The sequence below is a fragment of the Salminus brasiliensis genome, chromosome 4 (assembly GCF_030463535.1).
Source record: "Salminus brasiliensis chromosome 4, fSalBra1.hap2, whole genome shotgun sequence".
NCBI lineage: Eukaryota > Metazoa > Chordata > Actinopteri > Characiformes > Bryconidae > Salminus > Salminus brasiliensis.
The window spans coordinates 16,316,352-16,460,530 of NC_132881.1; positions in this window are offsets into that span (position 1 = coordinate 16,316,352).

Sequence of the window (144,179 nt, forward strand, 5' to 3'; positions counted from 1 at the left end):
TCTGCAAGTGTGTAATAGGTAGGTGATCATTCAGTTTCTATACATGTATTGACTTTCTTTTTTTGTCTTAAAGGTTTTTCGACCACATGAACCAAGGGTTTGTGCATCTGCAACTGTGTGTGACTCGCAACTATCTGTCTGCAAGTGTGTAACAGGTAGGTGATCATTCAGTTTGTATACATGTCTTGCCTTTTTGTTGTCTTACAGGCTTTCAGGACCAATGTCTCCCCCCTTCCTGATAGTGCATACAGCCAACAAGGGTCTTTCCATTGCCACTGTGTGTGTGGCTCGCTATCAATCTTTCTGCAAGTGTGTAACAGGTAGGTGATCATTCAGTTTCTATACATGTAATGACTTTCTTTTTTTGTCTTAAAGGTCTTGTTCATGTTCAGGGAATACTATGTGCAATATCCCACCCCCATGTGCAATTAAGAGTCTTTTACTGTAAATAATATTGTTTATTGCTTTTTTAAATCTTATCTATATTGTGTGTATATAGTGTAAATTATTTATTTATCTAAATTTTTGTAACTGAGTGTCCTGCTATCCCTTTCTGCGGTTACACTGTGAATTTCCCCACTGCGGGACTAATAAAGGACTATCTTATCTTATCTTATCTTATCTTATCTTTCGGACCTCATGAACCAAGGGTCTGTGCATCTGCAACTGTGTGTGACTCGCTACTATCTGTCTTCAAGTGTGTAACAGGTAGGTGATCATTCAGTTTCTATACATGTTTTGACTTTCTTTTTTTGTCTTACAGGTTTCTGGACCTCATGAACCAAGGGTCTGTGCATCTGCAACTGTGTGTGACTCACTACTATCTGTCTGCAAGTGTGTAACAGGTAGGTGATCATTCAGTTTCTATACATGTATTGCCTTTTCGTTGTCTTACAGGCTTTCAGTACCAATGGCTCCCCCCTCCCTGATAGTGCATACAGCCAACAAGGGTCTTTCCATTGCCACTGTGTGTGTGGCTTGCTATCAATCTGTGTGCAAGTGTGTAACAGGTAGGTGATCATTCAGTTTCTATACATGTATTGACCTTCTTTTTTTGTCTTACAGGTTTTTCGGTCCTCATGAACCAAGGGTCTGTGCATCTACAACTGTTGTGACTCGCTGCTATCTGTTTGCAAGTGTGTAACAGGTAGGTGATCATTCAGTTTCTATACATGTATTGACCTTCTTTTTTTGTCTTACAGGTTTTTCGGACCGCATGAACCAAGGGTCTTTCCATTGCCATTTTGTGTGTGGCTCACTATCAATCTTTCTGCAAGTGTGTAACAGGTAAGTGATCATTCAGTTTCTATACATGTATTGACCTTCTTTTTTTGTCTTACAGGTTTTTCGGACCGCATGAACCAAGGGTCTTTCCATTGCCATTTTGTGTGTGGCTCACTATCAATCTTTCTGCAAGTGTGTAACAGGTAAGTGATCATTCAGTTTCTATACATGTATTGACCTTCTTTTTTTGTCTTACAGGTTTTTCGGACCGCATGAACCAAGGGTCTTTCCATTGCCATTTTGTGTGTGGCTCACTATCAATCTGTCTGCAAGTGTGTAACAGGCAGGTGATCATTCAGTTTCTATACATGTATTGACTTTCTTTTTTTGTGTTACAGGTTTTTTGGACCTCATGAACCAAGGGTCTGTGCATCTGCAACTGTGTGTGATTCGCTACTATCTGTCTGCAAGAGTGTAATAGGTTGGTGATCATTCAGTTTTTATACATGTATTGACTTTCTATTATTGTCTTACAGGTTTTTTGAACCTCATGAACCAAGGGTCTGTGCATCTGCAACTGTGTGTGATTCGCTACTATCTGTCTGCAAGTGTGTAACAGGTAGGTGATCATTCAGTTTCTATACATGTATTGACTTTCTTTTTTTGTCTTACAAATTTTTCGGACCACATGTACCAGAGGTCTTTCAGTTGCCACTGTGTGTGTGGCTCGCTATCAATCTGTCTGCAAGTGTGTAACAGGTACGTGATCATTCAGTTTCTATACATGTTTTGACTTTCTTTTTTTGTCGTACAGGTTTTTCGGACCGCATGAACCAAGGGTCTGTGCATCTGCAACTGTGTGTGACTCGCTACTATCTGTCTGCAAGTGTGTAATGGGTAGGTCATCATTCAGTTTCTATACATGTTTTGACTTTCTTTTTTTGTCTTACAGGTTTTTTGGACCTCATGAACCAAGGGTCTGTGCATCTGCAACTAAAACGTTGGTGATCATTCAGTTTCTATACATGTATTGACTTTCTATTTTTGTCTTACAGGTTTTTCGGACCTCATGAACCAAGGGTCTGTGCATCTGCAACTGTGTGTGACTCGCTACTATCTGTCTGCAAGTGTGTAACAGGTAGGTGATCATTCAGTTTCTATACATGTATTGACTTTCTTTTTTTGTCTTACAGGTTTTTCGGACCGCATGAACCAAGGGTCTTTCCATTGCCACTGTGTGTGTGGCTCGCTATTAATCTGTCTGCAAGTGTGTAATAGGTAGGTGATCATTTCAGTTTCTATACATGTATTGACTTTCTTTTTTTGTCGTAAAGGTCTTTCGGAGCACATGAACCGAGGATCTGTGCATCTGCAACTGTGTGTGACTCGCTACTCTCTGTCTGCATGTGTGTAACAGGTTGGTGATCATTCAGTTTCTATACATGTATTGACTTTCTATTTTTGTCGTAAAGGTCTTTCGGACCGCATGAACCAAGGGCCTGTGCATCTGCAACTGTGTGTGACTCGCTACTATCTGTCTGCAAGTGTGTAACAGGTTGGTGATCATTCAGTTTCTATACATGTATTGACTTTCTTTTTTTGTCTTAAAGGTCTTTGGGACCACATGAACCAAGGGTCTTTGCATCTGCAACTGTGTGTGACTCGCTACTATCTGTTTGCAAGTGTGTGACAGGTAGGTGATCATTCAGTTTCTATACATGTATTGACTTTCTTTTTTTGTCTTACAGGTTTTTCGGACCTCATGAACCAAGGGTCTGTGCATCTGCAACTGTGTGTGACTCGCTACTATCTGTCTGCAAGTGTGTAATAGGTAGGTGATCATTCAGGTTCTATACATGTATTGACTCTTTTTTTTGTCTTACAGATTTTTCGGACCGCATGAACCAAGGGTCTTTGCATCTGCAACTGTGTATGACTCGCTACTATCTGTCTGCAAGTGTGTAACAGGTAGGTGATCATTCAGTTTCTATACATTTATTGACTTTCTTTTTTTTGTCTTACAGGTTTTTCGGACCTCATGAACCAAGGGTCTGTGCATCTGCAACTGTGTGTGACTCGCTACTATCTGTCTGCAAGTGTGTAACAGGTAGGTGATCATTCAGTTTCTATACATGTATTGACTTTCTTTTTTTGTCTTACAGGTTTTTCGGACCGCATGAACCAAGGGTCTTTCCATTGCCACTGTGTGTGTGGCTCGCTATTAATCTGTCTGCAAGTGTGTAATAGGTAGGTGATCATTTCAGTTTCTATACATGTATTGACTTTCTTTTTTTGTCGTAAAGGTCTTTCGGAGCACATGAACCGAGGATCTGTGCATCTGCAACTGTGTGTGACTCGCTACTCTCTGTCTGCATGTGTGTAACAGGTTGGTGATCATTCAGTTTCTATACATGTATTGACTTTCTATTTTTGTCGTAAAGGTCTTTCGGACCGCATGAACCAAGGGCCTGTGCATCTGCAACTGTGTGTGACTCGCTACTATCTGTCTGCAAGTGTGTAACAGGTTGGTGATCATTCAGTTTCTATACATGTATTGACTTTCTTTTTTTGTCTTAAAGGTCTTTGGGACCACATGAACCAAGGGTCTTTGCATCTGCAACTGTGTGTGACTCGCTACTATCTGTCTGCAAGTGTGTAATAGGTAGGTGATCATTCAGGTTCTATACATGTATTGACTCTTTTTTTTGTCTTACAGATTTTTCGGACCGCATGAACCAAGGGTCTTTGCATCTGCAACTGTGTATGACTTGCTACTATCTGTCTGCAAGTGTGTAACAGGTAGGTGATCATTCAGTTTCTATACATTTATTGACTTTCTTTTTTTTTCTTACAGGTTTTTCGGACCGCATGAACCAAGGGTCTTTCCATTGCCACTGTGTGTGTGGCTCGCTATTAATCTGTCTGCAAGTGTGTAACAGGTAGGTGATCATTCAGTTTCTATACATGTACTGACTTTCTTTTTTTGTCTTACACGTTTTTCGGACCACATAAACCAAGGTTCTGTGCATCTGCAAATGTGTGTGATTCGCTATTATCTGTCTGCAAGTGTGTAACAGGTAGGTGATCATTCAGTTTCTATACATGTATTGCCTTTTCGTTGTCTTACAGGCTGTCAGGACCAATGGCTCCCCCCTTCCTGATAGTGCATACAGCCAAGAAGGGTCTTTCCATTGCCACTGTGTGTGTGACTCGCTACTATCTGTCTGCAAGTGTGTAATAGGTAGGTGATCATTCAGGTTCTATACATGTATTGACTTTCTTTTTTTGTCTTACAGATTTTTCGGACCGCATGAACCAAGGGTCTTTGCATCTGCAACTGTGTATGACTCGCTACTATCTGTTTGCAGGTGTGTAACAGGTTGATGATCATTCAGTTTCTATACATGTATTGACTTTCTTTTTTTGTCTTACAAGTGTTTCGGACCGCATGAACCAAGGGTCTTTCCATTGCCACTGTGTGTGTGGCTCGCTATCAATCTTTCTGCAAGTGTGTAACAGGTAAGTGATCATTCAGTTTCTATACATGTATTGACCTTCTTTTTTTGTCTTACAGGTTTTTCGGACCGCATGAACCAAGGGTCTTTCCATTGCCATTGTGTGTGTGGCTCACTATCAATCTGTCTGCAAGTGTGTAACAGGTAGGTGATCATTCAGTTTCTATACATGTTTTGACTTTCTTTTTTTGTCTTACACGTTTTTCGGACCACATAAACCAAGGTTCTGTGCATCTGCAAATGTGTGTGATTCGCTATTATCTGTCTGCAAGTGTGTAACAGGTAGGTGATCATTCAGTTTCTATACATGTATTGCCTTTTCGTTGTCTTACAGGCTGTCAGGACCAATGGCTCCCCCCTTCCTGATAGTGCATACAGCCAAGAAGGGTCTTTCCATTGCCACTGTGTGTGTGACTCGCTACTATCTGTCTGCAAGTGTGTAACAGGTAGGTGATCATTCAGTTTCTATACATGTTTTGACTTTCTTTTTTTGTCTTACAGGTTTTTCGGACCACATGAACCAAGGGTCTGTACATCTGCAACTGTGTGTGACTCGCTACTATCTGTCTGCAAGTGTGTGTAACAGGTAAGTGATCATTCAGTTTCTATACATGTAATGACTTTCTTTTTTTGTCTTAAAGGTCTTGTTCATGTTCAGGGAATACTATGTGCAATATCCCACCCCCATGTGCAATTAAGAGTCTTTTACTGTAAATAATATTGTTTATTGCTTTTTTAATTCTTATCTATATTGTGTGTATATAGTGTAAATTATTTATTTATCTAAATTTTTGTAACTGAGTGTCCTGCTATCCCTTTCTGCTGTTACACTGTGCAATTTCCTCACTGCGGGACTAATAAAGGACTATCTTATCTTATCTTATCTTATCTTATCTTTCGGACCTCATGAACCAAGGGTCTGTGCATCTGCAACTGTGTGTGACTCGCTACTATCTGTCTTCAAGTGTGTAACAGGTAGGTGATCATTCAGTTTCTATACATGTTTTGACTTTCTTTTTTTGTCTTACAGGTTTCTGGACCTCATGAACCAAGGGTCTGTGCATCTGCAACTGTGTGTGACTCACTACTATCTGTCTGCAAGTGTGTAACAGGTAGGTGATCATTCAGTTTCTATACATGTATTGCCTTTTCGTTGTCTTACAGGCTTTCAGTACCAATGGCTCCCCCCGTCCTGATAGTGCATACAGCCAACAAGGGTCTTTCCATTGCCACTGTGTGTGTGGCTTGCTATCAATCTGTGTGCAAGTGTGTAACAGGTAGGTGATCATTCAGTTTCTATACATGTATTGACCTTCTTTTTTTGTCTTACAGGTTTTTCGGTCCTCATGAACCAAGGGTCTGTGCATCTACAACTGTTGTGACTCGCTGCTATCTGTTTGCAAGTGTGTAACAGGTAGGTGATCATTCAGTTTCTATACATGTATTGACTTTCTTTTTTTGTGTTACAGGTTTTTCGGACCGCATGAACCAAGGGCCTTTCCATTGCCATTTTGTGTGTGGCTCACTATCAATCTTTCTGCAAGTGTGTAACAGATATGTGATCATTCAGTTTGTATACATGTATTGCCTTTTTGTTGTCTTAAAGGCTTTCAGGACCAATGGCTTTCTCCTTCCTGATAGTGCATACAGCCAACAAGGGTCTTTTCATTGCCACTGTGTGTGTGGCTCGCTATCAATCTTTCTGCAAGTGTGTAACAGGCAGGTGATCATTCAGTTTCTATACATGTATTGACTTTCTTTTTTTGTGTTACAGGTTTTTCAGACCTCATGAACCAAGGGTCTGTGCATCTGCAACTGTGTGTGACTCGCTACTATCTGTTTGCAAGTGTGTAACAGGTAGGTGATCATTCAGTTTGTATACATGTATTGGCTTTCTATTTTTATCTGACAGGTTTTTCGGACCTCATGAACCAAGGGTCTGTGCATCTGCAACTGTGTGTGATTCGCTACTCTCTGTCTGCAAGTGTGTAACTGGTAGGTGATCATTCAGTTTCTATACATGTATAGACTTTCTTTTTTTGTCGTAAAGGTCTTTCGGACCACATGAACCGAGGATCTTTGCATCTGCACCTGTGTGTGACTCGCTACTATCTGTCTGCAAGTGTGTAACAGGTAGGTGATCATTCAGTTTCTTTAAATGTATTTACTTTCTTTTTTTGTCGTAAAGGTCTTTGGGACCACATGAACCAAGGGTCTGTGCATCTGCAACTGTGTGTGACTCGCTACTATCTGTCTGCAAGTGTGTAATGGGTAGGTGATCATTTAGTTTCTATACATGTTTTGACTTTCTTTTTTTTGTCTTAAAGGTCTTTTGGACCACATAAACCGAGGATCTGTGCATCTGCAACTGTGTGTGACTCGCTACTCTCTGTCTGCATGTGTGTAACAGGTTGGTGATCATTCAGTTTCTATACATGTATTGACTTTCTATTTTTGTCGTAAAGGTCTTTCGGACCGCATGAACCAAGGGCCTGTGCATCTGCAACTGTGTGTGACTCGCTACTATCTGTCTGCAAGTGTGTAACAGGTTGGTGATCATTCAGTTTCTATACATGTATTGACTTTCTTTTTTTGTCTTAAAGGTCTTTGGGACCACATGAACCAAGGGTCTTTGCATCTGCAACTGTGTGTGACTCGCTACTATCTGTTTGCAAGTGTGTGACAGGTAGGTGATCATTCAGTTTCTATACATGTATTGACTTTCTTTTTTTGTCTTACAGGTTTTTCGGACCTCATGAACCAAGGGTCTGTGCATCTGCAACTGTGTGTGACTCGCTACTATCTGTCTGCAAGTGTGTAATAGGTAGGTGATCATTCAGGTTCTATACATGTATTGACTCTTTTTTTTGTCTTACAGATTTTTCGGACCGCATGAACCAAGGGTCTTTGCATCTGCAACTGTGTATGACTCGCTACTATCTGTCTGCAAGTGTGTAACAGGTAGGTGATCATTCAGTTTCTATACATTTATTGACTTTCTTTTTTTGTCTTACAGGTTTTTCGGACCGCATGAACCAAGGGTCTTTCCATTGCCACTGTGTGTGTGGCTCGCTATTAATCTGTCTGCAAGTGTGTAACAGGTAGGTGATCATTCAGTTTCTATACATGTACTGACTTTCTTTTTCTGTCTTAAAGGTCTTTCGGACCACATGAACTAAGGGTCTGCATCTGCAACTGTGTGTGACTCGCTACTGTCTGTCTGCAAGTGTGTAATAGGTAGGTGATCATTCAGTTTCTATACATGTATTGATTTTCTTTTTTTGTCGTAAAGGTCTTTCGGAGCACATGAACCGAGGATCTGTGCATCTGCAACTGTGTGTGACTCGCTACTCTCTGTCTGCATGTGTGTAACAGGTTGGTGATCATTCAGTTTCTATACATGTATTGACATTCTATTTTTGTCGTAAAGGTCTTTCGGACCTCATGAACCAAGGGTCTGTTCATCTGCAACTGTGTGTGACTCGCCTCTCTCTGTCTGCAAGTGTATAACAAGTAGGTGATCATTCAGTTTCTATACATGTATTGACTTTCTTTTTTTGTCTTACAGGTTTTTCGGACCTCATGAACCAAGGGTCTGTGCATCTGCAACTGTGTGTGACTCGCTACTATCTGTCTGCAAGTGTGTAATAGGTAGGTGATCATTCAGGTTCTATACATGTATTGACTTTCTTTTTTTGTCTTACAGATTTTTCGGACCGCATGAACCAAGGGTCTTTGCATCTGCAACTGTGTATGACTCGCTACTATCTGTTTGCAAGTGTGTAACAGGTTGATGATCATTCAGTTTCTATACATGTATTGACTTTCTTTTTTTGTCTTACAAGTGTTTCGGACCGCATGAACCAAGGGTCTTTCCATTGCCACTGTGTGTGTGGCTCGCTATTAATCTGTCTGCAAGTGTGTAACAGGTAGGTGATCATTCAGTTTCTATACATGTATTGACTTTCTTTTTCTGTCTTAAAGGTCTTTCGGACCACATGAACCAAGGGTCTGTGCATCTGCAACTGTGTGTGACTTGCTACTATCTGTCTGCAAGTGTGTAAGAGGTAGGTGATCATTCAGTTTCTATACATGTATTGACTTTCTTTTTTTGTCTTAAAGGTTTTTCGGACCACATGAACCAAGGGTTTGTGCATCTGCAACTGTGTGTGACTCACAACTATCTGTCTGCAAGTGTGTAACAGGTAGGTGATCATTCAGTTTGTATACATGTCTTGCCTTTTTGTTGTCTTACAGGCTTTCAGGACCAATGTCTCCCCCCTTCCTGATAGTGCATACAGCCAACAAGGGTCTTTCCATTGCCACTGTGTGTGTGGCTCGCTATCAATCTTTCTGCAAGTGTGTAACAGGTAAGTGATCATTCAGTTTCTATACATGTATTGACCTTCTTTTTTTGTCTTACAGGTTTTTCGGACCGCATGAACCAAGGGTCTTTCCATTGCCATTGTGTGTGTGGCTCACTATCAATCTGTCTGCAAGTGTGTAACAGGTAGGTGATCATTCAGTTTCTATACATGTTTTGACTTTCTTTTTTTGTCTTACACGTTTTTCGGACCACATAAACCAAGGTTCTGTGCATCTGCAAATGTGTGTGATTCGCTATTATCTGTCTGCAAGTGTGTAACAGGTAGGTGATCATTCAGTTTCTATACATGTATTGCCTTTTCGTTGTCTTACAGGCTGTCAGGACCAATGGCTCCCCCCTTCCTGATAGTGCATACAGCCAAGAAGGGTCTTTCCATTGCCACTGTGTGTGTGACTCGCTACTATCTGTCTGCAAGTGTGTAACAGGTAGGTGATCATTCAGTTTCTATACATGTTTTGACTTTCTTTTTTTGTCTTACAGGTTTTTCGGACGTCATGAACCAAGGGTCTGTGCATCTGCAACTGTGTGTGACTCGCTACTATCTGTTTGCAAGTGTGTAATAGGTAGGTGATCATTCAGTTTGTATACATGTATTGACCTTCTTTTTTTGTGTTACAGGTTTTTCGGACCGCATGAACCAAGGGTCTGTGCATCTGCAACTGTGTGTGACTCGCTACTATCTGTCTGCAAGTGTGTAACAGGTAGGTGATCATTCAGTTTGTATACATGTATTGACTTTCTTTTTTTGTCTTAAAGGTCTTTCGGACGACATGAACCAAGAGTCTGTGCATCTGCAAACGTGTGTGACTCGCTACTATCTGTCTGCAAGTGTGTAACAGGTAAGTGATCATTCAGTTTCTATACATGTAATGACTTTCTTTTTTTGTCTTAAAGGTCTTTCGGACCTCATGAACCAAGGGTCTGTGCATCTGCAACTGTGTGTGACTCGCTACTATCTGTCTTCAAGTGTGTAACAGGTAGGTGATCATTCAGTTTCTATACATGTTTTGACTTTCTTTTTTTGTCTTACAGGTTTCTGGACCTCATGATCCAAGGGTCTGTGCATCTGCAAATGTGTGTGACTCACTACTATCTGTCTGCAAGTGTGTAACAGGTAGGTGATCATTCAGTTTCTATACATGTATTGCCTTTTCGTTGTCTTACAGGCTTTCAGTACCAATGGCTCCCCCCTTCCTGATAGTGCATACAGCCAACAAGGGTCTTTCCATTGCCACTGTGTGTGGCTTGCTATCAATCTGTGTGCAAGTGTGTAACAGGTAGGTGATCATTCAGTTTCTTTACATGTATTGACCTTCTTTTTTTGTGTTACAGGTTTTTCGGACCTCATGAACCAAGGGTCTGTGCATCTGCAACTGTGTGTGACTCACTATCAATCTGTCTGCAAGTGTGTAACAGGTAGGTGATCATTCAGTTTCTATACATGTATTGACCTTCTTTTTTTGTCTTACAGGTTTTTCGGACCGCACGAACCAAGGGTCTTTCCATTGCCATTGTGTGTGTGGCTCACTATCAGTCTGTCTGCAAGTGTGTAACAGGTTGGTGATCTTTCAGTTTCTATACATGTATTGACTTTCTTTTTTTGTCTTAAAGGTCTTTCGGACCACATGAACCAAGGGTCTGTGCATCTGCAACTGTGTGTGACTCGCTACTATCTGTCTGCAAGTGTGTAACAGATATGTGATCATTCAGTTTGTATACATGTATTGCCTTTTCGTTGTCTTACAGGCTTTCAGGACCAATGTTTCCCCCCTTCCTGATAGTGCATACAGCCAACAAGGGTCTTTCCATTGCCACTGTGTGTGTGGCTCGCCATCAATCTTTCTGCAAGTGTGTAACAGGTAAGTGATCATTCAGTTTCTTTATATGTTTTGACGTTCTTTTTTTGTCTTACTGGTTTTTCGGACCGCATGATCCAAGGGCCTGTGCATCTGCAACTGTGTTTGACTCGCTACTATCTGTCTGCAAGTGTGTAACAGGTAGGTGATCATTCAGTTTCTATACATGTATTGCCTTTTCTTTGTCTTACAGGCTTTCAGGACCAATGTCTCCCCCCCTTCCTGATAGTGCATACAGCCAACAAGGGTCTTTCCATTGCCACTGTGTGTGTGGCTCGCTATCAATCTTTCTGCAAGTGTGTAACAGGTAGGTGATCATTCAGTTTCTATACATGTATTGACCTTCTTTTTTGTCTTACAGGTTTTTCGGACCTCATGAACCACGGGTCTGTGCATCTGCAACTGTGTGTGACTCGCTACTATCTGTCTGCAAGTGTGTAACAGGTAGGTGATCATTCAGTTTCTATACATGTATTGACTTTCTTTTTTTGTCTTACAGGTTTTTCGGACCGCATGAACCAAGGGTCTGTGCATCTGCAACTGTGTGTGGCTCGCTACTATCTGTCTGCAAGTGTGTAACAGGTAGGTGATCATTCAGTTTCTATACATGTATTGGCTTTCTTTTTTGTGTTACAGGTTCTCAAGAAGTCCATCAACCTTTTCTTCTCCCTGAAGGTGTATCCTTCTAACAAATATATTTTCATCTGCAACTGTGTGTGGTTTGCTGTCCATCATTCTGCAACTCTGTAACAGGTAAGTGATCATTCAGTTTGTATACATGTATTGCCTTTGTCGTCTCTGTTCGTCTTCCTCTTGAGATGGACTTCTTTTTTAAAAAGGAGAGTCTGTAACCACTGTCTTTAGTTGTAACAATGAAATAATTTATTCCAATCAAAAGTACAGTGTTGAGAGTCTGCCAATTCTGAGTGCCCCTCGATCTCTTTCTTCGACATAGGAATACCTTGAGTTTTTATACCCTACTACACGTCATATTCTGTTGGATTGTTCCCATATGCAGAATCCTTGTATTTCATCCATAAGGAACACTCATCAGCCCCCACCATTACATACGTGGTCCACAGACACATCTGGACCACATTTAAATCTATGTCATGTACACCCAAAGGGATGTCTAAATCTAAACAGCATCTTATGTTCGTTGATTCATGTATAGTTTTCACATTTGGTCAGGAAACAGGACCCCCTTTCTTTTTCCACATCTACCCCGTGTGTCTTACCATATCATTCCTCAACTCCATACCATTCCTTCAGGCCTATGGACATCTGTATAGCCAATAAATACACTACATTTGCCCCCCTTTGAGCCTAATCAACGGCTCAATAAAATAAAAGAGCATCGCACACATGGTTACATGTGCTTCCAAAGAGCTATTTCTTCTATGAGTGCCTTCTTTAGCACTAATTTCACAGAGTGTGAGAGTGAAAACCTGCCAGGCAGCTATCTCACCTTTAATACCCCTTAATCACCCAAGACAGGTAAAACTCTCATGGTCCCTCTGCCCCAGGCGACCACATACTGTACTCCAGGCCAATGTAAAAAAGAAGGAATGTCTTACCAATATAGATATTGAATATGGAATCCTGCAAGTGTGAGTAAATACATGTGGAACCCCATTAAACCAAAAATAATGTGTACTTTCAGGCTGGTCGACCCATCGGACCTTCCAATACACCTGTCCCTGCCTACCATTACTGTCCCTAGTATCGAGAAAAGATCGAAACCTCTGAGTTCACACTGTGCTTACAACAAAATACATCATCTTACAACTTGTTTACAATATAATAACAATAGGTTATACATATCAGAACTAGTATTTGTACATGTAGTGTATTTAGAGTACAGACAGTAATAAATGACAAGTTTAAATGTGGCACATTGCAATTCATCACCATCGGTGTTCCTTGATGGTGAATCTGGATAGATGCCTTTACAATGTCCTTGTTCAAAAGGTCTTCAGATCTCCCGATTAGTAATGTCCATCAACGTCTGACCCCTTTTCTGCCTCTCGGGATCTCAGAATACCAGTCACCCCACAGTGGTACTCCCCACCGCTAGTCTGAAGGATAAGATAAAAAACAACAGCCAATATCTTTTCTTCAAAACATCAAATGCACATTACACAACAACAGTATTATACTGTCAAACTATTACTACTCATTAAATCATATTTTAAGCCACCCTTTTTAGCCATACTACAAAATACTACAATCCCCTTTACATAACATATGATAATGTAACATAGGTGTTATAACTTATGATAAAAAGACCAGATACTTTAAATGGGAGTAATAATCAGAGTAGATACTCAGAATGGATATTTATCCACCAAATCACCTTCTAACACTAATCCCTCATCTTCTTCCGAATCTGTCCTAGGTAACAATGGCAACAACTCCAACCCATCTTAAAATCATCGCCTTAGTAAAAGTCAATATGAATGTGCAACAACAGAACATCACACATAGCGACAAAAGCGCAGCACCGAACAACTGAGCCAACAATGTTCCCATTGGTCCTAATCTCTCCAGCAACCATGCATTCACAGACCATCCTGCTCCTTGGGATGGGCCAAATGCCTCTCTTATCTTTTTTAGTGCCCCTATTACATCAGTCATATTATCAGAATTATCAGGAATTAAAGTATAACAAGCATCTCCTGTTAAATTCAGAGCTACACATAAACCCCCTTGCTTAGCCAGAATGTAATCAAGAGCCATATCATGTTTCAACAACGTCAATCTGTGACTCTTCTGAGTACTTGATAAATATTCAAACCCTCTAATAGTCTAATTAGCAAATCCCTGTAAGGTATAAGTGATGTTATCAATATGGTCTGCTAGGAAGGTCACACCATACCATGGAAATAAGCCTATTCCCCATTTTTCTCCTATACTTATCCTCCAGTGATAGGCCTCTAAATTTGAAATTGTGCCATTTCACTTTTCTGTCTATATCCAGGAATTACCTTGGCTTGGGTGTCATCAGGTGCTTCACTTTTCTCAATGTTGTACACCTCATATGGCAATTTTAATGTTGCCAAGTAACAACATCCTGTCCACCCATATGGCAAAAATATATATGCCTTATCATCACAAACCCACCAAAGATCTTTAAAATTTCCTAGGGTCACATTACCTGGCAATGTTTCATGATGCACCATCACTATTTTATTCTGGCCACGTGGTAGCCGGAAAATCACTTCAAACAAACCATCCCTATTTTTATGTTTATTATCCAAATGTATCGTATAGCTGTCACAATCTGAAATTCCCATAAATGTTCCAGACCCACCATGAGTATTATTAGAAGAAAAACAACCTTTAGCCTTTACTGCCTTTACTTCCATTGAATCAGGGACTGTTGTCTGTACATGTTCATGCTGATCAATTATGTTTACATATGGTAATTGCCTCATCCAACTACACTTCTCTCCAGGTCTAAACAAACCCACTGATGTAGCCATCCATATATCATATGCTTTCTGTTTGTAGAACAGCCATGATAATGCATAATACTGAAATTCTGTACTTAAAGGTTCAGGAACGGTTTCCAAAATAGAAGGCCAAGTGCCTGGTGTCGGGACTTTCACCACACATGGACCACTAATTTGTTTGCTTGTTCTTACAGAATGTGTTATCTGCTGAAACCATAAGTTCCTGGCTGCCCAAGGGTCTGATATTTGCAACACAGATGAATCAAATCCATATGCCTTCCACTTAGCCTCTCTCTTTTTCAGTGCTCGATTCTGATCTATCACATCTCCTGGAATCCAGTCTAAATCCTGTAATACATTTGTCACCTTGGTAGAAGGCTCATGCATCATTACATCTCTACTTACTTCACTCTCTCCCACTCTATCTCCAACACTCTCATCATTATTGCTCTCACCCCGTTCTATGGTTACTAACAATTTCTCAGTTGTATTTAATTCATCTTGCAGTGTTACTAATGTCATATTAGATGGATGGGTCACTTTTGCTACTTCCATTACTGGTGTTGTTATCCCTATACCATTCACTGCAGTTGAGCTTGTTATATTTTCACTAGTTCTGTTCCCTAAAGTGACACCCACAGGCATTCTTGTCATCATTGTGGTTTTTACAGGTTCTGTATTATTTATGATTACAGTAGTAACCTGACCTGTAACATTAACACTTTTAGGTGTTTCTGGAGCTACAGTTGTAACCTGCCTTGGCACAGTTTTTATCCCTGAGATGGTTATTACAGGAAATTGTTCCTGGTCCCCTTTTATCTCCTGTGGAGCTCTCAGTTAAGCTTGAGTTTTTAATGTTAACTATCATCTTACATACTCCTGTTTCCACACTTTTTGCACTGGTACAAAGCCGAACTCTGGCTCAAAGTAAGTACATGTATACTCCCCTTGATCTTCCCATGTAACATTACGCATAAGAATTGAACAATCATATTTAACTCTGAACCACCTCATGTCATTGGACAAAACATACTTTCTTTGATTGTAAGGCACCATATCAACTGTAGGCCCTGCCAACACAATCTCTTCACCACGACTATTTCTCCACTCAGGGGGATCATTACCTCCAGTATTAAATATTCCACACCTACATGGAAGAAGAGCTGATCTGCCTGGTTTGACTGTAATTACCAACTGCACAGGAGTTACTGTTACTGGAATCACCTGAACAGCTGATTCTGGTGGATGTGACACATTTATGGTTTTAGTAATATTTAATGTTAATAAAGTGGAATTTCTCACTGATACATTTACCTCAATCTTCGTAACGTTTAGGTTTGACCCTTTTTCGAACTGGTCTTGGATGTCTATTTGACTCTCTGACTTCCCCATATATAGAGGAATCAGTGCCCTCAGCAGCCTTTGGTGCTTCACACTCCCCTGAAATGATTCCTGCTGTTTCTGGGACATCCCTAACCTCAATGTTCTCAAACCTTCTTTCCTGTTAATTAATTGCAGAGTCATTTCCGGCATCATCACCATTGTCCACATCATGGACAATCTCCTCTTCTGGAATTTGACCCTGGAGATCTTCCTGCTTTTCTCCTTCTGTATGTCCTGGTTCCCTTGAGCCTTCCACATCTCCTCCAAGCAAATGGGCTGCCTCTTCCCTAGGTGCTTTAACACAATGTGACAAATGATACCACGTTGGAGACCCTTTAACCTGGACTGCAGTTCCAGTACTACGCACAACCTCAAAAGGACCTTCACGGCGTTCGTTATACCATTTTCTTCTAAACACCTTCATAAACACCTTGTCCCCAGGTTGCACCACATTTCCTCTTTTGCTCATCCAGCCTCTCCTGTACCTCTTCTTTCTTTTGCCTGTCAGACACATACATGGATATTCTCTCATGTAGATTAGCCATGTATGTCACATACATTACTTTCACTGTCTTATCCACGAACTCCTTCCCATTATCTGAGGATATCCGATCTGAAAGTCCCTACCTGCTTATGACCTCTCTGCACAGAAACTTGGCAACGGACTGTGCATCTTTCCGTTTGGTTGGACAGGCCTCTGGCCACCTTGAAAAGCGGTCCACTACAACGAACATGTATCTCTTCCCTCCTATTGGTTTTATCATGTCAACAAAGTCCACTACTAACTCACGCATAGGACCCCTTGGAGTTGGGATGTGACCAGGTGGAACCATTACACCCCTTCGAACATTGTTTTTCAAGCAAATTGTGTCTATCTGCTCAAGCAAATATGGTGCCCAAAACCCATACTCCTTAATAATCTTCCTCCTTACCTCGCCCCTTGCCACATGGGCTAAACCATGCGCTTCTTGAATCATCAGACCCAACAGGTCAGGAGGTGCTACTACCAGCCCCTCATGATTCCTCCAAAGGCCAGTAGAGTCTTGAGTTGCTCCTCGATCTCGCCACAACTGTTTATCTATCTCAGGAACTGCTTCCTGCATTAAGGTCACATCCTTAATTGTTATTCTGTCTTCCATGTCTACCTCATGTGTAACCACATGGTGTTCACCCCATTTGTCTGCTCCTGTAACTGCCTTTGCAGCTTCATCAGCCGCTTTATTCCCCTGTGTGACCCTTGACATATCCCTTTTATGTGCTGCACATTTAGCAATAGAAATTTCTTTGGGTTTCATCATGGCATGTAACAATTTCATTATTTGCTCATGATCCTGTATAGGGGAACTATCTGTTTTCTTAAACCCTCGGTTCTTCCATACTGCCCCAAACAGGTGACACACTATGTGCATAGGCAGAATCAGTGTAGATAGTCACTCGCTTACCTTCTGCCAATAAACATGCTTCTGTCAACCCTACAAGTTCAGCAAGTTGTGCTGAAGCCGGCTGTGGTATGACTGCAGCCTTCTCAACCACAAAGTTTTCTCTTTGGGCTTTTACTACTGCCTAACCCGCACACAATTTGTCTCCTCTCCTATAGCAGGACCCATCAGTCCAATATTCCAGGTCTGCCTTCTCCAGTGGGAGGGCTTTTAAATCTGACCTAAGCCTTGAGTATTTCTCAGCTTCTTGCACACAATCATGTGGCTCACCATCTTTTGGAGTTGGCAAAGTTTCAGCTGGATTCACTGTGGCACACCTTACTAGGGTGACATCTTCCTGCTCTACAAGCCTATAATAATCTCTAAGCCTTGGCATAGTCAGTGTATATTTGCCATGGTTCAGTAGGTTTCTAAGGCTATGATGGGTAAGAATTGTTACTGGATAACCCATCGTGATTGCTGATGCTTTCTCATACATTAGATAAACTCCTACCATAGCTCTATAACACAATGGCAGTCCCAACTCAACTTCTGAATAAGCTGTGGAATAATAAGAAACAGGCTGTGGACTTGTTCCTGTACCTGTCGCTTGACAGAGGACTGCACATGCATATTTACCTCCAATAGAAGCAGACACATACAGTAAGAAACATAAAGCAGACACATACAGTAAGAAATTCTTGGAGTAATCTGGAAACGCCAATGCTGGAGCTTCTTGTAACCTCTGTTTCACCGTCTCAATGCTAAAAGACCCTCTTGTGTCCAGGAAAGATTACAGTGGAGTTTGGCATTTCCAGTATCTTTACTCATAGCCCTCAAAGGCCCCAATAAACTGGCATAGTCCTCTATCCATGCCGAAGAATAACCCGCAATACCTAAAAAGGTCATCTGTTCCCTGACTGTTCTAGGCTTGGGAGCGTAGCGAATAGCTTCCAACTGTTTGTCAGAAATACTTCTGTGTCCCTGCATTATAGTCTGACCCAAATAGACTACTTTCTTCTGACACTACTGCAACTTCTTCTGCGAGACCTTATGCCCTTTTTCTGCCAACATCTGTAGCAATTTAATTGAGTCTTTGTGACATGTCTCCTCATTTTGTGATGTAACAATTATATCAACATACTGAATTACAGTACTGTTTAATATCTGATCTATACCTGCCAAATCATCCTTCAATACTTTATTGAAGATGTGAGGACTATGCTTGAACCCTTGTGGCAATCTCATGTACTCATAGAACTGTCCATTATATGTAAACCCAAATAACCTTTGACTTTCTACACTCAGTGGAACACTAAAATAAGCCCCACATAAATCTAACACTGTAAAATGTGTTGCCTCTGGAGGAATTTGAGCTAATAGAGTATGGGGAGCTGGGACTTCTGCTGGAAAATCCGCTAGTACTTCATTCACCGCTCTCAGATCATGTACCAAATGATAGGAGTTATCAGGCTTCTTCACTGGCAACAAAGGTGTGTTGCTTTGAGGATTCTGGGTTAACTTCAACACATCTGCCTTGAACAGTCCTTCAATTTGTGGTCCGATCCCTAAGATGGCTCCTTCTTTCAAGGGATACTGTTTTTTCCACGGAAGTCTAACTTCAGGTTTGAGTTCAACTGTCACTGGTTGAGCTGATTTTACACGACCAATGTCAGTACTATGTTGAGACCACAGGCATTCTGGCACTAATTTGAACATTTCCTCTTTCAAGGAATTCATTGTTGGATTGTTGAGTGATTCATGTGTTGTTCGCACAGCTTGTGGTTGTCCTTGTCCTTGCGCAGTGATCATGATCTTGATGAATCGCTGATCCTCACTTCTCCAAATTGCAACATTCTCCTTCATTGGTACAAACACAACTTTTTCTGCTTCTGCCATCATCTCTCCAACTGTTTCTGTTCATAATCTCCAGCTACCAACAGAGTCACATGTGGCACACTTTTCCCAATGGCAAACTCCTTGAGCAGATAGTCATTGCTGTCCACCTTCATAGCTGCTCCTGTGGTCCCATGATTATACAGCTTGAACAAAGTTGAACTTGCTTTGGTTGGTGACTTAACCATTCTTCTGCATTTGATTGAGTAGCATCCTTGAAGTACTTGAGTGTACAATGCAATGGATACTCTGGTGGTTTTGCATCAGGCAGGTTTGCCACAATAAACTTCTCCCACAATTTGGCTGGTTCCAAGAAGTCTGTAGTAAGATTTCCAATCCAAAAAACTGATGAAGCTTCCGCTTCTGTTGTCATCATTAGTTGGCGGATGACATCACTTGGCATCTCTACCAAGCATCCATCTGGTGTACATTTTATTGTGCAATTTAGTCTACACAAAGCGTCTCTTCCCAACAGTGCTATCGGTGTATGTTCTGACACCAAAATAGGTATTGTAATCTTAGTATCTTTATAGCAGAGCTCTATTGGTTCTGTGAGAGGAATCAGCTGTTTCACTCCCTCAAACCCGATTGTCTGAATCCATTGACCAGACATGGGGAGGTGTATAGCATCTTCAGGCTGGATACAGGTGAAATCTGCTCCGCTATCTGCCATCATCTTTAATGGTTGATCATTTACTTTCACCTCAATGGTTGGATCACTCTCCGGCCCTGATGCTACCAGCTGACACCTCCCTTTCGAGTTCTCTGGGCACCTCTAGAATCCTGGTTCCGGGCCCCTATAAGGGTTCACCGGTCCCCTGAACGGCCTTGGCTGGCCTCTGAATCCTCCTCTGAAGTTTCCCCTGAAACTTTCTCTTGGTCTGTTGCACTCTCCAGCAAAGTGACCTATCATTCCACAGTTGTAGCATGCTTCAAGAGACTGTTGAAAAGTCGGATCAAATCTTCCTCCTCTTCCTCTTCCTGTGATTCCTCGACCCCTTCCTCTCCAGACCTGTACTTGACCAAAGACTGGCTGTGACCAGGAGACACCTGGACCCACTGGTGATGGTTGTGTCACTTGAGGATGAACCTGATTTGGCTTCAGCTGTTGTGAGGGCTGATCTTGCTGATTTTGCAGAGGCTGGCTTGGTATAACCAGGGCTTGCTTCTTGTCTTTTTTCTTGTTCTCCACCAGTTGTATGTGAGTCAGCTTTCTGAGGGTCTCTTGGTCTTGTTCTTTTTGGTCCTGTTCTTTCTTCCTGTACAACTCCACTTGATGAGCAATATGGTCAGTGTAAACTCCTTTTGCTAAACTTCCTAACCCGACGACCTCTGCCAGTTTGCTTCTCACTGGTAAAGGCAATCCTTTCTGTATTTTAGCTCGAAGGATGGACTGTTCCATTTGGTTCACTTCCGGATCATGTCCTGTGACATTTCTCCACACTTGATGGGCTCGTGACACATATGCGCTAGGATTTTCTTCCTCTCCCAATGGTTCAATGAGAATGTTATCAGGATGTATATTTGTTGGAAATGTGTCTCTCAATGCTGTCCACACCCAACCTCTAATTGCAGCAAACAGTTCTGGATCATTTACCGCTGTTCCCACGTAGCGATCGAATCCAGCTTTTTGCAGAATTTCTTCCATGGCCGGCACTCCCAGGAGATTAGCAAGAAGTCTCTTAATATCTCCTACAGCAGGTTGTGTTCCCACCATGATCTCCTCCAACTTTGCGATCCAAGGATGTGCTCCGTCTTGAAGAGTTGGCAATTTTTCCAGGACATCAGACATGTCTGTATTCTGCCAAGGCTTGTATTCTAATGTCTGTCCTCTGATGATCACTGGACACATCTTGTCACATGATGTTCCTTTTCTTGGGCGCAATGCATATCCCTTGTCCACTTTCTGAGAGCCTTCCATCCTTGATTCCTTCTTCTGCATGTGTAGCTCCTTCAGTTGTTTTTCCAGTTTTTTCTGCTTCTCTAAACTCATAGCAGTGTCCACGTGAGAAAGGCATTGGTCTATACGCCTCTCTACATTTCTCATAGCCCTGTCTATGTCTTCTTCTATTCTTGAATTGGGAAGAATCCTCTTGAGGTGCAAAGACTCATGGGTCCCTTGTCTTGGCCGTCATCTTCATTTTCACTTTCATCAGAACTCTCATCAGTGGAGTCCTCATACTGTCTCGTCTTGCCTCCTCTCCTTTCTGCCCTCACCAGGATCCGTCTGACTGCTGGATCATATCCTCCTCTGGCTTCTTCCTAAGTACTCTGATCCACATCATCTCCAACTTTTGTCCTCCTGGTCTTCATGTCACCTTCAATTTGCAAACATGTTGTTTCCTTCTTACTTTTGGAAATTGGATACATCTTTATAATTGTTTCCGCTTTTCCTGCTTCCACTATTCGGTCTTCATCTCTGATACGATAGTCGCCCTCTTGAGTGATCACTGGAAGCTGGGGATAGATCTCCTTAGACGTCACCTCCTTCTCATATGGTGGGGGGTTCTTTACTGGGTCAACATGTAAAAATGGTGCACTAATTTCTGCCATCTGCTTTTCTATTCCCCTTACCTGTCTCTCTATTTCTTCCGCACTCCTCTCTCTCTTATCCTTCGCTGCTTTGACCAATTTCTGTCCCTCTTGTTCAAACAACTGAAGAATGCCAAGCTCCATCTGTCTCTTCTACTTATGTTGTTCCCCCTTCTTACCTTTCTTTTGGTTTGCCTGTATGTAGCCCCAAGCATCTGCATTACCCTAATGACATCTGGATTAAGAGTCCCCTCCACTGGCCATGGTTGGTCAATGTCAGGCCAACGCTTATGCCATTTCTCTGATGTTTTAGTTATGCCTTTAATTAATGGATTATTTTTCTTAACCACATCAACAGGAGTAATACCTTTTGAAGCATTGGTACCCATAGTTGGCATACTAATAGCCTCTCTATGTTATTTAAGTGTGCAAAAAAATTAACTTAAAATAATTGAAGTTACTACCCTGTCACTGTCTATTTACAATTATACTATGTTTATTTATTTATAAGTTACTTGAATGGGTTATTGAAATTAAGTGGATGGGTTATTGAAATTATACTAAGGTTTGCCAACTCCAGAACAGCCCAGACCTTAAAAATGTATGACCACTCTGCAATAGTAAGTTCTCCTAAAGTAAGACTGATGCCACCAAATACTTTTGAATCTAATCTCCCCAAAAACACAAGATATTACGATAGTAAATGTTCCAATGTATCTCTATTCAGACTACATATCTTAACAAAATGTTTAACCCCAAATGTTTTCTCCTAAGTAATCAAATTCACTATCCAATCAGTCTGTTGCCAAGCTTCATGCAGAGTCCTTTAAACTGTAAGTAAGTATTATGCAATTAATAGTACTATAAATATGACTACACATGTGTTTAAGTGCAGGTGTGTACAGGGAAGTAATTTGTGGATAAGCACACTGGCCTGATCTGCAGTCAGCACAGCTTCTTCCACTCAGTCCATGTGACGCTTCTGGCCCGTCGCTCACCAGCAGCCCCTCCTTATTTCCTTTTCTCTGCCTCCTCTCGCATCCCATAAAAGAGAAAAGGAGAATCACGCCAGAGTTAATATTGTCATAAACTCTCAAGGTCCATAACAATTCACTGTAAACATATGTTTTCCATCTTCTGTTCCTACATACTATAATACCATCTTGAACCATTCTTCATATCCCCAAGGGACTCTTGGCCTACTGCCAACATAGTTTCTGAACTGTTATAATAACGTAGACTATTCCGATCTACTAATGAAATAGGATATCCCCATAGAGGGCTCTCTACACTCCTTTTCTTAGCATGGAAGAAAGATAGAAAAGAATAAGGTAATTCTCAGTGTGTTTAATTTTTCTCTTTATACTCTTTACACATGTTAATTACTATTCATTAATTCCATACTCCACTCATAATTTAAGCTAATCTTACACTTAAAACACAAAGGGATCTTTAACTATTTGTTTTACAGACAATTTAACACTCTACAACTTCTTAAGCCTAAGTGTATATGTATGCTGACATGCCTGACTCTCCCTTAGCCAGGGGTCACAGGTCAACTACAAGCATATGTGTGCCAAGCCTATTTTCATGCTAGTATGTACGTTGGATAGACCCCTTTCTCCCGCTGAGCAGAAAGGGAGAGAGATACCAGCAAAACAGAAAAACTAATTTAACCCATCGAGGCTCACTAGTTCCTCTCATAAATGAACCCTGTGTAAGGTAAATGCCAAACATGAGTGATACTAGTAAAAACAACATTATCATCATAATGGTCTGTTATACACCCTGAACAATTTACAGTTTGCACTGGGTCTAATGATTGTTTAGATTTAATGCACTCGCAAAGCACAATCAGCACTCCAAGCCACACACTCACTGCACTCACTGACACAGGACACCAAGAAAATCACCACATCCGTTATATTAATCCCAAAGACAGTTGGCAAGAAGCACTATAATAGTCTATTCTTCAACACAAGCCATACCAAGAACACCACTGGACCCACTTCAACACAGGAAAAAACAACAACCTTAGACATCTTTTCCCCCATGCAAAGCAACCAAGCATTCTGCTATTACTATCTTCTAGTCATACTTCTTATGAACACATATTTAACAATACTAATATTATTATTATAATATATATTATCTCATATGACACTACAACCAAACTCTTAACCATGAATCATCATTTCTCCTCATGGGGAAAAATCTCACTCCACCAGGCCCCTGTGCTCCTGCATATCTTGTCATTAACACTGCATTGCACATCTGGCGCTCAGCCACGCCTTAGCCATTGCAAAACAGAGCCCCCCCCCCCCACACACACACCTACTACTAAAATTCCTTCATTAACCGCTCACCATTATATAATTATATGCAAACACAAAGTGTATATTAAATACACTCCTCTACTTATCTCACATTATGACTATCATATTATATCAACATTCTACAATCATTATTAATTTCATTTATTCCATCTCAACATTAACATACCAGAGACTATTCTCCTACATTGCTGAACAATACCACTTATCTCAACCATATATAGACTTTCCTTCAAATTAGGCATACTACTAGTAACACACCTTCTATACACACACACACACACACACACATATATATATGTGTAAGTGTTTGAACCGAGTAAAATCTCTCTCAGAAATTACACTATAAAAACCCACATTCCAGGATCCATACGACAATCACAGGACTTATTAACAGTATTCTTGTACTGTACGTGACCTGGTGCCAGTATGAGCTGCTTTGGTGGTTTATGAAGATTTACCCTTACCTATCTCCCTCTCTGACGTCCAGACAGGGCTCATTAATTTTCCTATACCTCATTCCAACCCACATATCTGAGAAACCTATTTATTTAACACCACTGTTCTATAATCATTATCACTTAACTATGTTTATGGGATTCCATTATCTATTATTTGCCATTAAACAACAACACAGACTAGACATACAACACATAACATTTACTCCTTTTTCCTCTCTCTATGGGCCCCCATATTTTCCCTTAAATTTACAACCTCCCACAAGATACACATGGTCTGAAACAATATCAGAATTAATTTAAATTGCATGTCCCCTTTAAATCTTTTCACAACCTCAATTAATCTGGCTTTTATTGCTTCTGGTGCACAAACTCAAATACAGCTCCTCCTCCCCGTAAGGAGTGATTCTCAGGCCCCGTACTCTTGCCAGAAGAAGTCCCCCTGCAAGGCACAAGATCTCACAGAGCCAACGAGGTCGGGTATTTGGCCATGTGCATTTTATTTTTTTGTCAATAAAAGCCAACAGTATGGAGAGGTTAAGAATTACTCTCCTCTAACCAAACATATCCCCTTTAACCCAGACAGAACAGGACAAAGGAAGAGAGGAGGGTACCAGCCCCTCAGCCTCCACACGCAGACTGACACACACACATATAAATCCCTGCGCATGCACACACACACACACACACCACAAGTCGACTGTTTTAAGCTAGCCCTGTCTTCTCTTCTGTGCACTATACCCTTTTCTCTTTACTTCTGACGCTTAGATAAGTACTCACCCCTCTTTTAACACAGTTTTCTCTAGTAATACCCTTTTTACTCTAAAAACCCCTTCTTTTCTCTTATAACACCCCTTCTTTCCTTCTCTTAAACTTCCCATATTTCTCTTTTTCTTCTATAACACCCCATATTTCTCTTTGTTTTTCTGTAACATCCCATAGTACTTTTCTTCTATAACACCCCATATTTCTCTTATGTCACCCTGTTAAGCTAACTTTCACGCTGTAACCCGAACCTGCTCACGTCTTACAATCCTAAGAGAGAAAAGGGCCCTAGCTCTCAAAGTCTGCGTGGCGCAGATTAACATGGCCTTATCAACGGTACTCACTGCTTTTTCAACAACACCCCTTTATTTTCCTTATACCTTGTCACTACTCATTGTCCCTACATATATTTCTCATTTCTTACACCCCCGTATTGTGGTGGCACAACCCACAAACGACCCAAATTTAGACCAGAGTCTCCTCCAAAAATGTCACAACCTCATATGTTACAATTTCACTCACACACCTCAGTATAACGCGGAAACCCAAGCTCGAATAATGAGAAAAGTGCTCACCGTGTAATGTTGGCTCACGAGCAGAAGTTTTCCACGACGAACCGTCTGGTGCCGCCGGAAGTCACAGCTGAAGTCCCTGTTCGGGCGCCAAAAATTGTTGTCTCGGTTCGTCTTCCTCTGGAGATGGACTTCTTATTTAAAAAGGAGAGTCTGTAACCACCGTCTTTAGTTGTAACAATGAAATATTTTATTCCAATCAAAAGTACAGTGTGGTGAGAGTCTGCCAATTCTGAGTGCCCCTCGATCTCTCTCCTCAACATAGGAATACCTTGACTTTTTATACCCTACTACACGTTATATTCTGTTGGATTGTTCCCATATGCAGAATGTTTGCATTTCATCCATAAGGAACACTCATCAGCCCCCACCATTACATACCTTGTCCACAGACACATCTGGACCATGTTTAAATCTATGTCATGTACACCCAAAGGGATGTCCAAATCTAAACAGCATCTTATGTTCGTTGATTCATGTATAGTTTTCACATTTGGTCAGGAAACAGGACCCCCTTTCTTTTCCACATCTACCCCGTGTGGCTTACCATATCATTCCTCAACTCCATACCATTCCTTCAGGCCTATGGACATCTGTATAGCCAATAAATACACTACACCTTTTTGTTGTCTTACAGGCTTTCAGGACTAATGGCTCCCCCCTTCCTGATGGTGCATACAACCAACAAGGGTCTGTCCATTGCAACTGTGTGTGTGGCTCGCTATCTATCTGTCTGCAAGTGTGTAACAGTTAGGTGATCATTCAGTTTCTATACATGTTTTGACTTTCTTTTTTGTGTTACAGGTTCTCAAGAAGTCCATCAACCTCTTCTTCTCCCTGAAGGTGTATCCTTCTAACAAATATATTTTCATCTGCAACTGTGTGTGGTTCGCTGTCCATCATTCTGCATCTCTGTAACAGGTAAGTGATCATTCAGTTTCTATACATGTATTGACTTTCTTTTTGTTGTCTTACAGGCTTTCAGGACCAATGGCTCCCCCCTTCCTGATGGTGCATACAGCCAACAAGGGTCTGTCCATTACAACTGTGTGTGTGGCTCGCTATCTATCTGTCTGTAAGTGTGTAACAGGTAGGTGATCATTCAGTTTCTATACATGTATTGACTTTTTGTTGTCTTACAGGCTTTCAGGAACAATGGCTCCCGCCTTTCTGATGGTGCATACAGCCAACAAGGGTCTGTCCATTGCAACTGTGTGTGTGGCTATCTATCTGACTGCAAGTGTGTAACAGGTAGGTGATCATTCAGTTTCTATACATGTATTGACTTCCTTTTTTTGTCTTACAGGTTTTTCGGACCGCATGAACCAAGGGTCTGTGCATCTGCAACTGTGTGTGACTCGCTACTATCTGTCTGCAAGTGTGTAACAGGTAAGTGATCATTCAGTTTCTATACATGTATTGACTTTCTTTTTGTTGTCTTACAGGCTTTCAGGACCAATGGCTCCCCCCTTCCTGATGGTGCATACAACCAACAAGGGTCTGTCCATTACAACTGTGTGTGTGGCTCGCTATCTATCTGTCTGTAAGTGTGTAACAGGTAGGTGATCATTCAGTTTCTATACATGTATTGACTTTTTGTTGTCTTACAGGCTTTCAAGATCAATGGCTCCCCCCTTCCTGATGGTGGATCTGTCCTTCAAGGGTCTGTGCATCTGCAACTGTGTGTGACTCTCTACTATCCATGTGGAAGTGTGTAACAGGTGGATGATCATTCAGTTTCTATACATGTATTGACTTTCTTTTTTGTGTGACAGATTCTCAAGAAGTTCATCAACCTCTTCTTCACCCTGAAGGTGTATCCATTTAACAAATATATTTTCATCTGCAACTGTGTGTGGTTCGCTGTCCATCATTCTGCAACTCTGTAACAGGTAAGTGATCGTTCAGTTTCTATACATGTATTGCCTTTCTGTTGTCTTACATGCTTTCAGGACCCAATGCTCCCCCCATTCCTGATGGTGGATCTTTCCTTCAAGTCACCTGTGTGTGGCTCGCTATCTATCTGTCTGCAAGTGTGTAAGAGGTAGGTGATCATTCAGTTTCTATACATGTATTTTCTTTTTTTGTCTTATAGGTTCATGACCCCATGAGCCCCTCCCTCCCTGACCATGCATCCAGCCACCACAGTCTGTCCATCTGTAGCTGTCTTGCTCGCTGTCTAATGTTCTGCAACTGTGTTAAAGGTAAGTGATCTTTCAGTTTTAAAACCTGTATTGACTTTATTTATTGTCTTACAGGTTCTGAGGATGTCATTATCCCCTCCCTCCATCTGCATCTGTGTATGGCTCACTGTCTGTCTGCAACTGTCTAACAGGTAGGTGATCATTCAGTTTCTATACATGTATTGACTTTCTTTTTTTGTCCTACAGGTTCTGATGGTGGATCTGGTGGACAAGGGTCTGTCCATGTGCAACTGTGTGTGTGACTTGCTATCTATCTTTCTGCAAGTGTGAAAGGTTAGTGACCATTCCATTTCAAAACTTGTGATGGTAGATGTGGCCAACGAGGGTCTGTCCTTCTGCAACTGTGTGTTTTTTGCTTTAAATTGGTCTGCTTCTGTGTAACACATAGGTGATCATAAAGTTTCTATATATGTATTGTCATTTGTTTTGTCTTACAGGTTCATAGGACGCCCCCCGGGCAACAAGGTTCTGTCCATCTGAATCTTCTTTTTGTGCTTCTTGATTCAGACTGTTGTCAGTCAAGTCAAGTCAAGTCAAGTCAAGTGGGTTTATTGTCATTTCAACTACATACAGAGTACACAGTGAAACGAAACAACGTTCCTCCCGGACCATGGTGCAACATAGACAGTGCATACAAGACACAAGTGCAACACAAACAAACAAGTGCGGACAGACAACACAGTACAGACAGAGGATAATAAATAATGACTGTAGTGTGCAAGTTGTGCAATGTGCGATAAATAGAGTCCAGTGAGGTAGTAAAGTTATCAGTGCAAATGCTTGTGCAAAAAATGCTTCCCATGTTATCTGGGATAAATGGTTGGAAAGAGAGAGAGAGGGAGAGTGTAAGATATCAGTTCAGAAGTTGAGTTGTGTTGAGGAGTCTGATGGCTTGGGGGAAGAAGCTATTGCAGAGTCTGGTCGTGTTGGACCGGATGCTGCGGTACCTTCTTCCTGATGGTGGAGTCATCCACAATGCTGGTTGCTTTGCGGATGCAGCGGGTGGTGTAAATGTCCATGACGGAGGGGAGAGAGACTCCGATGATCTTCTCAGCTGTCCTCACAATGCGTTGGAGGGACTTGCGGTCAGAGGCTGTGCAGGTCCCAAACCAGGCAGTGATGCAGCTGCTTAGGATGCTCTCTATGGTTCCCCTATAGAAGAGGGTGAGGATGGGTGGAGGGAGACTTCCGGAGGAAGTAGAGACGCTGTTGGGCTTTCTTGGCTGTAGAGCTGGTGTTCAGGGACCAGGTGAGGTTCTCCGCTAGGTGGACACCAAGGAACTTGGTGCTCTTAACGATCTCCACAGAGGAGCCGTAGATGTTAAGCGGAGAGTGGTCCGGTCTTGATTTCCTGAAGTCAACAACCATTTCCTTGGTCTTCTCTACATTCCAGTGAAGGTTGTTGACTGTACACCAGTCTGTCAGCTGCTGCACCTCCTCTCTGTATGCTGACTCGTCGCCTTTGCTGATGAGACCCAGCACAGTTGTATCATCGGCGAACTTTATGATGCTGTTAGAACTGTTTCGCAACACAGTCATGAGTCAGCAGGGTGAACAGCAGAGGACTCAGTACACTGCCCTGAGGTGCCCCAGTGTTCATGGTGATGGTGCTGGAGCTGCTGTCCCCGAACCGGACTAACTGGGGCCTTCCTGTCAGGAAGTCCAGGATCCAGTTGCAGAGGGGGGTGTTGAGGCCCAGCAGGCTTAACTTCCTCGTGAGGTTCTGTGGGATGATGGTGTTGAATGCTGAACTGAAGTCTATGAACAGCATTCTGACGTAGGTGTCCTTCTTCTCCAGGTGGGAAAGGGAGAGATGAAGGGTGGTGGTGATGGCATCGTCCGTGGAGCGGTTGGGACGATATGCAAATTGCAGGGGGTCCAATGAAGAGGGCAGTTGGTTCTTGATGTTCCTCATGACTAACCTCTCGAAGCACTTCATGATGATGGGCGTGAGAGCTACGGGACGGTAGTCATTGAGGCAGGACACCGTGGACTTCTTCGGCACGGGGACGATGGTGGTGGTCTTGAGGCACGTTGGGACAGTGGAGCTGCGCAGGGAGACGTTGAAGATGTCCGTGAGAACATCTGTCAACTGGTCTGCACACTCTCTGAGCACTCTGCCGGGGATGTTGTCTGGTCCTGCAGCTTTTCGTGGGTTGACTCTGCGCAGAGTTTTCCTCACGTCCACTGCAGTCAGGCACAACACCTGCTCGTCCGGCTTGGGTGTGGTCTTTCTCACCAACGTGTTGTTCTGTGCCTCAAACCGTGCATAAAAGTCGTTCAGGGCATCTGGGAGGAAGGCATCACTGTCACAGGACGGTGGCATTGTCCTGTAGTTTGTGATTTCCTGGATGCCCTGCCACATGCGCCGTGTGTCACCGGTGTCCTTAAAGTGGTTGTGGATTCTCTGGGCGTGTGCGCGCTTTGCCTCTCGGATGGCTCGTGACAATTTGGCTCTTGCTTTCCTTAGGGCCGCCTTGTCACCCACTCTGAAGGCCGAGTCGCGGGTCCTCAGTAGCGCACGCACCTCAGGAGTCATCCACGGCTTCTGATTTGGGCGTGTGGTGATGGTCTTGGAGACAGTGACATCATCAATACACTTACTGATGTAGCCAGTGACTGATGCTGTGTACTCCTCCAAGTTAACAGAGTCGCCTTCTGTCGCAGCCTCCCTAAACATGTCCCATGCAGTGCACTCAAAACAGTCCTGAAGGGCAGAGATGGCTCCTGCCGGCCAGGTTCTCACCTGCTTCTGAACTGGTCTGGAGCGTCTGATGAGGGGTGTGTAAGCTGGAGTCAGATACACAGACATGTGGTCCGAGAACGCGAGGTGGGGGCGGGGCTCGGCCCGGTACACGCTGGGGATGTTTGTGTAAACAAGGTCCAGCGCGTTCGCTCCTCTCGTGGCAAAGTCCACATGCTGATGGAATTTAGGGAGGACTGACTGGAGATTTGCATGGTTGAAATCTCCGGCGACAATGAACAGCCCGTCTGGATGTCTGGTCTGCAGATCGCTGATGCCCCCGTGCAGTTCCCACAGTGCCTCCTTAGCATTAGCATTAGCGCTAGCGCTAGGCGGTATGTACACGGCGGCTATCAGCACAGCGGAGAACTCCCGTACTAAATAAAAAGGTCTGCACTTGACTATGATGAACTCCACCAGCGGAGAGCAGTGCTGGGCGACAGTCACAGCGTTGTTACACCATTCCGTGTTGATGTAAACACACACGCCTCCACCGCGGGTCTTCCCGGACAGAGCCGCGCTCCTATCCGCTCTGACAGGGCTAGCCCGTCTAGCTGAATGGCGCTGTCTGGAATACTGTCGCTGAGCCACGATTCCACAAAGACTAGAGCACAGCAGTCTCTGAACTCTCGCTGGGTCGCTCGCTGGAGTCGAATGCAGTCCAGTTTATTGTTGAGGGAGCAAACGTTTGCGAGGAATAGCGATGGTATAGCCGGGGGGCTAGGGCTAGCCTTTAGCCTCGCGCGAACCCCGGCTCTCTTACCGCGCTTCCGCTTTCGCTCGCACCGCTTGCGATGACACTTCCGCCGGGCTCCGCCATCAGGAAACGCCGCGGACTGCAGGCCTGGGTCTTGTAGCAGGCTGAGCTCTTGTAGCGTCTGCAGAACGTCGTCCGGAATATTGTTTCTAGGCTGATTTCTCCACTGAAGCAGGGTCTGGCGGTGGTAGAATATGTGCACTGGTGTTCCGGTGCACATATTTGCAGAGATGGATGTAAATATCCACAAACAATGACACAAAAAGCACCATTTCTCGGACCAAGAGTGGCCGCTGCGTGTTAACGCGCCGCCGACCGGAACCACCCACTGCTCCTGACTCAGTCCCAGTGATGAGCTCCACTGGTAGAGAGACCTCACTTCTGGTTCTGTGGTGGACCCTCTGCTCAGAACTCCATCAGGACATCTCCATCCCTACAGCCTGCAGCTAGGCCGAGAAATTAAGCAGCGCCTGTGGGAGGAGTGCCGCTGTCCTGCTCGGAGTATGGAGGTCCATATCGCAGAGGTCTTCAGCTCACCAACTGGGACAAGCTTCGCCCCTCACTTTGAACTGGACACAAGCAGAGAGCCACTGCCTAAGCAACCCAAGAGGAAAAGGAGGAGGCGAAGACACTGAGATCAGGAAAAGCAGCAAACATGACTTTTAACTCTTTTTTACTATTTTAACTACTTTTCTTCTTCTTCTTCTTCTTCTTCTTCTTCTTATTATTATTATTATTATTATTATTATTAAAATGTACTTTTATTTTCTCTCATAACTGATGTACTGTCATGAACTTTGGCACAGAAATGTGCAATTGTGAAATATAAGCTTAATAATAGAACTGCAAATTTTACATTAGGGTTCACACTCTAATCTATAAACCTATTCTAAAGAAAAGTTCTTTAGAACTGAGCTTCTAAATTTCACTGAACCAAACTGGATTTAACTTCAACAAAGTACGGATACATAACATGCTTACCATTTGCACTATGATTATTTGCACAGATGTTAAGTTTCTGTAGATGTTTATCATATCTGTACATAATAGTTTGTATATAGATGTCTACTCGGGCTACATATTTATGTACAGTATTCATACCTGTACAAGTACAGATTTCTGACTACAGATTTTTACAGCTCTTTGTTACTTTTTTAACTTATTATTTATTCTATTTATTGTTTCGTGTATTTTTCTCTTTTAGCATAATACTTGTTAACGGCCTGTTTTTTTGTTACATGTCATAGTTGTGTTGCTCTCACCAAGTAAAATTGTAACATAGTTGGTTAAATAAAGAGATTTTGAGATTTGGGGCTTACTGTGTAAAGTGGTTTTCATCTATTTCCAGAGGTAAAAAGTAACATTTCAACTTCTTTCATTACAGTAGTTTTAATAAAGTATGAGGACATCACATATTTGGGCCTAGGTCATCTTCATTCATCTTTAATAAAAGGCTATTAATCATCAGCTGCCAACGATGCCTCCCAAAACCTGTTAAAAAATCTCTACTTTTCCAAACTGAGGATTACATCTTCATCTAAAATGGTTTAAACTGGTTTATGCTGGTCTGGTTTGCTGGGGTATGCTGTTTTTCTTCCTAGAAGGGCAGTTTCTCAAAGGTTTATAGTCTTTGTGATGCTCTTATACTGTAACACCTGCTGGTGCGAGGTGCATTCCACTGATGTGTCTGTGCATTTTTCACCACTTAAATAGTAAATAAGCCTGTTAAAGAATTGATTGTCCATAAAATACTCTTATGAATTATTCACACAGGATTATGAATTCTTTCTAGAAAACAAGCAATACATTCTAATACACCAAATACAATAATAATGAATAAATACAATAAATTAAAGTCTAAATGAACTAAAATGACAATCACTTGTTAGTGTTACCTTTATGGTAATAGAAGGGAAGTGGTATTTTGAGGAACCAATATTCTGTAGTCAACAGTAAACAATTATTTAAATATACGTTTGGTATTATATTATCAATGGATTATTGTAATATATATTTTCATTATGTAATATAACATAATTATAATATTATTTTTATAATATTATAGCACAGTCTATACTTACCTGACATATCGAGAGTCTCTACACCCAACTGAATGACAGGTGGAAGAAGCGCCATGTAGCGATTATTATGTCAGTAACAGCTTCCTTGTATAAAGACTCTAGGTGTAAGTAGGTGAGACGGGCCGGTGCCGTGACACCTTTATCCCCCCCCCCCCCCCACATGATTAATTGCCCATCTTCACACAGCTGTCATACTTATATGCCAGATTAAGATTTATGGAAAGATATTTATTGATCATTACTGAGACGTTTTTCTCTGAATAAAGTTTTGCTTTTATCTTAATATAAATGTATCTTTATTAATTAAATGTTAAACACTAGCATGTTAAACTGATGTAATACTGTTGCTACTCTGGCATTTAAACTAACTAACTGATACTAACAGGTAAAGCTAGTGTAACCCATACTAAGGGTATTACAGTAGGAGAAGAGCAAGTACACCTTTCTAATTGTTTGCTCCAATTATCATGTGGTTCATTGCCAGGGACATGTCAACACCTGTATTGAGATGGCTGGAGCTTTGGGCTTAGAAGGTCTACTTTTAGCTGCAGACGCTTCCTCCAAGTACTCTCTCAGCCGTCTAGTAGGTACTAGTTTCCTCCTGAGGCTGTACTGACCGGCAGAGGAACGATTCCTCGAATCCTGAAACTAAAATATGTATATTTAATAATTATGCACAGTTACAATAATTAGTCTAATGTAATAAAAATACACCTCAGAAGATAAATGTACCATTTCTGTAGGAAATAAATCTTGCTGTTGTTAAAACAACCCTTGAGGAGCAGATCTGTGATACTCATCACACGGGTTCCTACAACAGCTTGCACTGCTAATGACAGAAAGAACAGAAAAACCAGAGGAAGCTGAAAGTGTGGAAGGCGATGCCAAGGCCCCGCTCATTTGTGTGACTACTTGATTTCAGATCCCCTGAGGTGGTGTAATGAAGCTAAATTACACACATTCAGTTCACTGTCAAGTCAAGTCAGATTTATTTGTATAGCGCTTTTTACAACTGTTGTTGTCACAAAGCAGCTTTACATAATTAGTACTTAATAAAGGACAGAGACAGAGAAGAAAGAAGAAATAACATGAAGGATCAAAGACCCCTGTGAGCAAGCCAACGGCGACAGTGGCAAGGAAAAACTCCCTCAGAGCTGGAGAAGGAAACCTTGGGAGGAACCAAGACTCACAAGGGGGACCCATCCTCCTTTGGTCAGAACTATTTAAACATTAATGATAAAAATTACCAAACCAGATACAACAGAAAGTTAATAGTGGTGATATTAATAGTGGCAGACAGACACGAGTCCATCTAGGTTTCAATACGGCCACCAAACAGGCAGCAGCGGCAGGCGGGAGAGCCGCCGGTCCGCCATGGGTCGCTGGCCGGACTGGTAGGTGGCAGCTGGTTTGACGCAGGGGACCTCAGCGGGCAATCTTCCAGCAGGTCGGGCTGGGTGGCCATTTACTCGGAGAAGGTAAAAAGAGAAAGAGAAAGTTAGTTCTGAGAGGAATTTTATGGAGGGCAGAGAATGTTGAGCATCCGCATCAGAGTATGTCTGACGACTCCGGCAGGACTGATTATAACAGCCTACTTAAAAGGAGAGAGCCAGAAGGTAACATGGACACGGGAGCACCCTGAAAACACCAGCATCTATCTGCTCCAACAAACCTGAGTGATCGCGTGTAAGCAGCGAGACGACAGCTCCAGCATCTCAGTGTACTACAATTCCCTACAATTCCCTACAATTCCCTACAATTCCCTGGACCTGCAACCCTTATCTAAGAAACATTAATTACCAAAAGCTAAACTAAACGTTTTCAGCTTAGATTTAAAGATTGAGACTGTGTCTGAGTCCCGAACATTATCTGGAAGGTTATTCCAGAGTTGGGGGGCTTTATAAGAAAAGGCTCTTTCCCCTGCTGAGGTTTTCTGAATTTTGGGCACGAGTAAGAGGCCAGCACCCTGAGATCTAAGTAGTCTTGATGGTTCGTAATATACAATAAGATCCCGCAGGTATTCAGGAGCGAGGCCATGTAGGGCCTTACATGTTAATAGAAGAATTTTGTATTCGATACGGAATTTAACTGGGAGCCAATGAAGTGCTGATAGAACTGGACTGATATGGTCAAATTTTCTAGTTTTAGTAAGGACCCTGGCTGCAGCATTTTGCACCAGCTGAAGTTTATTGAGGTTCCTGCTGGAACAACCTGACAGTAATGCATTACAGTAATCTAGCCTTGAGGTAATAAAAGCATGTACTAGCTTTCCTGCGTCTAATCTAGTGATAAGGAGTTTCTTAGTTTGGAGATGTTCCTAAGCTGCATAAAGGCTGTTCTACTAATATTAGCTATATGTTGCTCAAATGATAAATCTGAGTCAAATGTGACACCAAGATTTTTAGCTGCTAAACCAGGAATGATGGAAGCATCGGCCAAGTCTAACATTAAGTCAGATAGTTTATGTCTAGTGTCCTTTGGACCTAAAAGGAGAACCTCGGTTTTGTCACTGTTAAGAAGAAGGAAGTTATGTGACATCCAGAGTTTTATATCCTTTACACAGTCCTCCATTTTCTGTAGTCTAAATTATCGTCAGGTTTGGCTGATATATAGAGCTGTGTGTCATCTGCATAGAAATGGAAATTAACGCCATGTCTGCTTATAACTGAGCCCAGTGGTAACATGTGTAATGTAAATAATAGTGGTCCTAAAATTGAGCCTTGCAGAACTCCATATCTTACTTCTGTGTAATTTGAAGATAAATATTTTATCTTTACGAATTGATAGCGTCCCGTTAGATATGATTGGAACCATGATAGGGCTGTCCCTGTGATTCCAACCATTTTCTCTAATCTTTCTAGTAATATAGTATGATCTATTATATCAAAGGCTGCACTAAGGTCTAGTAGGACTAATAAAGATACGTAGCCTTGATCAGAGGCAAGAAGGAGATCATTTGTAATCTTCACTAGGGCTGTCTCTGTGCTGTGATTTGGTCTAAATCCAGATTGGAATTTCTCATACATGTAATTTTTACTCAGGTATAAGCAGAGTTGTTGGGCCACAGCTTTTTCTAATATCTTAGATACGAATGTTAAGTTGGAGATGGGTCTATAATTAGATAATACGCTAGGATCAAGATTTGGTTTCTTGATTAAAGGTTTTATAACTGCTATTTTAAGGGTTTGGGGTACATGCCCAAGGCAAAGGGATGAATTTACAATAGTTAAAAGAGGTGTGATTATAATTGGGAGTATTTCTTTTAGCAATTTAGAGGGAATTGGGTCGAGTGTACAGGTTGTACAATTAGCTGAGGAAATAATTTTTGTGGAAGTGGGAAGAAGGCTTCCAGCCTTTGTTCTACAACTAAGTTATGTTCTAAAGCAACTACATCAGGTGATGGCCATGTTTGATTTAATAAGCAGGGTTGGATTTGTTGTCTAATATTTTCTATTTTATTATTAAAATAGTCCATAAAAACATTACTGGTTAAAGACGTTGGGATCTGGGGTTGAGAATCTGCCTGGCTTTTACTAAGTTTAGAGATCTCAGTAAAAAGAATTCTGGGATTGTTTTTGTTTTTCTCGATCAGCGATGCCAAATACACTGAGCGAGCTTTAATGAGTGCCTTTCTATATTGACTAAGGCTGTCCTTCCACGCAGAGTGGAACACCTCTAGTTTGGTCGTCCGCCATTTACGCTCTAGTTCCCGCACTGTTTGTTTTAAGGTACGAGTATGATCACTGTACCACGGTGCGAGCCTTTTTTGCTTCATCATTTTATTTTTAAACAGTGCTACTTTGTCTAAGGTTGATCGAAGGGTATTTTCTAGATCGTTTGTTAATTTAACGAGCTCCGTTTGGTCTGATGGAGTGTAAGCTAAGGTGGATAGGGGTGGGAGATTTTTAGTAAACTGTACAGCTGTCATTGTGGTTATTGTGCGCTTTAGACAGTGTTGGGGGGCGAATTAACATTTTGCCTTAGATGTAGCTCAAAGGAGATTAGATAATGGTCTGATATTACTGAGCTTTGAGGTAGAATATTTAGCTGATCAATGCTAACACCCAGGGTCAGCGTGGTGTTCCGGTGGACTAGCTTCGGCCTTAGCGCTAGCATTAGCCTTAGCTTTCCGGCTATGCCGCCGAGACGTCCCCCATTCGCCCCGCTGTGAGGGCTCTAACGCCGGAGTGGGGGGTGCTGGCTCTCCCTAAGGCATCCGGGGCTGCTAGCAGTGACTCCTGCTCTCTATCCTTTAGTAAAGCCATGATGCTCCACCTCTAACTGCTCCACTTTCTCCTCCACAGAGCTACGAGCTCACATTCAGTACAAACACTATCATCATCACTAGTGGAGGAAAAAGGGTCTAGACTAAATAGTGGTGATATTAATAGTGGCAGATAGTTAAGAGTCCATTTAGGTTTTAACATGGTCATTAGACAGGTAGCAGTGGTAGGAGGGTGTGCAGCTGGTCTGGTATGGGTGGTGGTGGTGGGGGGCAGCTGGTCTGACACAGGTAGGTGTCATCTGTGACCAATTGCCTGATTGGTGTTAATAGGTTAGTATGATGCTTACCTTGGTCTTTTAGGGTACATGGATTCCCGCACTCCAGCTGCCAGATTGCTATAAGAGATACGTCACATTAATATAGCTTGCATTTACTCTCGTATTTCAAACAGAGGTTCCTGTAATGAAAGGGGAAATCAGATCATGCTGTTTATATGCTTTAAACCTGTACAGACCAAAGGAGCCAACACCTCCAACTGAGCACAGCCTCTTTCTGACAGACCTGCAAAGTTTAAAGAGGTCAGAGAAGGTCAGATCAGTGAAGAGTGATACAGCTCTAACAGTCACACCAAGCTCCAGTCAGAGGAGGGGGAGTTTTTCAGGAGGAGTTTAGGGCAGTGAGAGCTGTTGAAGTGAACTGGCTTTTCTTTATTGATAACTACCAATGTGGAGAACTGGTAGCGTTATGTTTACCTGAACCTCCATGCTGCTAAATATCAGGCGTTCACAAGTAGATCAGCAGCAGTTATAAACAGACCTGTCGCAGTAATTACGTTAGAAACTGATCGTATGATCAATGATTATGACCTCCATCATTTTGGAGGACATCGATAATGAAGTTTTGTTTATTTGCGTGTTTTTAAGACCTTTAACCAGGCGAGCTTTTCTGTTCTCCCCTCTACCAGAAACACACACACACACACACACACACACACACACACACACAGAGACCTTTCTGTTTATTAATAAAACTATTTTCAATCATCTATTATTCCATTACTTTTTCTTAATGTTTTAGTTTTTGCTGTGGTATCGTTTCAGTATCTGTATTGAGATATTTAGGCAGGTATCGTATCTAAATCATAGGTTTGGTATCGTGACAACACTACTGTTTATCATGTAAATAGAAAAATATAAATAAGTAAATTACCTCTTACTTCTTATACTGAGAGCAGAAACCTCTGATAAAAATGAATCTATCTATCTGTCTGTCTGTCTGTCTGTCTATCTCTCTATCTGTCTGTCTGTCTATCTGTCTGTCTCTCTGTCTGTCTGTCTCTCTATCTGTCTGTCTGTCTGTCTGTCTGTCTCTCTGTCTGTCTGTCTGTCTGTAACCCTGTTAAAATTAGGAGCCTCTTTCTGAGCTCTTCTACAGAGGCTGTTCATTTGCCCCGCCCACCTTCTCTCCCCCTCTTCACTTCTTGCTCTCTTCAAGTGTGAGTGTGTGTTGTGTCCAGAGCTGATGCTGTGGTGCTATTTTTTGTGAGCAGTTATTGAAGTTAAAAGCTGATTAAGGCTCCAGAGGGGATATAAAATCCCCCATTCCTCGTTTTTTCAGTGTTCTTTAGTCCTGAGTTTGATAAACTCTCATCAGTTTCTGTTCAGTTGTGAAGAGAAACACCGGTGAGTTCAGACAGGGCTGTTTAAGGAGGGATTATGAGTTAGTAAGTGTAGATTTCCAAGTGATAAGATGTTGAAAGTGTTGATAACGGAGTTAAAAGATTATTAAACAGCCGGAGTATAAATGTGGGAGACAGACCTCGGCTAGTTCGTTTCAGCTGCTAAGCTGTAGGCTAACAGGCAGAGGCTAGCGGGATTAGCATCTTGTTTAAGTGTAAATCTACGATGTTAAGTGTTAAATCCTGCTGTTTACGGACTCAGAGACATGCTGAGATGAATATGCTTGTCGTACAGTCTTGCTGAACTTAGTGCTGTATCGTACAGGTTGTTTTGTTGACGGGAAAAGCGAGCGAATTTGTCCAAGATGGCGAGCCAACCCGAGACTACACTTCCCAGAGTACTGCGCGAGTGACGTCAGCAGCGGGAGCACACACACACACACACACACACACACACACACACACACACACACACAATCTTAGTCTATCCGGGTAGTGAAGATTTAAACACACTTTTCTGACACTTTGAGACGATATTACTCCAGAAAGGAACTTTGATTATAACAAAAGGAAAAAACTGTTGGTTCACATTTCAGACTTAAAGGACTGTTATATTGTTAAAGTTGAGTAAATTATCTCACGAATTCTTGCCTCTGAAGTTTATTATTTTACTACCATTTAAGCTTTTGTTGAGGGTCTTATGTGTGTTGGATTTTGTTGTTAAATCTGAACTTGTGCATTTTTCCAGTACCGTTAATTTATTTTTTATAGAGCCTCATTGATCTACAGTTTCCTCTTATAACTCATTTATACCTCCTACTCCATTTTTATAAGTTTTTTCTTTCCTATTAGCCACTCACAACTATTCACACACACACATAAGAAGAAGGTCACATCATTTCTGTGAATAAATATATGATTGTATCTTTAACCCTGTACTCACTGGTCCGTCACATCTCTGTCCAAGCTCTCCTTAGAGTACCTAGTGAGATATCAACACTGGTCCAAACCCCTGAAGAATCCCAACCTATGGTTGATCTGTCCCTCAATAGAAATGCCTGTTGTGGTGTAAGGGTTGGTGTAGACACTGAGTTAGCTAACGTAGCTCCTGTGTTACATTTACGCGTGCTACGTATCTGTCTATCTACCTAACTAGACAGATTTGATCCAATTGAAGAAATTGTAGGACAGTCAGGACATTTCTCTTTGTTTTATTTCAGAAACAGGTTTCTGTAATGAAAGAGAAAAGCAGAAAATGCTGTTTATTGTTTAAATAGAAAAATGTAAAGAATTATTTGAATTAAATGACCCCTTGCCTCTTATACTAAGAGCAGAAAATTCAGAGGAATTCATCTATCCAACTATCTATCTATTTATCTAGCTAGCTAGCTATGTGTCTATCCACCCGTCATTGTTTTTATCCAGTTGGTGAAATTGCAGCGCCCTCATTCCCCCAGAATCACCAGGTAGTTAACATGTCACATAGTCACATGTCTCTGCTGTGTATGGGCTGGTGATGAGTCAGCTACCAGTGACAGATACCAGATACCAGTACCAGATAATGTGCTGCATGAGGCTTGTCTGTCCTGGTTGTTCTTTAAACAGCCCAGCTGGTATCCTTTCCTTCAGCTCCCTCAGCTTGTCCCTTATCTTGAGAACGTAGGACAGGATGTTTAGCTTTTCAGTCTTTTTCAGAGCAAATGCTTCCGGGTAGCATAGACCCAGATTACTAAAATATGGCAATTTCCTCCCCGGCCTCTTGGTAAAGGGCGTATTATATCCATGGCAATCCGTGAAAATGGCATGTCAGTAACTGTCAGACTTATTAATGGCACCCTGTCTGACTTTTTCTCAGATGCTGTTAACTGACACTCTGGACAGACATTACAAAATTCAGCTATATCTAGCAGCTGACTTGGCCAGTAAAATCGACTTGCAAATCTGCTGTGTGTTTTAGCCTGACCCAATTGACCTGGCCACGGGTCCGAATGACCCAGCTTTAAAACTTCATCTCTGAGACATTTGGGAACCACTAATCGCTCAACACCATTTTTGACCTAGAGCTTGTTGTCTTTCAGAATGAGTTGACTTCTCTGAGCTTATTCTCTTTCCTTAGCACAGTCTAAAAACAAGGGTTTGAGTGCTTCATCCTGCCTTTGCAACGTTGCTATGTCACCAGGTAAGGCAAATGTTTCACTTATGGGTGCATCCAATTGTTCCACTATTGTTGTGCCTCTAATTTCTTCCTGTCCTTTTTGTTTTCTTGCATTTTGGTTTGACAGCATATGGTCATTCTTTTAAAACTCCACTGTTTTGTTTGCAGTTTAAACCTTTCTAGCCTACAACCTTGTTACAGCCATAACCTCTGCAGTTCTCTGCTCAGTGTTTAAAAGATCTACCAGAATCGGGATATTTCTACCTAAAACGACAGCATGAGCAGATTTTTGCATTATGTCTAGTTATGGTTATTGATGTTAACCGTGAGTTTAGTTGTGGGGTATACCTGTTCATCTCTATGTATACACCTGACCCCAAGTTTACCTGTACTCTCAAACTGGGATTCTGGAAGACACTGTGGTGTTATCATGATGTGACTAGCTCCAGTGTCAATAAGGGCTTTAAATGTTTTGTGTCCTATTTTTTACAGGTATGGTATCTCACTACTGTCCTGTTCCTGAAAGCTTATTTCGGGTCTTGGAACATATCAAAGATGATTTGTGCTGGTAACAAGCTTAGGACAATCTTAAATATTTTGGCCAACCTGATTTTAGCTAGCTATATTTAAACAGTTTGGCGATTATCTGTTGCCTGACTATCTTTGCTTCTTTTGCTAGTACTCCAGCGCCCCTGTGTGGTTGATAAATTACTAGTAACTATAACTAGTGGCTTAGGACCACAACTGACCCCGCCCCCAGACTTACTTGTCTGCGCGTATTGGTACACTCTGATGCTGGAATCACAGAGCAGGAACTCCTTCTCAGCTTGCCTTGCTGCCACAAAAGCTTCAGCTGCTTCCACTGCTTGTGTTATGGACGCCGGGCTGCGTTCAGTTATCCAACGTCTGAGGTCTGGACTCACAATTCTAAGGTACTGTTTGAAAATGATGGTGTTCTCGATGTCCTCTTTCTTTTTTTTCTCTGGGAGTCATCCACTTTTCAGACAGTGTTTTCAGTTATACAGTTCACGATAGTTATCCATGGCAACATACGCAGCTCTAGCTTTTCCATCTAGCAGCGGGACTACATGTATTACTGTATTATTGCTTCTAGGCCATATTGCTACTTATGTTGGTGAAATTGTAGGACAGTCAGAGTGTTTCTCTTTATTTCATTTCAAACACAGGTTCCTGTAATGAAAAAAAGAAATCAGGTAATGCTGTTTGTCATGTAAATAGAAAGATATTAAGAATTTTTTAATTAAATTAGCCCTTACCTCTTATACTGAGAGTAGAAAACTCAGAGAAATTAATCTATCTAATTATTTATCTGATAATTTGTCTAGCTAGCTAGCTATGTGTCTTTTAACCCGTCAGTTTTTTTATCCAGTTGGAGAATTTGTAGGACAATTAGGGTGTTTGTCTTTGTTTCATTTCAAACACAGGTTCCTGTAATGAAAAAAGGAGATGAGATAATGTTGTTTATTATGCAAATTGAAAAATATAAAGAATAACTTGAATTAAATGACCCCTTACCTCTTATACTGAGAGCACAAAATTTGGAGAAATTCATTTATCTAACTATTTATTTGTCAATTTATCTAGATAGATAGCTATGTGTATTTTAACCTGTACATTTTTTTATCCAGTTGGTGAAATTGTAGGACAGTCAGGGTGTTAGTCTTTGTTTCATTTCAAACACAGATTCCTGTAATGTAAAATAAAAGAAATTAGATAATGCTGTTTATCATGGAAATAGAAAAATATAAAGAATTAATATAATTAAATGACCCCTTACCTCTTATACTGAGAGCACAAAATTCGGAGAAATTCATCTATCTAACTATTTATCTTTCTATTTATCTAGGTAGCTAGCTATGTGTCAAATAACCCGTCGTTGTTTTTATCCATTTGTAGAATTTGTAGGACAGTCAGGTTGTTTGTCTTTGTTTCATTTCAAACACAGGTTCCTGTAATGTAAAAAAAAAAGAAATCAGATAATGCTGTTCATCATGTAAATGGAAAAATATTAAGAATGATTTTAATTGAATTAGCCCTTACCTCTTATACTGAGAGTAGAAAACTCAGAGAAATTCATCTGTCTAACTATTTATCTGTCAATTTTTCTAGATAGCTAGCTATGTGTCTTTTAACCCTCTCAATTTCTTTATCCAGTTGGTAAAATTGTAGGACAGTTAGGGTGTTTGTCTTTGTTTCATTTCAAACACAGGTTTCTGTAATAAAAAAGAGGAAATCGGTTAATACTGTTTATCATGTAAATGGAAAAATATTAAGAATGATTTTAATTGAATTAGCCCTTACCTCTTATACTGAGAGCGGAACACTCTGAGAAATTAATCTATCTAACTATTTATCTGTCTTTGTATCTAGCTAGCTAGCTATTTATCTATTAACCCTTCATTTTTTCTGTCCAGTTGGTGAAATTTTAGGACAATCAGGTTGTTTGTCTGTTTCATTTCAAACACAGGTTCCTGTAATGAAAAAAGAAATCAGATAATGCTGTTTATCATGTAATTAGAAAAATATTAAGGATTATTTAAATTGAATGATCTCTTACCTCTTATACTGAGAGCACAGAATTCGGAGAAATTCATCTATCTAACTATTTATCGGTCTATTTATCTAGGTAGCTAGCTATGTGTCAAATAACCCGTCGTTGTTTTTATCCAGTTGGTGAATTGTAGGACAGTTAGGGTGTTTCTCTTTATTTCATTTCAAACACAGGTTCCTGTAATGAAAAAAAGAAATCAGGTAATGCTGTTTGTCATGTAAATAGAAAGATATTAAGAGTTATTTTAATTAAATTACCCCTTACCTCTTATACTGAGAGCAGAAAACTCAGAAAATTTCATCTAACTGTTTATCTGTCTATTTATCTAGCTAGCTAGCTGTGTGTCTTTTAACACGTCAATTTTTATCCATTTGGTGAAATTGTAGGACAGTCAGGGTGTTTGTCTTTGTTTCATTTCAAACACAGGTTCCTGTAATGAAAAAAAGAAATCAGATAATGCTGTTTACTATGCAAATTGAAAAATATAAAGAATTAATATAATTAACTGACCCCTTACCTCTTATACTGAGAGCACAAAATTCTAAGAAATTCATCTATCTAACTATTTATCTGTCTTTGTATCTAGCTAGCTAGCTATTTATCTATTAACCCTTCATTTTTTCTGTCCAGTTGGTGAAATTTTAGGACAATCAGGTTGTTTGTCTGTTTCATTTCAAACACAGGTTCCTGTAATGAAAAAAGAAATCAGATAATGCTGTTTATCATGTAATTAGAAAAATATTAAGGATTATTTAAATTGAATGATCTCTTACCTCTTATACTGAGAGCACAGAATTCGGAGAAATTCATCTATCTAACTATTTATCGGTCTATTTATCTAGGTAGCTAGCTATGTGTCAAATAACCCGTCGTTGTTTTTATCCAGTTGGTGAATTGTAGGACAGTTAGGGTGTTTCTCTTTATTTCATTTCAAACACAGGTTCCCGTAATGAAAAAAAGAAATCAGGTAATGCTGTTTGTCATGTAAATAGAAAGATATTAAGAGTTATTTTAATTAAATTACCCCTTACCTCTTATACTGAGAGCAGAAAACTCAGAAAATTTCATCTAACTGTTTATCTGTCTATTTATCTAGCTAGCTAGCTGTGTGTCTTTTAACACGTCAATTTTTATCCATTTGGTGAAATTGTAGGACAGTCAGGGTGTTTGTCTTTGTTTCATTTCAAACACAGGTTCCTGTAATGAAAAAAAGAAATCAGATAATGCTGTTTACTATGCAAATTGAAAAATATAAAGAATTAATATAATTAACTGACCCCTTACCTCTTATACTGAGAGCACAAAATTCTAAGAAATTCATCTATCTAACTATTTATCTGTCTTTGTATCTAGCTAGCTAGCTATTTATCTATTAACCCTTCATTTTTTCTGTCCAGTTGGTGAAATTTTAGGACAATCAGGTTGTTTGTCTGTTTCATTTCAAACACAGGTTCCTGTAATGAAAAAAAAATCACAATGCTGTTCATCATGTAAATAGAAAAATATAAAGAATAACTTTAATTAAATTACCCCTTACCTCTTATACTGAGAGCACAAAATTAGGAGAAATTCATCTATCTAACTATTTATCTGTCTATTTATCTAGGTAGGTAGCTATGTGTCAAATAACCCGTCGTTGTTTTTATCCAGTTGGTGAAATTGTAGGACAGTTAGGGTGTTTCTCTTTATTTCATTTCAAACACAGGTTCCTGTAATGAAAAAAAGAAATCAGGTAATGCTGTTTGTCATGTAAATAGAAAGATTTTAAGAATTGTTTTAATTAAATTACTCCTTACCTCTTATACTGAGAGCAGAAAACTCAGAGAATTTCATCTATTTTAACTATTTATCTGTGTATTTATCAAGCTAGCTATGTTTCAATTAACCCATCATTGTTTTTATCTAGTTGGTGAAATTATTGGGCAGTCAGGGTGTTTGTCTTTGTTTCATTTCAAACACAGGTTCCTGTAATGAAAAATAAAGGACTCAGATATTGGACAATCAAAATTCAGAGAAATTCAGGAATCAGAATCAGAATTCGGGAATTCAGAATACAGGAATCAGAATTCAGAGAATTTCATCTATCTAACTATTTGTCTGTGTATTTATCTAGCTAGCTAGCTATGTGTCTATTAACCCGTCATTTATTTTATTTTTTCATTCATTTGGAGAATTTGTAGAACAGTCAGGTTGTTTGTCTTTGTTTCATTTCAAACAAAGGTTCCTGTAATGAAAAAAATCAGATAATGCTGTTTATCATGTAAATAGAAAAATATTAAGAATTATCTTAATTAAATTACCCCTTACCTCTTATACTGAGAGTAGAAAACTCAGAGAAATTCATCTATCTAACTATTTATCTGTCAATTTTTCTAGATAGCTAGCTATGTGTCTTTTAACCCTCTCAATTTTTTTATCCAGTTGGTAAAATTGTAGGACAGTTAGGTTGTTTGTCGTTGTTTCATTTCAAACACAGGTGCCTGTAATGAAGAAAAGAAATCAGTTAATGCTGTATATCATGTAAATAGAAAAATATTAAGAATTAATATAATTAAATGACCCCTTACCTCTTATACTGAGAGCACAAAACTCGGAGAAATTCATCTATCTGACTATTTATCTGTCAGTTTATCTAGCTAGCTAGCTATGTGTCTATAAACCCGTCATTTTTTTTTTTTTTTTTTTCTTTTTTTTTTTTTTTTTATCCATTTGGAGAATTTGTAGGACAGTCAGATTGTTTCTTTGTTTCATTTCAAACACAGGTTCCTGTAATGAAAAAAAAGAAATTAGATAATGCTGTATATCATGTAAATGGAAAAATATTAAGAATTTTTTAAATTAAATTAGCCCTTACCTCTTATACTGAGAGTAGAAAACTCTGAAACATTCATCTTTGTAACTATTTATCTGTCTATTTATCTCTTTAGCTAGCTATGTATCTGTTAACTCGTCATTTGTTTTTATCCATTTGGAGAATTTTTAGGACAGTTAGATAATTGACTGTATTGAATGAATTGTAGAACAGTCAGGATGTTTCTTTTTTTTATTTCAAGCATCTTTAGTCCATCTGTAGTTCAGCTGTCTCTCTCTCTCTCTTTATCTATCTATGTACATTTTAGTCTGTATGTTTACTTCTTCTGTCTGTCTTATCTTTATTTGTAACTGTTTTTTACTTATCCATTTTTCTACCTGTCTAATCCTACATAGATCAATAGATTAAATTCTTCACCACTTGCAAACCTTAATAGTCTGTCCACCATCCCAAAAACATCATCAGCTTCTCAACATTACAACTTTTACCCAGTTAAAATTAAAACACATCAGCAGCAGACTTTAAAAACCCAGTCAGTTCAGCAACCTCAAGGCTAAAGCACACTGCCACGGCGGGCAGGAATAATGAAAAGACTGTTTGTCCTACATTTGCTGTCCTGATGTGTGGAGAGGGTGCTGGTTACATGTCTGCAGCTGGAGGATCAGAGGAGCGACTGGGAGTTTAATGGAATGATTGATAATAGAACATTCTTACATCATAAAGACACAGTTCTGAAGTTCCAGCAGCAGCTGTTTCTCTGACTTTTGAAAGATGCATTTGTGAACTGGTGCTCACCTGAGTTTACTCATGTATACACACCTGCACCAACACCTGAACACATTAAAATCACTCCTGTCATCAACAGGGTTCTTTCAGTAATCCAAAATCTGTCTTCAAATATGAGCCTAATAGTAATTTACTGTTGCTATATATTACATTTCATGATTTTATGTTATGCCAATATATCTATCTATATATCTATATATCTGTCTGCCTGTATATATCTACTCTTTATTGTTCTTAATTGATAAGTGAAATAATCAGCCTGGTCTCATGGGATATACGTACCTCTGACCACTTTTTAGGTTTAAGATATAGGGGAACTGGGTCCTTTCTACTGATTAAGGGTGATTTATCTAGCTAGTAGGGAACAGCTAGCTTCATGGCTAGGCTAATGCAGCCTCTAACATAGCATCAGGTACACAGCGAGCTGTAGTTGTGGCCATTCTCATATACTTTGGTGGTTAAATCAGAGGTTCTTCTAACATATCTTTTACCAAAAGCTTATACGAAGATAAGGGAACGGGAGACACTGTCTGCTCATTCATTAGCGGTCACCAGTGCCTTGTCCCTCCTTTACAGGTCATTTTGTAAAATACATTTTCATGAGTTGCTGAACAATAACAAAAAATGGTTCAGCTTCCAATCCTCTATGAGGAAACATACGTCATGTTGATTTGCATGTTCTGTGTATGTATAAAAAAATTTATTAAAAAAAAATAATTCCAGAAAATGCAAGAACATCTGAAGCTTCAGCTAGTGAACAATGCTTTGCGGATGTAATGCACACCAAGTTATTGGTATGTATTTTTCACACCTAAAATGTTGTTCACAACAATTTGGAAGGGTGAGGCTGTTGAAAAACCACTTGTCCTTATTTGTGCAGGTCTGTAATTAGCATGCCACTGTTATTCAGTATTTTCCTAATTCCAGAATGGGAACATTTGTGGCTATTTGTGTATCTTCCAAAAAGCTTTCCTTGAATGAACATATTGTCATCATGAAAAAAAAAATTCTGTAGCATTGACCACTTCTCTTGCCCAGTTTGCACCCTAGATACAGTTGCTGTGTCTGTCGATGGAAACCGAAAACTACATCATTTCAGCAAAACAAAGAGTTATGTTATTATTAATAACTGTAAACTGTCAGAATCTCTAGGGAGTATCTCTATTATCTTTTATGTTTTCTTTAGAGGAACAGACATTTTTTGATGGCATTTTTTTGGCCAGTGATAAAGATTCGTTCGTAAGAAGGCCAAGCCAGTAAGATATTTATCAAAACACTTTAGACTGTACATAGTGAAGCAGGATTTACTTTTTGTATATATTTGACAGTGACATTGTGTTACAGGTACATGGAAAAGGAATCTGTGGGACATCAACATGGGCTGCAGCCAGAGAGACCTCTAAAAAGACAAACATCATATGTAATGAAGAGGTCCTGGAGGTGGCAGTTTGCTTAAAGGTCTTAACATATATTGGGGGAGATATTTGGCAATCCTCCATTTTTGCAAGAAGAACTGGCCACAAAAACAAATGGAAAGTTCTTCTGCACTGATACAATGTGTGGATATTGGCCCTATCTGCAGAAGCCGGCTCAGACATTCCCAGAAATACAAAACTTGACTTTTCTGCATGCAAAGGGGCATTCTACAAAATGTGAGGTAATTGTGTGTTGTCAAACACACAGTTAAGTATTTTACCATATTGGTGGTGTTTTTAAACTTCAAATTTGTATTCTTGACATCTGATATAAATGCTGTAGGTGCAGCGGGGTGGCAGAAACCAAACAGGGGTAGGCACTACCATATTTAACAGCTTTTTGTCACGAATGGCTCTAACTACAAAATACATGAGTAAGGCTGGGAAGTGAACCTTTACTTACAGTGCTCATGTATTGTGCTTTTTTACCCTACATTTCATTGATTTATATTTGTTGACTAAGCCCTGGTGAAACAGCACATTTATCAGTTCCTTCATCATTACAGGGATCACATTGCATGTCAGGAGGGGGGATCATCTTGCTGTTTTTTTACAAGTATATTTTAACACCTGCCCTTTTAACTGATAGAGTGACCATGGCAAACAAACTTTTTAAAATTATTTGTATAATTGCGTTCTCATTGCATAAGTGATGTGACTTTCTCTATCAAAATGTTGGAATACTTATTAGTCACCATAAAACTAAAAATAAGGCAAACTGTAGATAGATTCTCAGATTTTCTTGGCAAAACATTTATGGGTGTCATCTTTTCATTTTACATCCCATGTTGTTTAGTCATTTACTGTTTTGTCCTTATCTCAATATGTTAGATTTACTTTTAATGTCAACCACCTTAACCTGACAAATATTCTTTACAGCTCCACATGACCCCAGTTCAGATGATCCAGTGGGGTTGCAACATGTGATTGAAGGCCTATTCTTGGGCATGCAACAGAAAAGAAGGGGATCTATATCGAGTAACTGGTAAGTAGCCATGTTCAGGTTGCCTCCCAGACATCATGAACTTGTGGAATTCATTTTTAAATGTGAAATCTGTGACAATAACATTAAGTTGTAGGTCATTTAGTTAATTTCCAGTTCAAATACATTTTTACATGGAGCAAAGTGCCCCTTCCACATCATACACTTAAACCCTTACATAATCTTTATACTGTGTTTATACTCTAGTGAGCATGTTCAATAAAACCACCTCATTGTTTCTGCACGTTTTCCATTTGATCAGTTCCACTGACCATATAGTTCTTGTTGTACAGTTACATGTAATCCATCTTTTTCCCTGTGTACTTTCCCAGCACACCTTTACCTTTTTCTTTAGTATTCAGGACCAGGATCATTTCCAGATGTTGTAGTGAAGAAACTAGCATGAGCAAGTCTGATTTGTAATGTAAGCTAAGAGAGTTAGTTGGTCACAGGACGCTGTTGGCTGGATCTTTGTGATTGGTGGACTATTCTCAGTGACACTGAGCTGTTTAAAAACTCCAGCAGCACTGCTGTGTGTCTGACTCACTCGCACTGGTGCAACACACACTAACATGCCACCACCCTGTCAGTGTTACTGCAGTGCTGAGAATAACCCACCACCCAGATAGTACCAGTTTATTGCACTGGTGTGACTGAATCAGACACAGAAGGGCTGTTGGATTTTTCACTGTTCACTCTGTAGACAAACCGAGCTTGTCATTCTGCTTTGGAGACTTTTGCTTGTAATTGTACACACCTACCAACTTGGTAGGAGTGTCTAATCGAGTGGACAGTGAGTGGACACAATGTTTAAAAACTCTAGCAGCACTGCTGTTTCTGATGTATGCTACGATTACTTTTGTATTCGCTGACGTTATGACTTGGGATTCTGGTATGTTTATTTTAACATGAACCATTTTCGTGACTCTTCATTTGAACTCATTAAACTCCGACTTTTAAAGGAAAGAGGTCTATGTGCTTTTCATTAGTTTCAGACCATAGAAATGTGCAGATTCTGATCATGAAGATCATTAGACCTGACATTTTTACCCCCTTTTTTGCCCACTTGCACTAAACTGTGCTTTCAACCTCACAGAGTGACCATGTTCCAGAGTCAGGAGAAGTGACTGAATGCCCGACTCCTCTGATTAACTGTCACAGTGCTTCTGCTTTTCTTCCTCCACAATGTAAAACCAGTCATGCATTGCCTGTGTAGTCAGGACAGACAGCTGCAGCACTAACATCAGATGTCAAATTATTAACACTCACACTGCAGGAGAACTGGAAATGACGTGTGGAGTGAGAGAGAGAAGCAGGAGCTCTGATGCTTTGTGCATCGCTTTTCAGTTCAGTTACACTCCCCTGCCAACCAATTGAGTTCAGCTGGTGATATCCATGCATTGAGTTGATGACGACAAGTAAGTGCCAGCTAGTTGGCTGTTCAAGTTTGTTCCTTGTGAGAATTGACTCCATGTTAAAGAATTAAGAGGGCAAGAAAGTCGTTCGAGCTGCAGTAAAGTTCTTGTTCTGTGCGGAAAATGGCTTCCGCCTGAGGACATAGTAGTGCAGTTCTCATGTTCGCCAAAAATATAGGGAAGCTCTATATGTAACCGTGTGCATATTCTCTAGAACGTAATGTCCCTTAAATACTATTCCTGCTAGAACTGAATGTTAATACGTATTATTTATTAAGTGATCATTTCTTATCTGATTTAGCAGTTTACAATATTTGTTCGAATATGATTTGATGGGTTTTTTTTGTTTGTTATTTCAGACTGTGAGCAATGCTGAATGTCAAGTTGTACTGCGAAGTACTATTGGATTACAATACAGTTTAATAAGAAGAAATGATGTTACCTCGTCTTTATTCCTGTGTCCTTACCGATGCACCATCCTGTTTACTGTGAAACCCAATACGAGCTAGCCCTACCTATATCCTCTGAAACACTTAGACATGAAGAAGAACGTTTTTGACAAGGTGATGCAGCTGGAGAAACTTATCGAGGAAGAGGCTCTACTTGTGGAAGAAATGAGACAACAGTGGAACCTGCAGTACCTGCAGGGCTTTGAGGGACCAGGCTGGTGTACTATCAGATGGCCTGGCCACACAGAGTGAGAACCTAAGTGAAATGAAAATACCCCCAAAATAGCAGCTCAGAATCGTTTTCAGTTAGAATTAGTTGTGTACAAATGTAGGTGATGATAAAAAGCATACAGTGATTATAAATCCAGTATGAAGATGAAATTCCAGACTCTTATGAAAGAACCATGAAACTACAGGGGCCACTTTCCTGCACAGGGATTAAGCTTAGTCTTGGACTATATTTGGGTGTTCATCTATGGGACAATTTGGAATGGGAAGTGAACATGGACAAGCTGTACAAGAAGGGCCAAAGCCAGCGCTACTTTTTGAAGGCTGAGGTTCTTTGGTGTGACAACCTAGCTGCTATGAACTTTCTACAAATCTGTGGTGTCAAGTATAATTTTTCTGTGCCATTGTGTGCTGGGCAGTAGTACTACAACAAAAGACCCAAACAGACTGAACAAGATCATTAGACTGACCGACTCAGTCCTGGGGGCTAAACTGGACACAGTGGAGTTGGTGCTGGAGAGGGTAATGGGATGTTGGCAAAGGTGTCCGTGATCATGAAGAACTCTCACCTAGTCCACAAAACACTACATGGACAGAGAGCACCCAATGGGCAGCAGACCTCGCTGCAGGAAAAACACTTTGACAGGTCATTTCTTCCTACAGCCATCAGATTGTACAAATCTACACTCCAATCCATCAAATTAATCTGTTACTCAGCATCATTGGACATCTGTATATCACCTGCACTGCATTTCCATCACTGCCTGTTCTGCTCTAGTCATCTTTTGCACAATACTACAGCAGTTCTGCATTAAGTACTTAGTACTATGCAGTAATACTGTAACTGTAAACGACCTCATCCGTCAATTTCTGTTACTATCACACAGTAACATTAACTGTGACAGTAATTGTGGCAATAACTGTAACTGCAATACCTATATATGAGGGTTAGGGTCCTCTATAACAGAAATATGCTACAAAGCCATTCAGGGAAACTGAATATCTCTGTACCAGTCCTTGGTGTGGTAACGTCAGACAAAGCTGTAGACCACTAGAATAACCAGCTGTACTGAGTACTCCTCCTCTTCCCTGCCCGCTTCTCCAACTAAAGTATAGAACATGGCCAAAGTCAAAGCGTATAGTTGTGCAGTTGTGAGGACAACCCACTTGGAGGCCAGTAGACTCGACTTTTTTCCAAACTCAATCACCTTACACCACTTCACCCTAAACCTGCACAGTTCAACAACATTAGAGACTGAGTGCATGTGCGCATAATGGAGATATCTGTCAGGGGGTCCAGCAATGTGTGGGTGTCTCATGTAAAATGCATTTTGCAGCATGTAATGTCTGGATAAATGAGTGTAATTAGTTCTATTAAAACATTAACAGCCCCCATCATCTAGCTCGCTGCCTCTTCTGTTTTACATTTATTATAGTCCTATTTTATTCAATTTATTACAATGGTCAGTGGCTTGTCTAGGCTGAGGTCTAAGCTAGACATAGGTTTCAATTTAAACTAATAAGATTATTTTGAGTCTCTTCTGTCACATACGTGTTATTTGTGTAAAAATGACTGACATGAGCACTACGAAGGACTGTCAGTTCATGGATGCAAACGTATGGATGCAGTTACTGCACAGAACCTGGCCCCAGTTTGAACATAAGACAGCTCTCATTTGAACTAAATTTGTCCTCATTTCTGTGTAATAGAATGGCAGGATGTCATGCTTTGTATGTTTTTTTACAGACACTGATATGAGCCCTACCGAGTGAAGGATTTCAGTGGTATTTGTTTCATGGCATTATTTCCATTATTACATTCATGTCATGACATTTTCTATCTCTGTATTCTCCCCATCGTCTCATGCCAGGTTTATTAGCATTCCAATGGTTGTGAGCAGCCAGGCCTTCCATGTCTGCAGAAGAAGGCATATGCCTTCATGCCTTTCAAGCTTAGGACCAGTACCCCCCCCCCCCCCCCCAGGTAGACCCCAACTGTTTTCCATTGCCTGCACTCCTCCCCCCGATTAGAATGTGGCACATTTACATAAAATGTACTGTTATGTAGAGAATTGCAGAGAAGTGAAATCACACCTTATCCTCAAAATGGAGTTATGTAATAACTGAAAGTTTGGGAGAAGCACCACGCCCAAACTCTTCCCCTCAATTACTACGCGCTATAAAACCGCTCCTCTCCCTTCTCGTTCTCATGCCGAAACTTGCATTCCACCACCACCCCTGCTCCTCCTGATCCAATTTTACTCAACCTCTACCTGGCAAGGGGGGTCTGATTTCGAATTCCATCTGCTTGAAGCCCCTCAGAACTCCAGCCCAAATTTCTCGAGTTGCCTCCTTGCCTCAGCTAGCTTGGTCCGCACTTGCAAACTGATTTATACTTAAATCATCATAGCAGCCACATGCATTAATGTACAAATGTCAACAGGTACAGCGGCTGAGATGAATGAGCAGAAAGACTCATGAATGGATAAGTGGGAACACTGACACTTTCTATTGGATAGAAATGAGAAATAGGGGCTGGGAATTTCTCACCACCTATTGCAGGGCCTTCATCTGCCACACACCAATAGCATCAAGGGAATACTTAATAATTTAGTGTAATATTAGATACACACTGATGCACCTCCCCTTGACCCTGTACACCTCTGAGAGCAGCACTGAATTTAAGAGTCTTCTGTAGGTCTGCTGGTGGAAATGAAAGTGGTGTGCTTACACTTTTACTGAGCATCTCCTGAAGATCACCTAGGAGTCCTTTAGAGGAAAACTTCCAGCACTGTTTCAGATGAAGCGGTGACAATGTACACCATCACAGGATGGATGGCATTAACCTCAAAATACACATAAGCTTCATTATGATGTTGCAAAAAAGTGTAGTGATGAAGGCAGTAGTGGAGAGTAAAGAACCTAGAGCAGTCAGAAATATCTTATAATAGACTATAAAAGACACAACTATTCATATGAAGTTGGTTCATCACATCACATTTGATGGCTCTGCTGTTTTTCCCCATTACATTATTCCACTTACCCCCAAGAATCTTCCAAGAGCTTTTCAATAGTCATTCCCTCAGCTAGTTCTCCATGCTGCCAATGCAAAGGATTTCATAAGGTCCTTCACGATCATCAAATCAGGTTTTTCAGGCAACACTTTATTGTGGGCCTCAGACATAGTATCCTCTCCAACAACGCATGATTCCCTCATCAAAGACACAAAATATCAGTCCCAACCATAAAAAGAGAATTACTCAAATCTCTCCAATACCAATATTACACCAACTACTCTTCTGTGATCAACCATAATAAAATCGTTCTTAAACAAACTTCCATAACTGTTCTCCTCATCATCCCTCAGGAAAGAGCTCTTCAGCATTAAAGCTTTGGTAACTTGGACATACTCTGCATTGGTGGGATCCCTGCACATCAAGAGCAACAAAATGAATCAAATGTATCCAGTAATTCTGTTCATCTAATGGGGGGCATTTCACAAAGCAGGATTCCTCCGATTAGTGAGAAAACTTAAGCCCAGAGTCAAGCCTATCCAATACGTAAAGAGCTGAGGCACATTTTGTAAGGGTGTTCAGTTCCTAATCAACATCTGGCACTAGGAAGTGCCCACTGCATCATCTGAAAATACCATCCACTGCCACGTACCATATTACGAAAGTCTTGCCTCAGCACTGTGAATGACACTTTGGGCCTGTTTACTCCTGCCATAAAGAGCCGTAAATCCCAGAAACATTAAACAAGTTACAGCAGCTTCAAGAAAAATTACATTCACTGGTTTGATGGTGGCATTACAGGAAAGCATTAAGCGTTTTTATTCAATAGCATCTGGTCTGTAGCATCTGTGTCCTACACACAAAATTCTTCTTTTTTTTTGGTAATTTCTTGATCCTTCCTACTTCAACATTTTTTTTTTTACCAATCCTCACATATCTGGTAGCAAAATACCTGCAATATTTATAATTAATAATAATTATAATAAATAATGTCAACTTGTACCTTTTGAACACTTTGACAAGCCCATTTTAACAAAATCTGTTCTGCACATTATTTTGAGGGGGTATGTCAAGTTTGGTGGACATTTGTCACAAGAAAGCGAGGCCAATAGTACATAACTCTTAGAAACCATTCATCCAGTCAACCTGCAATTTTACATGCGGCATCTTTAGCCTGTTCTATAATAGTCTGACCAGAGGACTTGATATGTCAATTATTGTGGTTGGTATTAGCTAATCACATTCAAGCATACATTTGACATGCTAAACATTCACCAATCAGGGTGCAACTTTATTTATTTATCAATGTAGGCATATTCTATTAACCAGTGAAGTTGCCAGAAATGCCTTACAATAATGCTGTCATATGCTGTTTCCTATATGTTACATTTACAGATACACCATATATAATCGATACCAATACATAAACTTTTTGATTGATACACAGTACCGATCCGATACCATTGTTAAATAAATCAACTGTATACCTCACCATGTGGGAGAGATTTAAAGCATCAGGATTGATGTAAACATTATCTCACTAACTTTGTAAAATAGTTATAAATGTATTAAATTGCTATTTATTTGTCACTAAAATAAGAAACAATTGTGCAGGACCTTGGCACAGCATTCACCTTACAATGTATTCATTTATTTATAAGTATTTATAGGAGACAGTCACACATGCCAGATTTAGTTCTTTTCAAAGGATACAAAAGTCTTCATATGAGATATGACTATTAACAGAATGTTTTTTTAGTTGAAAATGCAGTAATTTTGATGATTGGTTATGTGTATTGATTTGTAATTATCAATATCATTGGGCGTGTTGTGCTGGTTCTTTAGGTCTCATTGGGCTTGTTGTGGTTGGAACTTTAAGCCACTTGCCAATTGTCTTTTTTCTATATTGGCATAAATAAATTCTAAAACTTAGGCCTACTTGAAGCCATAGCTGACACTCGTGTGACTCCAGTGTTGTGACTGTTTTTTTTCCATGGTAATTCCTACTCCATCCACTATGTGGCAGTATATTGGAAGTAGGCCAGGTTACAAGCCAAAAGGGAGGGAACTATGAAGCAGCAAGGTGGTTTAGATGTGGCTCACTTCAGGCCTCACTGTAATGAAGATCCTTACTGGTGGAACTACAGGTTCTAACACTCACTGTAAGTTTGCTATCATTTAATTCTTTCTATATTCAGTCAAGCTTTGTGTATGTTTTATTCATGAGGTTTTGTGCTGTTCTGCTTTTGCAGAAAGCTTCACTTTTGTCTTGTTTTCTGTTTGTTTGTTTGTTTCTCTATTTGCAGTCCTTACAACTAACTTGCTCTTCTTATGGACATTGGGATAAACTTTACACACAGAAGACAAATGTATCACTCCTGAATTGACTCTCAGCAACTCAAACCAGGGATTTCCATGGTTTAGACTTTCCTTTCACAAGGAAACACCCAGGATTATAAACTGTTATCAAAAAGAAGGATGTCTGGAATACAAACCACTTTGTGAGAGCTTGGCACAGCATTCACCTTACAATGTGTTCATTTATTTATAAGTATTTATAGGAGACAGTCACACATGCCAGATTTAGTTCTTTTCAAAGGATACAAAAGTCTTCATATGAGATGTCTATTAACAGAATGTTTTTTTTTTTGTTGAAAATGCAATAATTTTGATGATTGGTTATGTGTATTGATTTGTAATTATCATTATCATTGGGCCTGTTGTGCTGGTTCTTTAGGTGTTATTGGGCCTGTTGTGGTTGGATCTTTAAACCACTTGCCTATTGTCTATTTTCTATATTGGCATAAAAAAAAATCCTAAAACTTAGGCCTACTTGAAGCCATAGCTGACACTCATTTGACTCCAGTGTTGTGACCTTTTTTCATGGTAATTCCTACTCCATCCACTATGTGGCAGTATATTGGAAGTAGGCCAGGTTACAAGTCAAAAGGGAGGGAACTATGAAGCAGCAAGGTGGTTTAGATGTGGCTTCATGAGGTTTTGTTCTGTTCTGCTTTTGCAGAAAGTTTCACTTTTGTCTTGTTTTCTGTTTGTTTGTTTCTCTATTTGCAGTCCTTACAACTAACTTGCTCTTATGGACATTGGGATAAACTTTACACACAGAAGACATATGTATCACTCCTGAATTGACTCTCAGCAACTCAAACCAGGGATTTCCATGCTTCAGACTTTCCTTTCACAAGGAAACACCCAGGATTATAAACTGTTATCAGAAAGAAGGATGTCTGAAATACAAACCACTTTGTGAGAGCTTTCCAAGTCCTATGTTTTGGATTGGTTCTATGGACTTCAAGTAAGCACCGTTAATAAGAGGGTGAGTACAGACAAAATTTTACCTACCTTCAAGCACTAGTGAGCAGTCCACAAGAAATCTGCAGGCTCTCTTAAATACTTTGTTTGTAAATTGTGATCTGGCTATTCTAAGGGTAGTAGTATATTTCAGATGTCTCTCTACACTACAGGTGATTTTGGATTTATATGCTTTATGGATGTTTAACTGGAACTATATTACATTAAGATGGTTAAAATAGGCATATTGTACGATGTCACAGTAGTGATTTATTCATTATGAAAATGCACTACATGCATGTTTAGCATGTTACCTCTAAAGTGTAACATGCATGTTACCTCTAAAGTGCAAAAAAAAATCTGTTTGTTGAAGAAGTTAAGGTTTATCATTGATTTTAATTTCTTCTCTGTTCTTCAGTAGGTTTGTTTGTCTTTAAGTAACACCAGCAGCTCTTTATCTCTGAGAGTTTTTGATTTCCGCACATTTTGTCTTTTACCATCAACAGCACCTGTTGCAGGAATTCTGGCTATTCTGATTAAATATCCTTGTCAAAATGGAAAGACTGGAAATGTTGAGGAAATATAATGAGTGTAGTTTCTCTGTTCTCCATCGTATTTTTTAAAGTCATGTTTGAGATTTTAGGACATTGTTTGTGAGTGAGAGGAGGGGCAAAGTGAATATCTAATGATCCAATATCAAACTAAGTTGGCTGAGCTTTCCAAACTCAAGGTTCTTAAACTCAAATGTGCTTGGATTTACAAACAAGTGACTGTGTTTTTTAGCTCATTAGTAAGAAAGCCCGATTAATTTCTGTGAAGTTTCATTTACTAGTGTTTGCAAATGCAGCTTCTCCTAGTCTGAGAAATATGTGGAAATAGTACCACCAGTTAAAGTGATGAAATTGGGTATGACGTCCGGTCCTCTATCACAGAGAAAGGCTTCACCTCTGCTGCCTGGAATCTGTTGTGCTCTCCGAAAACATCGAGAAGGTGCTACACCAAGACCTTACCCAGTCACACCAGTCAGGAAGGTGATGATTTACTTTATTCAAATCTTTTTTCAGTCAAATGATTTTTAGTTGCTGGACCAGGAATAAAAATAGTTTATTTCTAGTGTGTTTTGGACCTAAAAGGAGAACTTCTGTTTTGTTACTGTTAAGAAGAAAGAAGTTATGTGACATCCAGAGTTTTATATCCTTTACACAGTCCTCCATTTTCTTTAATCTGAATTTATCAACATGTTGGGCTGATATATACAGCTGTGTGTCATCTGCAATGGCAATGGAAATTATAACTGCCCAGTGGTAACATGTATAATGTAAATAATAGCAGTCCTAAAATAAAGTATTGTGGAACTCCATATCTTACTTGTGTAATTTGATGATAAATCTTTTATCTTTATAAACTGATAGTGTTCCCTTAAATATGATTTGAACCACGGTAGGGCTGTTCCTGTGATTCCAACCATTTTCTCTAATCTTTCTAGTAGAATAGTGTGAACTATTGTATCAAAGGCTGCACTGCGGTCTAGTAGGGCTAATAAAGATACATAGCCTTGATCAAAGGCAAGAAAGATCTTTGTAATCTTCACTAGGGCTGTCTCTGCGCTACGATGGGGTCTGAATCCAGATAGGAATTTCTTATTCATGAATGGACTAGGAGATTTGGTTCCTTAATTAAAGGTTTCATGACTGCTAATTTAAGGGTTTTGGGTACATGCCCTAAGCTAAGGGATGAATTTACTATTGTTAAAAGAGGTCTGATTATAATTGGGAGCATTTCTTTTAGTATTTTAGACAGAATTGGGTCAAGTGTACAGGTTGTGCAATTTGCTGAGGAAATCTTTTTTTAGTTCTGGCTGTGGAAGTGGGTAGAAGGCTTCCAGCCTTTATTCTACAACCAAGTTATGTTCTAAAGCAGCCACACCAGGCAATTTTGTTTGATTTAATAAGGAGTGTTGGAGTTGTTGTTTAATGCTTTCTATTTTATTATTAAAATAGTCCATAAAAACATTACTGGTTAAAGAAGCTGGAATCTGGGGTTGAGTATCTGCCTGGCTTTCAGTAAGTTTAGAGATCTCACTAAAAATACTCTGGGATTGTTTTTTGTAATTATCGATCAGTGAGGCCAAATACGCTAAGAGAGATTTAATGAGTCCCTTTCTATATTGACTAAGGCTGTCCTTCCAGGCAGAGTGGAACACTCTAGTTGGGTCGTCCACCATTTTCGCTCTAGTTTCTGCGCTAGTTTCTTGTTTTAAGGTACGAGTTTGATCACTGTACCACTGTGCGAGCGGAGCCACTTTATCTAAGGTTAATTGAAGGGTATTTTAAAGACCGTTTGTTAATCTATCTAGCTATGTTTAATCTGACGGAGTATAAGCTAAGGTCGGTAGGTCTGGGAGGTTTTTAGTAAACTGTACAGCGGTCATTGGGTTATTGCATGCTTTAGAAAGTGGCAAGGGGCCAAATTAACATTTTGCCTAAGATGTAGCTCATAGGAGATTAGATAATGGTCTGATGTTACTAAGCTTGAGGTAGAATATTTAGATTATCAATGCTAACACCCAGGGTCAGGACTAAATCTAGGGTATGATTACAGTAACGTGTGGGTCCAGTTACAGTTATCTAAGATTGATGCAAGGGCCTTTGTTAATGGATCGTCTGCTTTTTCAAAATGAATATTAAAGTCTCCTACTATTATAACTTGTTGCACACTGCCAGCAAAACCACTCAATTCTTTTAAAAATTCAGAGTGTGATGCTGGAGGCCTACAAATAATAGTGTGAATGTATTTTTATTTGTGGCTGGATTTGATATATTAATGTAGAGAATCTCAAACAAAGTGAATTTGATAGTGTTTTTGAATATCAAGCGTTTTCTGGTAGATTATGCATACTCCACCTCCTCTGCCTGATAATCTAGGGCTATGTACATATTTTTAACCTGCGGGGGTGGCTTCATTTAGTGCTGAATATTGATCAGGTCTAATACAGGTTTTCAGACATCTGTAGTAGAGATGTGTTCATTCTCCATCTACCTCTTCTAAGCCTGTCTGAATGTATATTCACACAAAGCTAAACAGGTGCATGGTCCTACAGGGAAATAGCAGTGATAGTGCTATCAATGATATTATTGGTTAGACTCTGGGAGATCAAAATCAAGGTCAAGTCTTGGGTAGGAATTATGGCAGTGGTAGTAAAATGTGCATTCCTGGTTTCTAGGATTGAATCAGGTCATTGTCCACCATCAGCATGTGAATGGCAGCTTTATCCTTCGGCGTTGAGGTACCTGATTATTTACTTTTATCTAATATCCCATTTAAGACCTAATTGAAGTCCTGCCAAAAGCATTTGTCCTTGGGCATTTCCCAATTTATTAACTCCATGAAAGAAAGATGGATCCTCCATGTTAGGGGCATAGATATTACACGGTGTTATTTACACCCCCCCCCCCCATTTATATTGGCTTCTATATAAATAAATCTACCATTACTATCCTTATACTCTCTCAGCAAAGTTCAAACTCCTATGGACCAAAATAAGAACTCCATAAGAACCATTAATATTCCAGGAACATTAACATAAGCACTATTTGCCATTCATATGATAAGATAACAAAACTCAAATAAAAGATTGGCATAGCAATCGTTCCATGCCATCTGACCTTCCTAATTTCAAAATATAGGCTACTGCTTTTGTACCAGTGAACATTATTAGGATACCTGTAATTCTAAATAGAACCAGCATAGCCAAACAGGCCAACAAAAATCTTGAACAGAACAGAAAAATGTCTCCAGTAGCCAGCTGAGGATTCTATTCTTGTTAAATTCATGTCCACAAAACTAACAACAAAGAGAAAAAAAGAAGGAAAAAAAGAAGAGAACTTAACTTAGGTCAGTGGAATGTCTGAGACGTCTACTAGATTATAGCCTAAACAGCTACACAAAGCTATCCAGACCAATCATACCTCTCAGTCTCCTTGTGCTAGTGGATGTTTTATAGTTTATTCTTCATCAGTAACTTGCTTCTTGATGAACTTGACGGCTTCTGTTGTGACGTCAAACTTTGTTTCTCCTCTTCCACGCAAACTGGAGCGCTGCAGGAAACCTCACTTTCTTGTCACGCAGCAGCTGTTTCGCCAATCAGAACGTTTTCCTCCTCTCAACCAGCTTCTTTGACATGTATGGAAACAAGGAAATGTTGCTTCCACTCCACACTACACCTCCTTTCTCCCTCACAGCTTTTAAGACATTATCTCACTAACTAACTTCTGTGTTTACTTTCGAGGAATATGGTGGCCATGGAGAGGCACTGGGAGCATCAGCGTGACCAGGGCCAGCCCAAGACTTTATGGGGCCCTAAGCAGATTGTCATTTGGGGCCCCCATACCACTACCTTAGCACCAGATGCTTCATCATTCCGTATGCTGCACTGTGTGTATTGTACCCATTAGCATTTTTTGTAATTAGCTTACATCGTACACAAAAATGTTCTAATTAATTTTTACTTTTAAATACAGAGTGATGTATACATGTTCAGTATCATAAACAGACAAGACACTGCATTTACAGTAAACAAGTTAATGAGTTAATTTTCTTAATTTTTTCTTCAACAGATGTGTGAGAAAGGCACCTATTATTGACAGGTCCCCTAACTCTGACCACCTCTGCATATTGCGCAATTTCCTTTTTCTCCCTGGGCCAGAAAAAAGAAAAACAAAAAAAAAGTGGAAGGCCTAAGGTGGGAGCTGATGTTTATTTATTTTTTTCTTTGAGCGATTTGCTGAGAGAGATATTGTTCAACGCTGAAGCAACTGGGTCTTTATCAACTTTGTCTATGGCTCTGCATGCTCCAGCAGAGAGGGCAACTACTCCAGACAGTGTTCTCATTGATGGAGATTTTATTGTAAGACCCTATTAAATATCGTGCCCAAAGAGTAATGCTGCGGTACCTGTGGCCTGGAAGACCTCTAGTACACTAAATTCCAGACACCGTTTGGAAGAAAACAGACGCCAGGATCGAGGAAGCAAGCCATTCAGCTGACTCTTCGTGCTCCACTGCTGACTGCAGGTTTGACATTCTGTACTCTGTCCATTCTGTCAGGTAAGTGATGATTTACTATATTCAAACCATTTGTTCTGCCCTTTCTCTGCTTGTATTAAAAACGTAATATTAGTATCACTTGCTCACATTTAAACAAACCCTGCAGTATCGAGCATATATTGAGAACAGAAAATTGGTTTTAACAATCTTAGGGGGGAAAAAAAGGAAACCTACGTATCAATTCTTACCAGTACAACTAACTTCCACAAATAAATTTTAATTTAGACTGTTAAATATACAACGTAAGTCAGGTATGCTGGGCAGATTCTCAACCCCAGATCCCTACTACCTTAACCAGTAATATTTTTATAATAAAATTTTAATAATAATATAGAAAACATTTGACAGCCATGTTTGCTATTAAGGAGTGTTGGATTTGTTGTCACCTGGTGTAGCTGATTTAGAACATGAGTTAAAATATTTGTTGCAGAACAAAGGCTAGAAGTCTTCTACTCACTTCCACAGCCAGAACTAACAAAAAACTTTTTCCTTTTACAACCTGTACACTCGACCCGATTCCCTTTAAAATACTGACAGAATTGCTCCCAATTATAATCAGACCTCTTTTAACAATAGTAAATTCATCCCTTACCTAAGGCCATGTACCCAAATCCCTTTAATTTGCAGTTATAAAACCTTTAATTAAGAAACTACATCTTGGTCCTGGTGTACTTTCAATTACAGACCCATCTCAAGCCTGACATTTCTGTCCAAGATATTAGAAAATGCTGTGGCTCAACAACTCTGCTTATACCAGAGTAAAAATGAAATGTATGAGAAATTCCAATCTGGATTCAGACAGCCTAAGTGAAGATTACAAACGATCTCTTCTTGCCTCTGATCAAGGCTACGTAGCCCTACTCGCCCTCAGTTTAGCCTTTGACACTATAGATAACACTATTCTCTTTGAAAGATTAGAGAACATGGTTGGAATCACAGAAACAGCCCTATTGTGGTTCAAATCATATCTAAACGAACCCTATCAGTCCGTATTTCTAAATTACACAGATGTCCGATATGGAGTTCCACAATGCTCTATTTAAGGGCATCTATTATTTACATTATAGATGTTACCACAGGGCAGTTATAAGCAGACAGGATGTTAACTTACAGATGCAGAGGACACTGCTCTATATATCAGCCAAACCTGATAGTCCTCAATTTTCTTTAATCTAGAGTTACTGTGTGAAGGATGTACTCTGGATGCCACATGACTTCGTTCTCCTTAACAGTAACAAAACATAGGTTCTCTTTTTAGGTCTGAAAAACACTAGAAGAAAACTAAATGTTAGTCTTGGCTGTTTTTTTGCATTATTCTGGGTCCAGCAGCTAAAAATCTTGGTGTCTTATTTGTTTAGGATCTATCATTTCAGCAACATATAGCTAAATAACTAGGACAGCCTACATTGCCAAACTAAGAAATTCCTTTTCTACAGGATGCAGAAAAGCTAGTACACACTTAACCTCACAGTTAGATTATTGCAACACACTTTTATCAGGCTGTTCCAGCAGGTACCTCAATAAACTTTGTCGTGGTTCTTCTACTTCTTCTTCTGAGGACTTCTTTTGAAAGGAGACTCGTGACCACCGTCTTTCAGTTGTAACAATGAAACATTTTATTCCAATCAAAAGTACAATGTGGAGGGAGTTTGCCAATTCTGGGTGCCCCTCTTCTCTCTCTCCCAGACAAAGGAATACCTTATGTTTTATACCCTACTATACGTCATATGTTGTTAGACTGTTCTCATATGCAGGATGTCTGCAGCACGTAGACCATGTAAGTAATGGTGGGGGCTAATGATGATTCCTTATGGATGAAATGCAGACACAGCTGGACCCCTTAACATCTCTTTTACGTTATGTTTGTTCAGTTCATGTACAGTTTCTCACATTAGGTCTGGGAACGAATCCCACTCTCCTTTCCAAGACTACCCCATGGGTCTCACTATATTCAGTTTCTATACATGTATTGACTTTCTTTTTTGTGTTACAGGTTCTCAGGAACCCCACCGACCCAACAAATGTATTTTCATCGGCAACTGTGTGGCTCACTGTCTGAACTGTGTGTTCTGCAACTCTATAACATGTAAGTGATCATTCATTTCAAATGATCAAATATATTTTCATCTGCAACTCTGTGTGGTTCGCTGTCCATCCTTCTGCAACTCTGTAACAGGGAAGTGATCGTTCAGTTTCTATACATGTATTGCCTTTTTATTTGTCTTACACGCTTTCTGGACCAATGGCTCCCCCCTTCCTGATGGTGTATACAGCCAACAATAGTCTGTCCATTGCAACTGTGTGTGGCTCAGGTAAGTGTGGTAACAGGTAAGGTAAGTGTGTAAAAGGTAAGGGATCATTCAGTTTCTGTACATGTATTTTTTTTGTCTTACAGGTTTTTCGGACTGCATGTACCAAGGGTCTTTCCGTCGCCACTGTGTGTGTGGCTCGCTATCAATCTGTCTGCAAGTGTGTAACAGGTTGGTGATCATTCAGTTTCTATACATGTATTGACTTAATTTTTTTGTCTTACAGGTTTTTCAGAACGCTTGAACCAAGGGTCTTTCCATTGCCACTGTGAGTGAGTTGCTACTATCTGTCTACAAGTGTGTAACAGGTAAGTGATCATTCAGTTTCTATACATGTATTGACTTTCTTTTGTTGTCTTACAGGTTTTTCGGACCACATGAACCAAGGGTCTGTGCATCTGCAACTGTGTGTGATTCGCTACGATCTGTCTGCAAGTGTGTAACAGGTAGGTGATCATTCAGTTTCTGTACATATATTGACTTTCTTTTTTTGTCTTACAGGTTTTTCGGACCACATGAACCAAGGGTCTGTGCATCTGCCACTGTGTGTGACTCGCTACTATCTGTCGGCAAGTGTGTAACAGGTAAGTGATCATTCCGTTTCTATACATGTATTGACTTTCTTTTTTTGTCTTAAAGGTCTTTCGGACCACATGAACCAAGGGTCTGTGAATCTGCAACTGTGTGTGACTCGCTACTATCTGTCTGCAAGTGTGTGATAGGTAGGTGATCATTCCGTTACTATACATGTATTGACTTAATTTTTTTGTCTTACAGGTTTTTCGAACCGCATGAACCAAGGGTCTTTCCATTGCCACTGTGTTTGTGGCTCGCTATCAATCTGTCTGCAAGTGTGTAACAGGTAGGTGATCATTCAGTTTCTATACATGTATTGACTTTCTTTTTTTTGTCTTAAAGGTTTTTCGGACAGCATGAACGAAGGGTCTGTGCATCTGCAACTGTGTGTGACTCGCTACTATCTGTCGGCAAGTGTGTAACAGGTAAGTGATCATTCCATTTCTATACATGTATTGACTTTCTTTTTTTGTCTTAAAGGTCTTTCGGACCACATGAACCAAGGGTCTGTGCATCTGCAACTGTGTGTGATTCGCTACTATCTGTCTGCAAGTGTGTAACAGGTTGGTGATCATTCAGTTTCTATACATGTATTGACTTTCTTTTTTTTGTCTTACAGGTTTTTCGGACCGCATGAACCAAGGGTCTTTCCATTGCCACTGTGAGTGAGTTGCTACTATCTGTCTACAAGTGTGTAACAGGTAAGTGATCATTCAGTTTCTATGCATGTATTGACTTTCTTTTTTTGTCTTACAGGTTTTTCGGACCACATGAACCAAGGGTCTGTGCAGCTGCAACTGTGTGTGACTCGCTATCTGTCTGCAAGTGTGTAACAGGTAGGTGATCATTCAGTTTCTATATGTGTATTGACTTTCTTTTTTTTGTCTTACAGGTTTTTCGGACTGCATGAAACAAGGGTCTTTCCATTGCCACTGTGTGTGTGGCTCGCTATCAATCTGTCTGCAAGTGTGTAACAGGTAGGTGATCATTCAGTTTCTATACATGTATTGACTTTCTTTTTTTTGTCTTAAAGGTTTTTCGGACCGCATGAACCAAGGGTCTGTGCATCTGCAAGTGTGTAACAGGTAGGTGATCATTCAGTTTCTATACATGTATTGACTTTCTTTTTTTGTCTTACAGGTTTTTCGGTACGCATGAACCAAGGGTCTGTGCATCTCCAACTGTGTGTGACTCGCTAATATCTGTCTGCAAGTGTGTAACAGGTAGGTGATCATTCAGTTTCTATACATGTATTGACTTTCTTTTTTTTGTCTTAAAGGTTTTTCGGACAGCATGAACGAAGGGTCTGTGCATCTGCAACTTTATGTGACTCGCTACGATCTGTCTGCAAGTGTGTAACAGGTAGGTGATCATTCAGTTTCTGTACATATATTGACTTTCTTTTTTTGTCTTACAGGTTTTTCGGACCACATGAACCAAGGGTCTGTGAATCTGCAACTGTGTGTGACTCGCTACTATCTGTCTGCAAGTGTGTGATAGGTAGGTGATCATTCCGTTTCTATACATGTATTGACTTAATTTTTTTGTCTTACAGGTTTTTCGAACCGCATGAACCAAGGGTCTTTCCATTGCCACTGTGTTTGTGGCTCGCTATCAATCTGTCTGCAAGTGTGTAACAGGTAGGTGATCATTCAGTTTCTATACATGTATTGACTTTCTTTTTTTTGTCTTAAAGGTTTTTCGGACAGCATGAACGAAGGGTCTGTGCATCTGCAACTTTATGTGACTCGCTATCTGTCTGCAAGTGTGTAACAGGTAGGTGATCATTCAGTTTCAATACATGTATTGACTTTCTTTTTTTTGTCTTACAGGTTTTTCGGTACGCATGAACCAAGGGTCTGTGCATCTGCAACTGTTTGTGACTCGCTACTATCTGTCTGCAAGTGTAACAGGTAAGTGATCATTCAGTTTCAATACATGTATTGACTTTCTATTTTTGTCTTACAGGTTTTTCGGACCGCATGAACCAAGAGTCTTTCCATTGCCACTGTGAGTGAGTTGCTACTGTCTGTGTGCAAGTGTGTAATAAGTAGGTGATCATTCAGTTTCTATACATGTATTGACTTTCTTTTTTTGTCTTACAGGTTTTCGGACCGCATGAACCAAGGGACTTTACATTGCCACTGTGTGTGTGGCTCGCTATCAATCTGTCTGCAAGTGTGTAACAGGTAGGTGATCATTCAGTTTCTATACATGTATTGACTTTCTTTTTTATCTTAAAGGTCTTTCGGACCACATGAACCAAGGGTCTGTGCATCTGCAACTGTGTGTGACTCGCTACTCTCTGTTTGCAAGTGTGCAACAGGTAAGTGATCATTCAGTTTGTTTACATGTATTGACTTTCTATTTTTGTCTTAAAGGTTGTTCAGACCACATGAACCAAGGGTCTGTGAATCTGCAACTGTGTGTGACTTGCTACTATCTGTCTGCAAGTGTGTAACAGGTTGATCATCATTCAGTTTCTATACATGTATTGACTTTCTTTTTCTGTCTTAAAGGTCTTTCGTACCACATGAACCAAGGGTCTGTGCATCTGCAACTGTGTGTGACTCGCTACTATCTTTTTGCAAGTGTGCAACAGGTAGGTGATCATTCAGTTTCTATATGTGTATTGACTTTCTTTTTTTTGTCTTACAGGTTTTTCGGACCGCATGAAACAAGGGTCTTTCCATTGCCACTGTGTGTGTGGCTCGCTATCAATCTGTCTGCAAGTGTGTAACAGGTAGGTGATCATTCAGTTTCTATACATGTATTGACTTTCTTTTTTTTGTCTTAAAGGTTTTTCGGACCGCATGAACCAAGGGTCTGTGCAACTGCAAGTGTGTAACAGGTAGGTGATCATTCAGTTTCTATACATGTATTGACTTTCTTTTTTTGTCTTACAGGTTTTTCGGACCACATGAACCAAGGGTCTGTGCATCTGCAACTGTGTGTGACTCACTATCTGTCTGCAAGTGTGTAACAGGTAAGTGATCATTCAGTTTCTATACATGTTTTGACTTTCTTTTTTTGTCTTACAGGTTTTTCGGACCACATGAAACAAGGGTCTGTGCATCTGCAACTTTGTCTGACTCGCTACTATCTGTCTGCAAGTGTATAATAGGTAAGTGATCATTCAGTTTCTATACATATATTGACTTTCTTTTTTTGTCTTACAGGTTTTTCGGAACGCATGAACCAAGGGTCTGTGCATCTGCAACTGTGTGTGATTCGCAACGATCTGTCTGCAAGTGTGTAACAGGTAAGTGATCATTCAGTTTCTATACATGTATTGACTATCTTTTTTTGTCTTAAAGGTCTTTCGGACCACAAAAACCAAGGGTCTGTGCATCTGCAACTGTGTGTGACTCACTATCTGTCTGCAAGTGTGTAACAGGTAAGTGATCATTCAGTTTCTATACATGTTTTGACTTTCTTTTTTTGGCTTACAGGTTTTTCGGACCGCATGAACCAAGGGTCTTTCCATTGCCACTGTGTGTTTTGCTCGCTATCAATCTTTCTGCAAGTGTGTAACAGGTAGGTGATCATTCAGTTTCTATACATGTATTGACTTTGTTTTTTTGTCTTACAGGTTTTTTGGACCTCATGAACCAAGGGTCTGTGCATCTGCAACTGTGTGTGACTCGCTACTATCTGTCTGCAAGTGTGTAACAGGTAAGTGATCATTCAGTTTCTATACATGTATTGACCTAATTTTTGTGTCTTACAGGTTTTTCGGACCGCATGAACCAAGGGTCTTTCCATTGCCACTGTGTGTGTGACTCGCTACTATCTGTCTGCAAGTGTGTAACAGGTAGGTGATCATTCAATTTCTATACATGTATTGACTTTCTTTTTTTGTCTTACAGGTTTTTCGGACCGCGTGAACCAAGGGTCTTTCCATTGCCACTGTGAGTGAGTTGCTACTATCTGTCTACAAGTGTGTAACAGGTAAGTGATCATTCAGTTTCTATACATGTATTGACTTTCTTTTTTTTGTCTTACAGGTTTTTCGGACCACATGAACCAAGGGTCTGTGCAGCTGCAACTGTGTGTGACTCGCTATCTTTCTGCAAGTGTGTAACAGGTAGGTGATCATTCAATTTCTATACATGTACTGACTTTCTTTTTTTGTCTTACAGGTTTTTCGAACCGCATAAACCAAGGGTCTTTCCATTGCCACTGTGTTTGTGGCTCGCTATCAATCTGTCTGCAAGTGTGTAACAGGTAGGTGATCATTCAGTTTCTATACATGTATTGACTTTCTTTTTTTTGTCTTAAAGGTTTTTCGGACCGCATGAACCAAGGGTCTGTGCATCTGCAAGTGTGTAACAGGTAGGTGATCATTCAGTTTCTATACATGTATTGACTTTCTTTTTTTGCCTTACAGGTTTTTCGGTACGCATGAACCAAGGGTCTGTGCATCTCCAACTGTGTGTGACTCGATAATATCTGTCTGCAAGTGTGTAACAGGTAGGTGATCATTCAGTTTCTATACATGTATTGACTTTCTTTTTTTGTCTTACAGGTTTTTCGGACCACATGAACCAAGGGTCTGTGCATCTGCAACTGTGTGTGATTCGCTACGATCTGTCTGCAAGTGTGTAACAGGTAAGTGATCATTCAGTTTCTATACATGTTTTGACTTTCTTTTTTTGTCTTACAGGTTTTTCGGACCACATGAAACAAGGGTCTGTGCATCTGCAACTTTGTCTGACTCGCTACTATCTGTCTGCAAGTGTGTAACAGGTAGGTGATCATTCAGTTTCTATACATGTTTTGACTTTCTTTTTTTGGCTTACAGGTTTTTCGGACCTCATGAACCAAGGGTCTGTGCATCTGCAACTGTGTGTGACTCGCTACTATCTGTCGGCAAGTGTGTAACAGGTAAGTGATCATTCCGTTTCTATACATGTATTGACTTTCTTTTTTTGTCTTAAAGGTCTTTCGGACCACATGAACCAAGGGTCTGTGAATCTGCAACTGTGTGTGACTCGCTACTATCTGTCTGCAAGTGTGTGATAGGTAGGTGATCATTCCGTTTCTATACATGTATTGACTTTCTTTTTTTGTCTTACAGGTTTTTCGGACCACAGAAACCAAGGGTCTGTGCATCTGCAACTATGTGTGACTCTCTACTCTCTGTCTGCAAGTGTGTAACAGGTAAGTGATCATTCAGTTTCTATACATGTATTGACTTTCTTTTTCTGTCTTAAAGGTCTTTCGTACCACATGAACCAAGGGTCTGTGCATCTGCAACTGTGTGTGACTCGCTACTATCTTTTTGCAAGTGTGCAACAGGTAGGTGATCATTCAGTTTCTATATGTGTATTGACTTTCTTTTTTTTGGCTTACAGGTTTTTCGGACCGCATGAACCAAGGGTCTTTCCATTGCCACTGTGTTTGTGGCTCGCTATCAATCTGTCTGCAAGTGTGTAACAGGTAGGTGTTCATTCAGTTTCTATACATGTATTGACTTTCTTTTTTTTTGTCTTAAAGGTTTTTCGGACCGCATGAACCAAGGGTCTGTGCATCTGCAAGTGTGTAACAGGTAGGTGATCATTCAGTTTCTATACATGTATTGACTTTCTTTTTTTGTCTTACAGGTTTTTCGGACCGAATGAACCAAGGGTCTTTCCATTGCCACTGTGAGTGAGTTGCTACTATCTGTCTGCAAGTGTGTAACAGGTAGGTGATCATTCAGTTTCTATACATGTATTGACTTTCTTTTTTGTCTTACAGGTTTTTCGGACCACATGAACCAAGGGTCTGTGCATCTGCAACTGTGTGTGACTCGCTATCTGTCTGCAAGTGTGTAACAGGTAGGTGATCATTCAGTTTCTATACATGTATTGCCTTTTCGTTGTCTTACAGGCTATCAGGGCCAATGGCTCCCTCCATCCTGATCGTGGCAATGGAAAGACTATTGTTGGCTGTATGCACTGTGTGTGTGGCTCGCTATCAGTCTGTCTGCAAGTGTGTAACAGGTAGGTGATCATTCAGTTTCTATACATGTATTGACTTCCTTTTTTTCGTCTTACAGGTTTTTCGGACCACATGAACCAAGGGTCTCTGCATCTGCAACTGTGTGTGATTCGCTACGATCTGTCTGCAAGTGTGTAACAGGTATGTGATCATTCAGTTTCTATACATGTTTTGACTTTCTTTTTTTGACTTACAGGTTTTTCGGACCGCATGAACCAAGGGTCTTTCCATTGCCACTGTGTGTTTGGCTCGTTATCAATCTTTCTGCAAGTGTGTAACAGGTAGGTGATCATTCAGTTTCTATACATGTATTGACTTTCTTTTTTTGTCTTACAGGTTTTTCGGACCTCCTGAACCAAGGGTCTGTGCATCTGCAACTGTGTGTGACTCGCTACTATCTGTCTACAAGTGTGTGATAGGTAGGTGATCATTCCGTTTCTATACATGTATTGACTTTCTTTTTTTGTCTTACAGGTTTTTCGGAACGCATGAACCAAAGGTCTGTGCATCTGCAACTGTGTGTGATTCGCTACGATCTGTGTGCAAGTGTGTAACAGGTAAGTGATCATTCAGTTTCTATACATGTATTGACTTTCTTTTTTTTGTCTTACAGGTTTTTCAGACCGCTGGAACCAAGGGTCTTTCCATTGCCACTGTGAGTGAGTTGCTACTATCTGTCTACAAGTGTGTAACAGGTAAGTGATCATTCAGTTTCTATACATGTATTGACTTTCTTTTTTTGTCTTACAGGTTTTTCGGACCACATGAACCAAGGGTCTGTGCATCTGCAACTGTGTGTGACTCGCTATCTGTCTGCAAGTGTGTAACAGGTAGGTGATCATTCCGTTTCTATACATGTATTGACTTTCTTTTTTTGTCTTACAGGTTTTTCGGAACGCATGAACCAAAGGTCTGTGCATCTGCAACTGTGTGTGATTCGCTACGATCTGTGTGCAAGTGTGTAACAGGTAAGTGATCATTCAGTTTCTATACCTGTATTGACTTTCTTTTTTTTGTCTTACAGGTTTTTCGGACCGCTTGAACCAAGGGTCTTTCCATTGCCACTGTGAGTGAGTTGCTACTATCTGTCTACAAGTGTGTAACAGGTAAGTGATCATTCAGTTTCTATACATGTATTGACTTTCTTTTTTTGTCTTACAGGTTTTTCGGACCACATGAACCAAGGGTCTGTGCATCTGCAACTGTGTGTGACTCGCTATCTGTCTGCAAGTGTGTAACAGGTAGGTGATCATTCAGTTTCTATACATGTATTGACTTTCTTTTTTTTGTGTTAAAGGTTTTTCGGACCGCATGAACCAAGGGTCTGTGCATCTGCAAGTGTGTAACAGGTAGGTGATCATTCAGTTTCTATACATGTTTTGACTTTCTTTTTCTTTCTTACAGGTTTTTCAGACCGCAGGAACCAAGGGTCTGTGCATCTGCAACTGTGTGTGACTCGCTACTATCTGTCTGCAAGTGTGTAACGGGTAAGTGATCATTCAGTTTCTATACATGTATTGACTTTCTTTTTTTTGTCTTAAAGGTCTTTCGGACCACATGAACCAAGGGTCTGTGCATCTGCAACTGTGTGTGACTCGCTACTATCTGTTTGCCACTGTGTGTGTGGCTCGCTATCAATCTGTCTGCAAGTGTGTAACAGGTAGGTGATCATTCAGTTTCTATACATGTATTGACTTTCTTTTTTTGTCTTACAGGTTTTTCGGACCGCATGAACCGAGGGTCTGTGCATCTGCAAATGTGTGTGACTCTCTACTATCTGTTTGCAAGTGTGTAACAGGTAGGTGATCATTCAGTTTCTATACATGTATTGACTTTCTTTTTTTGTCTTACAGGTTTTTCGGACCGCAGGAACCAAGAGTCTGTGCATATGCAACTGTGTGTGACTCGCTACTATCTGTTTGCCACTGTATGTGTGGCTCGCTATCAATCTGTCTGCAAGTGTGTAACAGGTAGGTGATCATTCAGTTTTTATACATGTATTGACTTTCTGTTTTTGTCTTACAGGTTTTTCGGACCGCATAAACCAAGGGTCTTTCCATTGCCACTGTGTGTGTGGCTCGCTATCAATCTGTCTGCAAGTGTGTAAGAGGTAGGTGATCATTCAGTTTCTATACATGTATTGACTTTCTTTTTTTGTCTTACAGGTTTTTCGGACCACATGAACCAAGGGTCTGTGCATCTGCAACTGTGTGCTACTCGCTACTATCTGTTTGCAAGTGTGTAACAGGTAAGTGATCATTCAGTTTCTATACATGTATTGACTTTTTTTTTGTCTTACAGGTTTTTCGGACCGCATGAACCAAGGGTCTTTCCATTGCCACTGTGTGTGTGGCTCGCTATCAATCTGTCTGCAAGTGTGTAACAGGTAGGTGATCATTCAGTTTCTATACATGTATTGACTTTCTTTTTTTGTCTTACAGGTTTTTCGGACCACTTGAACCAAGGGTCTATGCTTCTGCAACTGTGTCTGAATCGCTACTATCTGTTTGCCACTGTGTGTTTGGCTCGCTATCAATCTGTCTGCAAGTGTGTAACAGGTAGGTGATCATTCAGTTTCTATACATGTATTGACTTCCTTTTTTTCGTCTTACAGGTTTTTCGGACCACATGAACCAAGGGTCTCTGCATCTGCAACTGTGTGTGATTCGCTACGATCTGTCTGCAAGTGTGTAACAGGTATGTGATCATTCAGTTTCTATACATGTTTTGACTTTCTTTTTTTGACTTACAGGTTTTTCGGACCGCATGAACCAAGGGTCTTTCCATTGCCACTGTGTGTTTGGCTCGTTATCAATCTTTCTGCAAGTGTGTAACAGGTAGGTGATCATTCAGTTTCTATACATGTATTGACTTTCTTTTTTTGTCTTACAGGTTTTTCGGACCTCCTGAACCAAGGGTCTGTGCATCTGCAACTGTGTGTGACTCGCTACTATCTGTCTACAAGTGTGTGATAGGTAGGTGATCATTCCGTTTCTATACATGTATTGACTTTCTTTTTTTGTCTTACAGGTTTTTCGGAACGCATGAACCAAAGGTCTGTGCATCTGCAACTGTGTGTGATTCGCTACGATCTGTGTGCAAGTGTGTAACAGGTAAGTGATCATTCAGTTTCTATACATGTATTGACTTTCTTTTTTTTGTCTTACAGGTTTTTCAGACCGCTGGAACCAAGGGTCTTTCCATTGCCACTGTGAGTGAGTTGCTACTATCTGTCTACAAGTGTGTAACAGGTAAGTGATCATTCAGTTTCTATACATGTATTGACTTTCTTTTTTTGTCTTACAGGTTTTTCGGACCACATGAACCAAGGGTCTGTGCATCTGCAACTGTGTGTGACTCGCTATCTGTCTGCAAGTGTGTAACAGGTAGGTGATCATTCCGTTTCTATACATGTATTGACTTTCTTTTTTTGTCTTACAGGTTTTTCGGAACGCATGAACCAAAGGTCTGTGCATCTGCAACTGTGTGTGATTCGCTACGATCTGTGTGCAAGTGTGTAACAGGTAAGTGATCATTCAGTTTCTATACCTGTATTGACTTTCTTTTTTTTGTCTTACAGGTTTTTCGGACCGCTTGAACCAAGGGTCTTTCCATTGCCACTGTGAGTGAGTTGCTACTATCTGTCTACAAGTGTGTAACAGGTAAGTGATCATTCAGTTTCTATACATGTATTGACTTTCTTTTTTTGTCTTACAGGTTTTTCGGACCACATGAACCAAGGGTCTGTGCATCTGCAACTGTGTGTGACTCGCTATCTGTCTGCAAGTGTGTAACAGGTAGGTGATCATTCAGTTTCTATACATGTATTGACTTTCTTTTTTTTGTGTTAAAGGTTTTTCGGACCGCATGAACCAAGGGTCTGTGCATCTGCAAGTGTGTAACAGGTAGGTGATCATTCAGTTTCTATACATGTTTTGACTTTCTTTTTCTTTCTTACAGGTTTTTCAGACCGCAGGAACCAAGGGTCTGTGCATCTGCAACTGTGTGTGACTCGCTACTATCTGTCTGCAAGTGTGTAACGGGTAAGTGATCATTCAGTTTCTATACATGTATTGACTTTCTTTTTTTTGTCTTAAAGGTCTTTCGGACCACATGAACCAAGGGTCTGTGCATCTGCAACTGTGTGTGACTCGCTACTATCTGTTTGCCACTGTGTGTGTGGCTCGCTATCAATCTGTCTGCAAGTGTGTAACAGGTAGGTGATCATTCAGTTTCTATACATGTATTGACTTTCTTTTTTTGTCTTACAGGTTTTTCGGACCGCATGAACCGAGGGTCTGTGCATCTGCAAATGTGTGTGACTCTCTACTATCTGTTTGCAAGTGTGTAACAGGTAGGTGATCATTCAGTTTCTATACATGTATTGACTTTCTTTTTTTGTCTTACAGGTTTTTCGGACCGCAGGAACCAAGAGTCTGTGCATATGCAACTGTGTGTGACTCGCTACTATCTGTTTGCCACTGTATGTGTGGCTCGCTATCAATCTGTCTGCAAGTGTGTAACAGGTAGGTGATCATTCAGTTTTTATACATGTATTGACTTTCTGTTTTTGTCTTACAGGTTTTTCGGACCGCATAAACCAAGGGTCTTTCCATTGCCACTGTGTGTGTGGCTCGCTATCAATCTGTCTGCAAGTGTGTAAGAGGTAGGTGATCATTCAGTTTCTATACATGTATTGACTTTCTTTTTTTGTCTTACAGGTTTTTCGGACCACATGAACCAAGGGTCTGTGCATCTGCAACTGTGTGCTACTCGCTACTATCTGTTTGCAAGTGTGTAACAGGTAAGTGATCATTCAGTTTCTATACATGTATTGACTTTTTTTTTGTCTTACAGGTTTTTCGGACCGCATGAACCAAGGGTCTTTCCATTGCCACTGTGTGTGTGGCTCGCTATCAATCTGTCTGCAAGTGTGTAACAGGTAGGTGATCATTCAGTTTCTATACATGTATTGACTTTCTTTTTTTGTCTTACAGGTTTTTCGGACCACTTGAACCAAGGGTCTATGCTTCTGCAACTGTGTCTGAATCGCTACTATCTGTTTGCCACTGTGTGTTTGGCTCGCTATCAATCTGTCTGCAAGTGTGTAACAGGTAGGTGATCATTCAGTTTCTATACATGTATTGACTTTATTTTTTTGTCTTACAAGTTTTTCGGACCGCATGAACCAAGGGTCTGTGCATCTGCAACTGTGTGTGTGGCTCGCTACTATCTGTCTGCAAGTGTGTAAGAGGTAGGTGATCATTCAGTTTCTATACATGTATTGACTTTCTTTTTTTGTCTTACAGGTTTTTCGGACCACATGAACCAAGGGTCTGTGCATCTGCAACTGTGTGCTACTCGCTACTATCTGTTTGCAAGTGTGTAACAGGTAAGTGATCATTCAGTTTCTATACATGTATTGACTTTTTTTTTGTCTTACAGGTTTTTCGGACCGCATGAACCAAGGGTCTTTCCATTGCCACTGTGTGTGTGGCTCGCTATCAATCTGTCTGCAAGTGTGTAACAGGTAGGTGATCATTCAGTTTCTATACATGTATTGACTTTCTTTTTTTGTCTTACAGGTTTTTCGGACCGCAAGAACCAAGGGTCTGTGCATCTGCAACTTTGTGTGACTCGCTACTATCCGTTTGCAAGTGTGCAACAGGTTGGTGATCATTCTGTTTTATACATGAATTCATCTGCAACTGTGTGCGACTCGCTACTATCTGTCTGCAAGTGTGTAACAGGTAAGTGATCATTCAGTTTCTATACATGTATTGACTTTCTTTTTTTGTCTTGCAGGTTTTTCAGACCTCATGAACCAAGGGTCTGTGCATCTGCAACTGTGTGTGACTCGCTACTCTCTGTCTGCAAGTGTGTAACAGGTAAGTGAGTATTCAGTTTTATACATGAATTGATCTGCAACTGTGTGTGACTCGCTACTATCTGTTTGCAATTGTGTAACTGGTAGGTGATCATTCAGTTTCTATACATGTTTTGACTTTCTTTTTCTTTCTTACAGGTTTTTCAGACCGCAGGAACCAAGGGTCTGTGCATCTGCAACTGTGTGTGACTCGCTACTCTCTGTCTGCAAGTGTGTAACAGGTAAGTGATTATTCAGTTTTACACATGAATTGATCTGCAACTGTGTGTGACTCGCTACTATCTGTCTGCAAGTGTGTAACAGGTAAGTGATCATTCAGTTTCTATACATGTATTGACTTTCTTTTTTTGTCTTACAGGTTTTTCGGACCACATGAACCAATGGTCTGTGCATCTGCAACTGTGTGTGACTCGCTACTATCTGTCTGCAAGTGTGTAACAGGTAGGTGATCATTCAGTTTCTATACATGTATTGACTTTCTTTTTTTGTCTTACAGGTTTTTCGGACCACTTGAACCAAGGGTCTATGCTTCTGCAACTGTGTCTGACTCGCTACTATCTGTTTGCCACTGTGTGTTTGGCTCGCTATCAATCTGTCTGCAAGTGTGTAACAGGTAGGTGATCATTCAGTTTCTATACATGTATTGACTTTATTTTTTTGTCTTACAAGTTTTTCGGACCGCATGAACCAAGGGTCTGTGCATCTGCAACTGTGTGTGTGGCTCGCTACTATCTGTTTGCAAGTGTGTAACAGGTAGGTGATCATTCAGTTTCTGTACATGTATTTACCTTTTTTTTGTCTTACAGGTTTTTCAGACTGCATGAACCAAGGGTCTGTGCATCTGCAACTGTGTGTAATTCGCTAATATCTGTCTGCAAGTGTGTTACAGGTTTGTGATCATTCAGTTTCTATACATGTATTGACTTTCTTTTTTGTGTTACCGGTTCTCAAGAAGTCCATCAACCTCTTCTTCTCCCTGAAGCTGTATCCTTCTAGCAAATATTCTTTCATCTGCAACTGTGTGTGGTTCGCTGTCCATCATTCTGCAACTCTGTAACAGGTAAGTGATCATTCAGTTTGTATACATGTATTGCCTTTGTCGTCTCGGTTTGTCTTCCTCTGGAGATGGACTTCTTATTTAAACAGGAGAGTCTGTAACCACCGTCTTTAGTAGTAACAATGAAATATTTTATTCCAATCAAAAGTACAGTGTGGAGAGAGTCTGCCAATTCTGAGTGCCCCTCGATCTCTCTCCTCGACATAGGAATACCTTGAGTTTTTATACCCTACTACACGTCATATTCTGTTGGATTGTTCCCATATGCAGAATCTTTGCATTTCATCCATAAGGAACACTCATCAGCCCCCACCATTACATACATGGTCCACAGACACATCTGGACCACGTTTAAATCTATGTCATGTACACCCAAAGCGATGTCCAAATCTAAACAGCATGGGGCAGTGGTGGCTCAGCGGTTAGAGCACCCTTGAGCAAGGCCCTTTACCCTCACTGCTCCCCGGGCGCTGGAGTTGGCTGCCCACCGCTCTGGGTGTGTGTGTGTACTCACTGCCCCAAACACATGTGTGTGTGTGTGTGTGTGTGTTCACTACCAGATGGGTTAAATGCGGAGGACACATTTCGCTGTACAGTCCACACTGTACAGTGACAAATACGTGCACCTTTACCTTTTTACCTTTACCTTGTTATGTTCGTTGATTCATGTATAGGTTTCACATTTGGTCAGGAAACAGGACCCCCTTTCTTTTCCACATCTACCTCGTGTGGCTTACCATATCATTCCTCAACTCCATACCATTCCTTCAGGCCTATGGACATCTGTATAGCCAATAAATACACTACATTTGCCCCCCTTTGAGCCTAATCAACGGCTCAATAAAATAAAAGAGTATGGCACACATGGTTACATGTGCTTCTAAAGAGCTATTCCTTCTATGAGTGCCTTCTTTAGCACTAAATTCACAGAGTGTGAGAGTGAAGACCTGCCAGGCAGCTATCTCACCTTTAATATCTCTCAATCACCCAAGACAGAAAAAACTCTCTCACAGTCCCTCTGCCCCAGGCGACCACATACTGTAATCCAGGCCAATGTAAAAAAAGAAGGAATGTCTTGCCAATATAGATATTGAATATGGAATCCTGCAAGTGTGAGTAAATACATGTGGAACCCCTTTAAACCAAAAATAATGTGTACTTTCAGGCTGGTCGACCCATCGGACCTTCCAATACACCTGTCCCTGCCTACCATTACTGTCCCTAGTATCGAGAAAAGATCAAAACCCCTGAGTTCACACTGTGCTTACTCACAACAAAATACATCATCTTACAACTTGTTTACAATATAATTACAATAGGTTATACATATCAGAACTACTATTTGTACATGTATTTAGTGTATTTAGAGTACAGATAGTAATAAATGACAAGTTTAAATGTGGCACATTGCAATTCATCAACATCGGTGTTCCTTGATGGTGAATCTGGATAGATGCCTTTACAATGTCCTTGTTCAAAAGGTCTTCAGATCTCCCGATTAGTAATATCCATCAACGTCTGACCCCTTTTCTGCCTCTCGGGATCTCAGAATACCAGTCACCCCACAGTGGTACTCCCCACCGCTAGTCTGAAGGGAAAGATAAAAAACAACAGCCAATATCTTTTCTTCAAAACATCAAATGCACATTACACAACAACAGTATTATACTGTCAAACTATTACTACTCATTAAATCATATTTTAAGCCACCCTTTTCAGCCATACTACAAAATACTACAATCCCCTTTACATAACATATGATAATGTAACATAGGTGTTATAACTTATGATAAAAAGACCTGATACTTTAAATGGAAGTAATAATCAGAGTAGATACTCAGAATGGATATTTATCCACCAAATCACCTTCTAACACTAATCCCTCATCTTCTTCCGAATCTGTCCTAGGTAATAATGGCAGTTGAACTTGTTACCCCGGCATTACAACTCCAACCCATCTTAAAATCATCGCCTTAGCCAAAGTCAATATGAATGTGCAGCAACAGAACATCACACATAGCGACAAAACCGCAGCACCGAACAACTGAGCCAACAATGTTCCCATTGGTCTTAATCTCTCCAGCAACCATGCATTCACAGACCATCCTGCTCCTTGGGATGGGCCAATTGCCTCTCTTTTTTTTTTTAGTGCCCCTATTACATCAGTCATATTATCAGGAATTAAAGTATAACAAGCATCTCCTGTTAAATTCAGAGCTACACATAACCCTCCTTGCTTAGCCAGAATGTAATCAAGAGCCATATCATGTTTCAACAACATCAATCTGTGACTCTTCTGAGTATTTGATAAATATTCAAACCATCTAATAGTCTCATTAGCAAATCCCTGTAAGGTGTAAGTGATGTTATCAATATGGTCTGCTAGGAAGGTCACACCATACCATGGAAATAAGCCTATTCCCCATTTTTCTCCTATACTTATCCTCCAGTGATAGGCCTCTAAATTTGAAATTGTGCCATTTCACTTTTCTGTCTATATCCAGGAATTACCTTGGCTTGGGTGTCATCAGGTGCTTCACCTTTCTCAATGGTGTACACCTCATATGGCAATTTTGATGTTGCCAAGTAACAACATCCTGTCCACCCATATGGCAAAAATATATATGCCTTATCACAAACCCACAAAGATCTTTAAAATTTCCTAGGGTCACATTACCTGGCAATGTTTCATGATGCACCATCAATATTTTTATATGATGGCCACGTGGTAGCCGGAAAATCACTTCAAACAAACCATCCCCATTTTTATGTTTATCATCCAAATGTATCATATAGCTGTCACAATCTGAAATTCCCATAAATGTTCCAGACCCACCATGAGTATTATTAGAACAAAAACAACCTTTAGCCTTTACTGCCTTTACTTCCATTGAATCAGGGACTGCTGTCTGTTCATGTTGATCAATTATGTTTACATATGGTAATTGCCTCATCCAACTACACTTCTCTCCAGGTCTAAACAAACCCACTGATGTAGCCATCCATATATCATATACTGCTTGCTGTTTGTAGAACAGCCATGATAATGCATAATACTGACATTCTGTACTTAAAGGTTCAGGAACTGTTTCCAAAATAGAAGGCCAAGTGCCTGGTGTCGGGACTTTCACCACACATGGACCACTAATTTGTTTGCTTGTTCTTACAGAATGTGTTATCTGCTGAAACCATAAGTTCCTGGCTGCCCAAGGGTCTGATATTTGCAACACAGATGAATCAAATCTATATGCCTTCCACTTAGCCTCTCTCTTTTTCAGTGCTCGATTCTGATCTATCACATCTCCTGGAATCCAGTCTAAATCCTGTAATACATTTGTCACCTTGGTAGAAGGCTCATGCATCATTACATCTCTACTTACTTCACTCTCTCCAACACTCTCATCATTATTGCTCTCACCCCATTCTATGGTTTCTAACAATTTCTCAGTTGTATTTACTTCATCTTGCAGTGTTACTAATGTCATATTAGATGGATGGGTCACTTTTGCTACTTCCATTACTGGTGTTGTTATCCCTGTACCATTCACTGCAGTTGAGCTTGTTGTATTTTCAGTAGTTCTATTCCCTAAAGTGACACCTACAGGCGTTCTTGTCATCATTGCGGTTTTTACAGGTTCTGTATTATTTATGATTACAGTAGTAACCTGACCTGTAACATTAACACTTTTAGTTGTTTCTGGAGCTACAGTTGTAACGTGCCTTGGCACAGTTTTTACCCCTGAGATGGTTATTACAGGAAATTGTTCCTGGTCCCCTTTTATCTCCTGTGGAGCTCTCAGTTAAGCTTGAGTTTTTATTGTTAACTATCATCTTACGAGTTACATACTCCTGTTTCCACACTTTTTGCACTGGTACAAAGCTGAACTCTGGCTCAAAGTAAGTACATGTATATTTGATGTATATTGATCTTCCCATGTAACATTACGCATAAGAATTGAACAATCATATTTAACACTGAACCACCTCATGTCATTGGACAAAACATACTTTCTTTGATTGTAAGGCACCATATCAACTGTAGGCCCTGCTAACACAATCTCTTCACCACGACTATTTCTCCACTCTGGGGGATCATTACCTCCAGTATTAAATCTTCCACACCTACATGGAAGGAGAACTGATCTGCCTGGTTTGACTGTAATTACCAACTGCACAGGAGTTACTGTTACTGGAATCACCTGAACAGCTGATTCTGGTGGATGTGACACATTTATGCTTTTAGTAATATTTAATGTTAATAGTGGAATTTCCCACTGTTACATTTACCTCAATCTTCATAACGTTTAGGTTTGACCCTTTTTCTAACTGGTCTTGGATGTCTATTTGACTCTCTGACTTCCCCTATAGAGGAATCAGTGCCCTCAGCAGCCTTTGGTGCTTCACACTCCCCTGAAATGATTCCTGCTGTTTCTGGGACATCCCTAACCTCAATGTTCTCAAACCTTCTTTCCTGTTGATTAATTACAGAGTCATTTCCGGCATCATCAGCAATGCCCACAGAGTCATCACCATTGTCCACATCATGGACAATCTCCTCTTCTGAAATTTGACCCTGGAGATCTTACTACCTTTCTCTTTCTGTATGTCCTGGTTCCCTTGAGCCTTCCACATCTCCTCCAAGCAAATGGGCTGCCTCTTCCCTAGGTGCTTTAACACAATGTGACAAATGATACCACGTTGGAGACCCTTTAACCTGGACTGCAGTTCCAGTACTACGCACAACCTCAAAAGGACCTTCACAGCGTTCGTTATACCATTGTATAATATATACCATTTATATGCCTGTCGCCAACTCATGTGGCATCATATGCAAATCACGCAGCTCACTTGAGCGACACACCATTAATGCCAATGGAAGTGCATCAACCCAATTCAAACCTGTGTGACAGATTTTCACAATGCGTTTTTTCAAAACACCATTCATTTTCTCACAAATTCCCTGACTTTGAGGATGATATACTGCCCCAAGACACTGTTTTATCCCCAATTTTTGCCAAATTAATTTCACTGTCTTATCCACAAACTCCTTCCCATTATCTGAGGATATTCGATCTGGAAGTCCCCACCTGCTTATGACCTCTCTGCACAGAAACTTGGCAACGGACTGTGCATCTTTCCGTTTGGTTGGACAGACCTCTGGCCACCTTGAAAAGCGGTCCACTACAACGAACATGTATCTCTTCCCTCCTATTGGTTTTATCATGTCAACAAAGTCCACTACTAACTCACGCATAGGACCCCTTGGAGTTGGGAAGTGACCAGGTGGAACCATTACACCCCTTTGAACATTGTTTTTTAAGCAAATTGTGCATCTACCAATGACATAGTCTATCTGCTCAAGCAAATATGGTGCCCAAAACCCATACTCCTTAATAATCTTCCTCCTTACCTCGCCCCTTGCCACATGGGCTAAACACCATGCGCTTCTTGAATCATCAGACCCAACAGGTCAGGAGGTGCTACTACCAGCCCCTCATGATTCCTCCAAAGGCCAGTAGAGTCTTGAGTGGCTCCTCGATCTCGCCGGAACTGCTTCCTGCATTAAGGTCACATCCTTAATTGTTATTCTGTCTTCCATGTCTACCTCATGTGTAACCAAAAAGACTTCACCCCATTTGTCTGCTCCTGTAACTGCCTTTGCAGCTTCATCAGCCGCTTTATTCCCCTGTGTGACCCTTGACATATCCCTTTTATGTGCTGCACATTTAGCAATAGCAATTTCTTTGGGTTTCATCATGGCATGTAACAATTTCATTATTTGGTCATGATGCTGTATAGGGGAACTATCTGTTTTCTTAAACCCTCGGTTCTTCCATACTGCCCCAAACAGGTGACACACTATGTGCACAGGCAGAATCAGTGTAGATAGTCACTCACTTGCCTTCTGCCAAAAAACATGCTTCTGTCAACCCTACAAGTTCAGCAAGTTGTGCTGAAGCCGGCTGTGGTATGACTGCAGCCTTCTCAACCACAAAGTTTTCTCCTTGGGCTTTTACTACTGCATAACCCGCACACAATTTGTCTCTTCTCCTATAGCAGGACCCATCAGTCCAATATGCCAGGTCTGCCTTCTCCAGTGGGAGGGCTTTTAAATCTGACCTAAGCCTTGAGTATTTCTCAGCTTCTTGCACACAATCATGTGGCTCACCATCTTCTGGAGTTGGCAAAGTTTCAGCTGGATTCACTGTGGCACACCTTACTAGGGTGACATCTTCCTGCTCTAAAAGCCTATAATAATCTCTAAGCCTTGGCATAGTCAGTGTATATTTGCCATGGTTCAGTAGGTTTCTAAGGCTATGATGGGTAAGAATTGTTACTGGATAACCCATCGTGATTGCTGATGCTTTGTCATACATTAGATAAACTCCTACCATAGCTCTATAACACAATGGCAGTCCCAACTCAACTTCTGAATAAGCTGTGGAATAATATAAAAACAGGCTGTGGACTTGTTCCTGTACCTGTCGCTTGACAGAGGACTGCACATGCATTTTTACCTCCAGTAGAAGTAGACACATACAGTTAGAAATTCTTGGAGTAATCTGGAAACGCCAATGCTGGAGCTTCTTGTAACCTCTGTTTCACTGTCTCAAATGCTAAAAGACCCTCTTGTGTCCAGGAAAGATTACAGTGGAGTTTGGCATTTCCAGTATCTTTAATCATAGCCCTTAAAGGCCCCATTAAATGTATTGCCTTTTTGTTGTCTTACAGGCTTTCAGGACCAATGGCTCCCTCCATTCTGATGGTGCATACAGCCAACAAGGGTCTGTCCATTGCAACTGTGTGTGTGGCTCGCTATCTATCTGTTTGCAAGTGTGTAACAGGTAGGTGGTCATTCAGTTTCTATACATGTATTGACTTTTTGTTGTCTTACAGGCTTTCAAGATCAATGGCTCCACCCTTCCTGATGGTGGATCTGTCCTTCAAGGGTCTGTGCATCGGCAACTGTGTGTGACTCGCTACTATCTGTCTGCAAGTGTGTAACAGGTGGATGATCATTCAGTTTCTATACATGTATTGACTTTTTTGTGTTACAGGTTCTCAACAAGTCAATCAACCTCTTCTTCTCCCTGAAGGTGTATCCTTCTTACAAATATATTTTCATCTGCAACTGTGTGTGGTTCGCTGTCCATCATTCTGCAACTCTGTGACAGGTAAGTGATTGTTCAGTTTTTTACACATGTATTGCCTTTTTGTTGTCTTACGTGCTTTCAAGACCCAATGCTCCCCCCTTCCTGATGGTGGATCTTTCCTTCAAGTCACCTGTGTGTGGCTCGCTATCTATCTGTCTGCAAGTGTGTAAGAGGTAGGTGATCATTCAGTTTCTATACATGTATTTTCTTTTTTTGTCTTACAGGTTCATGACCCCATGAGCCCCTCCCTCCCTGACCATGCATCCAGCCACCACAGTCTGTCCATCTGCATCTGTGTATGGCTCACTGTCTATCTTTCTGCAACTGTCTAACAGGTAGGTGATCATTCAGTTTCTATACATGTATTGACTTTCTTTTTTTTGTCCTACAGGTTCTGATGGTGGATCTGGTGGACAAGGGTCTGTCCATGTGCAACTGTGTGTGTGACTCGCTATCTATCTTTCTGCAAGTGTGAAAGGTTAGTGACCGTTCCATTTCAAAACTTGTCGGCTTTCCTTTTTTTGTCTTATAGGTTTTCAGGACCCCATCGTGATGGTAGATGTGGCAAACAAGGGTCTGTCCTTCTGCAACTGTGTTTTTTTTTGCTTTATATCGGTCTGATTCTGTGTAACACATAGGTGATCATAAAGTTTCTATATATGTATTGTCATTTGTTTTGTCTTCATAAGGTTCATATCTGTACAAAATAGTTTGTATATAGATGTCTACTCGGGCTACATATTGATGTACAGTATTCATACCTGTACAAGTACAGATTTCTGATTACAGATTTTTTTTACAGCTCTTTGTTACTGTTTTTAACTTATTATTTATTCTATGTATTGTTAAGTGTATTTTTCTCTTTTAGTATAACACTTGTTAATGGTCTGTTTTTTTGTTACATGTCATAGTTGTGTTGCTCTCACCAAGTAAAATTGTAAAATAGTTGGCAAAATAAAGAGATTCTGAGATTTGGGGTTTACTGTGTAAAGTGGTCTGTTTTCATCTATTTCCAGAGGTAAAAAGTAACATTCCCACTTCTTTTATTACAGTAGTTTTAATAAAGTATGACATCACATATTTGGGCCTAGGTCATCTTTATTCATCTTTAATAAAAGGCTATTAATCATCAGCTGCCAACGATGCCTCCCAAAACCTGTTAAAAAAAATCTCTACTTTTCCAAACTGAGGATTACGTCTTCATCTAAAATAGTTTTAACTGGTTTATGCTGGTCTGGTTTGCTGGTGTTTTCTGTTTTTTTTCTAGAAGGGCAGTTTCTCAAAGGTTTATAGTCTTTGTGATGCTCTTATACTGTAACACCTGCTGGTGCGAGGTGCGTTCCACTGATGTGTCTGTGTGGATTTTTCACCACTTAAATGGTAAATAAGCCTGTTAAAGAATTGATTGTCCATAAAGTACTCATGAATTATTCACACAGGATTTTGAATTCTTTCTAGAAAACAAGCAATACATTCTAATACACCAAATACAATAATAATTAATAAATACAATAAATGAAAGTCTAAATGAACTAAAATGACAATCACTTGTTAGTGTTACCTTTATGGTAATAGAAGGGAAGTGGTATTTTGAGGAACCAATATTCTGTAGACAACAGTGAACAATTATTTAAATATACTTTTGGTATTATATTATAAATGGATTATTCTAATATATATTTTCATTATGTAATATAACATAATTATAATATTATTTTTATAAGCACAGTCTATACTTACCTGACATATCGAGAGTCCCTACACCCAACTGAATGACAGGTGGAAGAAGCGCCATGTAGCGATTATTATGTCAGTAACAGCTTCCTTGTATAAAGACTCTAGGTGTAAGTAGGTCAGATGGGCCGGTGCCGTGACACCTTTATCCCCATCCCCTCCCCCCCCCCCCCCCCCCCCACATGATTAATTGCCCATCTTTACACAGCTGTCATACTTATATGCCAGATTAAAATTTATGGAAATATATTTATTGATCATTACTGAGATGTTTTTCTCTAAATAAAGTTTTGCTTTTATCTTAATATAAATGTATCTTTATTAATCAAATGTTAAACACTAGCATGTTAAACTGATGTAATACTGTTGTTGCTACTCTGGCATTTCAAACTGATACTAACAGGTAAAGCTAGTGTGACCCATACTAAGGGTATTACAGTAGGAGAAGAGCAAGTACACCTTTCTAATTGTTTGCTCCAATTATCGTTTGGTTCGTTGCCAGGGACATGTGCAGGTAGCAGGAGGAGAGCTCTCGTTAAACTTTATCACAGCTTGGAATTCTTCATTCGGACGGTTTGGAGGATGTGGAGGAGTGAACTGCTGTACAGGCCAGGGAGTCCAGTATGCAGCATTGAAGCCAGATGCAGGTATTTGCTGTGTGTTGGTTTTAGTAGTTGATGCTGTTCAGCTTGTGTGAAAGCAGGTGTCTGTTGGTTCTAGTGTGCAGCAGCTTGGACTGTAGTTTTAGTGAGGCTTTGAGGGCTTCATTTAAAATGGATGGTGTTTGTGGCATTGAACCCGGTCTGCAACAGTGAGGCCTAGATACAGGTCCCTACTGTTTGTGTCCAAGTTAGCATGTAGCAAATGTAGAGTCTGCTCGCTAATGCACTTGTCTTTAAAGCAAACTCTTACTGACTGCAGCGTGTAGCAGTGCCTGGGGTTTGGGACTGAGTCTGGGTTAGTGAGCAGAGAGCAGAGCTCTAAGGCAGATGTACTAAAGCTTTGGTTACAGGTGTGTAAATGTATGTAATTGACTGGGGGTTTTGGTGGAAGCTGCAGAGCATTAATGTAGTGTGTTTCCCCTTACAGGAGTCGAATCCCCTGCTAGTTTAAATGAATCACTGCTCTTTCCTTCCCCTTTACATGCTTTTATAAATAAGAGTCTTAATCTCATTGTTTTATTGAGTGCCAATATTTTAGACCAGTGTTATCTTTAGATTAGTTGTTTCAATGTACAACAATTAGTAAATGAAAAGTAGTAACTCCTTTTTTTCTTTACTGTAACATCGAACATCGAAGTGAGTAACAAGCTTTGGGTCATTGTGGAATGTATAATTCACATGTATTTATAATTTGGTGGTTTTGTAGTGAAGTTTGTAGTGTTCACTTATTTATTGAATTAATTAATTTATTTTATTTTCTTTGCGCCCTTTAAGTTCTTGTATCTCATTGTGTTTGTTTCATGGTTGTGCTCCTGACTTCCTATATATCCAGTTAAATGGATAATTGGTACTTGAGGTTGTAATACGACACTGTCTTATTTATACTCATTTTTATGGGCAATAATTTTACAGTTATCGTGCACTTGCTATCTGCTATCTGTCAGCCCTGCAGCGCCGCGCCCCCCCCCCCCCCCCCCCCCAGGGGCGGCTTCGGGCCGCGGTCCACAGGCTCCTTGGGACTTTTCAGTCAATGTTGAGTTGATTTCAATGTTCACGTACTTTCTGTTCCTCCCGTTGGTTTTCTCAGTAGGGACTTTTATGTTGACAGCGGTCGCAGTAAGACGCCATGTTTTCTGTTTATGTCTGATTTGTTTCACCTGAGTGCTGGGGTACAAAGGGAGCAAACGCAGATGCCTCGGCGCCGATAATTACTCTTGCAATGCCAAGCTGTAAGGTTGGCTTCACGTTCTGGAGACTTCTAGAGAGGTCTACGAGTTCAAGTAGTCTATGCTCTATCGGAGTGGTTTCACGTTCAGGAGTTCACTGTCTGGTTCACCGGTTGGTCACCAGGGAGATTTGGCGTCCGGTTCCCTTGCTCCCTAGTCGAGTAAGTTCATCAGCGCCTGACGAGCGCGGTTTTGGGGTGAGGCTTTTGTTTGTTAGTTTCATTGGTTCTTTTGCGTTCTAGCCTTCCTCCCCCCGTTTGATTTGTCCCCTCTTGCTTTGCTCCCGGACTGCTTTCCAGGTTAAGCCCCATTTCAGTTGTCACCTGTTTGTTTTCTGTTTCTGTTTATTGGACCCTGTACTTTGCTGCCTCGTTTTGGTTGTTTTGTGTGGTCATTAAAGACTATTCCCCTGCATTGCTCTGTCCCTGTGAGTGTTCTCTTGTCTCGCCTAGCTAGTTCAGGGGCTCACGAATCTAGTAAAGACCTTGTTGGAGCCTGCTAGCTCTCCCAGTCCCGTCTACACACCCCATAGCGCATATCCGGTTGGCAAACCGGATACGTACATTGGTAATCCGGAACTTTGCGAGGGGTTCTTGCTTCAGTGCGAGGTCTTCTTTAAGAACTCTCCGACCGGCACTGACCAGGCGAAGATCGCCTTTATAGTATCCCGGCTCGCAGGGAAGGCTCTGGATTGGGCCACTGCCACCTGGATGGAGCTTAGCGAAGGATCCCTCTCGGAATACCTTAAACATTTTAAGGCGGTGTTTCTACACCCCCGAGAGGGACTCACCAAGGGCGACCTGCTGCTGCGCATGGAGCAGGGCTCCCAGTCGGTGGCTCAATACTCCCTGGAGTTCCGTACTCTGGCGGCAGGGAGCGGATGGAATCAGCCGGCCCTCTTGGCCCTGTTTCGTAACGGGTTGAACCCCCGTCTGCAGCGGGAGCTGGCCTGTCGGGGCAAGACGTTGGAGCTGGATGACTTCATCGCGCTCGCGATCCGGCTGGACCAGCTCTTAGGTCGCCCTACTCACCTCAGACCCCACGGAGCTGGGGGATCGGTCGCCTGCCCCAAGAGGCAGGCCAGCCAAGGTGCGCCAGGGAGTATAGGACTCTCCAGTTCAGCGGGTACAGCGGCCTCCGCCTCACCAAGTACACCGGAGAGTGAGCCCTTGGAGGTGGGTATCGGCCGCTTGGCACCGAAGGAAAGCAGTCGTAGGACCCAGAGAGGGTCTGTGCTTCTACTGCGGGGATGCGATGGGGATGCGAAACACCGATGGGTGCGGGGACCGGAGATACCTTTTCTGGGTTACATTATCAGCGAGCGGGGGGTTCTTATGAATCAGGGAAAGGTTCAGGCGGTCCTGGATTGGCCGTCACCAGGCTCGGTCAAGGAAGTACAGAGCTTTCTAGGGTTTGCAAACTTCTACAGGAGCGCCCTGTGCAAAACCCCCAAGACGCTCCCTTCGGGGAAGCTCATGACTCTGCCCGTCCCCGACCGCCCGTGGTCTCACCTGGCGGTGGACTTTGTCACGGATCTGCCCGAATCCGGGGGTTACACGGTGGTGATGACGGTGGTGTATCATTTCTCGAGGGGGGTTAGGTTCATCCTGTTCCCTACATTGCCCCCAGCCATGCAGGTAGCCCAAGCCCTGGTAGACTACGTCCTCCGGAATTTCGGAATCCCGGAGGACATAGTATCAGACCGAGGGGCCCAGTTCACATCCCAGGTATGGGGTGCGTTTTGCGAGCACCTGGGGGTGAGTGTAAGTCTTTCCTCAGGATACCACCCTCAGACCAATGGCCAGTGCGAGCGCACTAACCAGGAGCTGGGGAAGTTTCTGCGGATCTACTGTCACGACTACCCCAGCGACTGGTCGCGGTATCTGGTTTGGGCCGAGATGGCCCAGAACTCGCTGAGGTGCGCGAGTTCAGTGTATGTTAGGCTACCAACCCCCGTTGGCCCCTTGGACTGCTGCGGAGACCCAGGTACCAGCAGTTGATGCATGGATGCGCCGCAGCAAAGCCGTCTGGGCCGAGACCCATCAGCACATCCAGACCTTCCTGCGGCGCTACAAGACACAGGCCGATCGGAAGCGTGGCGAGACCCCGTCATACGCGCCTGGAGATCGCGTGTGGGTCTCCACACGGGACATTCGGACTGGTCTTCCATCTCAGAAATTGGCAGCTAAGTACATGGGTCCATTCGAGGTTGTCAAGCACATCAACGAGGTTTCTGTTAAGGTTCGTTTACCCCTGCACTCACGTATACATCCTGTGTTTCATGTGTCGCAGCTCAAGCCTGTGGTGTCTGGGCCCCTGGACGAGGCCACCCCTGCGGACATGCAGCCGGAGCCTGTGGAGGTGGAAGGGACTCCCGCTTACACGGTCCGGCGAGTACTGGACTCCCGACGGCGCGGGGGCCGACTGCAGTATCTGCTGGACTGGGAAGGGTATGGTCCGGAGGAACGCTGTACTTTGTGTTGAAAGACCAGCAGCTGGAAAGCTCCAGTAGAAATCCTGATTTAATGATCATATAAATGATCAGGACAGACGAAGAGGTTCGTTAAGCAGGGTGACCAGACGCCCTCTTTTTACCGGACATGTTCTCTTTTTGGGATGTGAAAAATGTGTGTGCATTTATTTCACATCTGTGTCTCTTTCTACAGTCACTACTCAGTCTGTGTGGATTTATACACTGGAGTTTAATATTAGAGAACAACACACAATTTCCTAAATGTCAAGGTCACAATGTAGTCCTATGTGAATTTATCCTAACAGGAGAGAGCAGTATTTTAAACATATTTCATGAGTTGCATATATTCTAATGCACAGTATAAAAACGTAAATGAGGTATTTGAAAAAGAACACTGATCAAAATTAGAGAACACTCTCAGACACCTGCAAATTGTTGGTGTTAATCTGGCACTAATTTCCTTAATTATCTGACAAACCCTATTTAACTGGCAGCATAACTTTCTTGTTTTCACAGACTTTGCGAGATGGAAAGCCGTTCCAAAGTGACTGAAACCCTCCGTCAGCAGGTTGTCAAGATGAAGGCCAAAAGGGTGACCCTATCAGCCATAGCAAGAGAAGTTGGTCATTTCAAGTCTGTGATTTCTAGAATACTGCATCTTTACAACACCACAAACTCATTCAAGTCCCCCAAGAAGGCTGGTCGTCCACGAAAAACAAATGCAAGAGAGGACAGGATAATGTGGAGAATCTCCATGGGCAATCGGTTCAACACTGCAGCTGGAATTGCTCTCCAGTTCAACGTTTACAAGCATTTGGACTGAAAGCCCACTCTGCAGTGACCAAACCTCTCATTAGCAGAAAGAATCAAAAGGCTAGATTAACCTTTGCTGAGGAGCATGTTGTGTGGACAGAGGAAAAGTGTTCCAGAGTTCACTTTAGTGATGAAAGCAAGTTTCATTTATTTGGGTCTGATAGGAAACCGTCGACAAGCTGGAGAAAGACTGAACCCAAAGTGTGTAAAGAAGTCAGTGATAGGTGGAGGGGGAAATGTCATGGGTTGGGGAATGTTTTCAGCAGCAGGAGTTGGGCCTCTCATACAGCTACATGGCAGAGTGAATGCAAGTGTGTATCAGAACCTTCTTCAACAACACGTGGTTCCTTCCTTGCATTTGTCACTCAATCAGCCAGCCAGCAATTTTCATGCGTGACAATGCCCCCTGTACAAGCAAAATGGGTAAAGCAGTTCTTTGAAACTGAAAACATTGATACAATGAAATGGCCAGCTCAGAATCCTGATCTAAACCCAATAGAAAACATCTGGAAAATCCTTGGTAATAAAGTTATGGCCAAGAAACCCACTACAGTCACCGAACTGTGGAAGAAACTGCAAGAAGAGTGGACCAAAATCACACCAGAGCAGTGTGAGAGACTAGTGATGTCCTGTGGCCGCAGATGTGCTGAAGTCATTCAAAGCACATGCCTGTACACTTCCTACTGACTGGTGACTGTTGTAACCTTCAGAAAATGTAGTTGTAATCTTTCTCTGTGCTACAGTCATTGCTGTTCTCTAATTTTGATTATTGTGTTTTTTGTGAAATAAAGATTTGTTGTTGAATACTTTGGTTATTTTGTTAAACGCTGTTCTAGTGGTATGGTATATCCCTAACAAAAAATCCTTCAAATGTCGACCAATGAGGATTGCATTATTTCTGCAAAAATCAAGTGTTCATACATTGTTCTCTAATTTTGATTTCCAGTGTACAGCTTTAAACACGCCTGTTGAAGCCCCGCCTTCTCACCGACATGATTGGTCTACATGTACAGGGGTCTACAGCAACCATTGGTCTCACCACAGTAGATTGGCCACAGCCTAAAACACAAATGTAAATAAACACAAATGAGCTCGTCTGTATCTGAGTTTTTATTTTATTTAGGAATTTGTTTATATATTTTACATTGACATGAATCTGAAACACTTAAGTAAATGGTGGTAAAAGTAAAACTTTGTTTTTAATTATTTTACTTGACACTCAAGTTGGACTGAAAGGAGATGATTTGGCCCTGTTAGCAGAGTAAGGCTATTTATTAGTTTTGTTAAATGAGTAAATGTACATGCTTTAATGTCATAAACAAACTTGCTTGAGATCATTAAACATTAAATATTAATGTCCTTCTCTTACTAAAATGACACTCAATGGAGTAATAGTCATACTGTTCAGTAATGACAAACACTTCAATTAAAATAAAACCTTTATTCATTTTTAAGCTTCTCAGGCTGCAGCAGATTAGGGCTGCAACAAACAACTATTTTTACAATCGAATAATCTGACAATTATTGAAATAAATAACTGATTTAGCTTGAGGTAGTTTAAGGTATTTGCTAAGTAACAATTAAGTTAATAAAAAATTAACTATAATAATAATAACTTAGTCAGAAATTCACTGTGTTAATGAATTACCCCGCTAATATAAAAGTTATATAATATAAAAGATTAATAAAACTCTAATACCTTTTCTCTTTTAAATTTTAAACCCAAGGATTTGTAATGTAGCAGCAATAAAATATAACAAAAATAGATCAGTTTTCCCTTAATCAGTTTTCATATACATTTTTGGATGAACAACAAAATAAAAGTGGAAGTGGGAATTAATGTAAGATTATCTCAGTCAAAAAGTATTTTATGTTACAGATTCGTTTGTATTAGTGACTTTTATTTTGTGGGGTCTGGCCAGAGCCACAAAGTAGTCCAGAGACTTTAGCTCGTTACTGGAGAGTGGGACTTAATCTGTAAGCAGCAACCTAATTGGTTGTTTTTGTTGAAGGGCGGGACATAAAGTAGCTGAAAGCATTGTTTAGAAGGGGTGTCCACAAATATTTGGACTTAGACACTGCTTGATTTACCAGCCTACGACTGGAGGACTGGAGAGTGATCCATATTGAGGCCATGGAACAGCAGGGAGGCACTCCACCAATGAAGCTCCTCTCTAGAACTGAATCAGGAGCAGTGGGTGTTCAGAAGGCAGTCTGAATCAAGAAGCACAACAAGAAGATTCAGAACCTGATTTCAGTTGAGTCATGTATGATTGTTGAGGTTGAGCTGGTGTGTGGTTTACCTGCTGAGGAGTACTGACAGACGTGGAGATGCAGACTAGGGCTGCAACTAATGATTATTTTAATAATCAATTAATTTGTCAAAAAAAAATAATTTCTATGTCTTTATTTAAAAAAAAGAACATTGAATAACAGAGCAAATAAGTGCGTACAATAATTCAATAATAATAGATTACATTATTAAAATTAATTAAATAAATTAAAAATAAAATAAATGAAATTATAAAGAAAAATAAGTGCATTGCTGATGCAAACACTGCACTGTATTGGAGTGAGGAGTGAGACAGGATGAATTGCCTTTAGTTTGTAAAACTTAAAAAGCTTTATTATTTACCACCATTGTGTTCAAGTTACATGTTTTTATAAAGCACATTTAAACACTGCTTAAGCGAATTACACAGATAATAAAAGTAACACACACACACTTACACACTCTATCACTGTCATTGTCCAGTTAAGCAAAAAAACAGCATGTGCCGTGTTATACCGGTTCACATAGTGTGAGTGCACCTCACTTCAAAACAGAACTAACTGGGGTTATTGTAGTGACTGTGCTCCCACATTGGTAAGGATTTAAGCTGAACTTCTTTTCTGTGTCATTCATGTTTCATTTTTTGGAATATATTTACTTCTTGATGTTAAATTTATTTTAAAGATTACGCCTCCGCTCTGGCTCGCTTCGTTCATCTCTCTCTTATTTATTTATTTTTTCCAGAGTAGACAAAGCGCCACAGGTAACGTAAGCGGATATGACCTGATATGACAAGGCGAGTAACACATACATCGTGCGACACAACAAATCCATGATGAAATTCGTTGCCAACACTTTTAATAATCGATTATTATCAATTTTATAGATTTGATGTAGCAGCTCTAATGCAGACATTTCCTCCAAGTCAGACGTTTTGTAGGTACTAGTGTCCTTCTGAAGCCGTACTGGTCTGCAGAGGAATGATTCCTTGAATTCTGAAACTAAAATACGAATGTTTAATTATTATTATTAATTATTTTGCACAGTTTAAAATATTATTATTTTTTACATATAAATTTACCATTTCTGTACAAGATGTTAAGGTTGTATAGAGGCCAAACCTTAATCCACTGCATTCAACCGATACTCACTTCGTAATCAATGCTAAACTAGTCTGCTTTCACTAAAGCTTTCTCTTCTTTTAAGCATATCATGAGTTTTAACTCTTTAAACAGTTAAAGAACTAGAGCTCAAGCTGTACGCACCTCTCCTCAGCCGTGCCGCAGAAGACTGGTATTCTGCCGATTTGTGCTACCCATCCAAATGTGACCTGTGCAAGCGCGGACCCACAACCCACCAACACATGCTTTCATGTGTTTTTTATGATAAATCTGTTTTTCTCACGTGCAAAATACAATCTCAGCAGACATGTAGAAAGTACTAGAGACCCAGACTTGAGTAAAAGTACAAGTTCTCTATCAAAAAAGTGACTTGAGTAGAAGTGTCTTTAAGCTCCAGACTTAAGTGGAAGTACTTAAGTATTGCATGTAGTTACTTAAGTACTGAAAGTAAAAGTACAGTATTGTGTTCTGTAGTTCTTACAGAAAGCAGTCAAAAGTCTGAGTATCAGTGTTTCTATTATTTCAAATGCTCAGACTTAAGGACTGTCACAGTTCCTCTGGCTGTAGTAGAAGGACAGAACTGTAGAAGATGGAGTTTATGAACACGAGTCTTCAGTTAACTCTCTAAACAAACTCACCCAAAAGAGAGAAAGCTGAACAGAACTGACTCAACCTGCCACATACAAGAGTTTCATCTGTAAAAGCAGTGATGAGAGCAGCTTAAAACCCTGAGCTTCACTCTCTGTAAACTAGACTACAGCTAAAAGATCTCTGGCCATTCGGCCACATACGAGTATTTGAAGGTTGGGAAGGTGGTGTTTCTTCTAGTGGTTCTTCCATCTCGGAATAAACTACAGAGCTCTAGCGTTAGTGTCCTCACTGCAGCTGCAGCACATAAACATCTAACGGAGTAAAAGTATTAAACTCATCCAAAATATGTAGTGAAGTAAAAGTGGAAGTAGGAGATAAAATAATCCTCCAGTAGATACAGATACAGTATTTTAGTACTTAAGTACAGTACTGAAGTAGTTCTACTTCATTACTATATATCTCTGAATCTGAGGATTTACTTGGGTGTTAATATATATAAATATATAAAAATGATTTCTTATTACCCCTATTAGCTTATATTTACACTGACATGGTGATTTAAACTCTCCTGCTGGGAGCGTTCTCTCATATAATGATTTTAGTCTATCATCATTTCCTACTTACTGGTGTATTTAGGCAGCTTTACCTGTAAATATACACTATGGTTACATTGACAGAAAACATTCCTGGTTAATGCGAGAAACATGAGTGATGACATCAACTATTTTTTTTTTTTAACTAAATTTAAAACTAACCTTAGTTGTTGCACCTAGACCTTGCAGAATAGTGTAAAATAGTGTGTATTTATGTGTATAGATTCTGGATTTGAATGTGTGTATCATATACTATATAATAAAAGTCACTTGACTTGATTTAGGTAAGCAGCCACTGAATCTGGATCATGATAATATTGTTAATGGTGATAATTCTGCAGATGAGGATCATTTGTCAGCCTGATAATGTCTCTGTCTGTCTGTCTGTCAGTACACACAGTGGTGGGGCAGGTGCAGGGACCCTGTCAACAGATCAGTGAAATGTGAGTACACACACACAGACTAGCCTTCATTCCATTTTCATTTTCATAGCTTTAGTTCCACTGCGCCACAGCTCAATACTGGGGGGCTTTATACCCCTCTGCCCCACGACTGGCATTAGGCAGCATGGTGCCAATAGGTGAATGCTCCAGAGAGTCCTATTCTGTTGGCACTACTTCTCTACAAAGACTAAAGTGTGTGCATTTGCATATATGTGCAATGGGTGCAATTTAAAGTAGCTGAATGCATTCATTAGAAGGGGTGTCCACAAACATTTGGGCATATAGTGTGGGTTAAGTGAAAGGGTTTGCAAGTAGTTTTAGACAACCCAAATTTTACAATTTTTTTTTACAGTAAAATGTTACAATATCTGCAGTTTATTGAACAATTCTTCATGCAGCTCATGATTAAACATCTGTTCTGAAAGAAAACGTAGATTTATTTAAAAGAGAAGTGATCATTAAAGTGCAGTGGTTGAATGTTCTTCACCTCATCTACAGAGGAGCTTTACTACCTCTGATCTGAAGGAGGAGTCTATTAAATGAGGGAGGATCATGGTAGAAGGGTTTCTAGGTTGCGCTGGTGTGTGATTTACCTGCTGAGGAGTACTGACAGACGTGGAGATGCAGCTGCAGAGGAAGGATTCCTCGAATCCTGAAACTAAAATAAATTTAATAAAAATACACCTCAATAGATAAATGTACCATTTCTGTAGGAAATAAATCTTGCTGTTGTTAAAACAACCCTTAAGGAGCAGATCTGTGATACTCATCACACGGGTTCCTACAACAGCTTGCACTGCTAATGACAGAAAGAACAGAAAACCCAGAGAAAGCTGAAGGTGTGGAAGGCGATGCCAAGGCCCAGCTCATTTGAGTGACTACTTGATTTCAGATCCCCTGAGGTGGTGTACTGAAGCTAAATTACACACATTCAGTCACTGTCAAGTCAGGTCAGATTTATTTGTATAACGCTTTTTACAACTGTTGTCATCACAAAGCAGCTTTACATAATTAGTACTTAATAAAGGACAGAGACAGAGAAGAAAGAAGAAATAACATGAAGGATCAAAGACCCCTGTGAGCAAGCCAACGGCGACAGTTGCAAGGAAAAACTCCCTCAGAGCTGGAGGAAGAAACCTTGGGAGGAACCAAGACCCACAAGGGGGACCCATCCTCCTTTGGTCAGAACTATTTAAACATTAATGATAAAAATTACCAAAGCAGATATAACAGAAAGTTAATAGTGGTGATATTAATTAGACACGAGTCCATCTAGGTTTCAACACGGCCACCAAACAGGCAGCAGCGGCAGGCAGGAGAGCTGCCGGTCCGCCGTGGGTGGTGGCGGGTGGGGGGGCCCGCTGGCCGGACTGGTAGGTGGCAGCTGGTTTGACGCAGGTAGAGGGGACCTCAGGGGGCAATCTTCCAGCAGGTCGGGCTGGGTGGCCATTTACTCTGAGAAGGTAAAAAGAGAAAGAGAAAGTTAGTTCTGAGAGGAATTTTATGGAGGGCGGAGAATGTTGAGCATCCGCATCAAAGTGTGTCTGACGACTCCGGCAGGTCTGATTATAACAGCCTACTTAAAAGGAGAGAGCCAGAAGGTAACACAGACACGGGAGCACCCTGAGAACACCAGCATCTATCTGCTCCACCGTCAACAAACCTGAGTGATCGCGTGTAAGCAGCGAGACGACAGCTCCAGCATCTCAGTGTACTACAGTTCCCTACAATTCTCTACAATTCCCTGGACCTGCAACCCTTATCTAAGAAACATTAATTACCAAAAGCTAAACTAAACATATAAGTTTTCAGCTTAGATTTAAAGAGTCCCGAACATTATCTGGAAGGTTATTCCAGAGTTGGAGGGCTTTATAAGAAAAGGCTCTTCCCCCTGCTGAGGTTTTCTGAATTTTGGGCACGAGTAAGAAGCCAGCACCCTGAGATCTAAGTAGTCTTGATGGTTCGTAATAGACAATAAGATCCCGCAGGTATTCAGGAGCGAGGCCATGTAGGGCCTTATATGTTAATAGAAGAATTTTGTATTCGATACGGAATTTAACTGGGAGCCAATGAAGTGCTGATAGAACTGGACTGATATGGTCACATTTTCTAGTTTTAGTAAGGACCCTGGCTGCATCATTTTGCACCAGCTAAAGTTTATTGAGGTTCCTGCTGGAACAACCTGACAGTAATGCATTACAGTAATCTAGCCTTCAGGTAATAAAAGCATGTACTAGCTTTTCTACGTCCTGTAGAGATAAGGAGTTTCTTAGTTTGGAGATGTTCCTAAGCTGCATAAAGGCTGTTCTACTAATATTAGCTATATGTTGCTCAAATGATAAATCTGAGTCAAATGTGACACCAAGATTTTTAGCTGCTAAACCAGGAATGATGGAAGCATCGGCCAAGTCTAACATTAAGTCAGATAGTTTTTGTCTAGTGTCTTTTGGACCTAAAAGGAGAACCTCGGTTTTGTCATTGTTAAGAAGAAGGAAGTTATGTGACATGAGTTTTATATCCTTTACACAGTCCTCCATTTTCTGTAGTCTAAATTTATCGTCAGGTTTGGCTGATATATAGAGCTGTGTGTCATTTGCATAGAAATGGAAATTAACGACATGTCTGCTTTAACTGAGCCCAGTGGTAACATGTATAATGTAAATAATAGCGGTCCTAAAATTGAGCCTTGCGGAACTCCATATCTTACTTCTGTGTAATTTGAAGATAAATCTTTTATCTTTACGAACTGATAGCGTCCCGTTAGATATGATTGGAACCATGATAGGGCTGTCCCTGTGATTCCAACCATTTTCTCTAATCTTTCTAGTAATATAGTATGATCTATTGTATCAAAGGCTGCACTAAGGTCTAGTAGGACTAATAACGATACGTAGCCTTGATCAGAGGCAAGAAGGAGATCAATCAAAGGGATGAATTTACAATTGTTAAAAGAGGTGTGATTATAATTGGGAGTGTTTCTTTTAGCAATTTAGAGGGAATTGGGTCGAGTGTACAGGTTGTACAATTAGCTGAGGATATAATTTTTTCTAGTTCAGGCTGTGGAAGTGGGTAGAAGGCTTCCAGACTTTTTTCTACAACTAAGTTATGTTCTAAAGCAGCTACATCAGGTGATGGCCATGTTTGATTTAATAAGCAGGGTTGGATTTGTTGTCTAATATTTTCTATTTTATTTTTAAAATAGTCCATAAAAACATGACTGTTTTTGAGAATCTGCCTGGCTTTTACTAAGTTTAGAGATCTCAGTAAAAAGAATTCTGGGATTGTTTTTGTTTTTCTCGATCAGCGAGGCCAAATACACTGAGCGAGCTTTAATGAGTGCCTTTCTATATTGACTAAGGCTTTCCTTCCACGCAGAGTGGAACACCTCTAGTTTGGTCGTCCGCCATTTACGCTCTAGTTTTAGTTTGTTTTAAGGTACGAGTATGATCACTGTACCACGGTGCGAGCCTTTTTTGCCTCATCATTTTATTTTTAAACAGTGCTACTTTGTCTAAGGTTGATCGAAGGGTATTTTCTAGATCGTTTGTTAATTTAACGAGCTCCGTTTGGTCTGACGGAGTGTAAGCTAAGGTGGATAGGGGTGGGAGGTTTTTAGTAAACTGTACAGCTGTCATTGTGGTTATTGTGCGCTTTAGACAGTGTTGGGGGGCGAATTAACATTTTGCCTTAGATGTAGCTCAAAGGAGATTAGATAATGATCTGATATTACTGAGCTTTGAGGTAGAATATTTAGCTGATCAATGCTAACACCCAGGGTCAGGACTAAATCTAGGGTATAATTACAGTAATGTGTGGGTCCAGTTATGTTTTGTATAATACCAACAGAATCTAAAATTTATACAAACACCTTTGTTAATGGATCGTCTGCTTTTTCAAAGTGAATATTAAAATCTCCTACTATTATAGCTTTGTCGCTGCACACTGCCAAGTCTGCAGCAAAATTACTAAATTCTTTAAAAAATTCAGAATAGGGCCCTGGAGGCCTATAGATATTAATCAGTGTGAATGCATTTTTATTTGTGGCTGGATTTGAAATATTGACGTAGAGAATCTCAAAAGAAGTGAAGGTGTTACAGTGTTTTTGAATAATCTGTATTCTGGTAGATAATGCATACTCCACCTCTTCTGCCTGATAATCTAGGGCTATGTACATATTTATATCCTGTGGGGGTGGCTTCATTTAGTGCTATATATTGATCACGTCTAATCCAGAGTTCAGTGAGGCAGCCATCCCTACCTTAAAAAAACAGGCTTGCCCTCTATCTATGAAGCCCACATGATTTTCCAAACACCACTTGGACATCCAGCGGTTCAGCGCTGTGAGCCGGCTGTAGGACTCAGCGCCGCGCCTCATTGGGATGGGACCAGAGCAAATTACGGCATCGGACATCGTCCGGGCCAGTTTAACCACCTCTTTAATATTATCCTTAGTAACTTCTGACTGCCGCAGACGAATATCGTTGGCCCCTACATGAATAACTATCCTCGAATATCTCCTGTTTGCTAGCTGGTGGTGGTGGGAGCGTGGTGTTCTGGTGGGCTAGCTTCGGCCTTAGCGCTAGCATTAGCCTTAGCTTTCCGGCTATGCCGCCGAGACGTCCCCCATTCGCCCCGCTGTGAGGGCTCTAACGCCGCAGTGGGGGTAGTTGCTAGCTCTCCCTAAGGCATCCGGGGCTGCTAGCAGTGACTCCTGCTCTCTATCCTTTAGTAAAGCCATGATGCTCCACCTCTAACTGCTCCACTTTCTCCTCCACAGAGCTACGAGCTCACATTCAGTACAAACACTATCATCATCACTAGTGAAAAAAAAGGGAAAAAAAAAAGGGTCTAGACTAAATAGTGGTGATATTAATAGTGGCAGATAGTTAAGAGTCCATTTAGGTTTTAACATGGTCATTAGACAGGTAGCAGTGGTAGGAGGGTGTGCAGCTGGTCTGGTATGGGTGGTGGTGGTGGGGGGCCTGCTGGTCGGACTGGTAGGTGGCAGCTGGTCTGACACAGGTAGAGGGGACCTCAGTGGGAATCTTCCAGCAGGTTGGGCTGCGTGGCCATTTACTCTGAGAAGGTAAAAAGACAGAGTTAGTTCTGAGAGGATTTTATGGAGAGCAGAGAATGTTGAGCAGTATCAGAGTGTGTCTGACGACTGGAAAGTTCTGGGATAGACTCATCTTTGTGAGAGGCAGTTTTCCTTTCCCTGGATGTCTGGTTTAACTCATCTGAATCTAATGTGCTTTAGCATTAGTGCAGCATGGCAGTGGCACAGGGTGTGGGTGGCACAGCTCCAGGGGCTCCAGGTTGTGGCTTTAACCCTGGCTCTGGTCATTGTGAGAAGTTTGGTGTGTTCATCCTGTGTCCAAGTGAGCTTCCTCCCACCTCCACATGGTAGGTGAATTGGCTGTGCTTACTTGCCTGTAGGTGTGTGTCTCTAGGTGCAGTAGCACCCTTTCCAGGGAGTATTCTTGCCTTGTGATCATTCAGGAAAGGCTCCAGATAAAAATAATAAAAAAAACATCTGTGACCAATTGCCTGATTGGCGTTAATAGGTTAGTATGATGCTTACCTTGGTCTTTTAGGGTACATGGATTCCCACACTCCAGCTGCCAGATTGCTATAAGAGATACGTCACATTAATATAGCTTGCATTTACTCTCGTATTTCACACAGAGGTTCCTGTAATGAAAGGGTAAATCAGATCATGCTGTTCATCAGTGTTGCTCGGTTCACCGATTCTTATCTGGATCTTATCTTATCTTAGTATCCTCATTAAAAACGTGAAGTGAAATATGGAATTATTTTTCATAAACAACCGACAGTCAGAGCAACCCAGAGAAACGTCAAACCCGGTCTGCAGACTATGCTTTAAACCTGTACAGACCAAAGGAGCCAACACCTCCAACTGAGCACAGCCTCTTTCTGACAGACCTGCAGAGGTTAAAGAGGTCAGAGAAGGTCAGATCAGTGAAGAGTGATACAGCTCTAACAGTCACACCAAGCTCCAGTCAGAGGAGGGGGAGTTTTTTCAGGAGGAGTTTAGGGCAGTGAGAGCTGTTGAAGTGAACTGGCTTTTCTTTATTGATAACTACCAATGTGGAGAACTGGTAGCGTTATGTTTACCTGAACCTCCATGCTGCTAAATATCAGACGTTCACAAGTAGATCAGCAGCAGTTATAAACAGACCTGTCGCAGTAATTACGTTAGAAACTGATCGTATGATCAATGATTATGACCTCCATCATTTTGGAGGAATCGATAATGAAGTTTTGTTTATTTGCGTGTTTTTAAGACCTTTAACCAGGCGAGCTTTTCTGTTCTCCCCTCTACCAGAAACACACACACACACACACACACACATACACACACACACACACACAGAGACCTTTCTGTTTATGAATAAAACAGAAAACAGAAAAAAAATTTTGATCATCTATTATTCCATTACTTTTCCTAATGTTTTAGTTTTTGCTGTGGTATCGTTTCAGTATCGGTATTGAGATATTTAGGCAGGTATCGTATCTAAAGTCATAAGTTTGGTATCGTGACAACACTACTGTTTATCATGTAAATAGAAAAATATAAATAAGTAAATTACCTCTTACTTCTAATACTGAAAGCAGAAACCTCTGATAAAAATGAATCTGTCTGTCTGTCTGTCTGTCTTTCTGTCTGTCTGTCTATCTGTCTATCTGTCTGTCTATCTATCTATCTGTCTGTCTGTCTGTCTGTCTGTCTCTCTGTCTGTCTATCTATCTATCTATCTATCTATCTATCTATCTATCTGTCTGTCTGTCTCTCTATCTATCTATCTGTCTGTCTCTCTGTCTGTCTGTCTCTCTATCTGTCTGTCTGTCTGTCTGTAACCCTGTTAAAATTAGGAGCCTCTTTCTGAGCTCTTCTACAGAGGCTGTTCATTTGCCCCGCCCACCTTCTCTCCCCCTCTTCACTTCTTGCTCTCTTCAAGTGTGAGTGTGTGTTGTGTCCAGAGCTGATGCTGTGGTGCTATTTTTTGTGAGCAGTTATTGAAGTTAAAAGCTGATTAAGGCTCCAGAGGGGATATAAAATCCCCCATTCCTCGTTTTTTCAGTGTTCTTTAGTCCTGAGTTTGATAAACTCTCATCAGTTTCTGTTCAGTTGTGAAGAGAAACACCGGTGAGTTCAGACAGGGCTGTTTAAGGAGGGATTATGAGTTAGTAAGTGTAGATTTCCAAGTGATAAGATGTTGAAAGTGTTGATAAGGGAGTTAAAAGATTATTAAACAGCCGGAGTATAAATGTGGGAGACAGACCTCGGCTAGTTCGTTTCAGCTGCTAAGCTGTAGGCTAACAGGCAGAGGCTAGCGGGATTAGCATCTTGTTTAAGTGTAAATCTACGATGTTAAGTGTTAAATCCTGCTGTTTACGGACTCAGAGACATGCTGAGATGAATATGCTTGTCGTACAGTCTTGCTGAACTTAGTGCTGTATCGTACAGGTTGTTTTGTTGACGGGAAAAGCGAGCGAATTTGTCCAAGATGGCGAGCCGACCCGAGACTACACTTCCCAGAGTACTGCGCGAGTGACGTCAGAAGCGGGAACACACACACACACACACACACACACACACACACACACACACACACACACACAGTCTTAGTCTATCCGGGTAGTGAAGATTTAAACACACTTTTCTGACACTTTGAGACGATATTACTCCAGAAAGGAACTTTGATTATAACAAAAGGAAAAAACTGTTGGTTCACATTTCAGACTTAAAGGACTGTTATATTGTTAAAGTTGAGTAAAATATCTCACGAATTCTTGCCTCTGAAGTTTATTATTTTACTACCATTTAATCTTTTGTTGAGGGCCTTATGTGTATTGGGTTTTGTTGTTAAATCTGAACTTATGCATTTTTCCAGTACCGTTAATTTATTTTTTATAGAGCCTCATTGATCTACAGTTTCCTCTTATAACTCATTTATACCTCCTACTCCATTTTTATGTTTTTTCTTTCCTATTAGCCACTCACAACTATTCACACACACACATAAGAAGAAGGTCACATCATTTCTGTGAATAAATATATGAGTGTATCTTTAACCCTGTACTCACTGGTCCGTCGCATCTCTGTCCAAGCTCTCCTTAGAGTACCTAGTGAGATATCAACACTGGTCCAAACCCCTGAAGAATCCCAACCTATGGTTGATCTGTCCCTCAATAGAAATGCCTGTTGTGGTGTAAGGGTTGGTGTAGACACTGAGTTAGCTAACGTAGCTCCTGTGTTACATTTACGCGTGCTACGTATCTGTCTATCTACCTAACTAGACAGATTTGATCCAATTGAAGAAATTGTAGGACAGTCAGGATATTTCTCTTTGTTTTATTTCAGAAACAGGTTTCTGTAATGAAAGAGAAAAGCAGAAAATGCTGTTTATTGTTTAAATAGAAAAATGTAAAGAATTATTTGAATTAAATGCCTCTTATACTAAGAGCAGAAAATTCAGAGGAATTCATCTATCCAACTATCTATCTATTTATCTAGCTAGCTAGCTATGTGTCTATCCACCCGTCATTGTTTTTATCCAGTTGGTGAAATTGCAGCGCCCTCGTTCCCCCAGAATCACCAGGTAGTTAACATGTCACATAGTCACAAGTCTCTACTGTGTATGGGCTGGTGATGAGTCAGCTACCAGTGACAGATACCAGATACCAGTACCAGATAATGTGCTGCATGAGGCTTGTCTGTCCTGGTTGTTCTTTAAACAGCCCAGCTGGTATCCTTTCCTTCAGCTCCCTCAGCTTGTCCCTTATCTTGAGAACGTAGGACAGGATGTTTAGCTTTTCAGTCTTTTTCAGAGCAAATGCTTCCGGGTAGCATAGACCCAGATTACTAAAATATGGCAATTTCCTCCCCGGCCTCTTGGTAAAGGGCGTATTATATCCATGGCAATCCGTGAAAATGGCATGTCAGTAACTGTCAGACTTATTAATGGCACCCTGTCTGACTTTTTCTCAGATGCTGTTAACTGACACTCTGGACAGACATTACAAAATTCAGCTATATCTAGCAGCTGACTTGGCCAGTAAAATCGACTTGCAAATCTGCTGTGTGTTTTAGCCTGACCCAATTGACCTGGCCACGGGTCCGAATGACCCAGCTTTAAAACTTCATCTCTGAGACATTTGGGAACCACTAATCGCTCAACACCATTTTTGACCTAGAGCTTGTTGTCTTTCAGAATGAGTTGACTTCTCTGAGCTTATTCTCTTTCCTTAGCACAGTCTAAAAACAAGGGTTTGAGTGCTTCATCCTGCCTTTGCGACGTTGCTATGTCACCAGGTAAGGCAAATGTTTCACTTATGGGTGCATCCAATTGTTCCACTATTGTTGTGCCTCTAATTTCTTCCTGTCCTTTTTGTTTTCTTGCATTTTGGTTTGACAGCATATGGTAATTCTTTTAAAACTCCACTGTTTTGTTTGCAGTTTAAACCTTTCTAGCCTACAACCTTGTTACAGCCATAACCTCTGCAGTTCCCTGCTCAGTGTTTAAAAGATCTACCAGAATCGGGATATTTCTACCTAAAACGACAGCATGAGCAAATTTTTGCATTATGTCTACCTTTAATATGTAGCTTTGGTTATTGATGTTAACCGTGAGTTTAGTTGTGGGGTATACCTGTTCATCTCTATGTATACACCTGACCCCAAGTTTACCTGTACTCTCAAACTGGGATTCTGGAAGACACTGTGGTGTTATCAGGATGTGACTAGCTCCAGTGTCAATAAGGGCTTTAAATGTTTTGTCCTATTTTTACAGGTATGGTATCTCACTACTGTCCTGTTCCTGAAAGCTTATTTCGGCTCTTGGAACATATCAAAGATGATTTGTGCTGGTAACAAGCTTAGGACAATCTTAAATATTTTGGCCAACCTGATTTTAGCTAGCTGTGTTTTAACAGTTTGGCGATTATCTGTTGCCTGACTATCTTTGCTTCTTTTGCTAGTACTCCAGCGCCCCTGTGTGGTGATAAATTCACTAGTGGCTTAGGACCACAACTGCCCCTGCCCCCAGACTTACTTGTCTGCGCGTATTGGTACACTCTGATGCTGGAATCACAGAGCAGGAACTCCTTCTCAGCTTGCCTTGCTGCCACGAAAGCTTCAGCTGCTTCCACTGCTTGTGTCATGGACGCCGGGCTGCATTCAGTTATCCAACGTCTGAGGTCTGGACTCACAATTCTAAGGTACTGTTTAAAAATTATGGCGTTCCTGATGTTCTCTTTCTTTTTTTTTCTCTGGAAGTCATCCACTTTTCAGACAGTGATTTCAGTTATACAGTTCACGATAGTTATCCATGGCAACATACGCAGCTCTAGCTTTTCCCTCTAGCAGCGGGACTACATGTATTACCGAATTATCGCTTCTAGGCCATATTGCTACTTATGTTGGTAAAATTGTCAGGGTGTTTCTCTTTATTTCATTTCAAACACAGGTTCCTGTAATGAAATAAAGAATACCTTTTATACTGAGAGCAGAAAACTCAGAGAATTTCATCTGTTTTAACTATTTAACTGTATTTATCAAGCTAGCTAGCTGTGTGTCTTTTAACATGTCATTGTTTATCCATTTGGAGAATTTGTAGGACAATTAGGGTGTTTGTCTTTGTTTCATTTCAAACACAGGTTCCTATAATGAAAAAAAAGAAATCAGATAATGCTGTTTATCATGTAAATAGAAAAATATTAAGGATTATTTAAATTGAATGATCTCTTACCTCTTATACTGAGAGCACAAAATTCTGAGAAATTCATCTGTCTAACTATTTATCTGTCTGTTTAGCCAGCTAGCTATGTGTCTATAACCCATCTTTTTTTTTTTATTCATTTGGAGAATTTGTAGAACAGTCAGGTTGTTTGTCTTTGTTTCATTTCAAACACAGATTCCTGTAATGAAAAAAGGAGATGAGATAATGTTGTTTATTATGCAAATTGAAAAATATATAAAGAATATATATAAATATAAAGAATAACTTGAATTAAATGACCCCTTACCTCTTATACTGAGAGCACAAAACCTGGAGAAATTCATCTATCTAACTATTTATCTGTCAATTTATCTAGCTAGCTAGCTATGTGTCTATAAACCCGTCTTTTTTTTTTCCATTTGGAGAATTTGTAGAACAGTCAGGTTGTTTGTCTTTGTTTCATTTCAAACACAGGTTCCTGTAATGAAAAAATCTGATAATGCTGTTTATCATGTAAATAGAAAAATATTAAGAATTATTTTAATTAAATTACCCCTTTACCTCTTATACTGAGGGAAGAAAACTCAGAGAAATTCATCTATCTGACTATTTATCTGTCAATTTTTCTAGATAGCTAGCTATGTGTCTTTTAACCCTCTCAATTTCTTTATCCAGTTGGTGAAATTGTAGGACAGTTAGGGTGTTTGTTTTATTTCAAACACAGGTTCCTGTAATAAAAAAGAGGAAATCGGTTAATGCTGTTTATCATGTAAATAGAAAAATATTAAGAATGATTTTAATTGAATTACCTCTTACCTCTTATACTGAGAGCGGAACACTCTGAGAAATTCATCTATCTAACTCTTTATCTGTCAATTTATTTAGATAGCTAGCTATTTGTCTATTAACCCTTCATTTTTTCTATCCAGTTAGTGAAATAGTAGGACAGTCATGATGTTTGTCTTTGTTTCATTTCAAACACAGGTTCCTGTAATAAAAAAGACGGAATCCGTTAAGGCTGTTTATCATGTAAATAGAAAAATATTAAGGGTTATTTAAATTAAATTACCCCTTACCTCTTATACTGAGAGCACAAAATTCTAAGAAATTCATCTTTCTAACTATTTATCTGTCTTTGTATCTAGCTAGCTAGCTATTTATCTATTAACCCTTCATTTTTTCTATCCAGTTGGTGAAATTTTAGAACAATCAGGTTGTTTGTCTTTGTTTCATTTCAAACACAGGTTCCTGTAATGAAAAAAAGAAATCAGATAATGCTGTTTATCATGTAATTAGAAAAATATTAAGGATTATTTAAATTGAATGATCTCTTACCTCTTATACTGAGAGCACAAAATTCAGAGAAATTCATCTGTCTAACTATTTATCTGTCTGTTTAGCCAGCTAGCTATGTGTCTATAACCCATCTTTTTTTTTTTATTCATTTGGAGAATTTGTAGGACAATCAGGTTGTTTGTCTTTGTTTCATTTCAAACACAGGTTCCTGTAATGAAAAAAAAAATCACAATGCTGTTTATCATGTAAATAGAAAAATATAAAGAATAACTTTAATTAAATGACCCCTTACCTCTTATACTGAGAGCACAAAATTAGGAGAAATTCATTTATCTAACTATTTATCTGTTAATTTATCTAGGAAGCTAGCTATGTGTCAAATAACCCGTCATTGTTTTTATCCAGTTGGTGAATTTGTAGGACAGTCAGGTTGTTTGTCTTTGTTTCATTTCAAACACAGGTTCCTGTAATGAAAAAAAAAGAAATCAGATAATGCTGTTTATCATGTAAATAAAAAAAATCAAGAATTTTTTAAATTAAATTAGCCCTTACCTCTTATACTGAGAGTAGAAAACTCTGAAAAATTCATCTTTCTAACTATTTATCTGTCTATTTATCTCTCTAGCTAGCTATGTATCTGTTAACCCTCTGTCATTTTTTTTATCCATTTGGAGAATTTTTAGGACAATTAGATAAATTACTGTATTAAATGAATTGTCAGGATGTTTCTCTTTTTTTATTTCAAGCATCTTTAGTCCATCTGTAGTTCAGCTGTCTCTCTCTCTCTCTCTCTTTATCTATCTATGTACATTTTAGTCTGTATGTTTACTTCTTCTGTCTGTCTTATCATTATTTGTAACTGTTTCTTACTTACTTACCATTTTTCTACCTGTCTAATCCTACATAGATCAATAGATTACATTCTACACCACTTGCAAACCTTAATAGTCTGTCCACCATCCCAAAAACATCATCAGCTTCTCAACATTACAACTTTTACCCAGTTAAAATTAAAACACACATCAGCAGCAGACTTTAAAAACCCAGTCAGTTCAGCAACCTCAAGGCTAAAGCACACTGCCACGGCGGGCAGGAATAATGAAAAGACTGTTTGTCCTACATTTGCTGTCCTGATGTGTGGAGAGGGTGCTGGTTACATGTCTGCAGCTGGAGGATCAGAGGAGCGACTGGGAGTTTAATGGAATGATTGATAATAGAACATTCTTACATCATAAAGACACCGTTCTAAAGTTCCAGCAGCAGCTGTTTCTCTGACTTTTGAAAGATGCATTTGTGAACTGGTGCTCACCTGAGTTTACTCATGTATACACACCTGCACCAACACCTGAACACATTAAAATCACTCCTGTCATCAACAGGGTTCTTTCAGTAATCCAAAATCTGTCTTCAAATATGGGCCTAATAGTAATTTACTGTTGCTATATATTACATTTCATGATTTTATGTTATGCCAATATATCTATCTATAGATCTATATATCTGTCTGCCTGTATATATCTATTTTTATTGTTTTTAATTAATAAGTGAAATAATCAGCCTGGTCTCATGGGATATACGTACCTCTGACCACTTTTTAGGTTTAAGATATAGGGGAACTGGGTACTTTCTACTGATTAAGGGTGATTTATCTAGCTAGTAGGTAACAGCTAGCTAGGTGGCTAGGCTAATGCAGCCTCTAACATGGCATCAGGTACACAGCAAGCTGTAGTTGTGGCCATTCTCATATAGTTTGGTGGTTAAATCAGAGGTTCTTCTAACATATCTTTTACCAAAAGCTTATATGAAGATAAGGGAACGGGAGACACTGTCTGCTCATTCATTAGCGTAGAGTGAGGTGTCAGCTGAGCTCGTACATTAGCTAGCTAGCGCTAGGTGGCTAATGAGGAGCGCTTGCTAGATAAAGCAGCTGGTGTTTTTTTGTGGTTGTCACGATGTGCTGGCTAGAGATCTCGTATGCTGTACTAACTGATTTCATACTGGATCTAATTGTGTGTAATTATGATCTTTCTCTTTTTTACAGGTTTGAACATCTATTCATCATTGATTCTCAATGTCTTTCTCTGCCTCTTGCAGGGACCAGGTAGACACGGGGACAGGTGAGTTAATGATGGGTTTTGTGAAAATGGGCTAATTAGATTATTTGAGGTTAATCATCTGAATGTTAGAACTATCTGAGCTGGTTTCCCAGACTTGCATTAAACCTAGTCCTTGACTAAAAGAAGATCACCACTGGAAAAAAGCTAGTTAGTGTCTGGGATTATGATCAATCCATGTCTGGGTAATCAGCCCTTTCTGATCTAAATCACCATGTGTGAAATAATGTGTAATGTGTTGAAATTATTGCACCACTGATTTAATGCACATATTTCAATGAATTGCATTACCAGTATTATTGCACATATGAACAGTATAATTTGAGTATTTTTCTGATGAACCACAGTGTCACACATTGAGGGAGGAGTTAGAGTTTGATGGTCAGAGGTAGGAATGACCTGTGGTGCTCTTTGGTGCATTTTGGTGATGAGTCTTGCACTGAATGTGTTCTTGTGGGTGGGAGCCATTATCCGTAATGGCATGCAGCTTATACAGCATCCTCCCCTCTGACACTGCCTCAGTGAGTCCACCTCCACACCCACATCATCACTGGCCTTTTGGATCAGTTTGTTTAGTCTGTTGGTGTCTGCCACTCTCAGCCTGTCCCAGCATGCACTTGCACTTGCCACCACAGACTCATGGAAGATCCTGAGCATAGTCTGGCAGTTATTGAAGGACCTTAGAAAATAGAGACGACTTTGGTCCTTCCTGTAGAGGGCATTAGTGTTCTTAGCCCAGTCTAGTTAGTTGTCAATGTAAACTCCTAGATATTTGTAGTTCTCCACAGTGTCCACATTGACCCCCCTGATGAACACAGGGGTCACCAGTGCCTTGTCCCTCCTTTACAGGTCATTTTGTAAAATACATTTTCATGAGTTGCTGAACAATAACAAAAAATGGTTCAGCTTCCAATCCTCTATGAGGAAACATATGTCATGTTGATTTGCATGTTCTGTGTATGTATGAAAATGTATTTAAAAAAAATAATTCCAGTAATTCCAGCAAGAACATCTGAAATTCCAGCAAGAACATCTGAAGCTTCAGCTAGTGAACAATGCTTTGCGGATGTAAATGCACACCAAGTTATTGGTATGTATTTTTCACACCTAAAATGTTGTTCAGAACAATTTGGAAGGGTGAGGCTGTTGAAAAGCCACTTGTCCTTATTTGTGCAGGTCTGTAATTAGCATGCTACTGTTATTCAGTATTTTCCTAATTCCAGAATGGGAACATTTGTGGGGATTTGTGTATCTTCCAAAAAGCTTTCCTTGAATGAACATATTGTCATCATGAAAAAGAAAAATTCTGTAGCATTGACCACTTCTCTTGCCCAGTTTGCACCCTAGATACAGTTGCTGTGTCGGTCGATGGAAACCGAAAACTACATTGTTTCAGCAAAACAAAGAATTATATTATTATTGATAACTGTAAACTGTCAGAATCTCTATGGAGTATCTCTATTATCTTTAATGTTTTCTTTAGAGGAACAGACATTTTTTGATGGCATTTTTTTGGCCAGTGATAAAGATGTAGCAACATTTGTTGAGTGCATTCGTAAGAAGGCCAAGCCAGTAAGATATTTGTCAAAACACTTTAGACTGTACATAGTGAAGCAGGATTTACTTTTTGTATATATTTGACAGTGACATTGTGTTACAGGTACATGGAAAAGGAATCTGTGGGACATCAACATGGGCTGCAGCCAGAGAGACCTCTAAAAAGACACACATCATATGTAATGAAGAGGTCCTGGAGGTGGCAGTTTGCTTAAAGGTCTGAACATATATTGGGGGAGATATTTGCCAATCCTCCATTTTTGCAAGAAGAACTGGCCACAAAAACAAATGGAAAGTTCTTCTGCACCGATATAATGTGTGGATATTGGCCATATCTGCAGAAGCCGGCTCAGACATTCCCAGAAATACAAAACTTGACTTAGACTTTTCTGCATGCAAAGGGGCATTCTACAAAATGTGAGGTAATTGTGTGTTGTCGAACACACAGTTAAGTATTTTACCATATTGGTGGTGTTTTTAAACTTCAAATTTGTATTCTTGACATCTGATATAAATGCTGTAGGTGCAGCGTGGTGGCAGAAACCAAACAGGGGTAGGCACTACCATATTTAACAGCTTTTTGTCACGAATGGCTCTAACTACAAAATACATGAGTAAGGCTGAGAAGTGAACCTTTACTTACAGTGCTCATGTATGTGCTTTTTTACCCTACTTTTCATTGATTCATATTTGTTGACTAAGCCTTGGTGAAACAGCACATTTATCAGTTCCTTCATCATTACAGGGATCACATTGCATGTCAGGAGGAGGGGTCATCTTGCTGTTTTTATATATATATTTAACACCTGCCCTTTTAACTGATAAAGTGACCATGGCAAACAAACTTATACTTATACTAAACTTAAAATTATTTGTATAATTGCTTTCTCATTGCATAAGTGATGTGACTTTCTCTATCAAAATGTTGGAATACTTATTAGTCACCATAAAACTAAAAAAGAGCAAACTGTAGATAGATTCTCAGATTTTCTTGGCAAAACATTTATGGGTGTCGTCTTTTCATTTTACATCCTACGTTGTTTAGTCATTTACTGTTTTGTCCTTATCTCAATATGTTAGATTTACTTTTAATGTCAACCACCTTAACCTGACAAATATTCTTTACAGCTCCACATGACCCCAGATCAGATGATCCAGTGGGGTTGCAACATGTGATTGAAGGCCTATTCTTGGGCATGCAACAGAAAAGAAGGGGATCTATATTGAGTAACTGGTAAGTAGCCATGTTCAGGTTGCCTCCCAGACATCATGAACTTGTGGAATTAATTTTTAAATGTGAAATCTGTGACAATAACATTAAGTTGTAGGTAATTTAGGTAATTTCCAGTTCAAATACATTTTTACATGGAGCAAAGTGCCCCTTCCACATCGTACACTTAAACCCTTACATAATCTTTATACTGTGTTTATACTCTAGTGAGCATGTTCAATAAAACCACCTCATTGTTTCTGCATGTTTTCCATTTGATCAGTTCCACTGACCATATAGGTCTTGTTGTATAGTTACATGTAATCCATCTTTTTCCCTGTGTACTTTGCCAGCACACCTGTACCTTTTTCTTTAGCATTCAGGACCTCCACAAGACTATCATTTCCAGATGTTGTAGTGAAGAAACTAGCATGAGCAAGTCTGATTTGTAATGTAAGCCAAGAGTGATAGTTGGTCACAGGACGCTGTTGGCTGGATCTTTGTGATTGGTGGACTATTCTCAGTGACACTGAGCTGTTTAAAAACTCCAGCAGCACTGCTGTATGTCTGACTCACTCGCACTGGTGCAACACACACTAACGCCACCACCCTGTCAGTGTTACTGCAGTGCTGAGAATAACCCACCACCCAGATAGTACCAGTTTATTGCACTGGTGTGACTGAATCAGACACAGAAGGGCTGTTGGATTTTTCACTGTTCACTCTGTAGACAAACCGAGCCTGCTTTGGAGACTTTTGCTAATCGAGTGGACAGTGAGTGGACACGTTTAAAAACTCTAGCAGCACTTCTGTTTCTGATGTATGCTACGATTACTTTTGTTTTCGCTGACGTTATGACTTCTGACGGGATTCTGGTATGTTAATTTTGACATGAACCATTTTCGTGACTCTTCATTTGAACTCATTAAACTCAGACTTTTAAAGGAAAGAGGTCTATGTGCTTTTCATTAGTTTCAGACCATAGAAATGTGCAGATTTTGACCATGAAGATCATTAGACCTGACATTTTTACCCCCTTTTTTGCCCACTTGCACTAAACTGTGCTTTCAACCTTACAGAGTGACCATATTCCAGAGTCAGGAGAAGTGACTGAACGCCCGACTCCTCTGATTAACTGTCACAGTGCTTCTCCTTTCCTTCCTCCACAATGTAAAACCAGTCACGCGTTGCCTGTGTTGTCAGGACAGAAAGCTGCAGCACTAACATCAGATGTCAAATTATTAACACTCAGAACTGGAAATGACGTGTGGACTAAGAGAGAGAAGCAGGAGCTCTGATGCTGTGTGCATCGCCTTTCAGTTCAGTTACACTCTCCTGCCAACCAATTCAGTTCAGCTGGTGATATCCATGCACTGAGTTGATGACAAGTAAGTGCCAGCTAGTTGGCTGTTCAAGTTTGTTTCTTGTGAGAATTAACTCCATGTTAAAGAATAAAGAGAGAAAGAAAGTCGTTCGAGCTGCAGTAAAGTTCTTGTTCTGTGCGGAAAATGGCTTCCGCCTGAGGACATAGTAGTGCAGTTCTCATGTTCGCCAAACATATAGGGAAGCTCTATATGTAACCGTGTGCATATTCTCTAGAACGTAATGTCCCTTAAACTGTACTATTCCTGCTAGAACTGAATGTTAATACTTATTATTTATTAAGTGATCATTTCTTGTCTGATTCAGCAGTTTAGAATATTTGTTTGAATATGATTTGATGTTTTTTTATTTGTTATTTCAGACTGTGAGCAATGCTGAATGTCAAGTTGTACTGCGAAGTACTATTGAATTACAATACAGTTTAATAAGAAGACATGATGTTCCCTCGTCTTTATTCCTGTGTCCTTACCGATGCACCATCCTGTTTACTGTGAAACCCAATACGAGGAATGGGAAGTGAACAGGGACAAGCTGTACAAGAAGGGCCAAAGCCAGAGCTACTTTTTGAAGGCTGAGGTTCTTTGGTGTGACAACCTAGCTGCTATGAACTTTCTACAAATCTGTGGTGCCAAGTATCATTTTTCTGTGCCATTGTGTGCTGGGCAGTAGTACTACAACAAAAGACCCAAACAGACTGAACAAGATCATTAGACTGACCGACTTAGTCCTGGGGGCTAAACTGGACACAGTGGAGATGGTGCTGGAGAGGGTAATAGGATGTTGGCAAAGATGTCCGTGATCATGAAGAACTCTCACCTAGTCCACAAAACACTACATGGACAGAGAGTACCCAATGGGCAGCAGACCTCGCTGCAGGAAAAACACTTTGACAGGTCATTTCTTCCTACAGCCATCAGATTGTACAAATCTACACTCCAATCCATCAAATTACTCTGTTACTCAGCATCATTGGATATCTGTATATCAACTGCACTGCATTTCCATCACTGCCTGTTCTGCTGTAGTCATCTTTTACACAATACTACAGCAGTTCTGCATTAAGTACTTAGTACTATGCAGTAATACTGCAACTGTAAACAACCTCATCCGTGGATTACTGTTACCATCACACAGTAACATTAACTGTGACAGTAACTGTGGCTATGACTGTGGCAATAACTGTAACTGCAATACCTATATATGAGGGTTAGGGACCTCTATAACAGAAATATGCTACAAAGCCATTCAGGGAAACTGAATATCTCTGTACCAGTCCTTGGTGTGGTAACGTCAGACAAAGCTGTAGACCACTAGAATAACCAGCTGTACTGAGTACTCCTCCTCTTCCCTGCCCGCTTCTCCAACTAAAGTATAAAACATAGCCAAAGTCAAAGCGTATAGTTGTGCAGTTGTGAGGACAACCCACTTGGAGGCCAGTAGACTCAACTTTTTTCCAAACTCAATCACCTTATACCACTTCACACTAAACCTGCACAGTTCAACAACATTAGAGACTGCGTGCATGTGCGCATAATGGAGATATCTGTCAGGGGGTCCAGCAATGTGTGGGTGTCTCATGTAAAATGCATTTTGCAGCATGTAATGTCTGGATAAATGAGTGTAATTAGTTCTATTAAAACATTAACAGCCCCCATCATCTAACTCGCTAACTCTTCTGTTTTACATTTATTATAGTCCTATTTTATTCGATTTATTACAATGGTCAGTGGCTTGTCTAGGCTGAGGTCTAAACTAGACATAGGTTTTAATTTAAACTAATAAGATTATTTTGAGTCTCTTCTGTCACATACGTGTTATTTGTGTAAAAATGACTGACATGAGCACTACGAAGGACTGTCAGTTCATGGATGCAAACGTATGGATGCAGTTACTGCACAGAACCTGGCCCCAGTTTGAACATAAGACAGCTCTCATTTGAACTGAATTTGTCCTCATTTCTGTGTAATAGAATGGCAGGATGTCATGCTTTGTATGTTTTTTACAGACACTGATATGACCCCCACCGAGTGAAGGATTTCAGTGGTATTTGTTTCATGGCATTATTTCCATTATTACATTCATGTCATGACATTTTCTATCTCTGTATTCTCCCCATCGTCTCATGCCAGGTTTATTAGCATTCCAATGGTTGTGAGCAGCCAGGCCTTCCATGTCTGCAGAAGAATATGCCTTCATGCCTTTCAAGCTTAGGACCCCCCCCCCGTAGACCCCAACTGTTTTCCATTGCCTGCACTCCTCCCCCCACTAAGAATGTAACACATTTACATAAAATGAACAGAAGCACTGTGCCCAAACTCTCCCCCTCCATTACTACGCGCTATAAAACCGCTCCTCTCCCTTCTCGTTCTCGTGACAAAACTTGCATCCCACCACCACCCCTGCTCCTCCTGATCCAATTTTACTCAACCTCTACCTGGCAAGGGGGGGTCTGGCAAAAGCAGATGAACTAAAAAATATAATAGTACCAGCAGGAATGACCTCCTGTATCACTCCTTTACACACCAGAGGTGAAGATGTCTGTTTCTTCCAAACGGATTCCTTCTCTATTTATAGGTGTGCACTTTTCTATTCAAGTGAATGGCTTCTGTGCACTTAATAGTGAGTGAATTAAAGGTAAAGGTAAAGGTGCACGTATTTGTCACTGTACAGTGTGCACTGTAGAGGCTGAATATTAAAGACATTGTATTAGACTCTTGAGTACAGAAAAAGTGAACTCAATAGAGAGGGAGAGTGTCCCTTCCTTTACATTACTTTATGAATTGTAAGGTAAACAAAGTCCACTGAAATAAATTTCTCATTTCTATTGGATAGAAATGAGAAATATGTGCTGGGAAGTTCTAACCACCTTCATCTGCCACACACCAATAGCATCAAGGGAATACTTAATAATTTAGTGTAATATTAGACACACACTGATGCACCTCCCCTTGACCCTGTACACCTCTGAGAGCAGCACTGAATTTAAGAGTCTTCTGTAGGTCTGCTGGTGGAAATGAAAGTGGTGTGCTTACACTTTTGCTGAGCATCTCCTGAAGATCACCTAGGAGTCCTTCAGAGGAAAACTCCAAGCACTGTTTCAGATGAAGCGGTGACAATGTACACCATCACAGGATGGATGGCATTAACCTTAAAATACACATAAGCTTCATTATGATGTTGCAAAAAAGTGTAGTGATGAAGGCAGTAGTGGAGAGTAAAGAACCTAGAACAGTCAGAAATATCTTATAATAGACTATAAAAGACACAACTATTCATATGAAGTTGGTTCATCACATCACATTTGATGGCTCTGCTGTTTTTCCCCATTACATTATTCCACTTACCCCCAAGAATCTTCCAAGAGCTTTTCAATAGTCATTCCCTCAGCTAGTTCTCCATGCTGCCAATGCAAAGGCTTTCATAAGGTCCTTCACGATCATCAAATCAGGTTTTTCAGGCAACACCTTATTGTGGGCCTCAGACATAGTATCCTCTCCAACAACGCATGATTTCCTCATCAAAGACACAAAATATCAGTCCCAACCATAAAAAGAGAATTACTCAAATCTCTCCAATACCAATATTACACCAACTACTCTTCTGTGATCAACCATAATAAAATCGTTCTTAAACAAACTTCCATAACTGTTCTCCTCATCATCCCTCAGAAAAGAGCTCTTCGCCATTAAAGCTTTGGTAACTTGGACATACTCTGCATTGGTGGGATACCTGCACAACAAGAGCAACAAAATGAATCAAATGTATCCAGTAATTCTGTTCATCTAATGGGGGGCATTTCACAAAGCAGGATTCCTCCGATTAGCGAGAAAACTTAAGCCCAGAGTCAAGCCTATCCAATACGTAAAGAGCTGAGGCACATTTTGTAAGGGGGTTCAGTTCCTAATCAACATCTGGCACTAGGAAGTGGCCACTGCATCATCTGAAAATGCCATCCACTGCCACGTACCATATTACGAAAGTCTTGCCTCAGCACTGTGAATGACACTTTGGGTCTGTTTACTCCTGCCATAAAGAGCCGTAAATCCCAGAAACATCAAACAAGTTACAGCTGCTTCAAGAAAAATGACATTCACTGGCCTGATGGTGGCGTTACAGCAAAGCCTTAAGCGTTTTTATTCAATAGCATCTGGTCTGTAGCATCTGTGTCCTACACACAAAATTCAATTTTTTTTTTTTTGGGGTGGGGGGGGGTGTAATTTCTTGATCCTTCCTACTTCAAGATTTTTTTTTGCCAATCCTCACACATCTGGTAGCAAAATACCTGCAATATTTATAATTAATAATAATTATAATGAATAATGTCAACTTGTACCTTTTGAACACTTTGACTTTGAACAAGCCCATTTTAACAAAATCTGTTCAGCACATTATTTTGAGGGGGTATGTCAAGTTTGGTGGACATTTGTCACAAGAAAGCAAGGCCAATAGTACATAACTCTCAGAAACCATTCATCCAGTCAACCTGCAATTTTACATGCTGCATCTTTAGCCTGTTCTATAATAGTCTGACCAGAGGACTTGATATGTCAATTATTGTGGTTGGTATTAGCCAATCACATTCAAGCATACATTTGACATGCTAAACATTCACCAATCAGGGTGCAACTTAAGGGGATTTATCAATGTAGGCATATGCTATTAACCAGTGAAGTTGCCAGAAATGCCTTACAATAATGCTATCATATGCTGTTTCCTATATGTTACATTTACAGATACATCATACAATACAATTGTGCAGGACCTTGGCACAGCATTCACCTTACAATGTTTATTTATAAGTATTTATAGGAGACATTTACACATGCCAGATTTAGTTCTTTTCAAAGGATACAAAAGTCTTAATATGAGATATGACTATTAACAGAATGTTTTTTTTAGTTGAAAATGCAATAATTTTGATGATTGGTTATGTGTATTGATTTGTAATGATCATTATCATTGGGCCTGTTGTGCTGGTTCTTTAGGTCTCATTGGGCCTGTTGTGGTTGGAACTTTAAACCACTTATTATTATTATTAACGCCTATTGTCTTTTTTCTATATTGGCATAAAAAAAATCCTAAAACTTAGGCCTACTTGAAGCCATAGCTGACACTCGTGTGACTCCAGTGTTGTGACTTTTTTTTTTTTTCATGGTAATTCCTACTCCATCCACTATATGGCAGTATATTGGAAGTAGGCCAGGTTACAAGCCAAAAGGGAGGGAACTATGAAGCAGCAAGGTGGTTTAGATGTGGCTCACTTCAGGCCTTACTGTAATGAAGATCCTTACTGGTGGCACTACAGGTTCTAACACTCACTGTAAGTTTGCTATCATTTAATTCTTTCCATATTCAATCAAGCTTTGTGTATGTTTTATTCATGAGGTTTTGTGCTGTTTTGTTTTTGCAGAAAGCTTCACTTTTGTCTTGTTTTCTGTTTGTTTGGTTCTCTATTTGCAGTCCTTACAACTAACTTGCTCTTCTTATGGACATTGGGATAAACTTTACACACAGAAGACAAATGTATCACTCCTAAATTGACTCTCAGCAACTCAAACCAGGGATTTCCATGGTTCAGACTTTCCTTTCACAAGGAAACATCCAGGATTATAAACTGTTATCAGAAAGAAGGATGTCTAAAATTACAAACCACTTTGTGAGAGCTTGGCACAGCATTCACCTTACAATATATTCATTTATTTAAGTATTTACAGGAGACAGTCACACATGCCAGATTTAGTTCTTTTCAAAGGATACAAAAGTCTTCATATGAGATGTCTATTAACAGAATTTTTTTTTTTTAGTTAAAAATGTAATAATTTTGATGATTGGTTATGTGTATTGATTTGTAATTATCATTATCATTGGGCCTGTTGTGCTGGTTCTTTAGGTCTCATTGGGCCTGTTGTGGTTGGAACTTTAAGCCACTTGCCTATTGTCTATTTTCTATATTGGCATAAAAAAAAAATCCTAAAACTTTGGCCTACTTGAAGCCATAGCTGACACTCGTTTGACTGCAGTGTTCTGATCTTTTTTTAATGGTAATTCCTACTCCATCCACTATGTGGCAGTATGTTAGAAGTAGGCCAGGTTACAAGCCAAAAGGGAGGGAACTATGAAGCAGCAAGGTGGTTTAGATGTGGCTTCATGAGGTTTTGTTCTGTTGTGCTTTTGCAGAAAGCTTCACTTTTGTCTTGTTTTCTGTTTGTTTGTTTCTCTATTTGCAGTCCTTACAACTAACTTGCTCTTCTTATGGACATTGGGATAAACTTTACACACAGAAGACAAATGTATCACTCCTGAATTGACTCTCAGCTACTCAAACCAGGGATTTCCATGGTTCAGACTTTCCTTTCACAAGGAAACATCCAGGATTATAAACTGTTATCAGAAAGAAGGATGTCTGGAATACAAACCACTTTGTGAGAGCTTTCCAACTCCTATGTTTTGGATTGTTTCTATGGACTTCAAGTAAGTACCATTAATAAGAGGGTGAGTACAGACAAAATTTTACAAACCTTCAAGCACTAGTGAGCAGTAAGTGATGGTTTACTTTATTCAAATCTTTATTCAGTCAAATGATCTTTAGTTGCTGGATAATGGAAAAATCAGCTGATCTAACATTAAGTCTATTTCTTGTCTTTTGGACCTAAAAGGAGAACTTCTGTTTTGTTACTGTTAAGAAGAAAGAAGTTATGTGACATCCAGAGTTTTATATCCTTTACACAGTCCTCCATTTTCTTTAATCTAAATTTATCAACATGTTGGGCTGATATGTAGAGCTGTGTGTCATCTGCAATGGCAATGAAAATTATAACTGCTCAGTGGTAACATGTATAATGTAAATAATAGCAGTCCTAAAATAGAGTATTGTGGAACTCCATATCTTACTTGTGTAATTTGATGATAAATCTTTTATCTTTATAAACTGATGGTGTTCAGTTAGATATGATTTGAACCACGGTAGGGCTGTTCCTGTGATTCCAACCATTTTCTCTAATCTTTCTAGTAGAATAGTGTGAACTATTGTATCAAAGGCTGCACTGCGGTCTAGTAGGGCTAATAAAGAATACGTAGCCTTGATCAGAGGCAAAAAAGAGATCATTGTAATCTTCACTAGGGCTGTCTCTGTGCTACGATGGGGTCTGAATCCAGATAGGAATTTCTTATTCATGGATGGACTAGGAGATTTGGTTTCTTATTTAAAGGTTTCATGACTGCTAATTTAAGCGTTTTGGGTACATACAAGAGGTCTGATTATAATTGGGAGTATTTCTTTTAGTATTTTAGAGGGAATTGGGTTTACAAGTTGTGAAATTTGCTGAGGAAATCTTTTTCTAGTTCTGGCTGTGGAAGTGGGTAGAAGGCTTCCAGTAGGCAATTTTGATTTAAGGTCAAATGTTTGATTTAATAAGGAGTGTTTGAGTTGTTTAATGCTTTCTATTTTATTATTAAAATAGTCCATAAAAACATTACTGGTTAAAGAAGCTGGAATCTTGGGACACTTGGGTCGTCCGCCATTTTCACTCTAGTTTCTGCGCTGTTTGTTTTAAGGTACGAGTTTGATCACTATACCACTGTGCGAGCGGAGCCACTTTGTCTAAGGTTAATTGAAGGGTATTTTAAAGACCGTTTGTTAATCTATCTAGCTATGTTTAATCTGACGGAGTGTAAGCTAAGGTCGGTAGGTCTGGGAGGTTTTTATTAAACTGTACAGCGGTCATTGGGTTATTGCATGCTTTAGAAAGTGGCAAGGGGCCAAATTAACATTTTGCCTAAGATGTAGCTCATAGGAGATTAGATAATGGTCTGATGTTACTAAGCTTGAGGTAGAATATTTAGATTATCAAAGCTAACACCCAGGGTCAGGACTAAATCTAGGGTATGATTACAGTAATGTGTGGGTCCAGTTACAGTTATCTAAGATTGATGCAAGGGCCTTTGTTAATGGATCGTCTGCTTTTTCAAAATGAATATTAAAGTCTCCTACTATTATAACTTGTTGCACACTGCCAGCAAAACCACTCAATTCTTTTAAAAATTCAGAGTGTGATGCTGGAGGCCTACAAATAATAGTGTGAATGTATTTTTATTTGTGGCTGGATTTGATATATTAATGTAGAGAATCTCAAACAAAGTGAATTTGATAGTGTTTTTGAATATCAAGCGTTTTCTGGTAGATTATGCATACTCCACCTCCTCTGCCTGATAATCTAGGGCTATGTACATATTTATAACCTGCGGGGGTGGCTTCATTTAGTGCTGAATATTGATCAGGTCTAATACAGGTTTTCAGACATCTGTAGTAGAGATGTGTTCATACTCCATCTCAAAATCAAGGTCAAGTCTTGGGTAGGAATTATGGCAGTGGTAGTAAAATGTGCATTCCTGGTTTTTAGGATTGAATCAGGTCATTGTCCACCATCAGCATGTGAATGGCAGCTCTATCCTTCGGCGTTGAGGTACCTGATTATTTACTTTTATCTAATATCCCATTTAAGACCTAATTGAAGTCCTGCCAAAAGCATTTGTCCTTGGGCATTTCCCAATTTATTAACTCCATGAAAGAAAGATGGATCTTCCATGTTAGGAGCATAGATATTACAGTGTTATTTACCCCCCCCCCCATTTATATTGCCTTCTATATAAATAACTCTACCATTACTATCCTTATACTCTCTCAGCAAAGTTCAAACTCCGATGGACCAAAATAAGAACTCCATAAGAACCATTAATATTCCCGGAAACTACCTTAACATAAGCACTATTTGCCATTCATATGATAAGATAACAAAACTGAAATAAAAGATTGGAATCGTTCCATGCCATCTGACCTTCCTAATTTCAAAATATAGGCTACTGCTTTTGTACCAGTGAACATTATTAGGATACCTGTAATTCTAAATAGAACCAGCATAGCCAAACAGGCCAACAAAAATCTTGAACAGAACAAATAAATGTCTCCAGTAGCCAGCTGAGGATTCTCTTCTTGTTAAATTCATGTCCACAAAACTAACAACAAAGAGAAAAAAGGAAGAAAAAAAAAGAAGAGAACTTAACTTAGGTCAGTGGAATGTCTGAGACGTCTACTAGGTTATAGCCTAAACAGCTACACAAAGCTATCCAGACCAATCATACCTCTCAGTCTCCTTGTGCTAGTGGATGTTTTATAGTTTAATCTCCATCAGTAACTTGCTTCTTGATGAACTTGACAGCTTCTGTTGTGACGTCAAACTTTGTTTCTCCTCTTCCACGCAAACTGGAGCGCTGCAGGAAAGACTAAAGGAAACCTCACTTTCTTGTCAAGCAGCAGCTGTTTCGCCAATCAGAACGTTTTCCTCCTCTCAACCAGCTTCTTCGACATGTATGGAAACAAGGAAATGTTGCTTCCACTCCACACTACACCTCCTTTCTCCCTCACAGCTTTTAAGACATTATCTCACTAACTAACTTCTGTGTTTACTTTCGAGGAATATGGTGGCCATGGAGAGGCACTGGGAGCATCAGCGTGACCAGGGCCAGCCCAAGACTTTATGGGGCCCTAAGCAGATTGTCATTTGGGGCCTCCATACCACTACCTTAGCACCAGATGCTTCATCATTCCGTATGCTGCACTGTGTGTATTGTACCCATTAGCATTATTTGTAATTAGCTTACATCATACACAAAAATGTTCTAATTAATTTTTACTTTTAAATACAGAGTGATGTATACATGTTCAGTATCATAAACAGACAAGACACTGCATTTACAGTAAACAAGTTAATGAGTTAATTTTCTTAATTTTTTCTTCAACAGATGTAGAAAAGTGTGAGAAAGGCACCTATTATTGACAGGTCCCCTAACTCTGACCACCTCTGCATATTGCGCAATTTCCTTTTTCTCCCTGGGCCAGAAAAAAGAAAAACAAAAAAAAAAAGTGGAAGGCCTAAGGTGGGAGCTGATGTATATTTATTTTTTTCTTTGAGCGGTTTGCTGAGAGAGATATTGTTCAACGCTGAAGCAACTGGGTCTTTATCAACTTTGTCTATGGCTCTGCATGCTCCAGCAGAGAGGGCAACTACTCCAGACGGTGTTGTCATTGTTGGAGATTTTATTGTAAGACCCTATTAAATATCGTGCCCAAAGAGTAATACTGCGGTACCTGGGGCCTGGAAGACCTCTAGTACACTAAATTCCAGACACCGTTTGGAAGAAAACAGACGGCAGGATCGAGGAAGCAAGCCATTCAGCTGACTCTTCGTGCTCCACTGCTGACTGCAGGTTTGACATTCTGTCCTCTACCACCGAGAAAGGCTACACCTGTGCTGCCTGAGATCTGTCAGGTAAGTGATGATTTACTATATTCAAACCATTTGTTCTGCCCTTTCTCTGCTTGTATTAAAAACTTAATATTAGTATCACTTGCTCACATTTAAACAAACCCTGCAGTATCGAGCATATATTGAGAACAGAAAATTGGTTTTAACAATCTTAGGGAGGAAAAAAGGAAACCTACGTATCAATTCTTACCAGTACCAGTAACTTCCACAAATAAATTTTAATTTAGACTGTTAAATATACAACCTAAGTCAGGTATGCCAGGCAGATTCTCAACCCCAGATCCCTACTACCTTAACCAGTAATATTTTTATAATAAAATTTTAATAATAATATAGAAAACATTTGACAGCCATGTTTGCTATTAAGGAGTGTTGGATTTGTTGTCACCTGGTGTAGCTGATTTAGAACATGAGTTAAAATGTTAGTTGCAGAACAAAGGCTGGAAGTCTTCTACTCACTTCCACAGCCAGAACTAACAAAAAACTATTTCCTCAGTAAATTTTACAACCTGTACACTCGACCCTTTAAAATACTGACAGAATTACTCCCAATTATAATCAGACCTCTTTTAACAATAGTAAATTCATCCCTTACCTAAGGCCATGTACCCAAATCCCTTTAATTTGCAGTTTTAAAACCTTTAATTAAGAAACTACATCTTGATCCTGGTGTACTGTCAATTACAGACCCATCTCAAGCCTGACATTTCTGTCCAAGATATTAGAAAATGCTGTGGCTCAACAACTCTGCTTATACCAGAGTAAAAATGAAATGTATGAGAAATTCCAATCTGGATTCAGACAGCCCAAGTGAAGATTACAAACGATCTCTTCTTGCCTCTGACCAAGGCTACGTAGCCCTACTTGCTCTCAGTTTAGCCTTTGACACTATAGATAACACTATTCTCTTTGAAAGATTAGAGAACATGGTTGAAATCAGAGAAACAGCCCTATTGTGGTTCAAATCATATCTAAACGAACCCTATCAGTCCGTATTTCTAAATTACACAGATGTCCGATATAGAGTTCCACAATGCTCTATTTAAGGGCATCTATTATTTACATTATAGATGTTACCACAGGGCAGTTATAAGCAGACAGGATGTTAACTTACAGATGCAGAGGACACTGCTCTATATGTCAGCCAAACCTGATAGTCCTCAATTTTCTTTAATCTAGAGTTACTGTGTGAAGGATGTACTCTGGATGCCACATTACTTTGTTCTCCTTAACAGTAACAAAACATAGGTTCTCTTTTTAGGTCTGAAAAACACATGAAGTAAACTCTAAATGTTAGACTTGGCTGTTTTTTTGCATTATTCTGGGTCCAGCAGCTAAAAATCTTGGTGTCTTATTTGATTAGGATCTATCATTTCAGAAACATGTAGCTAAATAACTAGGACAGCCTACATTGCCAAACTAAGAAATTCCTTTTCTACAGGATGCAGAAAAGCTAGTACACACTTAACCTCACGGTTAGATTATTGCAACACACTTTTGTCAGGCTGTTCCAGCAGGTACCTCAATAAACTTTGTCGTGGTTCTTCTACTTCTTCTTCTGAGGACTTCTTTTGAAAGGAGACTCGTGACCACCGTCTTTCAGTTGTAACAATGAAACATTTTATTCCAATCAAAAGTACAATGTGGAGAGAGTCTGCCAATTCTGGGTACCCTTCTTCTCTCTCTCCCAGACAAAAGAATACCTTATGTTTTATACCCTACTATACGTCATATGTTGTTAGACTGTTGTCATATGCAGGATGTCTGCAGCACGTAGACCATGTAAGTAATGGTGGGGGCTAATGATGATTCCTTATGGATGAAATGCAGACACAGCTGGACCCCTTAACATCTCTTTTACGTTATGTTTGTTCAGTTCATGTACAGTTTCTCACATTAGGTCTGGGAACGGATCCCACTCTCCTTTCCAAGACTACCCCATGGGCCTCACTATATTCAGTTTCTATACATGTATTGACTTTCTTTTTTGTGTTACAGGTTCTCAGGAACCCCATCAACCCAACAAATGTATTTTCATCGGCAACTGTGTAGCTCACTGTCTGAACTGTGTGTTCTGCAACTCTGTAACATATAAGTGATCATTCAGTTCCATACATGTATTGACTTTCTTTATTGTCTTACAGGCTTTCTGGACCCCATGACCCCACCCACCTCCTCCATCCTAATGGTGGATCCAGCTGAGAAGGGACTGTGCATCTGCAACGGTGTATGGTTCGCTATCCATCATTCTGCAACTCCGTAACAGGGAAGTGATCGTTTACTTTCTATACATGTATTGCCTTTTTTTTTGTCATACACGCTTTCTGGACCAATGGCTCCCCCCTTTCTGATGGTGTATACAGCCAACAATAGTCTGTCCATTGCAACTGTGTGTGGCTCAGGTAAGTGTGTAACAGGTAAGGTAAGTGTGTAAAAGGTAAGGGATCATTCAGTTTCTATACATGTATTTTTTTTGTCTTACAGGTTTTTCGGACCACATGAACCAAGGGTCTGTGCATCTGCAACTGCATGTGACTCGCTACTATCTGTCTGCAAGTGTGTAACAGGTAGGTGATCATTCAGTTTCTATACATGTATTGCCCTTCTTTTTTTGTCTTACAGGTTTTTCGGACAGCATGAACCAAGGGTCTTTCCGTTGCCACTGTGTGTGTGGCTCGCTATCAATCTGTCTGCAAGTGTGTAACAGGTGGGTGATCATTCAGTTTCTATACATGTATTGACTTTCTTTTTTTGTCTTACAGGTTTTTCGGACCGCATGAACCAAGAGTCTTTCCATTGCCACTGTGTGTGTGGCTCGCTATCAATCTGTCTGCAAGTGTGTAACAGGTAGGTGATCATTCAGTTTCTATACATGTATTGACTTTCTTTTTTTTGTCTTACAGGTTTTTCGGACCACATGAACCAAGGGTCTGTGCATCTGCAACTGTATCTGACTCGCTACTATCTGTCTGCAAGTGTGTAACAGGTAGGTGATCATTCAGTTTCTATACATGTATTGACTTTATTTTTTTGTCTTACAGGTTTTTCGGAACTCATGAACCAAGGGTCTGTGCATCTGCAACTGTGTGTGACTCGCTATCTGTCTGCAAGTGTGTAACAGGTAGGTGATCATTCAGTTTCTATACATGTTTTGACTTTCTTTTTTTGTCTTACAGGTTTTTCGGACCGCATGAACCAATGGTCTTTCCATTGCCACTGTGTGTGTGGCTCGCTATCAGTCTGTCTGCAAGTCTGTAGCAGGTAAGTGATCATTCAGTTTCTATACATGTATCGACATTCTTTTTTTTGTCTAAATGGTCTTTCGGACCACATGAACCAAGGGTCTGTGCATCTGCAACTGTGTGTGACTCGCTACTATCTGTCTGCAAGTGTGTAACAGGTAGGTGATCATTCAGTTTCTATACATGTATTGACTTTCTTTTTTTGTCTTACAAGTTTTTCGGAACTCATGAACCAAGGAACTGTGCATCTGCAACTGTGTGTGACTCGCTGTTTGTCTGCAAGTGTGTAACAGGTAAGTGATCATTCAGTGTCTATACATGTATTGACTTTCTTTTTTTGTCTTACAGGTTTTTCTGACCGCATGAACCAAGGGTCTTTGCATCTGCAACTGTGTGTGACTTGCTACTCTGTGTCTGCAAGTGTGTAACAGGTTGGTGATCATTCAGTTTCTATACATGTATTGACTTTCTTTTTTTGTCTTACAGGTTTTTCGGACCGCATGAACCAAGGGTCTTTCCATTGCCACTGTGTGTGTGGCTCGCTATCAATCTGTCTGCAAGTGTGTAACAGGTAGGTGATCATTCAGTTTCTATACATGTATTGACTTTCTTTTTTTGTCTTACAGGTTTTTCGGACCGCATGAACCAAGGGTCTTTCCATTGCCACTGTGTGTGTGGCTCGCTATCAATCTGTCTGCAAGTGTGTAACAGGTAGGTGTTCATTCAGTTTCTATACATGTATTGACTTTCTTATTTTGTCTTACAGGTTTTTCGGACCGCATGAACCAAGGGTCTTTCCATTGCCACTGTGTGTGTGGCTCGCTATCAGTCTGTCTGCAAGTGTGTAAAAGGTAAGTGATCATTCAGTTTCTATACATGTATCGACTTTCTTTTTTTATCTTACAGGTTTTTCGGACCGCATGAACCAAGGGTCTGTGCATCTGCAACTGTGTGTGACTCGCTGCTATCTGTCTGCAAGTGTGTAACAGGTAAGTGATCATTCAGTTTCTAAACATGTATTGACTTTCTTTTTTTGTCTTAAAGGTCTTTCGGACCTCATGAACCAAGGGCCTTTGCATCTGCAACTGTGTGTGACTCGCTGCTATCTGTCTTCAAGTGTGTAACAGGTAAGTGATCATTAAGTTTCTAAACATGTATTGACTTTCTTTTTTTGTCTTACAAGTTTTTCGGACCGCATGAACCAAGGGTCTTTCCATTGCCACTGTGTGTGTGACTCGCTACTATCTGTCTGCAAGTGTGTAATAGGTAGGTGATCATTCAGTTTCTATACATGTATTGACCTAATTTTTTTGTCTTAAAGGTTTTTCGGACCGTATGAACCAAGGGTCTTTCCATTGCCACTGTGTGTGTGGCTCGCTACTATCTGTCTGCAAGTGTGTAACAGGTAGGTGATCATTCAGTTTCTATACATGTTTTGAGTTTCTTTTTTTGTGTTACAGGTTTTTCGGACTGCATGAACCAAGGGTCTGTGCATCTGCAACTGTGTGTGACTCGCTACTATCTGTTTGCAAGTGTGTAACAGCTAAGTGATCATTCAGTTTCTATACATGTATTGACTTCCTTACTTTGTCTTAAAGGTCTTTCGGACCACATGAACCAAGGGCCTGTGCATCTGCAACTGTGTGTGACTCGCTACTATCTGTCTGCAAGTGTGTAACAGGTAAGTGATCATTCAGTTTCTATACGTGTATTGACTTTCTTTTTTGTCTTACAGGTTTTTAGGAACTCATGAACCAAGGGTCTGTGCATCTGCAACTGGGTGTGACTCGCTGTTTGTCTGCAAGTGTGTAACAGGTAGGTGATCATTCAGTTTCTATACATGTCTTGACTTTATTTTTTTGTCTTACAGGTTTTTCGGACCGCATGAACCAAGGGTCTGTGCATCTGCAACTGTGTGTGAATCGCTATCAGTCTGTCTGCAAGTGTGTAGCAGGTAAGTGATCATTCAGTTTCTATACATGTATTGACTTTCTTTTTTTGTCTTACAAGTTTTTCGGAACTCATGAACCAAGAGACTGTGCATCTGCAACTGTGTGTGACTCGCTGTTTGTCTGCAAGTGTGTAACAGGAAGGTGATCATTCAGTTTCTATACATGTATTGACTTTCTTTTTTTTGTCTTACAGGTTTTTCGGACCACATGAAACAAGGGCCTGTGCATCTGCAACTTTGTCTGACTCGCTACTATCTGTCTGCAAGTGTGTAACAGGTAAGTGATCATTCAGTTTCTATACATGTATTGACTTTCTTTTTTTGTCTTACAGGTTTTTCGGACCGCATGAACCAAGGGTCTTTCCATTGCCACTGTGTGTGTGGCTCGCTATCAATCTGTCTGCAAGTGTGTAACAGGTAGGTGTTCATTCAGTTTCTATACATGTATTGACTTTCTTATTTTGTCTTACAGGTTTTTCGGACCGCATGAACCAAGGGTCTGTGCATCTGCAACTGCGTGTGACTCGCTACTATCTGTCTGCAAGTGTGTAACAGGTAAGTGATCATTCAGTTTCTATACATGTATTGACTTTCTTTTTTTGTCTTACACGTTTTTTCGGAACTCATGAACCAAGGGTCTGTGCATCTGCAACTGTGTGTGACTCGCTGTTTGTCTGCGAGAGTGTAACAGGTAGGTGATCATTCAGTTTCTATACATGTCTTGACTTTATTTTTTTGTCTTACAGGTTTTTCGGACCACAAGAACCAAGGGTCTGTGCATCTGCAACTGCGTGTGACTCGCTACTATCTGTCTGCAAGTGTGTAACAGGTAAGTGATCATTCAGTTTCTATACATGTATTGACCTCTTTTTTTAACTTACAGGTTTTTTGGACCGCATGAACCAAGGGTCTTTCCATTGCAACTGTGTGTGTGACTCGCTACTATCTGTCTGCAAGTGTGTAACAGGAAGGTGATCATTCAGTTTCTATACGTGTATTGACTTTTTTTTTTTTTTTTTGTCTTACAGGTTTTTCGGACCGCATGATCCAAGGGTCTTTCCATTGCCACTGTGTGTGTGGCTCGCTATCAATCTGTCTGCAAGTGTGTAACAGGTAGGTGATCATTCAGTTTCTATACATGTATTGACTTTCTTTTTTTTTTGTCTTACAGGTTTTTCGGACCACAAGATCCAAGGGTCTGTGCATCTGCAACTGCGTGTGACTCGCTACTATCTGTCTGCAAGTGTGTAGCAGGTAAGTGATTATTCAGTTTCTATACATGTATTGACTTTTTTTTTTTGTCTTACAGGTTTTTCGGACCGCATGAACCAATAGTCTTTCCATTGCCACTGTGTGTGTGGCTCGCTATCAGTCTGTCTGCAAGTGTGTAGCAGGTAAGTGATCATTCAGTTTCTATACATGTATTGACTTTCTTTTTTTGTCTTACAAGTTTTTCGGAACTCATGAACCAAGGGACTGTGCATCTGCAACTGTGTGTGACTCGCTGTTTGTCTGCAAGTGTGTAACAGGTAAGTGATCATTCAGTGTCTATACATGTATTGACTTTCTTTTTTTGTCTTACAGGTTTTTCTGACCGCATGAACCAAGGGTCTTTGCATCTGCAACTGTGTGTGACTCGCTGCTATCTGTCTGCAAGTGTGTAACAGGTAAGTGATCATTCAGTTTCTAAACATGTATTGACTTTCTTTTTTTGTCTTAAAGGTCTTTCGGACCACATGAACCAAGGGCCTTTGCATCTGCAACTGTGTGTGACTCGCTGCTATCTGTCTGCAAGTGTGTAACAGGTAAGTGATCATTCAGTTTCTAAACATGTATTGACTTTCTTTTTTTGTCTTACAAGTTTTTCGGACCGCATGAACCAAGGGTCTTTCCATTGCCACTGTGTGTGTGACTCGCTACTATCTGTCTGCAAGTGTGTAATAGGTAGGTGATCATTCAGTTTCTATACATGTATTGACCTAATTTTTTTGTCTTAAAGGTTTTTCGGACCGTATGAACCAAGGGTCTTTCCATTGCCACTGTGTGTGTGGCTCGCTATCAATCTGTCTGCAAGTGTGTAACAGGTAGGTGTTCATTCAGTTTCTATACATGTATTGACTTTCTTATTTTGTCTTACAGGTTTTTCGGACCGCATGAACCAAGGGTCTTTCCATTGCCACTGTGTGTGTGACTCGCTACTATCTGTCTGCAAGTGTGTAATAGGTAGGTGATCATTCAGTTTCTATACATGTATTGACCTAATTTTTTTGTCTTAAAGGTTTTTCGGACCGTATGAACCAAGGGTCTTTCCATTGCCACTGTGTGTGTGGCTCGCTACTATCTGTCTGCAAGTGTGTAACAGGTAGGTGATCATTCAGTTTCTATACATGTATTGACTTCCTTACTTTGTCTTAAAGGTCTTTCGGACCACATGAACCAAGGGCCTGTGCATCTGCAACTGTGTGTGACTCGCTACTATCTGTCTGCAAGTGTGTAACAGGTAAGTGATCATTCAGTTTCTATACGTGTATTGACTTTCTTTTTTGTCTTACAGGTTTTTAGGAACTCATGAACCAAGGGTCTGTGCATCTGCAACTGGGTGTGACTCGCTGTTTGTCTGCAAGTGTGTAACAGGTAGGTGATCATTCAGTTTCTATACATGTCTTGACTTTATTTTTTTGTCTTACAGGTTTTTCGGACCGCATGAACCAAGGGTCTGTGCATCTGCAACTGTGTGTGAATCGCTATCAGTCTGTCTGCAAGTGTGTAGCAGGTAAGTGATCATTCAGTTTCTATACATGTATTGACTTTCTTTTTTTGTCTTACAAGTTTTTCGGAACTCATGAACCAAGAGACTGTGCATCTGCAACTGTGTGTGACTCGCTGTTTGTCTGCAAGTGTGTAACAGGAAGGTGATCATTCAGTTTCTATACATGTATTGACTTTCTTTTTTTTGTCTTACAGGTTTTTCGGACCACATGAAACAAGGGCCTGTGCATCTGCAACTTTGTCTGACTCGCTACTATCTGTCTGCAAGTGTGTAACAGGTAAGTGATCATTCAGTTTCTATACATGTATTGACTTTCTTTTTTTGTCTTACAGGTTTTTCGGACCGCATGAACCAAGGGTCTTTCCATTGCCACTGTGTGTGTGGCTCGCTATCAATCTGTCTGCAAGTGTGTAACAGGTAGGTGTTCATTCAGTTTCTATACATGTATTGACTTTCTTATTTTGTCTTACAGGTTTTTCGGACCGCATGAACCAAGGGTCTGTGCATCTGCAACTGCGTGTGACTCGCTACTATCTGTCTGCAAGTGTGTAACAGGTAAGTGATCATTCAGTTTCTATACATGTATTGACTTTCTTTTTTTGTCTTACACGTTTTTTCGGAACTCATGAACCAAGGGTCTGTGCATCTGCAACTGTGTGTGACTCGCTGTTTGTCTGCGAGAGTGTAACAGGTAGGTGATTATTCAGTTTCTATACATGTCTTGACTTTATTTTTTTGTCTTACAGGTTTTTCGGACCACAAGAACCAAGGGTCTGTGCATCTGCAACTGCGTGTGACTCGCTACTATCTGTCTGCAAGTGTGTAACAGGTAAGTGATCATTCAGTTTCTATACATGTATTGACCTCTTTTTTTAACTTACAGGTTTTTTGGACCGCATGAACCAAGGGTCTTTCCATTGCAACTGTGTGTGTGACTCGCTACTATCTGTCTGCAAGTGTGTAACAGGAAGGTGATCATTCAGTTTCTATACATGTATTGACTTTCTTTTTTTTGTCTTACAGGTTTTTCGGACCGCATGAACCAATAGTCTTTCCATTGCCACTGTGTGTGTGGCTCGCTATCACTCTGTCTGCAAGTGTGTAGCAGGTAAGTGATCATTCAGTTTCTATACATGTATTGACTTTCTTTTTTTGTCTTACAAGTTTTTCGGAACTCATGAACCAAGGGACTGTGCATCTGCAACTGTGTGTGACTCGCTGCTATCTGTCTGCAAGTGTGTAACAGGTAAGTGATCATTCAGTTTCTAAACATGTATTGACTTTCTTTTTTTGTCTTAAAGGTCTTTCGGACCACATGAACCAAGGGCCTTTGCATCTGCAACTGTGTGTGACTCGCTGCTATCTGTCTGCAAGTGTGTAACAGGTAAGTGATCATTCAGTTTCTAAACATGTATTGACTTTCTTTTTTTGTCTTAAAGGTCTTTCGGACCACATGAACCAAGGGCCTTTGCATCTGCAACTGTGTGTGACTCGCTGCTATCTGTCTGCAAGTGTGTAACAGGTAAGTGATCATTCAGTTTCTAAACATGTATTGACTTTCTTTTTTTGTCTTACAAGTTTTTCGGACCGCATGAACCAAGGGTCTTTCCATTGCCACTGTGTGTGTGACTCGCTACTATCTGTCTGCAAGTGTGTAATAGGTAGGTGATCATTCAGTTTCTATACATGTATTGACCTAATTTTTTTGTCTTAAAGGTTTTTCGGACCGTATGAACCAAGGGTCTTTCCATTGCCACTGTGTGTGTGGCTCGCTACTATCTGTCTGCAAGTGTGTAATAGGTAGGTGATCATTCAGTTTCTATACATGTTTTGAGTTTCTTTTTTTGTCTTACAGGTTTTTCGGACTGCATGAACCAAGGGTCTGTGCATCTGCAACTGTGTGTGACTCGCTACTATCTGTTTGCAAGTGTGTAACAGCTAAGTGATCATTCAGTTTCTATACATGTATTGACTTCCTTACTTTGTCTTAAAGGTCTTTCGGACCACATGAACCAAGGGCCTGTGCATCTGCAACTGTGTGTGACTTGCTACTATCTGTCTGCAAGTGTGTAACAGGTAAGTGATCATTCAGTTTCTATACGTGTATTGACTTTCTTTTTTGTCTTACAGGTTTTTAGGAACTCATGAACCAAGGGTCTGTGCATCTGCAACTGGGTGTGACTCGCTGTTTGTCTGCAAGTGTGTAACAGGTAGGTGATCATTCAGTTTCTATACATGTCTTGACTTTATTTTTTTGTCTTACAGGTTTTTCGGACCGCATGAACCAAGGGTCTGTGCATCTGCAACTGTGTGTGAATCGCTATCAGTCTGTCTGCAAGTGTGTAGCAGGTAAGTGATCATTCAGTTTCTATACATGTATTGACTTTCTTTTTTTGTCTTACAAGTTTTTCGGAACTCATGAACCAAGAGACTGTGCATCTGCAACTGTGTGTGACTCGCTGTTTGTCTGCAAGTGTGTAACAGGAAGGTGATCATTCAGTTTCTATACATGTATTGACTTTCTTTTTTTTGTCTTACAGGTTTTTCGGACCACATGAAACAAGGGCCTGTGCATCTGCAACTTTGTCTGACTCGCTACTATCTGTCTGCAAGTGTGTAACAGGTAAGTGATCATTCAGTTTCTATACATGTATTGACTTTCTTTTTTTGTCTTACAGGTTTTTCGGACCGCATGAACCAAGGGTCTTTCCATTGCCACTGTGTGTGTGGCTCGCTATCAATCTGTCTGCAAGTGTGTAACAGGTAGGTGATCATTCAGTTTCTATACATGTATTGACTTTCTTTTTTTTTGTCTTACAAGTTTTTCGGACCACAAGATCCAAGGGTCTGTGCATCTGCAACTGCGTGTGACTCGCTATCAATCTGTCTGCAAGTGTGTAACAGGTAAGTGATCATTCAGTTTCTATACATGTATTGACTTTCTTTTTTTGTCTTACAAGTTTTTCGGACCACATGAACCAAGTTTCTGTGCATCTGCTACTGTGTGTGACTCGCTACTATCTGTCTGCAAATGTGTAACAGGTAGGTGATCATTCAGTTTCTATACATGTACTTATTTTCTTTTTTTGTCTTAAAGGTCTTTCGGACCTCATGAACCAAGGGTCTGTGCATCTGCGACTGTGTGTGACTCCATACTATCTGTTTGCAAGTGTGTAACAGGTAAGTGATCATTCAGTTTCTATACATGTATGGACTTTCTTTTTTTGTCTTACAGGTTTTTCGGACCGCATGAACCAAGGGTCTTTCCATTGCCACTGTGTGTGTGGCTCGCTATCAATCTGTCTGCAAGTGTGTAACAGGTAGGTGATCATTCAGTTTCTATACATGTTTTGAGTTTCTTTTTTTGTCTTACAGGTTTTTCGGAGTGCATGAACCAAGGGTCTGTGCATCTGCAACTGTGTGTGACTCGCTACTATCTGTCTGCAAGTGTGTAACAGGTAAGTGATCATTCAGTTTCTATACGTGTATTGAGTTTCTTTTTTGTCTCACAGGTTTTTAGGAACTCATGAACCAAGGGTCTGTGCATCTGCAACTGGGTGTGACTCGCTGTTTGTCTGCAAGTGTGTAACAGGTAGGTGATCATTCAGTTTCTATACATGTCTTGACGTTATTTTTTTGTCTTACAGGTTTTTCGGACCGCATGAACCAAGGGTCTGTGCATCTGCAACTGCGTGTGACTCGCTACTATCTGTCTGCAAGTGTGTAACAGGTAGGTGTTCATTCAGTTTCTATACATGTATTGACTTTCTTATTTTGTCTTACAGGTTTTTCGGACCGCATGAACCAAGGGTCTGTGCATCTGCAACTGCGTGTGACTCGCTACTATCTGTCTGCAAGTGTGTAACAGGTAGGTGACCATTCAGTTTCTATACATGTTTTGACTTTCTTTTTTTGTCTTACAGGTTTTTCGGACCGCATGAACCAAGGGTCTGTGCATCTGCAACTGTGTGTGACTCGCTACTATCTGTCTGCAAGTGTGTAACAGGTTGGTGATCATTCAGTTTCTATACATGTATTGACTTTCTTTTTTTTGTCTTAAAGGTCTTTCGGACCACATGAACCAAGTTTCTGTGCATCTGCAACTGTGTGTGACTCGCTACTATCTGTCTGCAAATGTGTAACAGGTAGGTGATCATTCAGTTTCTATACATGTACTTATTTTCTTTTTTTGTCTTAAAGGTCTTTCGGACCTCATGAACCAAGGGTCTGTGCATCTGCGACTGTGTGTGACTCCCTACTATCTGTTTGCAAGTGTGTAACAGCTAAGTGATCATTCAGTTTCTATACATGTATTGACTTCCTTACTTTGTCTTAAAGGTCTTTCGGACCACATGAACCAAGGGCCTGTGCATCTGCAACTGTGTGTGACTCGCTACTATCTGTCTGCAAGTGTGTAACAGGTAAGTGATCATTCAGTTTCTATACGTGTATTGACTTTCTTTTTTGTCTTACAGGTTTTTAGGAACTCATGAACCAAGGGTCTGTGCATCTGCAACTGGGTGTGACTCGCTGTTTGTCTGCAAGTGTGTAACAGGTAGGTGATCATTCAGTTTCTATACATGTCTTGACTTTATTTTTTTGTCTTACAGGTTTTTCGGACCGCATGAACCAAGGGTCTGTGCATCTGCAACTGTGTGTGACTCGCTACTATCTGTCTGCAAGTGTGTAACAGGTAAGTGATCATTCAGTTTGTATACATGTATCGACTTTCTTTTTTTGTCTTACAGGTTTTTCGGACCGCATGAACCAAGGGTCTTTCCATTGCCACTGTGTGTGTGGCTCGCTATCAATCTGTCTGCAAGTGTGTAACAGGTAGGTGTTCATTCAGTTTCTATACATGTATTGACTTTCTTATTTTGTCTTACAGGTTTTTCGGACCGCATGAACCAAGGGTCTGTGCATCTGCAACTGCATGTGACTCGCTACTATCTGTCTGCAAGTGTGTAACAGGTAGGTGACCATTCAGTTTCTATACATGTTTTGACTTTCTTTTTTTGTCTTACAGGTTTTTCGGACCGCATGAACCAAGGGTCTGTGCATCTGCAACTGTGTGTGACTCGCTACTATCTGTCTGCAAGTGTGTAACAGGTAGGTGACCATTCAGTTTCTATACATGTTTTGACTTTCTTTTTTTGTCTTACAGGTTTTTCGGACCGCATGAACCAAGGGTCTGTGCATCTGCAACTGTGTGTGACTCGCTACTATCTGTCTGCAAGTGTGTAACAGGTTGGTGATCATTCAGTTTCTATACATGTATTGACTTTCTTTTTTTTGTCTTAAAGGTCTTTCGGACCACATGAACCAAGTTTCTGTGCATCTGCAACTGTGTGTGACTCGCTACTATCTGTCTGCAAATGTTTAACAGGTAGGTGATCATTCAGTTTCTATACATGTACTTATTTTCTTTTTTTGTCTTAAAGGTCTTTCGGACCTCATGAACCAAGGGTCTGTGCATCTGCGACTGTGTGTGACTCCCTACTATCTGTTTGCAAGTGTGTAACAGGTAAGTGATCCTTTAGTTTCTATACATGTGTTGACTTTCTTTTTTTGTCTTACAAGGCTGCAGTCGAGGTAGGCTGCATTTATGTAATCAGGTCTAATCAGTTCTATTGAGCTGGTCTACAGAAAGAAGCTGGAGTCTTGCCTCAGCACTGTGAATGACACTTTGGGTCTGTTTACTCCTGCCATAAAGAGCCGTAAATCCCAGAAACATCAAACAAGTTACAGCTGCTTCAAGAAAAATGACATTCACTGGCCTGATGGTGGCGTTACAGCAAAGCCTTAAGCGTTTTTATTCAATAGCATCTGGTCTGTAGCATCTGTGTCCTACACACAAAATTCAATTTTTTTTTTTGGGGGGTGGGGGGGGTGTAATTTCTTGATCCTTCCTACTTCAAGATTTTTTTTTGCCAATCCTCACACATCTGGTAGCAAAATACCTGCAATATTTATAATTAATAATAATTATAATGAATAATGTCAACTTGTACCTTTTGAACACTTTGACTTTGAACAAGCCCATTTTAACAAAATCTGTTCAGCACATTATTTTGAGAGGGTATGTCAAGTTTGGTGGACATTTGTCACAAGAAAGCGAGGCCAATAGTACATAACTCTTAGAAACCATTCATCCAGTCAACCTGCAATTTTACATGCTGCATCTTTAGCCTGTTCTATAATAGTCTGACCAGAGGACTTGATATGTCAATTATTGTGGTTGGTATTAGCCAATCACATTCAAGCATACATTTGACATGCTAAACATTCACCAATCAGGGTGCAATTTAAGGGGATTTATCAATGTAGGCATATTCTATTAACCAGTGAAGTTGCCAGAAATGCCTTACAATAATGCTGTCATATGCTGTTTCCTATATGTTACATTTACAGATACACCATACATAATCGATACCAATACATAAACTTATTGATCGATACACAGTACCGATCCAATACCATTGTTAAATAAATAAACCGTATACCTCACCATGTGGGAGAGATTTAAAGCATCAGGATTGATGTAAACATTATCTCACTAACTTATTAAAATAGTTATAAATGTATTAAATTGCTTTTTATTTGTCACTAAAATAAGAAACAATTGTGCAGGACCTTGGCAAAGCATTCACCTTACAATGTATTCATTTATTTATAAGTATTTATAGGAGACAGTCACACATGCCAGATTTAGTTATTTTCAAAGGATACAAAAGTCTTCATATGAGATATGACTATTAACAGAATGTTTTTTTTAGTTGAAAATGCAGTAATTTTGATGATTGGTTATGTGTATTGATTTGTAATTATCATTATCATTGGGCCTGTTGTGCTGGTTCTTTAGGTCTAATTGGGCCTGTTGTGGTTGGAACTTTAAGCCACTTGCCTATTGTCTATTTTCTATATTGGCATAAAGAAAATCCTTCTTTGAAGCCATAGCTGACACTCGTGTGGCTCCAGTGTTGTTACTGTTTTTTTTCATGGTAATTCCTACTCCATCCACTATGTGGCAGTATATTGGAAGTAGGCCAGGTTACAAGCCAAAAGGGAGGGAACTATGAAACAACAAGGTGGTTTAGATGTGGCTCACTTCAGGCCTTACTGTAATGAAGATCCTTACTGGTGGAACTACAGGTTCTAACACTCACTGTAAGTTTGCTATCATTTAATTCTTTCCATATTCAATCAAGCTTTGTGTATGTTTTATTCATGAGGTTTTGTGCTGTTCTGCTTTTGCAGAAAGCTTCACTTTTGTCTTGTTTTCTGTTTGTTTGTTTGTTTCTCTATTTGCAGTCCTTACAACTAACTTGCTCTTCTTATGGACATTGGGATAAACTTTACACACAGAAGACAAATGTATCACTCCTGAATTGACTCTCAGCTACTCAAACCAGGGATTTCCATGGTTCAGATTTTCTTATCGCAAGGAAATATCCAGGATTATAAACTGTTATCAGAAAGAAGGATGTCTGAAATACAAACCACTTTGTGAGAGCTTGGCACAGCATTCACCTTACAATATATTCATTTATTTATAAGTATTTATAGGAGACAGTCACACATGCCAGATTTAGTTCTTTTCAAAGGATACAAAAGTCTTCATATGAGGTATGACTATTAACAGAATGTTTTTTTTTTAGTTGAAAATGCAATCATTTTGATGATTGGTTATGTGTATTGATTTGTAATTATCATTATCATTGGGCCTGTTGTGCTAGTTCTTTAGGTCTCATTGGGCCTGTTGTGGTTGGAACTTTAAGCCACTTGCCTATTGTCTATTTTCTATATTGGCATAAAAAAAATCCTAAAACTTAGGCCTACTTAAAGCCATAGCCGACACTCGTGTGACTCCAGTGTTGTGACTGTTTTTTTTCATGGTAATTCCTACTCCATCCACTATGTGGCAGTATATTGGAAGTAGGCCAGGTTACAAGTCAAAAGGGAGGGAACTATGAAGCAGCAAGGTGGTTTAGATGTGGCTTCATGAGGTTTTGTGCTGTTGTGCTTTTGCAGAAAGCTTCACTTTTGTCTTGTTTTCTGTTTGTTTGTTTGTTTCTCTATTTGCAGTCCTTACAACTAACTTGCTCTTCTTATGGACATTGGGATAGACTTTACACACAGAAGACAAATGTATCACTCCTGAATTGACTCTCAGCAACTCAAACCAGGGATTTCCATGGTTCAGACTTTTCTTTCACAAGGAAACATCCAGGATTATAAACAGTTATCAGAAAGAAGGATGTCTGAAATACAAACCACTTTGTGAGAGCTTTCCAACTCCTATGCTTTGGATTGTTTCTATGGACTTCAAGTAAGTACCGTTAATAAGAGGGTGAGTACAGACAAAATTTTACCCACCTTCAAGCACTAGTGAGCAGACCACAAGAAATCTGCAGGCTCTCTTGAGTACTTTTTTTGTAAATTGTGATCTGGCTATTCTAAGGGTAGTAGTATATTTCAGGATTTATATGCTTTATGGATGTTTAACTGGAACAATATTACATTAAAATGGTTAAAATAGGCATATTGTACGACAGTGTCACAGTAGTGATTTATTCATTATGAAAATGTGCTACATGCATGTTTAGAACCTCTAAAGTGCTAAAAATGCACCTTTTTTTGTCTTTTACCATCAACAGCACCTGTTGCAGGAATTCTGGCTATTCTGATTAAATATCCTTGTCAAAATGGAAAGACTGGAAATGTTGAGGAAATATAATTGTGTGTGTAGTTTCTCTGTTCTCCACCATTTTTTTTAAAGTCATGTTTGAGATTTTAGGACATTGTTTTCGAGTGAGAGGAGGGGCAAAGTGAATATCTAATGATCCAATATCAAACTAAGTTGACTGAGCTTTCCAAACTCAAGGTTTTCAAACTCAAATGTGCTTGGATGTA